Source organism: Passer domesticus, chromosome 3 (assembly GCF_036417665.1).
Source record: "Passer domesticus isolate bPasDom1 chromosome 3, bPasDom1.hap1, whole genome shotgun sequence".
NCBI classification, from domain to species: Eukaryota; Metazoa; Chordata; class Aves; order Passeriformes; family Passeridae; genus Passer; species Passer domesticus.
The window spans coordinates 99292950-99407928 of NC_087476.1; the positions used below are offsets into that span (position 1 = coordinate 99292950).

At 46.8% G+C, this 114979-nt stretch overlaps 1 protein-coding gene and 3 long non-coding RNA genes across 12 annotated transcripts; 2 read left to right on the forward strand and 2 right to left on the reverse strand.

Moving 5' to 3' along the window:
- Nucleotides 1–25027: 25027 nt before the first annotated feature.
- Nucleotides 25028–73702, reverse strand: LOC135297270 (uncharacterized). 4 transcript variants are annotated; one of them, XR_010359316.1, is made up of 10 exons: nt 73363–73702; nt 66487–66544; nt 63024–63132; nt 62754–62869; nt 59543–59637; nt 59109–59435; nt 34044–34250; nt 32209–32593; nt 31139–31246; nt 25028–27539 (listed from the first exon to the last, which is right to left on the reverse strand). It is a non-coding gene; the product is annotated as an uncharacterized LOC135297270 (long non-coding RNA). The 4 variants fall into 4 exon arrangements; XR_010359317.1 differs by lacking the exons at nt 25028–27539; nt 31139–31246; nt 62754–62869 and having other exon boundaries at nt 32358–32593; XR_010359318.1 differs by lacking the exons at nt 25028–27539; nt 31139–31246; nt 59543–59637; nt 62754–62869 and adding an exon at nt 59665–59800 and having other exon boundaries at nt 32358–32593.
- Nucleotides 73185–86621, forward strand: LOC135297271 (uncharacterized). Its single transcript, XR_010359320.1, has 3 exons — nt 73185–73358; nt 74099–74256; nt 79426–86621. It is a non-coding gene; the product is annotated as an uncharacterized LOC135297271 (long non-coding RNA).
- Nucleotides 85288–108371, reverse strand: VEGFA (vascular endothelial growth factor A). Of its 6 annotated transcripts, XM_064414623.1 has the most exons (8): nt 107538–108371; nt 101750–101801; nt 96472–96668; nt 94700–94776; nt 94250–94282; nt 91453–91524; nt 90188–90319; nt 85288–87941 (listed from the first exon to the last, which is right to left on the reverse strand). In XM_064414623.1, the coding sequence occupies exons 1-8, from the start codon at nt 107601–107603 to the stop codon at nt 87920–87922; spliced, it is 651 nt and encodes a 216-aa protein (XP_064270693.1). In that variant the 5' UTR covers nt 107604–108371; the 3' UTR covers nt 85288–87919. The 6 variants fall into 6 exon arrangements, with proteins under 6 accessions (XP_064270693.1, XP_064270695.1, XP_064270696.1 ...); XM_064414625.1 differs by lacking the exon at nt 91453–91524; XM_064414626.1 differs by lacking the exon at nt 90188–90319.
- Nucleotides 102235–107211, forward strand: LOC135297272 (uncharacterized). Its single transcript, XR_010359321.1, has 3 exons — nt 102235–102807; nt 105193–105966; nt 107077–107211. It is a non-coding gene; the product is annotated as an uncharacterized LOC135297272 (long non-coding RNA).
- Nucleotides 108372–114979: the final 6608 nt, after the last annotated feature.

Below are 114979 nucleotides of genomic sequence, written 5' to 3' on the forward strand. Positions count from 1 at the left end.
CTGCAAAAGGTGACTTTGTTTTCCCCTCAATCTGGTTTTGATGTTCTCTTTCTCCTTCCCTTCATGCAAAGTTCTCCATCCCAGAAGGCAGGCAAGCAGCCAATCCACCTCTCTGCCCCACTCCAAAATAAATGTTAGATGCTAAAAAACACACAAAAGGGAACTGTGAAAGCGTTTCTGAAAAGGGTTGCTGTTTTGAGGGTTTTTTTCACTAATTTTGAGAGCTTTTGTATGTTTTCACAATACACTCTACTCTATTTGACTGAGGTTCCTAAACTGTGGTTCAGCCAGACCATCTGATAGGTCAGAGGACATCTGCCACACAGATAGACCTGCTACTCTAAAAATGCCACACGCCTTTCCTCTGCTGCATTCCTCTCTGACGAAAACAACATACCCTGGACTGATAAAACGAGTGCTGGCTCTGCTGAGAGCTTTGTCCAAAATATTGGATACTTATGTGGTAGATCTGAAACATTGTCTGTTAGATCGATGTCCAGGGTGATGCAGACCTGGCATGGCTCTACCCAAAAGCAGATTCTCAGCTGGAAAAAATCCCTTGACCGCAGCAGAGCTAAAATGATTCACAGTGGCTGGGATATAAGGGTGCAGCACACAAAAAGGTGTGCGCACACACTGCTTGCCCTCTGCCATCCAGGGAGCCATCCCCACTGGCAGTTATTCACTTCCTTTCCCTGAATGGATACATGTCCCTGCCTCATGTCCCAGATTTACACCATTATAAAAGGACTGGGAATTCCTGGGCTTTTTACAACTCTTACAGAGATGCAGCCCAAAGAGCCTCACTGGGAATATTAGTCTCTCAGCTAAGCAGGCACCATCCCAGTGCAGAGTCAGGAGAAGACCTGGAGTTCCTGTAGGAAAACTTGTTTCCCAAGGAACCCATTGAGGCTATGGTGTAGCTTGTGAAGTCAGGGGCAGGAGGGATGTGCCCTACACAGCCTGTCAGAGCTCAGAGAGGCTCTTGCATTGCTGATGTTACAGTTGCATCTGCGGATGGTCAGTGCCTGGATGGCTCGAATCCAGGCTCCCTCATGAATAAAGCATGCAGGGATACTGAAACTCCAGCTGTTGTGCCCAAATCCCACTGCCTGTTGCAGGGAAAGACAGATTGCTCACAAAAGGGCAAGTGTGAGTGACTGGCCACAGCGATCTGTTCTCCCCAGTCCATCAAATATTTCCATGTGCTCCATTCCAAAATATTGATGTGCCGAGCCTTGGGAGCTTTATATTTAGCAAGAAACATAAATCACAGATGCAAGGGGCAGCTTCTGTAATGTTCCCTGGCTTATCGGCTGTACTACTAATAGCTCAGAGAGGCTTGTAAATTGGACTGTGAACACTACAGTGCAAGCAGGGAAAAAAAATCATGTACCTCTGGCACAGGCTGGGAAGTGTTTTCTGGTGACAGGTTCTCTGGTCCCTGTCAGGAACCTCCTGGACATGCTCCCAGAAGGCTGTGAAGTGTCAGAAGAGCAAATAGGACCCCAGCAATTCAGAAACTTAAGTGTGACACTGGTGTGTGGATTTCTCTGGATTTGTGGTGAGGATTTCTCTGTAGGTTCCCTGTTACTCATGTGTTCAAAGGCGAGCTATCAAGCAGAAGAGCATAGTAGATAGAGGGGGTGAAAGTTGGTGAACAGATCTCCCAGCATTATTTCTGTTTTGTTGGAGTCCCAACAGAAGCACAGAACTTCTAAGACACTCCAGAGGTGCACAGACATTTGCAATATAATTTTAAAGACCACAGCACAAGTCCTAAGGCAGAATTTGATAAAGAAGTCACAGGTCTCTTCTTTCTCTTTCCTCTTGGTTTTGTTTTTTTTCTCAGCTAAGAAGTCTCACACAAGTCCTATTCTGTTTATTGGGAAGCAGTTTGTAAATTCAGTGTTTTGGATAAAGAGCCCTTGAGTTAAGGAACACTCATGTGAACTGCATCAGCCTTCCTATGCCTGAGAAGGTCAACAGCCTTCCCAGCACATTCAGAAGTGATCCACTGATGTGCTTTTGCAAGAATGGTTTGAGGCATCCCCCTTTGTACTTCATTGTTTTGTGCCTCTGCATAACTCAGTGTTTAGATTAATAATAATGTTGTGTATTCCTGTATTTCCATCCATCTAAGGACCAAGAACTGGTTTACCAACATCAAAGCATCTCTCCTTTTGTATTGGAATTTGACACTGACTGATTTTCTTAAAATCAACATTCTGATGTATTTACCCTCTAGCAGTTTGTGCTGGACTAAGAATTCTTTTAAGCAGAATCTGAGAACAGCTTTTCTGGTTTCCTTTTGAGTTCACAGCAAAACCAAAAAGAGAAAGTGTGCATCCAAAACAACGACAATAATACACATGAGGTCCTGCTACATGCAAGAAGTGAACAACCCAAGGGAAATAACCAAATACTTTCTTATTCATAAGGCTTCTTCACTAGCAGCCAGATTATAATTTTAGCAATAGGAGGGAGTGGGGTCTGGGCATATGGGATCTGTGAGCTGGCATGTCTCTCCTGGAGCTTCATTGTGACCCCATGCTGAGAAGCGCTCGCAGGGCTGAGGCAAACACAACAGCAGCCAGCCTGAGGATTTGCCTGCTGGGCTGGCTTCACAGGGGCTGCACCGTGGGGATACAGTGTCATGATGTTATAGCGTTCAATTATCTCAGACTTATGCACAGACTCAGCTCTCTTGAAGTCTTTTGTGAAAACTGGTTTTCTGTAATTTCCCAAGTCTCAGGAATGTTTCTGATTTCTCTCTCTTGCTTAATCTCTGTCTTGCCCCTTGTCCAGCCAGGACCATCGGTGGAGCTTTTCTAGGTATTAATACATGAGTGCTGTTTTGCAACTGAGTGCAATAATCCTGAACCTGAGAAAACTTACCTGTGGTCTGTTATAAATAAGGTTTTCTCAAGCCCATTTTCCTTTTTTCCTTTAATTGTGCCCAGTCCTTACCTTATTTTAAAGCTGGCTACCCACACAGAAGCAGCATCCCCATATTTGTAGGGCACGGCTCCTTTGTCTGTAGCATACCCAAATCTCACACTGCTGGAGGGCTGACAGGACTGCGCACTCTGGATACCCCTCTATTGTGCAATGGGATTTTACTCCATTTACTTTCCATGAACTCTGCTAACATTGTGCAGGGCTCTGTTTGTGCTCCTGTGTCTATTTTAAAATGACACACCTTGTGGACTTCTGTCATTCAGAATTTTACAAATACTTCACCCTTCTTATGACATATTGACTGTTGAAGCTAACAACAACATTTTGTCATGGTTTTCTCTTTCTCTGTTGCCTCTGGCAAAGCTTATTTAACTCTTTCTGTGGGAATTAAACTTTACTTTTTAGACTTTCCTTATCATAGATCTAGAAAAACATATGGTCTCATAAAACTTGCTGTTCTAATCCTTCTTCACTATAGCCATGATTTTGCCAATGATTCTTTCTGGCAGACACTAACTTTCCTGGATGTATTAATCTCAGCCTGTTAGGCAGGGTTTCTTATCTGTATTATTTCTGTGAAAGGAACTTCAGGAGTTTGGACCCTGTGGTGCCGAGACCTGCATGAAAACCATCTGGAACAGCAGTCCTTGATCCAAGATAGCTAAGAATTTATTTTTTTTTCTCATGCTATTATTTAATGCCTTGAAACTACTTTAAAAACTAAATCAGTGTGACCAGACCAAAAACTTCCACTAGAGGCATTTCTCTGGGTATCTCCTGCCTCTGTATTTAGTAGAGATCACAATTTCATAATCCTGAATGTCTTGGGGCTGTTAGAATGGCCTGTCATTCACAGCCTAACAAAAGGCAGCAAAGGTCTCACCTAGCCCATATTAAATAATATTCTAGGTTTATAAGTATTTACCGGGACCATAATGTAATAGATAAGGTTATCCCTTGTTTATTGAGGCTTATTTCCTGGAAATCTATGCTCCTGCTACACACAAACATAAAAAACACAGTTAAGCACTCAAAAACATATGTCTGGTCAGAAATAGCAAGACTGCAAAACATGTTTGAAAGGCAAGAATTTTTTCATTCTAATGCAGATATCAAGCATTCAGGCACATCAGTGTCAAAGTATTAAACTTTCTTCAAGAGCTTCAGACACCAGAAACATACATTTAAGTTGACAGAATCTCATGATTTAGTAAAACCATTGCCCAATAATGCACCCATTGCCTTTCAATGGTGTAAAACAAGCTGCTGGAGGCTCAGAAGAGGGTGTTGTCAGCCTCAGGTAAGACGCGTTCAACAAAATTGAAAATAGCCCAGACTCTCTGCAGACAAAAGACCTGGACCCCAGGTTGAAGGCCTTGCTTGGCATTGGATGGCCAGAGGCACTGCATGGAATATTAAGCGTTGTGTAGGCATGTGATACTAGGTTGCTGGCAGCTTCCCAGAAGAGTCCTATTCTCATTGCATTCCTTGGATGTCTCCCAGCCACTGGCTTGAGAAAGTCACTAACCTTAGTATGCTTCATTGTTCTGGCAGCGTGTCTCAGTCCAGAGGGTGTCTCGTGATCTCTGCTGACCATTGCCTATGCACTTGTGCAGGTCATCCCAGAAACAGCTGAGCAGATTAATAGGTCTCTGTGGCATGCCCTGGTCCCTAGTGCCCACCACCAGGAACCAGAGCTGTGGTGTGACTAGATGAGTATTTCCAGCCTGTCATCATCACTCTCACTAACACCTTCTTCCAGGAGTGAGCAGAGGGGCAGTGGGCAGTCTAACAGGCTTTGAGCCCTACTACGAGCAGAGTTCAGAGCCTGAATCTTGGGGAACTCGAGCCACAGGAACACTCTAGCAGGAGCTGACTGACAGGCATATCATCCTTTCCTCAGGGAAAGCAGTGTTTATCCCCCACAACTGCCTCTAGTCCACCTTGGAATGCATGAGGTGTCTGGGTACCATGGCAATGGCAGTGACAGTACAACCAAGACATGATTTCTGCTCTTTGGCTCCCCTGACAGTGGTGCTGGCCTAGTAATGTGGACACATCTGCCAGAATGCTTTTTAGGGTCTGTTTGTCTTGAACTCAAAGCCACAAGTGCTCTTTGTAGCCTGTGGCTCTGCCACACAACAGTCCACACGCTTTTTCTCCCTGGGAATCTGGGCTGCTGTTGTTTCCAAGATCCTTCCCTAGATGCCTTGCCAGCATCCACACCCTTATGCCAGAGCACTTATTCAAAAAGGAAATAATCAAGCATGAGTCCTGGGCTGTTGCCGAGGTGCAGATCTGCTGCTCTGCAGATAGGGCCTGAGGGTTTTTCTTAAAGTCAGCTGCACAGGAACAAAACATCTGAGTACTGATCCCCTTATTCTTTCTCCTCTTTCCCTCTGGTTCTGAAAATGAGTCCTGATTCTTCCATCAGATCAAATACGTCAGGGCAACTGGGCACTCTGTGCTAGGGGAATGTCTCTGAGGATGGGTCAAAGGGAGCAGAACATACACATCCAGTCCCAAAATAGACAGCAGGGCTGAGGGATAAGCATGGCCAGGGTAGCTGTGCTCAGCATCTCACCAGGCTTGAGCAGGAGCCATGCAGGGGTGCTGGTAACTCCCCACCTGAAGAGGGCTTCTGGAGAGCAAGTCCAGGGTCAAGGTGGGTGAACAATCCCATGTGCTCAGTGGGGATTGTGGAGGGGCCTGAGGCACTCTGTCACCTGCACCTCATGTGGCCTTGCTGCAGCAGGAAAGGCACGTGTACTGTGGGACAGACAGATGCTATGGACAGACACACCCTGCTGTTGGTCACATCTGACAGACAGGGAAATGCTGAGCCCAGAGGAAAGATTGAAAAAGAATGGGAGGAAGGAGTTCTATTTGCTTGAAGGATGGAGAGGAGGAGATGAGGACAGCAGCAGTGAGAAACTAAAGCAGGGTGACACCATGAGCTGCTGTGGAGATAATGTCATCCTCAAATCTGACAGGGGCATGGCTGCTGCCAGGAAATACCACCTTTCACAGCTCAGGGAAGAGGAGAGCTGTGTGCTAGGAATTCCTACAGGGAATACATTGGTCTGATGGGGAAGAGAAGTTCTGGGAAGAGAAGAGAAGTTCTGGGAAGGGAAATGGGAAGGGAAGAGAAGTTCTGGGAAATTCTGGGAAGTTGAAGGGAAGGGAAGGGAAGGGAAGGGAAGGGAAGGGAAGGGAAGGGAAGGGAAGGGAAGGGAAGGGAAGGGAAGGGAAGATGTTCTGACACAACAAAATAGTTACAGACATATGCATCAAGATCGGTTGATAGACAGATCTTTGGATGACGAGGGTGAAGAAGGGACTGAGGAAAACACCAGCCAGTGGAGGATGAAGAATAGGTTTCCCAGAGGGAGGGGGGATACTGAGGACTTGACCAGCTGCTCACACAAGGACACAAGCAGTGGAAAAAGAAAGGGGCACAAGCCCTCTGATGCTGTGAACACCAGAGCCAGGACAAGAACCGACTGATTCGGGTTGAGAAGATGGACCACTTTTATGGGTTCATCATTTCCTGTTATCTAGAATTTTTGTATGTACTGACTTAGGTTAGGAAAACAGGAAATGCTTCTGTTTTTCAAGCATTATTGCATTATTATGGGTTATTAATCAGATAACTGTAGGCTTCCATGTGTCTGATACTATTAATCTCTTCATTAGCTTGGAGAGCAAGATAAGGTTCAGTGACATTCAGACTACAGGGGGTAGCAGAGATTTCTCTCTTTCCTCTTTTTAAATGTTCAATAAGTAGATGTTACACTCACAACAGGAATGGAAAACCACAGAATCAGAGAATTACAGAATATGCAGATTTGAAAGGGACCCATAAGGATCACTGAATCCAACTCCTGGCCCTGCACAGGACCATCCCCGAGAGTCACACCATGTGCTTGAAAGCATTGTCCAAAAGCTTTTTCAGCTCTGTCAGTCTTGGTGCTGTGATCCTTGGGGAACCTGTTTCAGTGCCCAGGCACTCTCTGGGTGAAGAAGATTTTCCTGATCTCCACCCTAACTCTCCCCTGACACAGCTTCAGGCCATTCCCTTAGATCCTGTCACTGGGTACCATAGAAAAGAGATCAGTGCCTGCCCCTCCCCTTCCCCTCACAAGGAAGGTGTAACTGCAATGGGATCTCCTCTCAGTCTCCTCTTCTCCAGGCTGAACAGACCAAGTGCCCTCAGCTGCTCCTCATATGGCTTCCCCTCAAGGCCCTTCATCATCTTTGTTGCCCTCCTTTGGACCCTCTCTAAAAATTCAACATCTTCTATTGTGGCACCCAAAACTGCACACAGGACTCAAGATAAGGCTGCCGCAGCCCAGAACAGAGCACGAAAATGCCCTCTCTTGCCCAGCTGGTGAAGCTGTGCCTGATGCACCCCAGGACTATCCAGAACACTTGCAGAAGTCAGATCCACTTTAATTTTATCAACCTGTTTAATTCAAAATGAAACTCACACATATTGCTGATAAATATTTCAAGATAATTCTCTAGTTTAAATAAAATTACTGATACATCATGTTAGAAAGGCTCTGAACTATCTTCAAAAATATGCAGGAAGCGAGACACTACCATCTTCCATTTCCTGAAAGACATGGATTGGAAAAGTATAAGCTTCAAAATCTGCTCCTTTCATGCAGTAAAATGGAGACTGAGACAGAAGAAACAAACCAGCAAGTAGTCAACAAGCCAATCTGCAGGCACAAGAAGAGTTAAGACTATTAAATACGTAAGAAGACATCTTTATTAAGGACTTCAATTACAAAGCCATTTATTATATTATTGAAGTAACAATAAATCCTGTAGCATCTCAGATAGGGTGAAGACATGGGGAAGATGTTCAGCTGGTGGAAAAGGCAATTTCTTTCCAGCATGGAAGTCTACCCTTTCCCACTTAGAGTCTGGCTTACAAACAACTGCAGCAAACAAGCACACATCCAGCAAAGCCTGACCATCCAGAGTTGGGGGGGACACTCTTCCTGTTGCAACCTTGAGCATATGGATTGTACAGCATTCAATCTCACAGACACAAACTCTCTTTTCACAGGTCTTTTGCTGCTACAACTGTGTGGGTGTTTATTCAGACCAGATATTTGTCCTCCTAAGCTGGTGCTGGCCTGCAGGCCTGTTTTTCACAAGCAGCCCTGTAAACATCATTACTGAATTACCTCGTGGTCTTACCCTCGAGTCAGAGAGCTTCAAAAAATCGATGCATGTTTCTTCACAGCATGCATGGGAGAGGAGATGATGCTGCTCCATAAAAAGAGAGAGATCAAAGTTACCAGAAGCTTCTCACTAATTGTAGATGACAAAATGAAGGAACTGAGAGCTTAATTTCCCAAAGCTGTGGCCAAGATTACAGCGTTTTAGATACTCAGAGTGCAGCTCCCACTGATTTCCCCTCCAGGTATGTGTGCTCAGCACTGCTACAAATACTGTCTACAGCAAAAAACACAACACACAGTGAGTGATAGACAGAGGAGTTTGAGTGGGCTCTGCTGTTGCCCAGACAAGGAAGAGAGCATCTGTTTCTCCAGCAAAACATCTCTCTGTCTTGTCTACCAGACTCTCACTGCTCCTGCCATGACAGCCACACCAGTGACATTGCTGGCAGTTGACCCAGAGCAGCTTCCTTCTCCAGAGCCCAATTCCTTCCCAGATCAGCCAGCCCTGTGTGCTGAAGGAGGCAGAGGTCATACCAAAAATACGTATGTGCTCACATAACCAGAGAGCAGCAGAATGTCTCTTGAGCACAAGGCAGAGACACTCATTATGCTTGGCATCTCCTCACTGAGTGATCAACTCTGCAACTTTAACATAAGGCACTACAACAACAAAAAAAAGCGAACCTTTTAGAGAAAAAATGGTAAAAATATTTTGTCACATGGATTTTTATTGATCACCCATTTTGGCTGCCATAGAAGAAATATTAGTTTCAGTCAAGTAGTAAAGGTCTGCACTGCAGATTTGCTGTGTAAAACAAACTGTTCTTTTCTTTATAGAGAAGCTACTTGCTAAAGGAAAGGGAATGGAGCAGGACACCAATTTTGACTGTGAGTTTCACAGCTAATTGCAAGCAACAGAAAAATAGGAAGACTGAGGACTTGTAGGTTCAATTCCAGGGTGCAGGCAGTCATTGAACACCATTCTGCAGTTGCATCATTACTCACTTCTGGCCATTCAACCTTGGTCACAGTAACTAAAGTGTCTGAAGAAAGGTCAGTTGCATATAGGTTTAGACAGTAGTCTTTGATACTCCTGGCATGAGTTTGATGCACAGTTGTGGAAAATAAAAATTGCAATTGATTTTGCTAAGTAGCTATTTCAAAGTGATAGAGGTCTTTGCCGCACTCTCTGGGCAGCATCCGTTTCAGAATGCCTCAGAGACGTTACCTCATTAATTTTAATGAGAAGCCCAGACGTGAGTCTGACACAACCATAAATTGTTCTTTCTGTGTGTGCATGTATGTGTGTGTTTAAAAGAGCTCCCTGTGTTACCCCATGAAGGACCTGACTGTGTTACATGCTGGTGTTCACTATTTAGGCATACGTCATCCTGGCTCCACCACACAGCTCCCTTTTCATGCTTTGGCCACCCTTTGCAAATTGCCTTAGTGCCTCTCCCTGCCATGCCCTGCATGCACAAACCTTCTTCCATCTCTCAGAGAGGGATGAGAGATCCTTCCACTCCAGACACAACTCTAGATCAAGGCCATGCCGTCACCCCAAAATACCCTCACTCAGACACAGCCCTGACAGATGTATGTTCCCATCTGTCCAGCCCTATGTGCCACACTTGTTTAAGCCTCACAGGCTTCAAGAATCCCCCTCAAACCCTTTTGCAAGGCACAAGCTTAAGGTTGGACCCACAGCATAGGACTGAGGACAGCCAATCACCCTGTCAGACCCAGGAAGGGGATCAGGGAGGTGAAATATGACAGCTCACTGTCCTGTTTTCCCCATTTGACCACCCACCCTGCTCTGCAATTGACCTTAGAGGCATGAGACACCTCTGCCAAGGGAAACCCCTCACTCAGTATATATGTCATGGGAAGGATCCAGCTTTGCACCTCCTACTAAGGACCATTGTGGAAAACTGGTGTTGTCAATCCAGACCTTTCACCAGCAACCGTGAGTTCAGATCCCAAGTGTCTGCTGTGGGCAGCAGAAGCTGGCTACATAAATGACATTGCCACACAGTACAAAAGCTGTTTGTCCCTGACGTGATGTCATTTTATCTTACATAAGAACCAAAATGAATGGCAAGAGGTCACCTCCCATGGTACCTGAGCTCCTAAAATGCCTTCCTCCCATATGCTTGCATTTCAGAGGTGACCCATTTCTCCTTACAGAAAAATAATTTCTTCCTCCTTTTGCACAATAATCTTACTTTTTGAGAGGTTTACTCCTCCTGATGAGCACCTCTGCCTATATTTTTCATGGAGGTCTCTATAATTTCCTTTCTCAGCTACTTGCCAGGCATTGGACCACCACAACCAGCTATGGGCCATTTTCAACCCATCATGAAATTCTGGCACTACCCTCACCATCCCAAACCGAGGACGAAATGCTCAGTTTATTTTTTATAGGTGTCTCTTTGCCCAACTGCTAGCACTCAGCAAATACTTAAAATTAAGGTAAGCTTTACTATCTCTCTTTGTCCTTGGTGGCCAATTTTTGTACACAGTTTGTTAGTCACTTGTGTATTCCCATCAATGAGTATGTTGTTTCTAATCCATCTCAGAGCATTAAAGGCCACCCACCGGCTCTTTTGAAGATGTTGCAGTTAAGTGTGAAGTTACAGATACTCATGTCTTGGGCTTTCTCCACTCTCCGTGTCCTGTTTAGCATTTGCTCTTCTGTAAACACCCAATGAAGCTTGGCAACATAGACCCTTTGTGCCCTGTATGCTCACATTTGAGTTTGTTAGCATTTTGTCTTAATCATAACGGTAGAAAGCCTTCTCTGGTACTGACAGTATTTCAGAATTCAAATGCATCTTCTCCACTCCAGTATCACAAAGCAGACTCTCCTCCTGCCAGGCTGAGTACCTGAAGAACTACAGGTTTTGTCTTACCATCAGATTGATCAGTTTGAAGTCTTTGTTCCCTCAGCCATATGTGCAATAATGCACTTTGGTCTTGGATGTCTTAGTTTGCCAAAAGCAGCATACTTTTGTTAGATGGGATGTTTTTATTGAAGGTTGGTAACTAAATCTCCTTTGTCAGACTCATTGTTTTCTGTTGCAATTGCTTCCATGTTTGTTGCAAACCAATCTGTTCTCTGCTTTCTGTTTACTCTGGCACTAGTTTTTGTGCCCTGGTATGCATCTTTAAGTAGATTCCCGACCACTGGCTCACTGCTTGTTAACACTTCCAAGTGCTGGTTTCACTAAATTCCCAAATCTTTGGTGCAAATTGTTAAATTAAGTCCACTTCTAGCAGTAACCTCCTCTTGTGGTCAGTAACCATGAGTCACTCACTGTCAGATCAGCTGCCAGCCAGCCATTAATGAGCAAGGTTCAGTTTTAGCCAGCAAGCCGACAAAAATGGTCAACAGCATCTCCTGACAGTAGGTTTCTTGTACAGATACCTCTGGGATGTTTCTGAAGGGCTGGAGAGTAATCTCTGTCATCACAGAATTGGCTGCTGATTTCTCATGCCTCAGAGATAAAACTTGCTTACTTCTGTTTCTTTGAAATACCATTTCCTTCTACATAAGCTCAGAATCAATGCAACGCAATCCTGACTCCACCAGGCTCTTAACAAGTGTTTAAAAAGCCTATGGACTGAATGGGGATTTAACCGATTTGTTTCCTTCTGGAACTGATGAAGTTGCTGCCAGGGGTCCCATAGTGGAAGATAAACCATTGTCACCTGGTACGCAGTGTGTGGCAGCATGCAAAGAGTAAACACTACATCCTGTTCAGACTGGTTGCAGCCAGGGAGCAGCGGAAAAGATTTTTCCTGACAATTGCACTTTCTCTGGTCTTGTTTTTCATATTTTCCCCTTTTCTCCAGCCACCAGCTCCCTGCCCCCTCCCTTTCCTCTCACAACTTCCAATGTGGTCTCTTGTCTTTCCACCCTCAGCCTTACATTCTCTTTTGTCTTTGGCTGACTGTGCAAAATTGCTTTCCATCCAGGGAGCAGCAATTCTCTGTGCTTGGTGAGCTGCTAACAGGACTCTGTCAACAAAGCGCCCGGATGAGCGGCACGATGATTGTGAGCCCAGCCTTTTGCATCAGATAGAGGGAGAGGCGCTGCATGGAGTATCGACCTGCTCTGCAGCCGAGGTCTGCTGTTTGAGTTTCCATCCCTCGGGTGCAAGTGAATCTCAGATTAAACGGGACATGTTTTCCAGTTCCTGCTTTTAAAAGTAGAACCCATTTAACTCAGCAGACTGCCCAGCTGGAACAGGCTATTTACAGCTGTACCTGAAGCTCTGATAAGATAATGGATATGTTGTAAATACCTATCATATTATGTTGCCTTTGGTTAGTGTTTGGGATCACATGTGAAACAAATGGCTCCAAGGATTGAATAACATCTCAGGGTTCCTCTTCAAAGTAGGCTGGGGATCTCACAGGATTTTTAAAGTTTGTTTGTTTTATTGGAAATTTCCTAGGGACCTGGTAAAATAATCTGATTGCATGGAAAAAACCACCCATGTATTGCAGCTCAGATCCAAGGCAGGCAGTCAAAGTGGGCCGTTTTCCCACTTTATTCATTTAATAGGTGTATATTTCATTAAGTGAGATTGGACCTGACATTTATTGAAATTATTAAGGACCTGGTAAAGGAGTGAAGTGGGAGAGTTTAAAATAAGTAAGAGAGCAGAAAACATGTGCACATCATAGAGTAAAGAGCACTCGTTCTTTCTTCCTCCATCTGCCATCTAGAAACAGATATGTGAAGGGTGTCAGAGACTAGAAGACTGGCATGGGCTGTCTGTATTCTGCTGCAGATCTGTGTGTTACAGACAGCACAGGGAAAATTTTCCAAGGGGATTGGGTGGAGGTTAGGCTTGCTCTTGGAAGGGGAAAGACAGCAAACTCCAGCTCTTGTTTGGGGGTGGGCAATTAGCCATATCTCCTTCCTTGCACTGCAGTCACCGCAGCTTATCGTGAGTTACTTGCAGGCCAGCACTGTCCTGACAGCTCCCATGTGGCAGGAGGCAGCTGGGGTGCTGCTCTCCACAGATGCTCAGCATGCCTGCTCTCATGGCCACTGAAATGCTTTGCAGAGCCCACCCCTCAAGTAGGAGTCCCCACACGTTGTTGGTCTCACAGACTGCAGGTGAGCTACAGCCAATGCTGGATGGTCCATTTGCTTTGTGTCACTCCTCTTGGAGAGGAGGAGATCCCATTAAATGTGCTCTGTGCTCTGCCATCTGCTCCAGTTTCCTGTCCATGTGAGACATGTAAGAAGTAGACAGTCTTAATCTTTGGGGCTCCATGCAGAGCTCATCAGCAGCTGTCCTGAGGTCTTTAAGATGGCTTGTTTATTTATTTAAGCAGATTTTTGTATTTAATTGCTGGAGCCATCCATCCTTTGGTTCTGTGCGTCACTGTGGTTATATTCACACAGGCACTCCCAACCTGAGGAGCTGGATAAAAGTACTCCCTGAATGATGCCTGAAGCACAGTGGAAGACATGGTTCTTTCCCCCTAGGAAACCATAATCAAGTTCATATGTGTCACTTAAATCCACTATTGTGTTTGTGTATCCTGTAACTACTGCTTGACCCATGAGGTGAAACAACTGCAGAATACTCTGCAGAATACTGAGCTCTTCTGGCGCCAGAACTATAGCCACAGCAAAGCTGATGGAAATTCTGGAATATTTTTAGGAGCAACAATCTTGGCAGCTGGGCTGCTACTCCAGATTCAGGAGATAGCAGCTCCCTTCCAGGAATGACCACCATGCCTTCATTTTCCCTCCTATCTTTTGTCCATCTTCTTGGAGGTAGAGACTCTCTCCCTCATTTAGAGTCCATACAGTGTCTAATGTAATGGGGCCTTGACCTGCACAGCTCCAGGCCCTGCCTCCATAAATCAAGTATAAGAATGGGATTACAGCACTGTCGCCCAATAGTAAAAACATATGTTTCAGGTCAGAGATATTGAAGGGCAAGAATTGCTCATTAAAGAAGAGAAAAAGATGGGATTTTAAACTTGACATTATCAGGGAAACATGTTCATTCATGTTTACAGAGTTATTGTAAGAGCTTCCTGCAATGCAGATATCCTCTGACAGCAAAAGTGAAACCACACATAGCTGCTCTAGGCTGGCCTCCAGGACTGAACAAAGCCCCCAAGACAGGAGGAGGATTCAGGGCCCCGACAAAAGCCCCAGGCAGCACTGAGCTCTTTGGCTGACAGGAGCCTCAGTGTCAAGGTCGTGTGCCACACATTTCCCAGCTAGACCTGAGCTGCTGAGCACGAGCCCCCATCCCTGCTGCAGGGCTCCCAGCACCCCCCCACACCAGCCCAGAGGCTGGATTTGGTGGTGTTTTAGCCCCCTGCAAAGCCATGGATCTTCTTCCATTTTCCACTTGACACAAAATGTAGTTCAGGGGCAGGGACAATCTCCAGCCTCTGCCAGCCTCACAGGAACTCTGGCCAGTACTTCCACCTCAGCATACACACCAAGTGTCCCAGTTTCAGAAAAAAAATGTACTTTCTTTTGTAGGTTTGCAACCTGGCTTTTGCTTTCCTAAAGAAGAGATTTCATTAAAGCAAAGAAACATTTCTGGACCACTCTCAATTATAATCCAGCTCTATGATAATCCATTTTTTTTGAGTTGTTTTTGAAAGAAATAATGTTCTCTTGGGCCTGTAGAGAAACTTTGAATAGCACAATTCTTGGAGAGCCAAAAAAGGAAACAGGGCAGCCCATGGTGTAATTCTGTAAGTCAAGTGTACTCCAATTTAACCCTGCTTGGGTACCGGGCATCCTGGTGATACATCTGAATGGTGACAGGTAAGGGTCAGGTGGGAGTTCTCCAGAAAACAGGTGTGATACAGCAAAATCAGCCTGTGTCCTTGGAGAACTGGAAGCTGAGCCCTTCACCTTCTGAAATCTGGGAAATATTTGTCTATGTCTTGTTGGGAATTTTGTTACTCAAATAATCTGTGGTTTGAACTTGGGACACATGGCCCTGCTGCAGAGGGGAAGGCTGCTCCTTCCCTTCAATATCCTACTTAAAAACAGAATCACAATTTCTCAGGGATATAGGCAGGGCAGAGGCAAGAGCAAAGGAAGGGTCTGAAATGCCTGCTGAAAGCATTAGAGACACTTAGGGAGACCTGAGTTCAGCTTGGTCAAATCCACTGAATAGCATGGGGCAGGTAATTTCATCTCTGGTTCCCTGGCTGTAAAAGAGAAGAAAACTTTTCCCTACCTCAGAGTAAATCCCTTGATTCTTGTCAAACACTTAACTACTACAGCAGCGAGGGCCATATAAATTATAATTACACTGAGTGTCTGGTGCTGCTGCCCGGAACTAGCACTTCATTCTCTAGTGCACAAAATTTCTTTTTGGTGGTGAAATTAGCTGCTGCTGCAACCCTAATTAGGTTCCCTGTTTTGAATGACTCATTTGGCATATAGGAATCAGTTTTCTTTGTCTCTAAAGGAAGCTTGAAATCATGTTTTGAAATTCAAACCAGGTTATATTTGCCCAAAACACACAGACCCCAAAGTCTGGTTAGAACAGGGTGGGGAGCGGGAGTGTTAAACTTAGAAATGGATTTAATTAACCTTTGCTGTTTATTGGTTGCTTCCAGAGTTCAGCCAGGTTAGGAAAAGAACAAGGAATGGGTCACCCAGTGTTTACACAGGGCTTCTGAAGAATGGCCCAGACACTTACTCTCCCCCCTTGTTTCTTTAAACATTTTGAGTTTAAAGTTGTGGCTTAATTTTGGAGCCAAGGAAGGGGGATGTTGATTCAGAGATTGGTAAATAGGTAGTGGTAGGAGGCAATATTAACTTCTCTGTGTTACCTTTAACACTAGTGTATCCTTCCCCTCCTCAGCTTGCTGCATGCAGGAGGTGCTATAAGAGAGTCAGCCTTAGAGTGACAGATCATTTCCATGCTGGGTAGTATTTTGATTATTTGTCTTCACACATGGGTCACCCCCAAATCAGTTGTTCATTGTAAATTAAGTTCATCTGCACAATGTCACAGAATGAAAAGTTGTTTTTCAGGATTTGATCAGCCTGCTCAATGGTTTGGAGCAAGAACCCATATAAGTTAATTAGACTGGCATAACCATGCCAGGAAGATCCAACAGTGGCTCTGAAATTTAGGAGTGACAGAAGGTTTGGCGATTAAACCAGTAAATTGCATTGTTGAGTGGGGAAAATGAGACATAGCACCACTTTTTCAGCCACTGGCTTTTGGTTTTTCTGTCCCTGCTGAGAGGAGAGGAGAGGAGAGGAGAGGAGAGGAGAGGAGAGGAGAGGAGAGGAGAGGAGAGGAGAGGAGAGGAGAGGAGAGGAGAGGAGAGGAGAGGAGAGGAGAGGAGAGGAGAGGAGAGGAGAGGAGAGGAGAGGAGAGGAGAGGAGAGGAGAGGAGAGGAGAGGAGAGGAGAGGAGAGGAGAGGAGAGGAGAGGAGAGGAGAGGAGAGGAGAGGAGAGGAGAATGAAGGAAAATAAAACACAAAAAGAAACAAAGAAGAATTTTACATACTTAAAAAACCACTGTTTTGAGTCCAGTATGCGACAGATTCCTTCCTTGAAGGCCTTGTATTAGGCTTTTGGATGGTATAAATCAATACACATCCTTTGACTTTGGTGAATATATACTTATTTACATCAGTTGGGAATCTCATAAGCTAGTGAAACAAAATAAGAAAAAATGAACAAGGAGCTCAGTTTGAGATATGGAGGTTACAGAGTACAAAGTTTTGGCTCAAATGTTGTTTGTAGTGACAGGACTGTCAATCTGCAATGAGTCCATAAGCTTCCAACAGGAGTTTCAGCTAGGGGTAATCTCAGACTGGGAACTCAGTAGGGTATAGGTACAAGCAGCTGTGAAGAAAGAAATGCCCTGCAAACAGAAGGGAAATAGCTATAGCAGGCAGAAAGAAAAAGAATATCAAATATCAGAGCATCCACATGCCTTCACAGGCTGCCAGAATGCAATTCCCTCTAACAATCAGAAGATACCCCATTGTTTTGTAATGATTACAAGCTGTGTATTGAGCTGGAAGTAGAAAACAGAGAGTCCACCTTTGGGGTGGGTGTGATGTCCACAGTCATGCTTTGTCTTCTAATGAGGGAAGGGGGGGAAGGTGGGGGAATAAAAGAAAGACAGAGAGAGAGAGAGAGAGTGTGAAAAAGAGGAAGAAAGAAAGGCAAACAAAGAGTGAATGACCTTTGTGAACATCCCCAAGCCATGAAAAGCTGATTCTGATTGACTCAAAGAAGGAAATAATGTATTTTTGGTAAAATAAGCTCAATGAAACAGGGTCCAAAAATGGTTGCAGGACAACTCAGGACACTGAGCCAACGCATGGTCTTTTCACAGGAACGGGAACAGGAATAGTTAATTTCTCTTTGTGATCTGTAATGTAACAGGAGTCGATAAGGTCTCTCATTACACTTTTGGACAGCGTCTAGGAGAGTGAAACCTCTAGTCACGGCAAAGCACTCTTGGAATCCAAGTGAAGATGAAGATATCATGGAAACTTAGATCTGGACAGTCCAAAACATTCCTCCAGCCTTGCAGTGGAAGGCCTGGAGATAGTGCATGACAGTAAGTGGCAGTATTTGCAAAACAGAAGGAGAGCAAGCTTGCTCCTTTCTAATTATGGAGGACAGCATAGTTGATTCAGCCTTAAATAGCCTCTGAAACAGGAACATGCAAAGAGAAAATTTCCACTTGGACTGAAATTTTTCTTGGTGGAAGCCAAATTCTTGAGAAAATGAGATAGACTGATAAGGTTTTTCAGATCTCCTTTGGCATGGAAAGCCCAGGGTTGAGCAACTTTGATATATTTATTGGGCAGGTTCCAAAACATTTCAGTGCACAGATGTTACAAACTGTAAAAATGTAAGTGTCTAGTGATGATATAATTGTCTAGGACAGAACTGTCACTGAACATCAAGAATTGTTTCGGCATGTGCTTGCTGAAGTTGCAAGTGGGGAAAGGTTTCAATTAAGCAAAATAAAATTTCAGCTGAATTTAAAAAAAAAAGAAAAAGAAAGAAAGAGACAAGGAAAAAGTGCCAGTTGTTACAGATGCTGACCTTAAAATGATACAGTTAAAGTTCTGTCTCTCATATATGTTGAGTTTCAAATTCATGGCAAGATTTTCATAACCTGTGTTAAATGACTTCCCAAACAGAGCCAAGGCAGTGACAACACAGGAAGCTTAACCACTTGTAGTATGCACTGATATCAATCTAGCTTGCCTTTTTAGGGTCCTATTAAAAGCAACCAAGTTCTGCACAGATGCTTCAAGTGGTGACTTGGGAGCTCTACTTCACCCAAGATGTTGCACAACTGAGTAGATGCCTGTAGTGCATGCAGAGAGAAATGGAGATAAGAAAGCAAATGCCTGTGCAGCTTAAGAAAACAATGCTGGGTCTTGCATATGGTTGTCCTGATTTGCCCAAGTCTCCCAAGGGTTATAAACAATGCAAGCAGAAAACAGTTCCCTCTGGAACTGGAAGAACACACTGCGAGCCTTGAGTTGATGACCCAGGATATGATTTAGTCACAGCAGACATGCTGCTGAGAGCATATGCTCCACTTGTCAGTACATAACCTGATGGTGTGGAACAAGCAGGAGCAACTCATGCAGACACCATAAAAGCATTGTGTGCTGCTTCTCCTGAGAACAGGGGAATCCTCCAAGAGCTGAAGAGAGCAAGCCTCAGTGCACAGAGCAACTGAAAACTCCTATGCATGCTTGGTCTCTGCATGTGCACGTGCTTCTGCAATGAAAGAAGCAGCAAGCAGGTGAAGCGGATGAGGGGGGCATACATAGCTGTGTCTAGCTATTTCTGCATTCATTTGGAGTCAGGGGTCAGCTCGTCCTCCAGCACCAATCAGTCCAGCGACACTGAAACCTAAGCCAACAAGACAGATTCTCTGCTGAAGTAAGTTGGCATCTGTCCACTGACAAAAGCAGGGCTCATCCTTCGGTGATGTGAAGCAGGGTAACACAGCCTTGGCTCTGGAAAAAGTCAACAGAACAGCAGCAATCATCAGGAGCTGAGATTTTGGCTCCCTCCCTTTTGTTTTACAGTAGATTAGGAAGACAGAGATTTTTCCAAAAGCCTGGTGAGGTGAATTGACAGCAGAGGGGAGGGGAAGGGAGGCAGGGAGCCAAGGTAAGGAGCTTTGCTTTACTCCAAGCTGATGCTGCCAGAGCCAGCAGTGGGACAGGCAAAAAGGAGAAGGCTCAGAAAACTGAGTGGGCATCTGCCATAAGGGGAAAGAGACAGGCACCAAGGGACTAGCTGCAGGGTGGGTGAGAAAAGAGTGGGTCCAAGGAACAGGGCCAAGAGGAGGAGAAGGGAACAGGACTCAGCAGCAGGACAAGTGGTAGAAAGGTTTGCTGTCCCCTGACACATTCATGATGTAACAGCAACAGCTACACCACGCAGCCTTTCTCGCACCATCATTGTGCTTCTTCAGCAAATTTGCTGGTGTGCTGACTTTAGAAAAGTCATCTTTAAAAAGAGGAAGGGGGTTCAGTCGAGGTGGTACAACCTAATCCTGAAGTTGCCTAACATTTCTTATTGAAAGGCTGTTTTCAGCTGCTTCTAACTTTGTCACACTAACCATCTGGCCTGCAATTCCCCATGCTGAGTGTCTGCCTCAAGCTGAATTTGTTTTCTTCAATTGTTTTTGCATTTCTGCTTAAGTGGCATGGCTGTTTCTGAGAACAAGGAGAAGAAAAATGCATTGTTTCCCTCATGGTGAAACAGTCATACTGGTTTGTGACTCCCAGTCTCAGAGTGGGCACCCAAGCAGAGGCTGCCCTTGGTGTCAAGGATGTGCTCTTGGAAACCTCATTAAAATCCACCCATTTGGCCACCTTATAAAACTCAGAAAAGCCAACATTTGATTTTTGCCGGAAAAAGAGATGAGTCAAGCACTTGTTTTCTCTGAAGGTTTCTTGGATATCTCTTATGGGTTTGTGTTTTTGTGTTTCATCTTTTCTGGCTCCTCTGTAGGGGAAGTAGGTGTAGGTCCCCTGTATGGGGACAAAACAATCAAGCAGGGCTGCCTCTGCCACCACTGCTGCTGAGATTTCTCATTGTGAAAGGACTGTACCCACTCTGTCTTCAAAGGCAGAGGTTAATTGAGACATAAACTGGAAGAAGTTGGGGTGTAGGAATGAAAAAAATCACATGCAGCATCAGCCAGAGCTGAGAGGAGATGTGGTATGAGTGAGAGAAGCGAGACAGAGGTCAGGAGTACCACAGGACATGGGGGTGCACCATTCAGAATCTAAGTGATATAGTAGACGTGTTTAAGGCATACATTTCTGGTTTGTGTCTGTACACCTGTGTCCCATGGCAGCCCAGGCTCCAACAGCAAGCCCAGCATGCTCCTGTCCCTGCAGTCGGCAGGGCTGGTGGGCTGCTGCTCTCCCATCACCTCAGGTGGCAAAGGGCTGGAAATCTCCATCTCCCTGGTCCCTGGTGACCTGTGCCAGGGTCAGCCCACCTACACACTGCTCACTCTCTAAGGAGTGAGAAAGGAAGCTCTGAAACTTCGTTGTTGTTCCCCCGACAAGTCTGTGCAACAGCACATGGAGAGCTCTGTTAAAGCAACATTATGACTGCACAGTGGAGTGAGGAAAAGCTAATCTGGAGGCTTTCCATAAAGCATTAATTCATCTCCTTTGTGCCTGTGTGTTATAGTACAGCCTTTAATTACATGATCACACAGCGTTTTGTTGGGTTTTTCCCACAGGACCCCTGCATGTTTTATTGCCAAGATGGAGGGGAGTGTAGGAAATGAGGAAGGGGATTGGAGGGGGAGAAGAGATGACCTGATCATTAATGCAACTGAACACTGGCTAGCTCTGCTCCTACGCCTGAGCCCTTGTGTGCTACTGGCAAGTCACTTAAATAAGCATTTTCTAAGTTGGCCACTACCTCCCATTTTGTTTGCCAAGCTACGGACACCTGGGGCCAGACTGGAAAAAAGTGCTGAGCATTCTGCATTGAAAGCAAAGTTGCCGGGAGCTGTGTCTTCAACATGAAATTATGAGAGTTCCTGGCATTGTAGATTCAAGAAATTAGATTCAAGAAATCCTGAGCAGTCCTAGAAATTCCCTGCCCTGCACTCTTCAGCCAAGGATGTGTTTTGCCCCTAGAAATCAGTCATAGCTGGCCATAATACATTTGCCAGAGATTCCCTTTAGGTGGCTTTGATATCAAAACCTGCTAGCAAGGATATTCTAAGGATGAATTAGCTCACCTTTTTTCTGGCATCTCAGCTACATGTCCTGCCTAAAACGGTACTCAAGTGTTCATTTTGTTTATTCACAAGCCTCCCACAACAGTAGATGCTCTTGTCTATACACAATTCTCCCTCCCTGCTCTCCTCCCTGGTCCTCGCCTTCTTCCTGTTCCTCCTCCCTTGTTCCTGTTCCTGTTCTTTTCTGTCAGTAGGTGCCCAGCTTTCATGTTTACAGAAACCAATTAATGTATCTGCAATTTTGTTTTTCACAAGAGTCATGTGCTGAGTAAATTCTCTGCAAAATTAAGTAACATGTCAACATCTAAACATATACAGCACACACAGCCAGCAAAATTTTAAAAAAGCAAACTTGTGTAGCTCTAAAGTGAACGGCAAGAGTCACTGGTCACAACTCTAATGTCTTTATCTTAGTTCCACTTTGGTAAAATGGAAGTACTACTAGCTCCTTCCTCTTTTCATAAGGGCTGTGGTAACGGGAAATCTGTTCATGTTCCTGAACTGCTCAGATTTAGAGTGAAAGTGTCACAGGAAAGCCCATGAGGAAATGTAATCATTTTGTGTTCTAGGCAGAGCTTAAGTGGTGTTTAGTAAATAAGGCCTGAGGTCAAGTGATGAGGGTAAGAAGAAATTCTGAGCAGTTATCCAGTGAGCACGTAACAATCTGACTTATACAGTGATAAACCTGTGACTGTGATACAAGGCAGATGCATATAGAAGTTTAAATTGAAAAATGAAGAACTATGATAATTTTAGTGTCTTATTTCTGAGCAATTCATGTTTCCAAATTCAGAGTTTTTTAATGTAATTATTAAAAGATAATAAGGACAGACAATATAAAAAGAGGTTCCCATCTACCTCAAATATTATGCAGTTAGCACATTTAGAAATAATTACTTTATTAGACATTTGTGCTCTGTAACAGAGTAGAGAACTGGACTTCATAGGATACATTCTACTGTCTGTTTTTGAAAGCCCCAGGAAAAGGCTCTGGAGAGATATTCTTGTGCATTTCACTATTTAATACTTCCCCACAATATTCAGGTTACATTTTCCCTGAACCAATTTCCTGCTGTTTTTATATTTTTACATGTAAGCAAGCACAGCATTAAAGATTCATTGTCCTGACTGCTCAGAAACAGTAAGTGTGAACAGGTATTAACATGTCCCTACAAAGACAGCCAACCAAACCAAGCATGTTTGAGTCATTCTCCCATCGCACTTTTCAAAATCCCAGAAAGGCTTGGATGATTTCAACAAACCCTCAATCTTGCTATTGCTTTGCTTTGAAGACCATCCAGGTTATCATCACCTCCCTCATTTAGTAGACCACTGATTTCACAGAAAGATCAACTTCCTGGTCCTGTTTTGAGTGCTCTTTGTGCCAGCAAGACCAAACTCCACTGACCGTCCTTAGGTCACACTGCATGCCAAGATCTTATCAAATCTGCTCCACATATCAGTCCACCTACCACCTTCCATTTGTTGAGCCTCACATCTGGCTTTAACCAGCAAACTCACAAGTTCTTTCAATATCACATCTGCCAAGGGCTTTCCTCCCTTCCCATAGTCTGTGTTTTGAGTTGATTAATTGATGTTTGTTTTGTGGTTTTTGGGTTTTTTTCCCCAAGATGAAATGTAGGGGTTTTGGCTGGCTTTCTGCTCCTCCAAAGTCACATTGTATTTGTTCTCTGTCTAAACTTGCATTTGCAATTCAGCCTGGTTAAATAGCATTTGTTAATGCCATTAATGGGCTTTTAACTCCCCGCAACCTGATTAATAGTGGAGATATTAAGTACACCCAGAAGTAATGTTTACAAAAGCATCCACGTGATTTAGAAGCATGAGTCCTGTCAAATGTCTCCGTGTCAGCTTTGCCTTTGAAAGTGAACTTCACAGTTTGGCATGGACCCAGAGGGCTGGGAGCATGCTCCATTTCTTTTTTTGGGGGAGGGTTGTAAGCTTATCCCTATGCAGCAGGACATTGGGATGGGCATCAAATCAAAGTTGATTTGCACACATGGACATTTTTCCTTCCTTTCCTGACTGCTAACAGTTTTAAAAGTTCTTGTTTCCTGCCTTACACCCTGTTCAGCCAATCTTTTTGTTTTGTCCTTATGTTTCTAAAGAAGCAATGGGGACTCTCTGTCACTTCAGGCTCCATCTCATTTATGCATGGATAAGCTCTCCAGTGCTACTTGTTTTCACAACCTCTCTTCTTAAAATCCTTTCATCTTTCCTTGGCAGCCAGACCTCTCTTCAGATTTCTCTTGCATGTACCCTTTCCCTGCAGGAGGTGATGACTGAGCATTCAGGTTGGGTGGCTTGGCCTACAGCAGTGGATATTAACAAATCGAAATAAATAGACCTATATCTGCATGAGGGAGATAGGTACCCACAACAGACAGTGCTTGCTGCGTCCCTCTAATGCTTGCCTTTCTAAAAAGGGGTACAAATGCCTTATCTCAACTGAGCCACTCTCACTGGCCTGACTTTCATGTCTCTGTATGGGCCAGTCCAAATTCTGAGGAAAGAACATAACTAGACACCTAGCTTCTTTCCTGGCTTCTCCTTCAGGAAGAGATTGTTTACACCTCAGTACATCTGAATGATTTCCCAGAACAGCAGCTTGGTGCTAACTAGCTACTTGGTGTTAATTCACCACAGCAGGAACCACACAGCCCCATCTCACTCATTGCACAAAAGCACCGTAACTCCAGGTCTCACATCCTGCTCCAGCTGTAAGTTCTTCAGGAACATTCATAAAAGGAGGAGGGGCTTTCTAGCCAGTGTCCACAGAATTAAATCACTGCAAGGTTCCCTGTTGGCATTCCCTGACCTCAGCTCCACTTTCAAGAACAAAGACAACTTTTACATCCATGCCCTTGCTGATGCCCTGCAGAACTTTACTCAGCGGCATTGTGCTCTCCGCTGGGATTAGAGGTAGGGAGCTAGCGGGCCATCTGCTGTGCTGACAGAGACAGCTCCCATACCCGCTCTGAAGAGTCAGCTTGCCTTGATCCAGTCACCAGGTTAAGCCTGAATGGCAGCCATCAATGATTCAGCAGAGATCTGGCTTTTGGCTGCTGCTTTCTCGCTGTTTGCATGACAAAAGGATGACATCTCTCATCATTTAGGGGCCTTGCCCATGTGGGATTGCTCTCAGGTTTGCTATTTGACACAAACTGAGTTTTCAGGGGACGATCATGCAAGATGAATGCATGCTTTCATCTCCTCTGGCAGCAGCAGAGGAGTGGTACCTCATCATTAGAGAAATGCACAATGTCCTAGCAGAGCTGCTTCCCTCTCCCACAGACAGCTTTTTGTCACCAAATCACTTGCAAAGACTGAGGCGCAGGAGAAGGAACCTCCAGAATTTCTCCATGGAGCAAAGGAAGGATGGGATGTAGCTGGACACTGCATCAATGCTCCGCGTTTCCCAGCTAAACATAGCTAGATATTGCAGAAGTACACTATGTAGGAGTCAAAAGATTTCCCAACAGCTGTTCACACAGATGTCCAGGATTGTTTTTATATATTTACATATCTATATCTACATCTACATCTAATACATATAAACAGAAATATAAATATTTATTACATTTTATTAAAAATTATATTGAATATATACACAAAATAATATATAAAATATACAGTTATAGATATGTATAATATTTCATATATCTAAAGCCCAGCATGAGAGGGACTGATCTCACTCAGATCAGGATCCTCTGGGTACAGTGTGGTTATGAGCACTACCTCAGGCACTGTTTTATGGTAGCTTGGCACCTCCTGTGGCCCTGCAGAGAGGGAAACCACTTCAGGCAGTTACGGTCAGTGGAAATTTCATGTGTTCAAAGAAGCTTGCAGGGATGGTGACCTGGTGTGGCCTATTAGCATACAGTTCAGGGCCAGAATTAGACCTACACCTATCTCGTGGCAGCTGGTGTGACAGAGAGAGGCAGAGTTAACCAAGAGGGTCCAGGAGTAATTTGGTACCCGGTGAATGTGAGTCATGAATTAGTTGAAGTGGGGAATGGAGAACCACAGAATGTATCCGAGGCACAACCCTGCTGGACTGCACGCTGCTTCCCATTGGGGCCCGGCCAAGCACGGCCCTGCCTGATTTTGGACACCCTGCTGTGATTGTGCTTCCAATAAAACAAAAGGGAAAAGAGCTTTATTTCAAGAAAAAAAAAAATACCCACAAAGAAATCGAATAAATGCTACTTAAGTCCTCTGTGTCCCTTTCATGAATTTAATAAAGAACACAGATCCATCTCAAAGTCCCAACACACCACAGGGGGCCTCTGAGAACACCTCTGCAGGAAAGTTCTGTCTGATATACCCTGTCCACAAACCTCTCTGAAGCACTCCCTACAAAGGCCAGCACAAACCAGGAGCTCCAGCCACTGAGAAAGCAGATGGGTTTTCCAGGAAAAAAGTAGTCCATGTTTCTCTTGCTCATTAAAAATTTTTGGTTTTGCTGAATACAGACTTCTAGATTTATACAAAGAGTAAAACATCACCTGCTCTGCTGCACAAATGCTTCAAGTCTGTGGGAAAGCAGAGACCGTTTATCAGGAACGGGATTGCTCTGGTGGACCCAGCCTTCCTCTGCCCAAGGGCATCAAGGGCATGCCTGTGCACTGCAAACATGAGCTGTGGCTGGGTAAGCCCAAAACATTTAGGGTTCCAAGCTTCCTTGTCTGATTATGGTCAGACACTTATTTAGAGGTTGGTTCAAGGAGAAGGGGGTGTGGTGAAGGAGTTCTAAGGAGGCTTTCTGTCTTCTTGGAAGACTGGGGAACCTCAAGCAAGCCGTGCAATCGATGAGGTGTGTCAGTGAGGAACCTGAAAATACAGAGCATGACTTCTTCCACAAGCACCACCCTCCTCTCTAGAGCAGTTTTATATACTGCAAGAACATATCACTCTACACCTTCACAAGTGAAGTTTATTAGCATGCTGCTTATTATTTTTCATGACGAATTTGCACACATGGGGTGAAGATTAAGCCCCAGTTCCAATAAACTCTCCATCAGCTGTACAAACCTGTCCCAGAGAACAGATAGACACAATGGAGCAAGGGCATAAATCACAGCATGGGGAATGAGGGTGGTAGGGGGTAAATCATAAAGGTCAGAATAGCTGGATGATAAAGGGGGCAACACAGTGGTCTCAAAGGCAGTATTTGTCTGATGGTGCATAGCTCACATGTAATTTGTCCCTATGAATAACAGCCCAGCTTCACCTCCATTGTCTCCTCTTTCTTCACCTCTCACCATGACACCTACTGGAAGTGAAACTCAGATTACACTAAGGTCAAGGCAAAAGAGAAAGTGGGACACAGTTGTTTAGGGCTTAGCATGCTCACATCTATGTCAGTGACCTAAGAGAATGTCCAATGTCCTAGTGCTTAAGAGAATGTCTGCCAATGTAGGCAAATACATACTGAAGAAATTGGTCTGGCAAGCTGATGGTTAAAAAACCCCGCAGGCAGGTCAGGAGCAGGAATGCTCAGGATGAGCCATTGAGAGCTGACTAGTCATTAGGAAGGCTGCAGCGCCCTGATGTCCACAAGACAGACAGGAGATATCAGATCTTCAGTTCATCAGTGTGCTGAGGGGGCACAACCCCTTAAAGTCATCCCTGAAGTTAGTGGGCCATGGAAATCTGTGGAATGGCATTACTACCACATCACAGTATCCTCAGGTGGCACACACTAGTGCAGCTTCATTCCAAAATTAGGTGCTGATTTGTCCCAAAATAGGTTTTTCTGGCTGCTTCAGTGTTGTGAACTTTTACCACAAGCAGAACTCTACCCTGTTGTTTCGATAAGAGGCAGAGGATGTTTCGCAAAACTTTGTGGCAGAACATGTAACGCTGACCAGAGGGCTGTCAGATTTGCAAAACTGGGTGAAATGTTGCAAACAGGCAGACTGGCGCCATTGGAGAGCAATTCCGAAAAACGAACTCCCGGACACTTCCCGCTTTCTACCAGGGATCCAAACAGCCTCCAGATATGCTTTTAACAAATGCTTCTGCATCCCAAATACTGTCTAGTCTCCAGGGCCTTGAAGCACTGCCCCAGCACCTATGAAAGGATAGAAATAATGAATATGGAAAGTTTATTGAGAGTAAAAGAAGCCAGAGGTTTGAATATAAGTATTTTAAAAAGCATTGGCTTTGCACTCCATAGTTCTGCAGGGAACTTGCCAATCCTACAATGCCAAAGACTGAAAATGCCACCAATATATCCCTCTTAGGGGCCACCCAAAATGTCTGAGTAGATGGCCATGCCATTGTGTGATTCCCTAAAATAAAATTACTGTAATTGTGGTTAGGCTTTAGCTATCCAGGAGCCACATGAAAGAACATAAAAGCCACAGAATAACTTAGCTACATTGCCTCCTGGGGCTTTGCCAGGGCTATTTCTGAGATGATGAAATCTCTATCTCCGGAGACTTATTCTCCATTTCAGGTTCCCAGTTATCTGACTTTTTTTGCCTGGAAAACGGCTCTATCACCTTGAATTCACTGGTGTTTGTTCTTCCGCAGTCGAATCCTATCGTGGAAATGTAATCAAGGATAAGCTGTTCTCTGGCACCAACCCTGCTTGGGAGGCCCAAGTCCCACCCCAAACCCAGCGCAGCCTAAAGAAGAGGCAGTCAGTTTGAGGACATTGGAAAGGAGCTCATGGACATCCTGCCGAGTCATCCTTATAGCAGGAACCTCTGCTACGCAAAAGTGTGCAGTTACTTTTGCTTGGTGCTTCACCACATGCAAAAGTCGAGCCAGCTAGCCCAAGTATAGGAAGGGGAGGCAGAGAAGATCAGCAGTTTGTGGTACAAGCAGCACAAGTGGATGGCTGTGCCCATAAAACTGATCCAAAGTCTTTCACTACCTGCCACTGTGTGGCTGGTGCCCTTGATTGCTTTTTGAATAAACAGCAGCAAAACAAGTAAGAATTATTTCCTACAACCACAATCTCCACATTAGGAAGCATGTCTAATGCTGAGAGACCCAGAAATGAGGACAAACATTGCATCTTGTGAGGGGACTGGTGAAATCCCTACATTAGCGATGAAAATCAGGAAACAGAGGTCTCTATGTGAGGCATTCAAGAAATTTCAGTCTTTCCTTCCCCTACAGAAAGCAAGCAAACCATATGCAAGGGTAACAAAGTGACCTAGGGCCCTAAACATTCGTTTCAGAAGTGGATTGTGCAGAGAGCTTTCAGCAGGAGAGGTTTATAAAGCTGATCAGCTTTTGAATATTACTCTTGGGTCCTTAAAGATTTAAACATATTAAGTGTCAAATCACGCTGATGCCAACTTTTCAAATCTGTGGAAATTCCCACTCCCACATCCATGTTTGCTCTCTGCTTCCATTCCTTCACAGAGTTACGCTGGCATTGTGGTCCCACCAGGCATCTGCAGCAGCCTTTTTGCTCTGCTCTTTGTGTATCATTCCTAAGATATCAGAGCAAAGTCAGCCAGTGAGCAGAGTCTGAGTTATTACATTCAGTCAGCAAATACAGTAGCAGTGTAAACAGCAGACACGTCCAGAAACTCCAGTGCCGTCCCCTCTGTCTCCAAGGCTCATGCTTCTCTTCTGTCCTGAATTTCTGAATAGTTTCAAGGCTGATGCCAGCTCTGCACTACTCCACCAGAGCAGGTACAACCCCTTGCAGTAACCTAAGAGTTTTGGTGGCTGGGGAAGAAATAGATTCCTTTCATCATCTGCCTGTGTATTGGTAGTAAAACTTTCTCAATTTCCTCCTCTGACACATGTCCAGTGGTTAGAGGAAGAAGTAAAGAGGGGCACCAAATACCCTACCCAACACAGAGAACATTTGCATCTTCCACTGTTTGTTTAGCCATGATAGTTCCTAGTTAGTCCCTCAAGGTCCTGCTCAGGCAAGCTTGAGCAGGAGAGTCCATGTCCCAAAAGAAGTTGTTAGGGTTTCTAAGTTATTCAAAGACCCTGATCATATGCTCATCTCCTTTTCTCTTTTTTCTTTGTCTCTTCAGTTGTGTTATCATTCCTTGTTATTTAGGTAGCACACGTTTTCGTGCAGGGGTTTAAATCTCTCATACTGTCTGTCCCTGGTAAAGTTGTCTGGCTTATGAAACCTCCTTGGAAAAATCTTCTGACATGTTTCAGCATGGACCCCACTCACCCACCAGAAACACCTGGTGGTATTGTGACCTGACTCACTGTTCCATGGAGAGAAGGGCAAAGGGGCAGGACCTCCCCACCCCCTCTTCAGGAATTACACACACAGGCAGGCAAGAAGGTCATGCAGCTGCACAGCTTTGGTCACTGCTACCCAGGGCATCCCCTTCTGCTTTCATCTCCCCTCTATAGTCACAGGTAAATATGTCACAGGCAGCAGAGGAGGGACCTTGATAGTGCTCCCCTGTCTGGGTGGGTTTCCACCTACTCCAGTTCCACAAGACCTCCTGTAATTCAGCAATTTTAACTTTTTCAGAAAGCTGGTTTTCAGACACCCACACTGATGAGAAAGACTTGACAATGCAAAAGGTAATGGCTCAAAAAGTGAAAGGCCGATAAATCCTGCTGCCCTCATTGCATTTCTTCTCGGTGCCGGTGCTCTTTAAGGCAAACTTCCAGGAGTCTGACCCAGGGACATGGGACAGCTGAGGCTGGCGATACCATGTAAGTGGCACTTGGGCATTGTGTCTTTCTGCACAGAGGTGAACTATGCTGGCAAACAGGGAGGCAATGTGTAACCTGCTGTGCTAATTATATATATGCCTGTAACCAGGGAAGGGCCTGTGTACGTGCCAGTGCCTGGATGAGCCTGGAAAGACAGGCATGATAGGAAAAACTGCTATCTCTCCTTTTCCTTGTCTTCTCCATTCAAGGCACTTACACAGAACATAATTGAGGATGGTATTTATTTATTTCTTTGAATGAAAAAGAAAAATTGTGCTTGTGATTTGGGAGGAGAGCTGCCAGAAGAGCAACTGGAGCCTTTCCAATACCTCACAGTCTAGTAGTTAAGCATTGCCTGAATTGGGCACCAGGGAATCCTGAGTCCTGCTTTCTTCCACTCACTGGTTTATAACTCTTGGCATTTTAAAAGGTACCTTGTAAACATTTAATTCATTGTTCTTTGAAATATAATTGAATCATTTGCTGGCTTGCCTCGTTAGAGGGCGGAAAGCACCCTGCAAGGGGAAGTTTTCTCTCTCCCCAGCCCTTCCTCGCCTGCTGGGGTGCAATGGCACCGGTGGCTTGATGCCTTCCGCTCCCCACCAGCTGCTTTCTGGCTGCCTCTGAAGGAAGGGACGTCACCTTGGAGAAAGAAGGTCTTCTCTCTCTGTTGCCAGATCTTCCCTCACTTTTGTGGCACCTGCTTCATGTTCCTTCATCAGTGGTTCTCAGCCAGCTGCTGTGTCAGCCCAAGCCCCAGCCTTGAGCAAGCCAAGCCCTTCCCTGTGGCTGGTTCCTGTGGGGCTGTGTGGAGGTGTGGGTCCCTGATGAGAAATGTGGTCGCTGGTCTCTGGAGGTGTCCTGATGCCCCTTCTGCCATTCAGCAGGTCCCTGCTGTGTGTGAGGAAGGTATGTGCACACAGCTGTCTCCAGCAGGCCTGGGGCAGGCTGGCTCCCTACTTAAGTCAATGTGGGGTTTTTTAAAAGAGTCTTCCTGTCATTATGACTTACCCTTAATGCACAGGCCAAGGCTTGTTTGACGCTGTGGCAGAAGCCCTGCCTCTCTGTTACACCTTATGTACAAGTTAGTGGAGATCTTTGCTGCATTCCAATAAGGGACTGAAACAACAAATCTGCTGGTTAATCATTTATTGCTGTGTGAACCTGCTGAATAGCAAATATGCTAGAAAGGGGAAAGGAAAGGGCATGGCAAGAGATTAACTGAGGACAGTCAAAAGTCAAGCAGAAAGGAGCGGGGATGAGACTGGAAAGGTTAGGTGGCAAACAGGAAGGTTACTGTAGTGTAAACACTGTCTCTCAGCTGCACAGGGGCCAGATGCACTATCCTGCTGCCAGATCAGCTCTCTCTGCTCCATGACCACAGGTAGTGCAGGCTGAATGGCTAGCTACTGCCTCCAGCTGAATATGACAACTTGTCTGCCTAGGAGAGATATTTAGATTCACTAAGTTTCTTTCACCTTTCCAAGACTCAGGTCTCCAGTGTTCACAAAGACTGTGCTTCTCACAAGAGAAGACCTGTCACCTTTGCACCCTTTAAAAATATACTTCTCCATGCAAAGTGCTGTTCTCACCAAAGGCTCTGACTGTCAAAACCACCAGCACTGGCGTGGTGGGGAAGGCAAATCAACTTCAGTCAGAAAGCTGATTGTCCAGGAATGGACTTCTCTTATGGACTCCAGTGTGATAGGGCTGGTGGGACAGAACACAGCTCTATCTCTTATGATCATAAGTAGAGCTTGAGCAGAACAAATGTCCCCCCCTCCTAGACACCTGTGCGGTATTCACTTCAGCCCTCCAAAACATGCAGACCAGTGAGCTGGGGCAGTGAATACAGCCATTGTCACCCAGGCCTTGTCTGCTCCTGACCACCCCAGTTAGAAGGCAGTTAGCTAGGAAAATAGGGATGACCACATGGTCACTGGCAGAATTTACAGTGTATTTTTACTGGCCAGTGGGTGCTGGGAAGCACAGCCCCATGGCAGCAGTGTCTGAGTAAGCAGCAAGCCCATGCAGACTGGGACAGGGTCCACACTCACACTAAGTACAGTAGGAAAGCTTACAGGAACAGCACCCCAAAGACAAGAAAAGAACTCCATTTAGACTCCTGTTGACATAGCAACAGTATGACATTGCCAGCATGCCCAGAGCATGGTGGCAGTACCATGGGATATCTGCCCAGGCAGTGGGGTGTTTGTTTTGAGAGAAGCACAATACTGGGTGAATGCCACAATTCAGAGAAACAAGTACTTTGGCCAACATAAACAAAGCAGTTATTGATATATTTACATAGCCGAGGTTCCTGACTTGAATTGTCAGCATCCACTGGACTCAATTGCCTTTTCTTTGCTCTCCATCTCAAGTCACAGTGTTGAATCTGACACAGGAATAGCTCTTGGAAGTCTGGTTGATCATCATATAGCTTCATCCATGTTGACAAGGAAGACTCTGAAAAAAACCATGGTGCCAGCATGCTCAAGCCTATTGCCTCCAGCAGCCCCACTTCTGCCCTGTGAAAGGCTCTGAGAATCACCAACCACTGCCTTGCTCCAGCCACACTTGGATATCCCCGCGAGCTTTGGCTTCATCTGGGGTCATAAGTAGTGGTAAGGTTGAGGTGAGTCTTGGTGTCTTGAGGGAAAAAGAAGTGAAGGAGAAGCCCATAGCTATGGGTCTCCCAGAACTCATGTCCTTCTCCTGGGGTGAGGGGAAGTTTTGAACACGTTAACCAAGGAGAAGAAGGCTCCCTCTCCTGTAGAACACGTTGTCCTGTTTTCAGCTGGCTAGGAAGGAAGATAAGTTAGGAAGGGCAACAGGACCCCATTGACCAGCTATCTGAGGACTCAGCAGGCTAGTTCTTCAGAGGCAAAGAATGTTTTTTTACTCTGACTGCTTTTTAAAATAGTAAGAGGTGAAAGAATAAAATAAGCTAGTGCCTGTTTGATGGCCCCATCAGGATTATACTGATTCACAGTGTGCCTGACAAAAACAAACGTCTACCAGAAACTCTCCTGTATTTGCCTGCACACAAAAACAAATTGCATGACAAAGTATTTCTGCAGTCAGTGTTCTCATTAAAAGCAATAAAAATAAGCAGGGACATTTTGCCAAAGCTGAAGATCATTGTCAATGTGATTTGGGCATTTTGCCTTGCAGCAGCTAAGTATCAGCTGAAAATGAAGGCACTGATCAAATGGGGAACCTCCCTTTTCCTTTTTAGGGCTCTGCCAGACTGCAGTAGGGTGGGAACATCAGTGTGGGGAGAAGTAGGAACAGGTGGCTGAAGAGAAAAAGGGAGGGAGAATGAGAGGAATGGAAGTAGTGTTACTGGCCAGTGGTCATATGTTTTGATGCCTAACAGAAATAAAATGTTCTGGCATTTCAGTTTTTCCATGGAGCCAGCAGCAGAGGATGTAGTTCTGTCTATGACAAACTGGCAGCCTAGCTCCCCACAGAACTCTACTCCTGAGGTCCTCCAGCTCCTTTTGCCTGATAGGCTCAGCAATTCTGCAGCTGGTGTCATGTTACACCCAGAAGATTCTGTCAGCAGAAGACCAAGACCAGTGGACTTTGCATCAAAGCACAAGCAAGCCATAGTGCCAGTGTGCAAACCTGGGCTTGTCAGAAAACAACGCTGCCATCATGATGCCAAATGAAAGTCAATTCCCTCCCAAGCAAAACAGTGAATGGGGAGCGGGGTACCACACACCTGAGAGGAGATACAAGGGCAGCAACCGCCTGCATGTGAGACAGCAGGGAAGTACTGCCCCCAAAATACTGGCATTAACTCCCACCTGAAATATTTTTACGCAGAGAGAGACAAAGAGAGAGTCTTTCACAAATTATACAAGAAACTCAGGAGTAATTAATAATAGAGGAATAAAAAGGTGAATGCTACCTCATGATAGAGCAAGACCCTCAGCTCCCTTGTGTCAGCTCAGAGCAGAGGGCTGTGTGTCACACAGACAAAAAACTTTGGCTCCACTGCTCAACAGGGGGACTCTTGGCCATCCCATTCTTCAGAGCTGGCAGCTGAGCCATAGAAAATGTGAAAATCTTTTCCTCAGGGACTTTCTAGGAACTCAGTTCAGGAGGATTCCTGTTGCTGAAAAAGACAGGCATCAAAGCACTGTATATCCTGTGGGAGGAAAAGGGGAATTCTTTCACAGACATCATCTCTTCCTTATGTAATTAAAAAAGTCAATGGGAAACAAATCCAGACATGAATATTTATCTTCAGCTTCCTGGTAAGCATTTTGCTGCACTAATTCCCCTGGCTTTCTTCCATTTTTTTTTTAATAGAGAGAACCCAGATACAGTGGCTCCCCATTAGGACTTGGGCACCTGGGGACATGTTGTCTGAGAACCTGTTGACCCCCAAGCTGTCTGACTGAGCTGACACATGCATCTTCATCTAATATTTTCCCTGAAGACTCAGCCCTCGATGTAGTATTTTCCATAAAGGGTAACACTGCAGTAATTCTGTTAACAAGCAGTGCTGTGAAACTGCCTGCTGATCCCTTCCCAGCCTCATCTCAGGCAGATGTCTGAGCGGGTAAGATGGAAAGGGATCTGTCAGCCCAGCTGCATTAATTTGAGACACCAGCAGGACACAGGCCTCCTGTGGGCCCACTGCACAAGGGTGACCTTCGTTGCATGAGGCCAGGCTGTCAGGGCTTGGGAAGAGGCCACAGACACACCCTGAGGCAGCATTAAAGATGGCAGCCTACTGTGCCTCTGTCTTCCCCAAAAAGCTCTCCAGCGCAGTTCTGGTAACACATTGGAAGAGATTTCCCAGAGAGGTGGTGGATGCCCCATCCCTGGAAACATTCAAGGTCAGATTGAATGGGGGTCTGAGCAGCCTGATCTAATTAATGATGTCCCTGCTTATTGCAGTAGGGTTGGACTAGATGGCTTTCAAATGTCCCTTCCAACCCAAATCATTCTATGATTCCCTGATTCTGTTATTCTTTTCATGGTCTGGGAGAGGAAAGAAACTCAACCAAGATCTCCCTAAGCGAACCCCATGTCCCCACTGCCAGTGCTCCCCTGCTCAAGGATGCTACAACCTACTCTGACTTCTTATGCGTGAGGGAACCCCAGCCCCATAAAACAGACCATACCCTCAGCTTACTCTTTTTGTTCTTCAAAGAGCCAGGTGGGTTTGCAGAGTCTAGAACCACTCAGTTAGGAAGACCATGAGTTATATTTTTTTATATAACCCTGCTTTTCCTACCCCTGGTCCAAACACAATGATGCTTTATGTGGAAAAGACTCTCTGCTTTTACCCCACAGGTTTCCTGTCCACACAGAACAAACTGTAATATGCAATCTACACAAACACATCATTCCTTCTTGTTTTATCTGTGTTTATTAGCCACTCTCTACCCAATCTATGCTCTGAACATACTATTATTAGTTTCCTGCTGTGGTACTTTTCCCAATGTGCCTGCTCCTTCAGAAACATTAATGAGATTAAGGCTAACGTGATGAGATTAAGCTTCCAGCATCTGGATCATCCACCAGATTCGTGCTCAGCCTGGGCTCCTGCTGTGTCCCCTGGGGTCCCTATGCTTAGAAACTGACTACTAAATATCACCTCTATATATAGTGGGCAGAGTTAGAAACCCCTCAGTGAGTGACTCTAATCACCTTGCTGGCTGCAGGTAGAGGTTCCCTTTTCAGACTGTTTTGGGGCTTTGGAAAACTACCACAAAAAAGGAAAGATTATTTCAGGGCAGAGAAATGTCATTTTCTAAAACTTATTCTCAGAAACCAATGAATCATTTTAACAAAAACTGTTTTTTCAATCAACTCATTCATTAATTAATCATGCTGAAGCAAGATTTTTCCAGAATGGAAAATTTTAAGTAAAATAATGACTGGCAATATTATAAGGAACTGGAAGAAAAAAAATACAAATCACAGAATCAGGCGAAGTGCTGCCTAACTTTATTTATCACAGCCCCTAATAGATAGATGACCTTCCCACAATAGCAACACCTCTCCTGTCAAATTTAACCATGTGGTCATGTGAGTACTGACTTAGTGGCACTTCTACCTTAATAAAGGCTAAGAAAAAGATTGAATATGGACTTCTAATGTTATATTATAAAAGCGTGTAATAACAAATAAGAAAGTGAAACAGCACAGAGTGTTGTATCTCACAAAGACTGTACTTCCTTGTCAGTCAGGAAGCCCAGGTAATTTACAGGGCACATGAGATCAGGAAGTCCATCAAGATGTTCCTGGCACAGATTAGTCACTGGACTATTTATCCAAGGGTCAGTCACATGTGTGGAAAGTAAAAAAAAAAGAAAAAAAAGTAGCAGTTAACAATCTGTTGGTCTGTGAGCATAATTGATGTGCTCTGTAGTGTACTGCAGATCTCATGGTACACACACGCATGCCTGTTCTCACTGCACACCCTTCATGACAAGAAGCTGATTTTTGTGCAAATCTAAGCAGCAAAGTACAATTCTGAATTATAAAACAGAGAGTTGGGACCTCACTGCCGAACTGCTAACATCTTCTCCTTTACGGGCAGATGGCAAAACTGTCATAATAAGATGCTTGAGGAAGAATTCACCAGTAACACTTGGAAGGGTGTAAAGATCTATCCCTCTGAATTGAGGAAGGAAACATCAAACCAGTAGCACCAGACTAGTATCCCTGTATAGATTTGTCCCCAGAGATGGGGTAGAAGTCTTTGGAAAACTATCAGCTCTGGGATGCACCATTGCAGAGTCATGTCTAGCAATCCAACTGTTCAGTCAAAAGAAGCAGGGAAAGATAGTGCCACATCCACCAGCCCACTGGCAGGAGATGTGCTGGGCTCCTGCGTGGATATGTGCAGATCATCCCTGCAAAACATGATAAAAGAGAAACACACATTTGGTGTTGGTGACTGCCAGTGGATTTCCTATCTCTCCCAAGTGCTGGTGACTGTGTTAAGTGGTTTCTGCCAGAGAGAATATTTGTGTCCTGCTCATATGGAATCAGTTTTTACTCATTTCTCTACCCATTTCTATATCTTAAAGGCACGTCATCAAAATTACACTTTCACCTTTGCAGCAAAACCATGGGTCATCACCATGAGGAGGACTCGGAGAAGTGTGCCATGGGAAAAAAGAGGCCACATGGGGAGGATGAAGAGGAAAGCTTTTCATGATCAGTGACAGAAGACAAGTCCAACAGTGGTAACTGACTCACAAACCTGACAACATGGGCCTATATTAGGAATTCTTTCAGTTCAGCCAGGTATTGCCAAACCCATGGCAGGGTTACCATCCTTTCCACTAACCCAGCAGTCATGCTCCTCTACCTCCAGCAGCCCATAGCAGAGTTGCATGATACAGGAGGGAGGTTCAGGACATAATGTGCAGCGACCAGCAGGTTCCAACAACTTTCTCACCATGTTGCATAGTATTTTTTGCTTTCCACAAGACTCCTTCTGCTGCAGACTCCCAGCAGAACAGGCATAGAAACAGGGAGTGTGAGTGGCGCCTTCCCCAGATCGATTTCACACTTCTAAGGCACAGAGAAGGAAAGCAGCGTCACTTTGATCAAGTGCCATGCGCTGTGTACAGTAAATGACGACACACCACTCCCTCTGCACTTGACACCTTGCCAGTTTGGCATACTTACTCCTGCTCTCTGAGTGTCACCCCTTTTCAGTAAAGGAAAATATTTTCAAAAGTGAGCAAATGACCTAGGAGCCCAATCCCCATCACTGATCAGTGAGGCATTACATCCATTTGATGGTATGCACTTCACACAGGTGTTTAACTGGTCAGTCACACAGATGTGGAGTGAGACAAGTACCACAATGGGGAGCTTGAATCTGAATCAGACACTCTCTGGAGGTACCCATCAGCCTTCAAAGGGAGCTGAGGCTCACTGTAATACATATTTTGGCCTTTCAGGACAACTGCCAGACCCTATTCCTGGGTTCCAGTCCACAGCACAGTCATATCCTGCCTTTAGTTCAGCTCTCAACTGAGAAATACCCATGAGATAATTTTATTATACATCAGCATCTGATTATCTCATTCCCGCTGAGGAGGACCATACTCCAGTAATGAGCCCATGAATTGGATGGGCTGCTCAAGGACTGCAGCTGCTTCCTAGGAAGAGATGTTTACAGGGTCTCTTTCTCAGCCCCTCACTGCTTTCCTTCTTACGTATGTGGCTGCTCATGAAGGAGCTGCATCTGCCCACCACTGCTCAGAGCCCACCTGAGGTCAATGCCACCTGCAGGCTGAGGGGCGTTCTGTTCCCATTTCCTGGAAGGGATGGAACAGTAGGGTCTGCAGAGGTGAAGGTGCTCTTCTTGCTCTCACAGACGCACAGTGAGCCTAGGAACAAGTGGTTTAAAGCCTCTCTATAGACAAAAGTATGATCTGCAACATCAAACATCAAGGTCCCACACTGTAGCAGATCATGTTCCTCAAGCACAGCAGGCTGACAATAGTTAACCCTACATGAGCTCTGCTCACAGAGCCCAATTCCACCACAATCCCACTTAGGCTGCTGAATGCAGATGATGCAGCAGGTATTTATCACACTCACCATTGAAAAATTCTCTTGCATGGGATGAATTCAGCACTAGCATAACCTAGACCCTGTACCTGTACCTTGCACTGTGAAACAGAGATCTTGGTCTCACAAGCTTTAGGGACATTAACCACTGCCACATCAGACCCTGCCCCTACTACTTCCCATGTTATCTGTGTGATCTGTCAGGGAGCAGAAGCCATGTGAGGGCATCCTTAAGCGTGAGCACTAGGACAAGAGATGAAATATTCACTCTGACATATTAAAATAAACCAACCCCTCCTTCTTTGGAGCGAGATTGTGAATATGTAGGGTGTGTGTAGTCAGATGAATGTCATTGCCAGATAAGAACATCTCTCACAATCATGCAGTGTCGAGAGCCCAGCGAATGCCAGTTACTGATCGCCGTCACGTCAGTACAGTGCAAAATAACAACTGCTCTCTGCTGTTGCCACATCGTGATTTTGCAGAACCTCAGCAGTCATCCATGAGCAGTCTCTGAGAGTGTCCACAAGGAATGACTCTTTGCTTTCTCTTTGTCCATGGCCATACCTTTATCCCCAGTGATTGCAGGTATAAACGTGCAGGGAAGGAGTGGAACTAAAGCCACCCAGTAAGATAAATCTGCCTTACAAAATGCTACTGGAGGCATACAAAGAGAAAGTCTGTGGCTGTACTAAAACTTTAAAAAGTTTTAGTATAACTAAACAAAGAGTGATACTGTAGGCATTTCTTGCCTGGGATAAGGTGGGCACAGTGGGAACCTTCTGAGCTCTTCAGTTTTCCCTGCATTTTCCCTTTTGTACTCTGTACAACCCAAACTCAGGCATACTCAGGTGAATACAGAAATGACCACAACGAGTAAAAACTGTGAAAGTAAACTGAATTATGTCTGACATAGAGTCCTATTTCCCATCCTGCTTTGTATGCTCATTTATACGTAGGTGACAATACCTTTCCTTTCCTACAAGAGTAAATAAACATCCAGTGGCAGACACAGCCACTGTAACTGAGCAACAGGGGAAGACATTCAGCCCTTTCAAACCATGGAAGCAGACGGAGGAAAAGGGACAGTTTGACAATATATGGAAGGCTGTCAGCTGCCCTCTCAAACAGGGAAAGACACAGCCTTTCCAGTGTAGGTTTAGATCCAAGAGAAGTATTTATATTAAAAGATAACAAAGGATTGACAGTTGTACTGTCAATAATAAGATGGTAACAAGCAGGGCCATGCAAGAGGAACATCTCACCCATTACCCACGTAGCTTCAGGGAGTGTCTCATCCCAATCCAACATCTGCCCAGGTATTTAAGCAATGACTTCAACAGAGATCAGCAATGTGTAAACATTTCCTACCTGAGCTGGGGCACCACAACCAGACCTAGGGGTGAAATAAAAAGCATAGACTTTGGCTGGTCCACTCTGGTAGTGGTGGTCTGAGAGCAGCACTTGCAGCCAGCTTTTGCCCAGCCAATTTGGGTATGCAGAGCAGCGTTTGCATGCTGGCAAGGACCCCTGGCAGAGGCTGCCTTCCCCTGTAGGAACCTGGCCTCCATCGAGCGCTTGCTGCCTCAAAGCTGTGGCTTTGCTTCTGCTGTCCTGCAAGCCACAAAGAAAAGAAGCACTCTTGGACACTCTGCTATGGCCACTTGTGCTGGAGTCTGACAGGTGTCCTTAGCATCTAAAATGAAGCAGGAACCCCACTTGGTATCCCATAAACGACTTTCTAAAGAAGTTTCTTTAGAAAAGGAATCTAATGCTGCTAAGACTCTGCTTTTTCTTCTTCCACAGCCAAAGACAAAGAATTGGCACAACAAGGAGCAAGGGAAGAAAGGCACAAAAACAGGAGAGATGTGTCCTGGTCCAGGCAGGAGCTGGAGAAATGTCTTAAGGAGAAGTCAGCAGACTGGTACTGGGTATATAGGTATGTAATAGAATATAATTCCAATTGCAGAGGCCCTGTATGACACTGAGACACACATTTCCTCTGTGACACACAGGAAACAATTTCAGTTGCCTGTGCTCCAATTCCCTTTCTGGAAATGGCATTGTCTGGTGTTCATTGTTCTACTCATGGCTCATGAGGAGCAGTCCCAGTGGCATTCAGGTCCTTGCCCAGGTGCTCTCAACATGAGTACCGGTTGATCCAGCCCTCAGGAGAGGGATATCCCAGTACAATGTGGCAGCTAATAGGCTGTTTTGAACCAGCCTCCACTCCATGAAAGGAGAGCCTGTATCATGCTCAGTGTTCCTGAGGCTGGCCTGGGGAAAGAGATGAGTACAGCAGGGAGGAGATGGGTGGGCTGGTGCCTGCAGCTCCTCTGGTGGCAACTGACAGAGATCCTGTTGCAGTTGTTACCTTGGCAGTCAGAGGTGTTATCTGATGGGGTGGGACTCTCACCCCCCTTGTCACTTCTGGCGGTGGATGTGAGCAGCCTGACAACCCTAGGCTTCTCTCCCCTGTGAGGCTCAAAATGTTGGGTTGTGACTCCCAGTGTGCCAGATAAAAGCACTCTAGAAAACTTGTTCCATATATCTAGACAACTGCCACTATGAAGCTTCTGTTTCTCAGAGACTCCTCAAATAATACGTCTCTCGTTGAGAGCCCCAAGCAATGGGGTCCCCAAGATACCCTAATTTTCTGCTGCAGCTCTGGTTAAACATCCTCTCAGCTGCCAAACTGCCCGTCAGGAAGATTCAGCTGGTCCTGGGCAACCCCCTTGCCAACACTCAGGCACCTCTTTCCTCATTGCTGCAAAGCAAAGACAAATACAGTTGAGAAAACATGGGTAAGCATGGGGGAGGGAGCGAGGGCTTCTGCTGGGCAGGGGTGAAGCAGGGGCATGAAGGGAGGACTCAGGCAGGAATCGTCAGAGCAGACACTTTGCTAGTGCAAATCAAGGTGGCCTCATTGACTTTGCCTTGCCCTGGCTGGGTTACGCCTCCTGTGCCATGTTTCCTGAAATAGGGATCTGCATATCTGGCTCAATGAGAGCAGGCTGTCCTAGCAGTGTTTAGAAGCTATGTAAGTGGAAAGCATTTTTACACAAGCTAATTTGACATATAATATTTCAGGAACTTACAATTTATTTTTATGGTTTGTTAAAAAAAAAAAAAGAAAAAAAAAGAAAAGAAAGGAAAAGCCCAGCAGAAAAAGAAAATAAAGGGGGAAAAAAAGAAGACTGAGCAAATAATAACATGTGTGTGTGGGTTGGTATGTAATACCCCAACCACAGGGCTACAGCAACATTTGGTCCCATTGACCTTTTTGCTTAAATTAAGGTAATTACTCAACTACTGACAATAGGCTGCTGTGTTACGTCTGTGGATTTGTACATAGAGAGGGACATGACAAATAATTTGACACATGCCAGTGACTTCAGACTTGATCCAAAGTCTAAGGACATATTGTTCTTATGAGCAAAACCTTGATTAAACACCAGGATCTATAAAGATGGAAATGTGGAAAGGTGAAAATAGATAGATAGATAGATAGATAGATAGATAGATAGATAGATAGATAACAGATAAACTCTATGTACCTTAAAATAGATCTAGTGAAGTAATTTCTGCAGTAATCTCTATCTGAGGGTAATGGACTTTAAACTCAGCAGGTTTTATATCCCACAGGCTTTTGTGTCTTAAAGTTTCCACTAGGAAAATCAAACCTGTATATTTTAAACCAGATAATTCAGTGTGACTGACTATATGTTGTGTTGTTGACCTGGCCCAAAATACTCTTAAGTTCATTTGCATACTGTGATGTAATGTCTCCTAAGTGTTTGCATTTCTTTCCCATAATATAACAATTTGCTGGTTCATATGAGGAAATGGGGTTACCATTCAACCTGGGTTGTGTGCACCCATACAAATATTCTTTGTAACACTGAAGGAATGCAAAAGAAAGCAATTTCTGCTAAAATGAATGAAATTACTCAGTACATTGCCACCTTGAAAAGTCAAATAGCCCATTCCCCTTAGAAATGTCAATAGAAGCAATTTACATATGTAAATGCTTTAGACTTTTTCATTCAAATGCCCCTCTGTTTTTCAAATGTACAGTCCCATAAAACAAATGCTGAGTCATCTATTTCATGAAATACAAATTCTCATTTTTATTCTGTTTTCTTTCTGCATAACAGCAAACACACACACAGAGAAAAAGGTAATCTTTTTCTAGCTCAAGTTATTAAGTTATAGAGCAGATTTGCTATTATGTAAAATAAATGATGTCTCTGACATAGAGAACTCATAACTTACAGGCTTACACTGTGTTGACAACCTTTAAATGAATCTTAGAAACTTTTGCTGCTTGAGGTTGAATATTGCATCTGTGCGCTGTTACTGCTTGCATGGCTCATTGAATGCTATTAAAACAAATTTTCTTTTTGCAGTGGGATGAGGCAGAGAAGACCTCAGGTCATATGGTGTGCAGAAGGAAAGAAGGTTATTAAACTTTGGAGTTTAGTACTCTTTAGTACTCTGAGACAAGCCCTGGGAGTTCACTTGCCAAGCACCAAGGTTGACCCCTGAAGCCAGGCTGCCTGTGAACACTTCTGGTGCTGAGCCATCTGGTCCCAAAGCTCTGTTCATGTTTTCAGTTTCCCACAGTAATTTGCACATCCACAATTTGATATCTCTTGGGAAAATAAGACTAGTATTTTTGTAAAGATTTGAGAGTTCATGAGTCTTCTCCTTAAGGGTTAAGAGCACCTTCAAATTCAAACCAGGTATTTGGAAATATTCACAAACTCTGGTGTTGTTTAGACTGAAGGATGGAGGTTTAACTAAACCCCTAATTTTGATCTCAGTGAGGAATAGGCCTGTCACTTGTTGTCCGTGGAACAACAGATAACACCAGGGAGAAGTAGAAACTAAAAGGACACCTAAATCTGAAGGTGAGAAAATGCAGAAAACCTTGATGCTCCAAGCAGACAAGCAGAACACTGGATGTAGATGAGGCATGAAGGCATTTATCCCAGATGAGGCATTTAGGTCTTGTTCATGGTGTTTTCATAGCAGTCTTATCATCCAGATCCTCAGCTGAGGATATTTTGGGGCAAACCCTCAGCTGATGTGAAGCAGTGCATTTCCATGTCACAAGCCTTAATTTAGCAACAGAAGGGTCACATAAACCAGAAAATCTGTCCTTCTCTACAGATTGATTCATTGGACTTTAGCGATCCCTCAGCCATATTTGCCCTAATCTATTTCTAGACATCCACTGTCTTTTTAGTCAGTCAAAGGTTGTGAGACGAAATACATGGTCTAAACTGGTAAATCCATGCATTATCACTTCTATAGTGATATCATATCAATCATAGCCCCAGATGATTGCCTGCTCCTTGAAAACTCATCCCAGAAATACCTGTGGGACTCTAATTTCCATGATGGTTCTGAAGGTCTCACCTAATAGTGCAGAAGAGAATGAGACTCTGTTGCCACAAAAGTGCCTCCAGCTTTCCCTCTCAATGCCATCAGACTGAGCACAGCAAGCAGAAGAATCCAACAAAACAAAGCCAAACAGCTTCCAGCTGTTATTTTAAGCCAGGAGAGGGCACAGAGGGAGGGAGCAGGGGGAATGAACCACTCGGCAAATGCTGGGAAAGCATTTAGTTTTGGCTGATGGCCTCTTGTGGCTGTGGTTTCCACAATGTCTCTGTGTTCTATCTGTGTCAGGATGGAACCAGCCTCCTGAAATAGACTGAACAAGCTAGACTGGAGCTATTTTAATACCTAGAGCTTGTTCCCTTTAGATTTTTCTGAGTGAGGGGATGGAGTGGAAGAGGAGAGACAACAAGTAAGGGTGATGTTATTTTAACACATGCAAAGGAGCCGTCAGAGTGTAGCAGTTTAGCTGTCTCAGCACACCCCCATCCGCCCCATCGCTACTACGTGCAAGGATGCACAGCCTGAGATAGCACCTGTGTAGCCCAGAATTAGCTGGGTTTGTGTATGCACACGCACACATCTCCTTGGAGAAGCATCACGGTTTCCTTCGTGTCGCACTGAGAGGGAAAAATGAGCTCATGTCTCCAGGCGTGTGACGTGCGAACTGCTCATGGTGGACCTTTCTTACCCAAAATAGACACAGATCACTCCCCCATCATGCCACTATAACAGCTTGGTCACCACAGTCCTGCTCTGGAGAGCAGCTCCTTCCCAGCATCAAATGTTGGAAAGCTGGGAAGGGATAGTAGGATAGTGTGCAAAGCAAAGTCTCAAGAACACCACGTGGCTTTTTACACTTGCAGCCAGTTCTGATACTATCTTTTGCTGTGTGCTAAGAGGATAGGCTTTCAGAAACTTCAACAACAGAAGCAATACAATCCAGTCTTTTTCCCAGACCTGCCTGGATCCTTGTTTCATAATAGCTCAGACCACAATTTCCTCTTAGCTTTTCCCTGATTTTGCAGCAACAAATTGTATGTCTCTAAAATATTCTCTCAGGTTGCCAGTGTTGGCCTTTCAAAGATCAAGCAAGAGGAGATTTTAATATCTGTGTCTAGAATATTTTCCTGCATTTTTTTAAATCAGGTTGACATTAAAGTTGTCTTGGATTACATTGCATTGGTCTTGTTCACGACACACTGTTCTGAGGGCTCAGCCCCTCCATGGCAATCATGAACTGTGTTATCCTGATTTATACTGGGCCACTGTGACCTGGTATGATGCTACAGAACAACATATCAGTTGTATCCCTGACACATGACAGCTCCACTTTCTTTAGCAGATGAGAGGAAAGCCATACAGCACTTCATATCACCTCTAGGTTGATCAGAGAACAATTTGCTCCAAGGAGGACATTCCTCAGAACCTGATGAAGCCTCTTTGGCAGCCTCTTCCTATTGCTAAAGTCCCAGCAAAAATATTTTGCTCCCCAATATATGGATTGCTCCATGTCTTTGCACACCCTCTGTGTTGAAGTAAGGTCTGAATCCCTTGTGAAACCCCCATATTACAGAAAATCAGCCTAAAACCCCATGTGAGGCATTCTGTTGCTTCCTTCAAGGTTAAGTCTAATTTTTTTGCCCTTGCAATCAGACCTCCTCAACACAGTCAGCCAATGAGGTCATCTTCTCTATCAGATAGAAGGAGCTAAAAACATGACACAGGAGATGTCAGCTCCATTGGCTGCTCATCTCAGTACCTGCAGCCAAAACAGAAAGCTTACTCAGGCTGCCAAATAAAAATACCTCTTGTGGGCACATTCCTTGTAGAGTACACAAGAAAGCAAGCTGAGAAGACAGCAAGGGAGGACAGCAAGAAGTATCAGACAGAAACAAGAATGGACAGATAGTGAGGAGAGAGAGGGAGAGAGAGAGAGAGAAGAGTGGCAGGGAGGGGGTAAAAACCACAGGTGATGACCTATAAAGGAGCCAAGGAGCCAAGTGAGATGGGGCACACTGATTTCATTAGCAGTAAATGTCATGGCAGACAACACAACTGTATGATACAGTGCTTTCTTAGGCACGCACAGTGAAATCCTAGCTTCGTGGAAGACTATGGCCAAAATCCCATTGACTTCAGTAATGCCAGAACAAATGGAGCTGCCCCACGCCTTCCAGCAACCAGCTCTGGCCACAGTCAAAATCCCTCCTGCAATCTGACCCCAGTTCTCCAGTTTCACCTATCACACTGCCAGAACCAGACTCAAAGGGGCAGGCAGAGCATAGCAACGCACAAATGGCCAATTTGTGTTTTTCCTATTTTCCATATGTGGCAACAAGCAAAGCAAGGAGTTAGGGGCAGAATTTAGCCCATGTGGCCTAATGCCCTTCAGAATGGTCTTCAGTCCCAGCAGAATTTCACTGCCTAGGTAAAAGGAGCAACTCCTTACTACTATAAAGGGTAGCTATAAGGTTCCAGTTTGCTCAGAACTTCATGCAAAATCACTGAAAATGTTTCCACTACCTTTGGAAAGCAAAGTGTGCAGTGACGTTAGACTGTGTAGAGTTGCAAACATATTGCAGCCAGCAGAACAAGCTCTTGCAACAGGGTGGACTGCATGATCTTGCTCTGTCTTCTTTGTCGCCATGGTTTGATGATGCAGTGAGCAAACAAGTGCAATGTGGTGATGCATGAAAATTTAAACCTTTTATGCATTTTTTCAGGCTCCTGGCAGTGTGGACCCCCACCACAGGACAGGCTGTCTCCAGGGCAGATGAGATCTTGGCCTTTCTTCCCTGGACTCCCACATTACACCCAACCAAGTTAGAGGTCAGTGTCATTAACTTCAAAGTGTCCCAGTGCAAAGGCTTGGATAACAGAAGGACCAGCTATCACTTGAGATTAACAACATGGCTGACAGCTTGACTTCTTCAGCATTTGGGAAATCTCAACTGCAAGATGAACCTTTCTCTAGGTGGTTGGAACAGATGTGGGTTCAGGTATGGAGTGTGAGCTTCCACAAGAAGTCACTGCATTCTTTCTACTCCAAGTGTGAGGAAATTTCTACAAACTGTTTCATCCTTCAAAGACACACATGAAAAGTGAAAGGAAAAATAACACTCCCCAACATCAGCATAGCAAGACATTCCATCTTTCCTTTGACAACCATACAGGTACTCATGCTACTCAGGTGTTCAGAAAGAGGATGAAGAAGTGATTGTAAGGATCCCCCCACAAAACTAGCTCAAAGCTTCTCAACATGGTAGGGAAATAGGAATTTTGTTTCCCTGAAAAAAACCTGGACAAAAAAATGAGTGAGAGGAGTTCACCTTGCTGCTCTTTCTGCATCTGGAATGCTGGGGCATACATGCTTCCCAACTCTTCTCAATAGCTGCCCACCCCAGCATCCCAAATCTACCCTGAGTGAACATCAGCCAGAGATTTTTGTGCTCTGGCACTGACAGAGTATGCAACAGCTTAGTATCATTTTGGTGCCTCTGCAAACCAGCTGCCCCAAGTGTTTGTCTGTTTTGTCAATGTTTAGTGTGAGTCATGTCTTCCATGAGGGGAAAGGGGAGGCAAGGCAAGGCAAGGCAAGGCAAGGCAAGGCAAGGCAAGGCAAGGCAAGGCAAGGGGGTATATAACAATGCATGATGAAGCACTGTTTTATTCCCATGATGCTCAGGCACTTCTGTTTCAGTGGATGCACACGCGCCCACAACCAGTGATCTGTTGACTCAAATGCCGTCATGGACATAAGCAGCATAAACTTTGCCTAAGCACGAGCAGCTGTCACCTTGTGAGATGCATGTGGTCAGAACCAGGTGCGTGTCACTTCAGTAACGTTGGAGGATATGTCTTTGACTTGGCCATAAAAGGAAGGAGGGGGGACGAACCCAGGGAAGATATGGACACTGCAGCAGGTACTGGAAATTGTTCTTGGCTCCTGGCAGCATTGTTTGATCTGTTCAGTGGGTCATGTGCCAGCCAGCCGGCTTGCTACGTGTGTTTAGACAGCTCCTGCATGTCTGACTTCTCCTGGCCAGCTGGCTGCTTTAACTCCTTCAGCTGCCCTTACTGCCAGGAGTCAGGCAGTATTTGAAACAGCAAAATGAAACTCAGCAGGGTTGAAAAGTAGCACAGGATTTGAGTTAAGTGAACATGGGGCTGGGAGTGACAAAGGAAATGGAGAATTTGCTGGGACCCTTGAATTAATGATTGCTGTTGGTAAAAGAGCATGACCATTATCCTCCTGAGATGTGTTTCCTAACACATTTAATAGAAAATTAACCAGGAGAGCCTCTGCTCTCTCAAGCTTTGAAATCCTGCCATGGAAACCTGTAGCAGAGGATGAAAACACAAAAGCAGTAGCAGCGTACAGCACAACCTGGTATCAAGAATAACTGTCAGAGACAGGTGCATACGCTTGTCCTGCCATGCATCTTCATTGCATGCCTCCTCACAAAAGCAAATACTAAGACTAAAAAGCCTGGAAAAGTGACACTGTTCACTGAAGCTCATGACAATCCTGTGATCCTCCCCTCCTTACCCCACTATCACCTGACAGCTGTTAGAGAACAGTCTCTGCATTAGTGCTGTAGGTCTTCTTTAAAACAGGCTTAAATGTGAAACCAGGCAGAGCACTGCCTGGAGATAGCTTTCTAGATTTCCTACCTCTCCGTGAGTCCTTTTTTAAAAAATATTCACGAATGGATTTGAGGTTTTGATGTGACTTGTTGCCCCTGTTACATACTGAAGTCCTTGTACCAGCAACCCCTCTCTGTTTGCCTCTTCTGCTGTGCTGATCCAAATTCTCAGAGCACTGGTAGAGATCCAGAGTCATTCCCTGGGGTTTATTCCAGCCTGCCAGCAGCACTGGTGAAAGCTGAGCAAACCGTCCTATTTCCCACCCCTTCACCCAGAGTGACAGGCTGGATGTGAGGTGTTCTGTGACATCTCACACTTCAGGCATTGTATTGGTGTTTGTCATGTTGCAGCATGAGGAGACCCAGCTGGCATCCTGGGAATTTCAAACAGCATCCATGAAGACTTTGTTCTGCTCTTGGATTCTCCTGCACTGGTGATCTGTTGTCCTTTTGTGCAGTTCAATAAAAGAAAGGGCAGAATCCCAATCATGTCAAATGAGCTGGGAAAATCCCACAGAGAATGGGAATGAAGGAGGGATAGGGACACCTTTCCACTCAGCAAACAGGCCTGGGGCCACTGTGATCACACAGTGTCTGGAGACCGTCCATAACATAAGGAAACCATTACAAACTACTGTGATGGTGAAATGGCAACACATTCCCACTGGCATTTTCACAAGCTAAATGGTTCTTGCATTGCTGGCAAGAAGGCTGTTTCAATCCATGGCGCCACTGAAGTCAGGAGAATGACACTGATGCAGAAATTGCAACAGATGAGAGCAGAATAAGCTGCAATTTTCCAGCAGCAGTGAGAGGGGCAGCCTTTTGCCTTTCACCAGCTCACCCATGAGCCCTAGGGAGGCAGACTCTCTTCCTCACTCTTATTCCATGGACCAGCCAAGGAGGTTGTTGAGGCTGTCAGACAAAATGGGGACCCAGGCTAATGATGGAGGAGGTTATGGGCTGGCTCCTGTGATGGCGACTCTTTCTTCAAGAGGGGATGTGTTAGTATGTGCAACTGCCCTGGAAAGAGAAGTGGGGAAGAGGAAAGAAATAGCATGTAGCTCCCCACTTCCATTTGCATTTGCCTCCTTGGGATAGAAAATGCTGCTAGCACTACCCTTGACAAAAGGTTCAAGCAGGGATGCCAACATGTATCCTTGCCTTGTTTCTCTGCATTTATCTCTGCCCAGAAGGCTGGAAACTTGCCAGGGGGCCTTGCAGAATCTGGGTCTTGTTTGCTCTTAGTTGACTTTATACCATTTTACAACAGCAGCTGCAAATGCCAAGTAGCAGCTCAGCCCCCAGGTAACAGGATCAGTGAGCACTGTTGGTTCCATTGGGGTGGAAGATTAGTACCCAACCCATTAGAACAGGCATCACTGCCACCTTCATCGTGTCAGAGACAAGCAGCAACAGATTCTTTGGGCATCTGTCACCTCCAGACCAGCTCCCTCTATCATTAGCTCTGCTATCAAAGGCAATGTTATGTCCTCCCCAAACCACTTGTCTCCAAAAGTAGATCCTAGCTGCTAGGTACACAGCTATGAACAGATGTCCTGTCAACTTTGAGAAGCAGCCTTTTCCATTGTATCTTTCTGAAATTATAGATGTCTGCATGGAATGTTTTTGCCTGCAGAGAACAGTACTGAACTTCTCTAGGACTGGAAGCATCACAAGACAATGAGGGGATCAGGCATTGATTTATGAAAGTCAGGTCCTGCTTGACCATCCTGACCTTCTGTGGCAGGGTGATCCTCTTAGTGGATGAGGGAAAGTCAATGGATCTATCCACCAGGACTTAACTAAAGACATTTATATCAATTCCCACAGCATTCTCCAGGAGAAACTGGCTGCTCATGGCCTTGATTGGTGCACTCTTCACTAGGCAAAAAACTGTCTGGATGGCCAAGCCCAGAGAGTGGTGGTGAACGGAGTCACACAAGCTAGTGGCTGGCCAAAAGTGCTGTTCCTTAGTGCTCATTGTTGAGGACAGCTCTGTTTAATATTTACTGATGATCTGGATGAGAGGACTGGGGGCACCCTCAGTCAGTTTGCAGACACACCAGTGTGGGCTGGAGTATCAATCTGCTGGAGCATAGGGAAGCCCTGCAGAGGGATCTGGATGGGCTGGATCAATGGGCTGAGACCAACTGTAGGAGGGTCAACAACGTGAAGTTCTGGGTCCTGCCCTAGAGGTCACAACAACCCCTTGCAGCACCACAGGCTGGGGCAGAGTGGCTGGAAAGCTGCCCAGCAGCAAAGGACCTGGGATTGACAGCAGCTGGACATGAGCCAGTGTCTGCCCAGGGGGCCAAGAAGGCCGATGGCATCCTGGCCTGGACCAGCATAGTGTGGCCAGCAGGACCAGGACAGGGATTGTCTCTATTCTGCTGCACAAGTCTTATGAGGTACAGTTGAGGGAGCTGGGGGTGTTTAATCTGGAGAAAAGGAGGTTCAGAGGGGACTTTATTGCTGTCTGCAACTACCTGAAAGGAGGTTGTAGCCACATGGATGTTGGTCTCTTCTCCCAGGTAAAAACTTACAGGATGAGATGAAACAGCCTCCAGTTGTGCCTGGAGAGGTATAGATTCAATATCTAGAATGGAAATTTCTTCACCAAAACATTGAATAAATGCTTCACCAATTCTCAAGCATTGCTCAGGGAAGAGGTTGAGTCACCATTCCTGAGAATTCTGAGTATCTGAGAACAGAGCAGACCAGTGGAAAGAACTTTTTACATCCAGTCCTCTGTTGTGGCAACCAACCAAGACACACAAATTTACTCAGAAGCACCTTTGTAAATCAGGCTGTCAGGTGCAGCCTCTCTAAGTACCTTCCTGGAGAGGGAGCTGCACAAGCCACTTAGCCATCAGCATAGCTGCAGAGCAAATCAGACCGCTATCTTCAGTAACCAAGATGGATTTGTGGCATTAGGACATCAGCACTGGTCTCAGTAAATGTCTGGGTAAATATCTGAAGCATCACATTGGGACTGATTTTGCCACTGATGAATTGCTCTTACAAAATTTTAGCTTTAAAAATAAGAGGAACTTCTATCCTTATTAAGTTTTCATGATCTGGACCCATGTGCTACTTTTAGAGGAGACAAGAACTCAAGTTTTCTACTGTCCACATGTGCCAATTAAAAAATAAAAACAAAAAAAACCAAAAAAAGTAGGGGTTTTTTGTTGAGGGAAGGAAAGGGGCAGACAATTCAACATCAAGATCTGAGAATTTGTCTACCTTATCAAAGTCATTTCAGGCTTGACAAAATTACCCTTCTTAGCAGCCTGAAAGAAATTACAAAACAAAATAAAATGTTTTAAATGCTTATTTGTATTGTTGCACTGCTCTGTTTAACTGCTCTGGCAAGCCCGGTGTTGGTTACAAATTTCTTCCCTGTGCCAAGTCAACCCAGCAATAATGAAATGTCCATGCACATGAGTTACTCTGGGCCCTTGGCCTCCTGGCAGCTGTTCTTCTTTCCTACCTGTGCCTGTGGCTGTGTCGTGCTCTGAAACTGGTGCATGTTCAGAGAGGGCTGCAGCCTGTCAGGAAGACACCTGTCCGCATGCACGTTTCTCACCCACATGCCACCAACTCACGGCATCCCTGGGCTGAGTATCCCAAGTGTCCTCATAACTGGCAGCCAGGGCACATCTTCCCTGCTGCCTCTGTCTTGTCCTTTCCCACACCTCAACCCTCTCCATTCCAACCTGCCTGACCTCCTGGGTCCCCACCCCCAGACTAAGTGAATGTTCAGGTGAACACTTGGGTCCAAGCCAGCACGGCCATTGCTACGTTTGTATGTGCTGTGTACGATCCAATAGGCCTTTTTGTTCTTTATGTGAACATAAGTTCACCAGAAACTCAAATACATCCAACTTGTCGAGCGATGACAGATCTCCCAAGACAGAATGCCTTCTGCCTTCTGAATGCCTGAACAGCCTGGCCCTGGATTGTATGTTTGTGATTGTATGTTTGTTGAGATCACACGTGGCCCTGTGACTTCAGCATCAAGAATATTCCCAAGCATTAGGGCAAATGATTGCATTTGAGGAATGACAAAACACCCACAGCACTCCACAAACACCAGCATTACTGGGAACCCTAGCAGCCAAGCAGATCAGGATGCTCCCTGCCCCGCATGGCCCAGCATGCCTACAACACCATCCAGAACATGTGAGCAGCTCCACGTGTGTGCACCTGTGCCCTATGGACTCTGTCTGGAAGCCCTGCACAGCCCCATGATCTGCCTGCCTTGGAGGAGGTGGTGTTCAGGGAGCCACACCTGTGGAGCAAGTATCTGTCACCGTGAGGCACCTTCTGCCAGAAGGTGTCACAACAGATTGGAAAGGTACACCATCTTCCTCACTTATCACGGCAAGCCTGAGCGAGTGACAGAGGTGATGTGGTGCCCCATGTTAGCAAGCAGCAGCTGGCTCCCTAATGTGTATGACAACAACCAGAACAGCGGCGTGCAGGCCCGCTGGGAAACATACCCAGGCCTCCTTCATCCCTACAGTAAAGATCACCTTCTGCTTGCAGACAGTGTGCTGTCGAACACAGGGATCTCTGTGTCCTGTGTCTGCACTCTGCATGAAGGAGAGTCAGCCTGGCTGCACCTTGAGATCCTGAAAGCTTCAAGACTCATACAAGTTAGCGCCAAATACTCCTTTGTAAAAACCAAACCCCAGGGTAGGATTTGGGGTGTGAACATACCAGTGTGGGTTTTGTTTGGTAGATAAATTCATACACAAAGAAAATGGTCCCATCTGTAGCCTTCAGACAGTAACAAGCTGCCTAATGTCTTTTTGGAAAGTTCTCAAACGTGATGTTATTATGGGTAGGATAAAAGTCTCCAGAGATGAGTCCTGAACTCCTCTCATTCTGACTAGGTACATGTTTCAGAACAAAATTCTAATTTTTCTTTAAACAAAACTAGCAGTCATTCCCATAAAATTCTGGAATAGAAGTTTGTTTCACGTCAGTGGAGAGGGAAGCAAAGTCTGGCCTTTGTGTTGACCTATGTCATACCTATGTGGCTGCATGTCACCAATGCTACAAACTGGCAGGTTTGTCAGTGTTGCACTTGCATCCTGGATTCTGATTCTCAGCTGTATCCCCTTCGCCTCCAGCCCACACAGCACATGCAGCTGCTGGGATGTCCTTTCTAATAACAGAGCATGCCCAAAGCTCATTAGCAACCCCTTGAGATTGAGTGATGATGTAACAGTGAGTATGTGCAGAAAGGGAGTGTGTGGCAGGCCTGTAGGTGCCCTAAGGACTGCACACACCCTTGGACAGGCTCGCCTTAGGGCACAGTGCAGTGCAGTTGCCATCTCCAGTGTGTGCTGTTAGGTCCACCTACTCTGCCTGGGTTTTGTGTGGTTGAGTGACTTCGAGTTTCTTTTACAGCTGAGGATGTTTCCTTCTGCTGGTATGTTGTTAGAAGGGTCAGGCGTTAATTTGTGTGGTTTTATAATTGATGTGCCTGCACCTGAAGGTCACAACAACAATTTGCACCAGGAAAAATGGAACACTCAGAGGAAAGCCTTGCTCATTTTCTACACCACAAGGGAAGTCTCTGGACCCTGCACATGACTCAGAGATGGTCCACAGCAACTGCAGGATTCTGGCATCAGCCTGGTGATTTTGCAGGGCTGCCTATTGTACTCTAATCACCTGCTCTCATGGGCAGCTGCACCAGCGTGACAGGTTTTCCTGCCTCTTCAAAACACAACGCTGGCCAATGGATATGGGCAGAGCTTACTGTTTACACTTTTCTGCATGGCAGACATGTCCTGTTTTTCTGTGGGAAACTGCTGCCTGGGAGGAAGTGGTGACTTCCTTGCATGTCCTGTGTGTTACCCTTTTGTCCCATCTTCACTCTAAATCTCAGGACTGAGATTTCCCAGCTGACCAAAAGGCTTTGAAATTTGCGCTCCCAGCGTCTTCATGCAAGAACCGCAAACTAAAACGCTCCTCAACCCTTCTAACACGCTTGGTTGCTTCAAAGCGTGCTTCAGAGAGAGGGTTATATCTGACAGCAGTGACCAGAAAAGCCAGTGTTGGCAGCAGGCACAACCCCAAAGAATTGTTCCCTTCACCCAGCTTTGAGTAAAGCAGGTCCCAAGAAGTCCTAACACATATGTGCAGTCTGCCAAGACTCCGAGGGTCTGGCAAACCTCAGTGCCAGGGGCTCACTGGACCTGGTCGTTCCCTTGTCAATCACTGAACTTGGGAGTGAGGCCCAAAGGAAGGCAGGTAGGTTCCATGGCAACTTTAGCCTCTCTCTGCTCACCAGGGTCAGCAGATAATCATGCTGCAGTGGCAGTGTCATGAGCAAAGCAAGGAGCCTATTAGCCCACTGTCAAATTCATGGTGGTAAATGAAATTACTCCAGCCCAAAAACCAGCCTCATTTGCTTGAAGATTTTATTCTGATGATAGAAAGCATGGTGCAGGAGGTGGGAAGTTCCTCCACAGCCCTCAGGAAAGACCTGTCTTCCTATACTACATCCTGAGCCTCTCTGGGCCTGTATACCAGTGCATAGATTGGCCACCTGAGTAAAGAAGTTGTAGAGCATGGTGCTTTTATAACACCAAGGACACGCAAATGCATGCAAAGTTTACGGGTGTCTTTCTAATGCTCTGGTGTTTTCCTGCACCAGGTGAAATGTGGAGAGAGGATTGGCAGTCCTCTGGAGACTGCACAGACAGGGAGGCTGTTTCACTCACTTGGCATCTGCAAGGACACAAAATGAGTGTGATATATCAATAGAGGCTCTAATTAATGTTTTGTCTGCCAAACAGAACTTCTCTGGAACTGAAAAGAGAGACCTGGACACTCCAAATGGCAAGGGTGATACAGGGTGACAGCTGGAGAGAGAAAAATCCAGTCAACTGTAGACCTGATTTGTACAAGAATTGCACACATCCACTACCTGTCTCCAGCCAAGGAATGTGAGATTGTATGGGCTGCCTGGCTCACCCAGCCTGGTCCTCAGTTCTCACAGCACCACATTTCAGGAATATATTGAATTCCATCTTGAAAGGGGCTTGGTATTTGCCTGGAGTAGTAGTTTGTTTCACAGCCCAGTTACTGAACACAACCCCGCCAGGGTAATGGCATGTTTAATAGAGGTCATGAGCCTATTGGAAAAGTGATTGCAGAAGTGGAGCTTTGGCTAGAGGTTGGGTAATGTCAGAAATATTGAGCCTCCTTCAAATTTCCCTCCAAATTTTCTGTCCTGCCCTCACGTGCATCACCTTCTTGCCTTTTAAGATGGAAAAGGCAGCATGCATGCTTCAATAGCTACCCAGTGTTTGTTTATTTTTTTATGACCCATTTGCCTTAAAATTATCTTGGTCTATTCCCAGTCTCCACAGATCAGCCTTAAAGTTACCATGTAAATCACAGCTCTCCTCATTCTATACACACAGACAGGGAGCAATAAAGAAGCTATAAAAAGAAATTTGGCACTTTTTCAGCTTATCATCTAAGTGTAATTGGTTGTTCTTTACACAAGAAAAAAAGTTGACCTCTTGCCTATATTATTTGCATGGAAGAGGTGAAGCTAGATGGGGTTTTAAAGTGGAAAAATCCTGAAAAAGCAAGAAGTGAATGGCACAGAAAGGTCTATTGGCCCAGCTGTCAGGTCTAGGTTTCACCCTGGCTCACCCCTGCGTGGAAAGGAAAAACATGTCTCCTCTCTATGGTGGCTGGGTGGACGAAAGAGTTGAGAGCAGCAGGGTCCCTGATTTACAGCCCAGCTGTCCTCACTCAGAGGACATGATCAAAGCATCCTGCGATCCCCCACTGAAGAGATGGGAAGAAACGGCCGACTGGCCATCTGCTTGGCATGTTCAGCTCTAGCATGAGGCGAGGCAAGGGCTTTGTTTTCATGGACCAGAGCTTCTCACAGTGGCTGCTGAGAGGAAGTGGCTGAAAACTAATTCTCAATTAAGTTGTGGAACCAGTAGGTGGGAAGTTCCACGCAGGCCAAAAGCCTATAAACTCGTCTAGAGATGACTTTTGTTAAGAAAGAAAAGGGTTTGTGATGTCCCGTCCACAAATTTCCTGGTGTACTCTGGAGGAGGTCATGACCCCTGAAAACTTGTGCCCCTCTCCCACTGAGGATTGATGCAGCCTTTTGGAGGCCCAGCTACCAGAACATGAGCAGATCCCCAACCAGCGGTATAAAACAGCAATGTGGGATGCTGCTCTCTCTGTTGAACACAGAACCAGGCCAAGGCCCCCTGTGGTTATGGGATAAATGTGTACAAGGTCACAAGTCACAAGCCCAGGCTGAGCTCAGAGCAGAGATGACTGTGGTCTCTTGGGTCTTCACCGCAGCATGGAGAGTGAAGCATCTCCAGAGACACGGCTTAACAGGGAGAGCTTATCATCCTGGAGAAAAGGTGCAAGGCACAGGCCATGCCTGGTGCTGTGCTGTTTCCAGAACATGGGGCCAAAGGGGCTCCTAGGATGTGAGGGCAGGGCTTGCACATGTGCATACTGCCAACCTGAATTGCACGATTGGCACAGACCCTTCACATACACTGCTGATGGCCGGGTCACCAGACGCGGCTCACCTCCAGATGCCTGCTTGGAAAAGCAAAGGTACCCATAGTAAGCAAGTAAAAAATCTGTCTGAAGGGACCCTTTTGAGAGCAGTCCCACTCCTGCCTGCAACCCCATAGCACTTTCTCCACCCCAATGTGGTGGTGTGTGTGTTGGATTATTTACTCTTTGGGACTGTCTTGAGGGGAAAAGAAAAGAAGGGCCTTTGTGGAAACGTCATGCAGCTTGCCACCAAAAGGGCGGCTCCAGGGCAGCCTCAGGAGATGCCGCTCTGTGGCTGCCCATGCCTACAGAGCATGTGGGCTGTGTAAGGATACTGGGTCCTCCCACCTGGGGAGGGCTGCAAAGGAAGCTGATTAATGCCTGGAGGGCTGATTGTTCTTCCCTTATGAACCTGGGGAAGGGGTGGTTAGTGGAGAAAGGGACTGTGATTTTGGAACATATTTATATGGGCTGTGGGAAATGAGGAATACTTGAGTCGCTAAAAGGACAGACCTAGGCAGAAGGGAGGTGCAAAGGACAGTCACTGGGTCGTATGTGGTATAGAGGTGGACTTTATGGACAGGGGTACCTTCCACTTTGGGCCAGTCCTGCAAACCCAGCTGTGATTCCTCAAACTCACAAGTTGGAAAATACAGCAAAGCATTAAATTCCACCTCCAGCATGTTTATTCCTTCAGTTCCTTCAGCCACCTTCTCACCCTAGCCTCTTGGCTCTAATCCTTCGTGTTTACATCACACTGCCTACCAGGGGGACTAACTCTTGGCCTGTAAAGGAGCTTGGTTCTTTAGGCTTGCTCTTGCCATCCGAGTCACACCCTGAGGCACAAGCCACCTGCACGGCCACCCTCCCCTAACACTACTGCCAGCCTGAAGGAAGTGGTTGAAACATGACATCCACACCTGGTCTTGACCCCTAGTGCTGTTGCCATTTCCAGTTTTATTCAGTATGGCTTCCTGGATAAACAGATGGATTTTCCTCTCCTGACCCTTCATAAATATTATTTCAAGGGTGCCTTTGAAATTGTACAAACAATCACCTGTTTTCCACCGTCACACAATATTTTTACTGTCCTTCATTATGCAGATGGTTTTTTTAGTCCCTGCCTGAGCTAACATTCTTCTCCAGTGGCTCACACTTCTGTTTACCTCATAAGCAACATGTGCCTTTCAGCCACAGTTCTGAATTTCTTGCATCCCAAATGATTTCACTGTATTTTAGTCACAGCAACGACTGAGGGATTCTTACAGCATTGGAGGCCTGTGCCTTCCTCACAGACATATAAAGGATTCTATCAAAAAGGCCTAGCCTGACAAGGTTTTCTTACTTGAAGAACTAAAATGCTAAATTTGGATGTCTTACATTACTATAGAATATGAGCAAGTGAGGGAAAACCTGCCCTTATGTGCCTTAAAGCTTGTCTTTTTTCCTAGTTGTGTGATTTGGTGCAAGCAAAAGGTATATTTTCTCCCCATGACACTTTATTTATTTATATTATCTACCACAGATATAACACAAATATGGAAGACTGTAAACGTGAATGGCTGGGGTGAGGTAGCAGAAGCAGTCACCCCATCTGTATTTCAGAATTTAGTGCAACCATAAAAACCATTCCTGATAAAATACTAGAAGCAAAATCAGCAATGAATGCATCATCACCATCATAAAGGCACTGAGAAGTCAACCACAAACAAGCACAAAGGGGAGTCTTGGGGGCCTCTAAATTTCGCTGACTTACTGCTACTGCTCTTTTTTTCTGTACTTATTAGCTGTCACCCCACCTTGAGTAACATCTCTGAAGCAAGCCCTGGAGAAGCGTGGCAGCCAGAGGCTATTTTTCCTCTGTTCTCATCTTCTGCTTGAAGACCTTTGCTCCCTCAGCAAATCCTAACAAACTTATATGGCACTTGAATGAACAGCTTAACTGTAAACACAGAGCAGGACCAAAGGTGAGATAAACAGGAGCCCAGCAGCTCTCAATGATCCGGGAACAAGGGGCAGAGTTGACGTTCAAGAATTGGACTGAGACTGATGTTTGCTTGCCCCTGAGATCACAGGATGTTGTTTTGAGGACCCTTTCCATGGGGTTCCTATAGGAAATTCACTGCCTGTTAAAAGCAAAGTGGACAAGAAGAACAAAATTAACTCCATAGCTCAGACCACTGACTGACCCTCTGACATGCTAACCCACTGCCTGGTCATCCATCACACTGACCTCATTAGCAGCAATGGGGTCCCCTGCAGTTTATGTACCCTCTGCTAGTACAGCTCCCTGGGACAGGAGTTTCCCTTCACCAGCAACACACAGAGCTGGGGAGAATCAGTGGAAATACTTACAGATAGATAACCATTTTTCTAAGAGCAGACTTGCATTGCTTTTGGCAACATTTCACACAGCCAGCTTCAAAACACTTGCCCAGGACCAGGAACATGACAAAGCTCAGCAGGATTGCACCGAGAGTGTGCCTTGTTCCTTGAAGAGAAGACTGGTATTAGCTGCTGCTTCCTAACAGCCAGCACTATCTGTGAGACCTCAGCTCATCTGCCTTCCCCCAACACCTCCAGGAATGCATGTGGCTTCATGGTGCAGTGAAGAGGGTGCCAAGGGCCGAGCTGTAAAGCCACAGTGACTTGACCAGGTGACATGTCCTTGGAGTGCTGTGCTGCACCTTTCTGCAGACGTGCCAGCAGCGTGTTGGTGAAGCTGCTTCTGCACTGTGTTTTTTACTTCCATACCTCACCCAGCATGGCTACACATGGCACCAGTGTCTGCAGACAGAGCAGGCTGCAATGTTTTAAAACACAGCGTTTTGCCCCAAAAGATTTTTATATTAAATGCATTGTTTTTAATAACCAGATATGAATAACAGTGGAAATTTCCCTGGCAAAATATGTCAATATGGGCATCTTCTTTGCTCTGGGTGGAGAAATACATATTCATAAATTTTAAAAATTCAAAATTTTATTGCAGTTTTCATTGTAATGCTTTTTAACTTAATGAGAGACCCAGCATGCTATCACCATATGAAAGACTTGAAATATTGCCATTTTATTTCCTTTCTTAAATCATGATGGACAGCTGCTATTTAGTACTAATTAAAACACCTTATCTTTTTTTCACAGATCAAAGTGTCTCCTGTTTGTTTTGTAATGAAGCAGTGTGACACTTTTTGTGTTTGACTTTTTGTCAGACTTTTTCATTACAAACAAAAATCACTTTGATCTGTAGAGAAAGATAAGATTTTTTTAATTAGTACTATATAACAGCTGCCCTTAATTGTGCTTAAAAATAGAAGAATGGAAGTCTTTAAATCTCTTGTCATATCATGCACTAAAACTTTGTCCTAAAACAGGCAGCAATCTCTGTAAAACACAAAGATGTGAATTAGGATTTTTAACAGATGCTTTGAAATTCCAGGATGTAAATGAAATACAAAATGTAAACCATAAAATCCCCAAACTGGAAACACTATGAGGATCCATATTGTAAGGAAAAAGAAGTTATTTGATTTGCAAATATCTTTCAGGAACATGGAAAAGTTGAAGGTCTTGCCCTGAAAATGTGTGGGCAAGGGCTAAGAAGAAAATCATGAGACAATTTCTTGGCATGTTAGGACAATCCACAACCTTGGTGTTCCCCTGGCTCCTCTTCACTTCTAGACATTGTAATAGCCACATCTGTTAGATCCGTATCTGCTGCTCTGTGTGAGCATTGCCTTGAGCAGCAGAGTCCTATTCTTGACCAGCACCTGATCATACTGCAGATGAAGAGTAATAAAGCATCTTTTGGCAAGGAGACAGCACCTCTTTCCTGCTACACTCACATTTTGAATCAGCCTTTCCAGAGGTGACTGCCCACAAATTTATTGCCCCTAACTCCAGGTCGGGCACCACCACCAAACATCAGAACCTTTGGTTCTCTGCACTAGCTCTGTACCAAATTTTGGGCCAAGGCCAGACTTCCAGCTCTTCTCTCCAGACCAATTCACCGTTTGGGTGCTGACTGCCTAAAGGAACTGTTTCATGCTTTCTGGTGGTGGCTGCTCACAGCAGCAGTGATTCACCCTAGAACTTTCCGTCTCAAGGGAATGCTGATGTCTGCAGCAGATGGGCATCTTCCCTGCAGCTGACTCCTACCCATGGAGCTTGCCCCTGCAGGGAGCCAGAGGAATGACTCCCAGCTTTCCCATCTCCCAAGGCCAGAGGCATGTCTCATTTCAGCCAACTCACCAGAACGATGCCACGCACGCCAAATACAACCCTCACTGCTGCAAGCACTGAAGAAGATTGTCTGTCCCACTGATGCAGAGGTCGCCAGCACAACTAAAAAACCTGCTCCAGAGGAAAAACTGTATGGAAACAGGAGGGATGGCAAGGGAAAGTGGCAGCATCCCTTCCAGCAGCACATCTCTGCCAGCAGCCAGCACCACATGCTTCATGGGAGGTAGTAAAACCCTCGTAGTGGACAGTTATGCAATAGGCTTCCTTGTCTAGCTCGCGGCAATTATTGTCATGCAAGATGAAGATTTATATCCCGTGTAGGTTTTTAGACCAGCTGGTGTAGGGGTGGATGATATTTTTATTGCTTCTGTATGGAAAATGTGAGAGTAATGTCTTCCCAAGCTCTTGGCCCCAGTCGTGCTTTCACACAGCGAATTCCACAGGTTACATACTGTGTAATGCAGTGTATTCCTTTATTAGTATTCCAGGTACAGTATTTTAAGTCGTGATCTTTTTCTTTCTCATTCTGGTATTTTAATAAAGAGTAAATGCCTGGATCTTATGCGCCTTCTCCCTGCCAATATTCTTTTCATTCCCATGTCACATCTCTCTCACTAAATTAATAGTCCTAAACTTTTCTTTGTGAAATCCTTTTCTAATAATTTGTATCAACTATCTTTAGACATCTTCTATTTCTGATATATCCTTAAGAAAAGTGACAAAACCTGAGTACATAGTTTCAAATGTAGACATAATTTGAATTCATAGGAAGGTATCACAATACAGCATTTCCAGTGCTAGCTATTGTGATTGCTACTGCTTAAGGAGCCTGAAAAGGACCTTGATGTTTTCCTGAGTAAGAAATAAATAATTTAGGGCCTGTCATGTTACATAAGTAGCTTAAACTGATTTTTCATGTTGCATTACCTTGTACCTATCCCTGCTGAAATTAAACTGCCAGCTGCCTATTCTGGAGATCCTCATGCTCTCCTCTTCTCCAGTGCTGTCAGCAACACCAATACCCAGTGCCCAGGCAGGTGCAGCAGATGCCACACAGCCCTCTGGCAGTCTTGTGTGGTGGATAACACATCCACCATCCTCCACCCACTGCTGGGGAGATGCCTGTGGCTGCCGCACCACAGACGGCAGTAGAGGTGATATGAGCCCACAAAGAATGGATACTGTCTGAGGGGCTAAATCCTTACCTCTGCATGCCCACAGGGATCCTCAGGCACTTTTCATCCAGCTTGCTTCTTAACACCTGCTCAGTACTAGCCATAACTTTTCTTTCAGTCCTCTCTTCCACAAGCCTTGGTGATTTCTGAACAAGGTAACACCTTGTCTTGGGGTGAGCACCTATCTCTTGGAATGACAGCCAATCCCAATTTGAGAGTGCAAGGCTCAGTGATCCCACTCCATTAGTGGGTATTTCTCCATGGGTCAAACTAGAATTTGGCACGTGACCCATCTCTCACCTGATGCTGCTGCTGATGATGATGGGAACATCCATCTCTCTGTGATTGCTGCTGTCTTTTAATTGTGATCAGTGACTCAGCACAGGCTGGAGGAGTTGCATCTGTAAAGCTGAGAGCAATGGAAAGTGATTTGGCTGAACCTGGATCAGGAAAGCTCCATACCTTCTTTACAGTGATAAAGAAGAGCAGAGTTTGGAAGACAATTGGCAAGGACCTATAGCTCTTCAAGATTTATCTCTTGGTACAGACTTTTGGTGCCTTAAAAGGGGGTTCATTAGAGCTGTTTACATAAAATTGTCTAAACCCTCAGTAGTTATAAATCAGCACTGCTCCAATTAATTCAATGAAACTGCCAATTGACACCAGATAAGCACATAGTTTGTAATACAGTCTTGAATTCAACCAGATCATCTTCTTTTCATAAATATCTGTCTGGTAGTTTTACCTCTAGGAGCCCTGCAGACCTTTCCTCCTGGAATCCAGCAGACACTATTTCCTTGCTGTCTCTCTGGGCACAAAGTAACATCTGAGTGTTAGCTCCATTAAAAAACAAAAACAAAAACAAAAACAAAACAAAACAAAAAACCCACAAAAAAAACCAACCAACAACAACAAAAAAACCCCACACTTGGGGTTTTTTTACAGCAGAGACTTATTAGCAAGTCAAAGTAACAGCTTGGAATGGTGGAGGCACAAATGTAAGGAATCTGTGGTATTTGTAAGAAATGCAGATAGCAGAAGATTTTACTTATTTCCAAATACTACAGCAAATGTTCCTCTTAATGCACAGGGCTGTGCTCAGCCATTGCTTTGCCTGCAGCAGCACTGTATTTATGGACAGCCAGAGGCAAATACACAGACCTTCTTGTAAGAACTTCTTGACCCATACAGCAAAGGAATAATGTTTCTCCTTTCAGCAGCGGATTTCTGGTCATTTGCAAACAGCAAATTCAGCATCAAGGAAACCCTCTGTGAAGCAACTGATTGGAGCTGCTGTACTAAGAGAGTGATTCAGAAGGTTACTGCAGGACAGTGGGAAAGGCAGAAATTAAACTCTACTAACCCACTTTCAGGCTACAGTCAATCACTTCTCCAGCCTTGGATTAGAAGCCAAAATCCTGATTGCACTGGCTGCAATCTTCCCTTTTCATTGGCAGAGTAATACCTACTCTTACACCCCTAGTCCACACTCTTGCTAGAAAGTCACCCAGGAAGACTAATTTACTCTCTTTACAATTACGCAAAAGCAAAGCTCCCCGGGTCGTGTGGCAGAATGCATTTTTCTGCTCTTTAGTTTCCTTTGGAAGTCTCCAGTGAAAACTCCTGAGGAGAGGAAGAAGTCCAAGTTCTCAGTGAGAGACTTCTCAAAACTACTTTGCTGTTGTTCAGGCAGAAGTTGGATAAATCATTGCAGTTCAGTCTGAACCTCTGCTATGTTTTGGTAGTGATGTTTCAATTCAGCTCATTATTTCAGAACACTGATTGTCATTCCAGGTGATTTCTCCTTTGCCTGCCTTCCTCTTTCCTCTTCTCTACATCACATAGATATTTTTGCTGTTTTCCTACTGTTCATTGCACTATATCCCCCAGGTCTTATCCATCTTATTCTATCTTTTTCCATTTTCTTTCTAATTTTTTCTTTAAGCTCAGTCTGAATTCAGTGTAAACTCTCTTTCCTGACTCCAGGGTGTCTGGATATTTTGTTTCTCCTGACACTGGTTGCTGCATCTTTCCTTTTCTCATTGCTCACCCAACTGCAGGTGACATTACTTGTATCTGTTTTCTGAGGTGTAAGAGCATTTTCTGCTTTACACATCTAAGTCCATACCCTGGCCACATTCTGATTTCCTGCTGGGACAAACACTGGATATTCTTGATTCTCAGTCTCCATGTTTCCATGCCATGCCTTAATGCCCACAGGAAGAGGATCAAGTTGCCTGTGCAAGAAGACACATCAAAGCCACCTCTCTGCCCTGGAGACTCACAGGGCACAGAACCAGAGCCCGTACCGCAGTGTGCCACTCTATCCAAAATGTAAACCAGGTTTTTCTGACTGTACTTGAACAATGCTGCGAAAGCTCCACCTATTCAAATATCTTTACCATACCTCCTTACAATAACTTAAACTAGACACTGCATGTGAGAAGTGCTCAGCACCTCTAAACCTACGATCAAATAGTTGCTGAGCCAGGCAATGAGATAAGAGATAAGAGAAGGCTTCCACAACCAAAAATATGTACAAAGATGGGGCCTATAATCACACAGCAAGTTGGCAATAGATTAGGTACAGCACTAGGTCTCCTGATTGTCTCCACTGGTGCCCTCACCAGACTATATGACATTTGCCTCTCCTCACTGCCTTCTCATCATTTTCTCCGTTCCCCCCAAGCCACTCCTCTCCTTTTATTTTAAGAGCTGACTCTGCCATTTCCCATCTATAAGGTGACATATGAAAACTTTCTTAGAAAACAGTCATAAAAAGAAGAACAAAATGAAAAAGAAAGGCCCAATGGAGAGCAGAAAATTACAGTGTCTGGGCCGTATTTACAATAATTATAATTATTATAATGCACAATAGGGTGTAGAAACCCATAATTCTCCTGGTGCTTTCTGATTTTTAGATCTATGTTTAGAAAGCTCATGTCAGAGAAACAGTCAGAAAAGGAATGCCATGAAGTCACTTTCCTCTCTGTGTTGTAAAGCCATTGGGGAGAATATTTGTGTCTGCAGGAATACAGGGACAAGCAGCTTCAGAAATGAAACCATCATTGTCCATCCCAGAATAATATGCTACCTGCTAAAGTGAAAAAATAAGCTCTCTCCTGACACCACAAAAAGAGGCCTTCCTTTTTCCTCCCCATCCATGTGTAATTTTTATAGGACCAGATATTTCTCCCACTTCTGAGGCTTTGATGACTCTTCCCCAAATGTCAGACTCCACTCCAGCAGCCATGACCCCCATCCCACAGTGACACAAACTTGCAGTTGATCCCTTCCTTACACAAACTCTCGTGGTGGTATCTGAAGACCTCCTGGTAGCACCTGAGGCAGTCTGACTAGCGTCTGCCCTATGGGACTCCTTTCCTCATTCCTCTCCCACAGGCAGAAGCATGAATGTAATGCAAGCACTTTATTTTGCTCACCAGGTATCACAGGAAGAGAAAGGAGCTTTCAAGTGCCCTCATGCATGAGACAGAAGATGGAAAGGCTTGTGATGCTTTTTTGCTCCTGCAAAAAACAGGAGAAAAAAGCTAGACAGTTTTCTAGCCCACCAGACAGCTCTTATGGCAGCCCAGAGGAGCTCTACCCATTTGGCAGCAAATTCTGTTGCTCATTGCTGCAGTTTTCCTCTTAAAACTCATGCAATCTTTTCAAGGAAAGGGATGAGACCTTCAATTCTAGTCAGAGGTCTGTCACAAGAATAAGAGCTCATATTCCTACCTAATTCTCTTCAGAGACTCACCTTGAAGCCAAACCAGTCCATTCCGGTCTTCTCCCAGGGTGCAGCATGAGTCTTGTGTCTGTTAGAAGAAAGAGAGAGGCGTCTCCATAATTGCAGTTTCTATAATGTCCACAGGAGTCTGTGTTGGTGTGTCTTTACCTCCACTGGTCTCTGCACCCTTTCCTGGCTCAGACTCTGCCCTCTGTACCCTGTCTCTCAAGCTCTGCTGTTCTGTTCTAAGCATCACGTTGCAGCTGCTGTGATATATGCCAACATCTCCTGCAGGGACACTTTATAGCCAGAAGCAAAAGTGGTGTTTGAAGTGCTATGGAAGTGCCCACATGCCTTTCAGAGAGTTTGGGACACCTTCTTAGGCTATTTAGCTGGCAGCAGCTACTGGACCATAACTCCTGCTGTGCCAAATGGACACTGAGGACTTTCTAACCCACAAGATAGATTAGAGGCATTTTCACTGGAAATAGATTTCTTTCTAAACACAATACCTTAGTTGTCTTTATTAATACATGAATGGGTGATAGCAGCACCAGAATGTAAAAACTCACAGTTCTTACTGGGAAACCTGTCTGAGTAGCAGAGCCATGCTTAGTGACATCTGGGTAAATAGGAAATCAACTGGGACCAGCTGTGAAGGAAGAGACGGTCTGTGTTTTGGACAGGAGTGAATACACCCTGCCCTCAAGCTCCATTTGTGTTTGGGGATGGGTATAGGGATCAGTTCTGTGCATTGCACAGGTGTGTATGAATGTATGTACATGAATGCATCTGTGTGTGTGTCTCTTTCTTTGCTTGTTACACTTTTTTTTTTTTTCTGAAATAAGGAGGAGTGAGACTGCAGCATGGATATTCAAAAGCAGAAGATAATAATCCATGCAATATTTATGCCAGTCTGCAAACCCCCTCCCAACCCAGCAATACACATGAAGACCATACTCAGATAAAAAGCCACAGGATTATCCCAAAAGTGGAGTGTGTTACATGCCTTCCCCAGGCATCCCCTCTGCTCTGGTGCAGGCCTAGTGCAGAAGAAGGATGAAGAAGCACAAAGAACTTAGAGGAGTTCTCATCAACCCTTATCAACTCTTGCTTTTTCCTAAGGGGCAGGTGGAGACTTTTGCATGGTGCCACAGCCAAGATGAGCTCTGTCCCTGACAGTGAGGAAGGCTGCCAAAACAAGGAGGTTTTCCATAAAGAGGGCTGAGAGTCACAGCTGGCCAGGTGTTCTTGCTCTCTTATGAGACTGCCTGAAGTAGGGAGAGAAGGTGATTAGATAGATGCACATAGAGGTATCTCAGATATGCACCTGCCACTCAGCCAGCGCCAGGGAGACGCCAGGCACAGAAGGAAAATTTTTTTTCCTCTGACATTTTTGGTGTGGATAACAGAGTTCAAGCAGAGCAGAGGAGCCCAGCAATAATGGCTGCTGTTGCCTTAAGCTAAGCTGCTTAATTGCATTGGACTGGTTCATCTAATCAGGGAGAAAGGTGAAATCCCTTGTTTCTTGCCCCAGCTGACTTTCCTCAATGAACAAAGCCCGTGAGCCAAATTCCGGGTGATCCCAAACATCAGAAATTGCTGAACAGGGCAAACAGACACACTAGGAGTCCTGTGGGCAATAATGTGTGAGCATGTATACATGGCTTGCAAATCAGGCTGATTCTGAAGCCCAGTAGCCATGATCCTCCCAGCCTGCTGGAAACACATCATTCCTAACTTACTTCCTCTCCCATTCTCTGGGGTCTGGGCAGCAGCAAGCAGTTCCCAAATGATTTTTGGTATTTAGAAGAAACTCTGCTGAAACAGTTGAAATAAGCATCTTTTTTTCCGTTCAGTGTCTCACAGTTCAGGGTCATTTTCTCTCATTCCTGCCCTTCATCTCCTTAGCAAGACCTTGGCTTGCTGTTTAAAGAACTTGCAGTCACTTTAAGTTATAAACTGTTCCTCCAGAATGTTAAACTAAAGATCTTGATGTACCCCAAATAATCATGGATAAAAGAATAAAACATCTCATCAAGAAGCTTGGACTGATCTATTCCCATGTCCTGTCACTCAAACATCCCAACTCTGCGGCAAAACTGGATTATATGGGGTAGAGCCTTGGCCAGTGTGAAACCAGGACAGGGCTGGGGCTGACCTACAAGAATGTGTCCCACAGCATACACAGAAGCATTGGTAGTCTCATTAATTTTACTTAGGAGCCATTCAAGGCAAGGCAGGTATCAAAGGAACAGTTTTGGTACCAATCCGGCCTCTTTGACCCATGACAAATTCCACATTAGCTGGGGACAGAGTCCAACTAAACCAGTGACACGTGTGGAGCTTGACCCTGGTCTTCTCTCTCTGGTGACTGATGCAGCATCAGACACCACAGTGTCAGAGAGGTGATCCCAGGCTCAGTGATCAGTGCTGTGATTGCTCTGGGAAGGGGACCCACTACCAATGCATGGGAAAGCCTCATCACATCACTGCTGTGGCTGCGTGTTTATCACCAGCATCACCCACACCACCTTGAAGCCCCAGGCTCCAGGACCACATACCCTTCATCTGCCCAGATGTCACCACCCACTGCAGACAATGCTCCAAACCCTCCATCTGCTCTCGAGGGCTGCTGGCTGGCCGGGGCTTACCTCCTTGTCCTTCCACCCATGCTCCCAGCCAAGCCAGGCTTTTCCTGCCAAGCTGGGGTTTGTGCCAGGAGAGGGAAGTACCCTCATGCAAACCATGGGAGCAGGGGAAGGGTGGGCTGGATGCTGGACCCTGGGATGGCTCTGGTACCATGCTGTGCCTGATCCCTGTGGTGGATGCAATGTGTATCCACAGTGCAAATATCACGAGACCTGGCTGCACATCCTGCTGCCACGACTCACCCAACACGTGGCCCTGGGCAAGGCTTTTGCCACTTCCTTCTTTCTGTCTCCCTGCCTATCTGTCTTGTCTAATTAGGTAAAAGCTTTCCAGGGTAGAGATTGTTTCTCCCTGGGCTGTGACACAGAGTGGCTGGAAGTGCTCCTAGACAAAATTAACACCCGAACAGAGCAGACCCTCTGGATATGACAATGTCAGCAGGAACAGGCAATCCCTAATGCAAACTTATCTTGTCTCAATTAGCAGGCAGCAAAATGTCAGACCTTTTGTGGTTTGGTTGGAAAGCTAAGGGTTTCCCCTACAGAACCAGCCAGAGTGGCTCCCTACTCTCAACATGCCAGGAAAAGCGTGGCTTTTGCAGGCAGTGCAGGATACATCTACAAAAAGCCTTGTAGGCTTGACTCAAGCACAGAGCAGAAAAATTTTCTTGATCTTTGGTGCTGCTAAATGAAAAATCTTTGCCCGCTGGCTGAAGATAGCTGGAAGACTTCTGAAGCTCAGCCTGTCTTGCAGGTAGAGGAACACAGGCAGAGGGGAGAAATTTAATACCCCCGTGCTGGGCTGGGAGTTGGACTCGATGATCCTTGTGGGTCCCTTCCAACTCAGCATATTCTGTGATTCTGTGACCCTGGCAGAGTTACCACAAGGGCTTAGGGCTGCTCGCCTGCGTCAGGGCAGAGATAACATCAGCCTACTGAAGACAGTCTCCAGCAGCCTAATTGCTCCTACAGAAGGAAAACGTGGGCCACAGGAGCTGCTCTGGCTCTTGGCTAATTGTCAGACAGTTGTACTGCAGGGATTGTGTATCCTGGAGGAAAGGCTGCTGAAGATGGATGCTGTGGCAGCCAGCATAGAGACGAGCCTTGTTTAAACACCATGAGGGACGGGTGGACGGAGGAGTACACAGAGGAGCAGGCTCAGTTCTCTGCATCCTGCTCCTCCCTGGGGATGTAGTTCCAGGTTGGGGTGTTATGCCAAGGATGGTGGTCACCATCTCAGATGAAGATGGTGAGGGCTCTGTTGAGGGCCAAAGGAGAGTAGGGAGCAGGGATGTGATGGCTGCTGGGAGTTTAAACAGGGGCACTGCAAGGGATTCAAAAGCAGGGTCTCACTCAGTCCTTCACTACCTGCCTTATAATTTCATTGCTGTTTTCCAGTAGATTTAAGATATTGAGAAGAGAATGTCATGAGTCTAGCACCACTACAGACACTGCTAACTTCAAATGCAATCACCACAAACAGCATTGCAGAATGGCAAACCTGACGTGTGTGACATACCAAACCCAGACTCTCCTCACTAAAATCCACATGCTCAGGATGTTTCTGACATTGCTTATAAATAACACATTGGCCTTAAATATTCGGAAACCCACAGTTATGTCCTCTAGAATTCATGCCAAACAAAATAAGCAAACATTTTGAGATTATATAAGTCTATGTGCTTGAGAGCTGCATACTAAAAGTGGTAGTGGCAACAAATGCAGTATTATTTCTTTTCCTTGTGGACACTGGAGAAGTAAAGTGTGTGGCAAGTAGGGGTCTGGCTAAGGTGGAAACCAGGGCTGGCTTTGAGCATGTGGTTCTGGGAGACTTCCACTCCTGCCTGAAGACTTCTTCTCCCTGCTCTGAACAGTTCACCAGTTTGGCTCGTCACCCTGACAAGAAGTGCCACAGAACCCAGCTACCTGATGGAGATCCATCTACACCGACCAGACTGACTGCAGGACAGGGAGCTGAGCTTTGTGGAGCTGAGAGGCAGCAAGAGCTCCAGCAGTCTTCCCTTGAGCTCATTCACAAAACAGGAGCCCAGATCCCTGTGAATCCACATGCTCACCAAAAGGAGCCTGGAAATGATCTGAGTGAGAGCACAGATGGAAATCATTGTCATCAGGGAGGCCAAGAGCTCTGCAGGAAGCACGAAAGGATCAGATGTTTCAATGGATAAAAAAGAACATCCAGAGCTACATGAGATAGAATAGAAATGTAAGAGATGTAAGCCCTCTTCCTCCAAAATACAAGCCAGCCCTGACTGACAGGGACAAAATCATGTATCTGAGCAGGTTGTTTTGTAATTACCTGCAGCTGCATTTCCTGCCCCTTTTCCCTGCAATGTCTGGCACTGGCCCCATCCCAAATGTAACTCTGAATTAAACCACAGGGAAACTGGCAAGAGTGGAAGGAGGTTCTGTGGAGGGGAGACAAGGAGACAAACTGAGAAACCTCAACTGTGGTAGAGCGCACATATCCCCCTCTTGCTTTCTCCCTTATCCCCCCTTTCTCCCCACCACTTCTGCCAAGGAAAGATCTTGCCTAAGCAAAGCTCTGATGACAGAACAGCCTGCCTTGGATATTTAGTTAGGCAAGGGAAAAAATTAATTTTCAGACCATCTGTCCTGTCCAAAGAATAGCAGTCTTTCCCAAACTGAGCTAACTCCATGAAATGGCAACAGTAAGCAACACGATATTAAACAATAATAAATCAAAGCTGACATCATTTGGAGCACATCCGAACCCTTCCCTGTGGGGGCATCACTATTCTGTGTGTCAACAGTAGAAAGAGAAAAGCAGAAAGAAGCTTAATCGGAATCAGATAATAGACAGTGGGCCTAAGATGGTATTTCTGAGAGTTCATCCTGCCCCATCCTTCCTTCCTGTGTCCCTTTCCCATTCTCACAGTGCCCACAGCAAGCCTTTTGGAGGAGTCTTCTCTGTCTTCTTTGTAGCAGATAGTCTAGAAGGGCTGGGACGGTCCATCCCCACTGCAGCACACAGCACACCTTCCAGAGCCTCTGCCTTTGCAGTGAGGTCCCTTCTTCAAAACTGCAAGAGGGCTGCTCACCTTAGTCCAGACCAGCCAGCCCAAAAGCTCAGACATTCGGAGAAGCAGGGCAGAAGGGGAACACTTGGAGTGGATTTGGAGTAGAGGATGCAATGAGAGTTTGATAGTGACATAAAGTGACAAAAGAGCAGTCCAAAATCATGGGAATGGCTTGAGAAGACATCCCTTTGTCTTTAAACTAGATAGAGACTAATGGGAGAGTATGGGCAGCAGCAGACAGCCAAGCTTGGTCTAAGAGGGCTGTGCAGTCCACACATCTCAGTGACATGGGATCATTACTGGGATCCATACTCTGAGACAGAAAACTAGGTTAAAACTCAGATTAAAACCCAAGCTCACCAGGGTGTGTTTACCAAAATGCAATCCCCCCGCTGGAATGCAATGCAGACATATGCAAGGGATGGCTGGGTTTAGCTATCTCCCTATAAAATACTAATGGAGAAGTGACTTGAGGGAGTTTTACTCCATGGCCAGTCCTACAGCTGCATACTAAGCACTTCAGTATAAACCTGTTTTGTTGCTTTTAATAGCAGCAGAAAAATGAAGCCATTTTGCCAGTGATGTACCAGCAAGGGGCACTGGTGTCAGGTGCACTGCAGACATAGTTTCTGCTCCTGTCTCCACTCTGCACACAGCCCCCAGGTCAGTATACTTATACCTAGACGTATAGAAGTCTCCTCTCTCCCTGCTCAATGCTTTCTTCAACTGCATGTCCAAGAAACCAGCCAGCAGGCAAGGGCAGGGTGCAGGTGTATGGTGTTCAGAGAGCCCAGCTTGAACCTAAACCCTGAGGGCACCTCTAAACTTGTGCTATGGGCACTGTCAGCCCAGTGCAGGATGGTTCACAGTGCAAGGGCAGCGCTGTCCTTCGGCTACTCCAGCCTTTGTAAGGGGTTGCAGACATCAGCGTGGATGGCTCCAAAGAAGGCAGAGTCCACGGCAGTGGGTGAGAAATGGATTTTGGATCACAGCATTGACAAGCCCGTCAGTCTGAGGGAGCTCTGTGGGGTCTGGAGTCGGGCTGGTGGGGGCCGTGGGGCAGGAGAGATGGGCACAGGCAGAGCTGGAGGGGATCATAACACACAGTGCTGCTCTCTCTGCTGCCTTCTCTCCAGACACCGAGATGTGCGTGTGATAAAAGAGATTATTTACAATAAAGGGAAGAAACAAGGTACCTGAGCTTCTTCCTTTCAGGTTTAATGGGCTTCTCATAGGTGTGCCGCTGCTAATGAGTGTTGAGTCATGCTGGCCAGATCTGTCTCTTGCACAACTTCTCCCTGCCTCCCCAGGTTGTTCTGTATCTGCCCTCTGATACTCTGCCTGATGACTAGGGCAAGCACCACTGCCAGCAGCAGGTCTTACGCAGTATTTGCTGAGCTTTAGCAGAACGGGACCCGATTGTTTCACATCGGCCGCTGTTTGCTCGGCCAACTCACTGTTTGTTCGGCTATTCCTCTCCCACCGCCCCTCCAAACCCCTCCACGGCTGCTTTAGCGGTGGCAAAGGGCGAAGCAGCCCTGGGGTGCAGCCCCAGCCGGCCCCAGAGGCCGCGGCCCGCAGCAGCAGCAGCGCCGGGGCCGGCCTGCTCCCCTCTGGCACCACCGGCACCCCTCCCTGCCCCCGAGCTCCGCCACCCACCCCAGCACTGCTGCCAGGGCCAAACACCGGGCTGAAGGTGAAAGCAGCTCTTTCCTGCTGCATGGGACTGTCAGCCATGCGGGGCCCCCGCAGCCTCACACCAGTGCCCTCCATCGCAGCCTGGGTACACATCAACCCCAGCAGAGAGCACACCAGCTTTGGTGCAGGGATGGCTCACACTGCAGCCACCTGGCAGCAGCCATGAGCTTCAGTACAACGTGATCAGCCCCCATAAATGCTTCATTTTCCTTTTCCTTCCTATTTTATTTCCAGGCTACCGGTGGAGAGGTCTCATGTGGCAGGCAGTATCCACGCGCATCATTCAGAGGCACCAATCCCATCTCTTGACAGCCCCTATGCACTGGGGAGCACTTCTCAAGGTCTGGTGTGTGAAACCTCCTGTAGCAGGACTGTGAGTCCAAAGACACAGTGTAAGTAGACAGCATTCCCTTGCTGATTCAGCTGAATGTACTGGCACATCATCACGGGGAAAAAAGCTGAAGTATTTTCACTGACTCACACGGGTCCAGAGATCCTGTTAGATCTATCCCAGCCTGACAGTGGGTAGAGCCTTCTGTGAGTGTCAGTACTCTGGGATTGCAAAGGACAGGAGGGGAAATCCCTTGTGGGGCGGAACTTGGATCCTGTCTAACACACCAAAGAGAACAGAGACCTTCCACCCTGCAACAGGCATGGGCTGCAGGGCTGCACAGTGGAGAGCCTCGCAGCAGTTTGGGTTCGTCTCTGAATCCGGCCTTCAGTCTCCGAGTGGCTCCGCATGCCAGGGCACAGTGTCCCAGCATTAAAAATACCAAGGCTGACAGATAGTGTTTATTAATAGCACGAGTGGTGTTTATTGCTGAGCAACAGTCAGCAGCTCTGAGGTTACTGCTGTTACAAGCCAAGGTCTGAGAGCATTGCCACATTGCTCTGTTCTCAGGGGAGAGAGGCTCCATCTCTGGAGGAAGAACCCACGGGGAGAGGGGGCCTGGCTGCCTCAAGGGCCTGATGTGAGTGCAGAGAAGGGATTACAGGCTGGGGGACGCCAGCTATCCTGTGTCTCAGGCCAGGATGCTACACCTGTAACTCAGAGCCCCTGAGTGATGGTGTAACGCCCAGTGCAGTTTGTGCAAACGGATGCAGAGCAGATGCCAGTGCTGAGCACCCCCTTCTTCCCAACACCTGTGTTCAGCTGTGCTTGAGGCACCATTCCCTCCCCGTGAAGAGCCTTGGTCTCCTGGGGCCTCTCTCAGATCTACATGTGGACCCCTTCCCCTGAGCCTGCCCCTGGCTCCTGCCCCATAGTTCTTGCCAGGCTCTAGGCACCAAGCTGCTGTTTAGAGGACGCTGGTTTTTAACATCCTTGTTTCATAGGGAAGGAAATTGAGGTGTAGAGAGAAGAAATGATCCACCAAGGGTGATCTACTGCTTGTGTTCCAGAGACCTCCACAGATTTCATGACAACATCTTAGGGATCCAGAAGAATAAATGGAGTAGGACACTTTGCTGGGTGTTCTGCAAAGATCTACATGCCCAACTTCTCTGAAAAGCTCTGAAACAGTCCTGAAAAAGGGGAAAGGGTTCAGAGACTGAAAAACTTGAAACCTAATAAGCTGTTGTCATTCCCCAGACTCACAGTTCATACTCTGGAGCTGGAGGCCAAATTCACTTTTCAGCAGACATTTCTTTCCCATTTTTGATCTTACTGTCCCAGCAGACTTCATGTGATGCTTCCCACTCTCCAGTTTTCTCTCCTGAAGAACTGTGCTTCCTAGTTTTTACCAGTTTATGGTTAAAACACTACAGCATGAATGTGCTACAAGCAACATCCCACTTCACTTTGTTTCTCCTAGTTTTTTCCTTTCTCTTTGTCATCACAACCAACATGCAAGGGTCTCCCTGGGAATGTTTGCCCTGGATTATCTCATTACATATTGCTTCAAGGGAAGACAAATTGCAGCTGGGAAACTGATCTACCCTGCCCACACAGCCTGCTGCACACCTGGAATGAACATTAAGTGACTGATGAGCAGTTGTCCTAATCAAAGCGTGACTTTCCTTTGGAGTCAGGCAGCGAGGAGCAAAGGCCCAGGGACAGGCTGCCATGTAAGCATTGCACTGCACACAAAACTTCTGCTCACCACTCAACTGCCTGCTATCGAGGAATCTCTGAGCTCTCAACAGAGGCCACCAGTTAATTCTTCTTTAACTCCTCACTGTTAATTCACTTACAGATCAGGCCCTAGAGCAGCTCAATACTGTTATCATTGCTGTACTGTTATCACCATTAATAGCTGAGGAAACTGAGGCACAGACCAGAGAAGTGATTGACACTGCACTAATTAGAAAACAAGGGACAGAGTTGGGAAGACAATCCAAGACTCCCAGCTCTGGCAGAATATCAAGGCACAGAATCACCTGTAATACATAACACCATAATTTTAGTAAGTTTTTTTTTTATACCAAGACAAAATAAAGGATTTAGCAAAAAGAATCTTGCAGAGATGCTGGAGCTTTGGTTTGTCTTGGCTACAAGATCCTATCCAAAACTCCTTTCATTCTCTGTAGTATCCTCCAAGCAGGTTTCCCATCCTTATACTGCCTTCCATCTTTACACCCTCTCACCCTTGGTGAGTTAGAGACCAGTCATCCAGTGCTAGCCAGCACCCCAGACTCAAAGGATTCAGTTTCCTGGTGTCTTCCAGGCTGCTTGGACTGAAAGAGCCAAGGATCTAGTTCAGAGCTATCCACAGAAAGTATTTTGTCTCTAGCATGTTCACATACTTATCATCTGAACGAGAAAATGAGGAGTTCCTGGATGCATGAACATCTGTTCACACAGGCAGGTCGGCGTGCAGATGCTGATAGAGCACACAGACCTCTTGAGCTCTCAGCTCAGCAAAAGCAAGGTGCCTTCTCTCCTTCCTCAAGGACCCTCAGTCTGGATCTAGGAGCTGGGCCGTGGATGTTTAGTCTGGAACAGTCTGTGGAACACGATTTGGTGGTGTTCCCGTGATATTTCACACAATAAGCTTAGGGAGGACAATGCAGTTGCTTTGTGAGACATGGTGATGCTGTGTCTTGTGACACAGCCTATTAGCAGATTGGCTAATGCTGGGTGTGCAGCTGCTTTCTGTCACGGGAAAGGCTGAAAGCAGCCAGAATATACCTGTGAATCCTGCCTCTAATTATTTAGAACAAAACACACTGTGCTCCTGGTTTTCCTGCATCTGTGTACCTTGCACACACATGAAAAATAACAGCCAATAACAAGAACAGAATTTCCTCTTTATGCCTTGCTGAAATCCTGCTCAGTAAACAGGATTATACTTTAAATAGGCGACGGTAGAAATACAAGGAAAGACACACAGATGCCCACATTTCTTTTAATGAAGAAACTTGCTAATCAGCCAAATTAATTTTGCTACTTCTGCTTAACCTCAGCTGCCTCTACAGCCCCTATTTAAAACATTTTGCCTCTTTGCAGGATCTGTCTGGCAGCCCTCCATCACTGCCTAATTGTGCTGGGGTGGGGTGCGAAACAGCCTGCTGAGGGAACATAACATTTTTCCCTTAATTTCACCAAATCCAAGATCTCCCTTTCTTGCTACGAGTGGCTTGGTGCTAGCAAGAATCCCAGCAGTGAACTTCCTGTGAACTGATGGAAACAGCCCTTCTCCTGGAGCAAGGAGACAATATCTGGGAGCTGTGGATAGAAAAACGAGGTAGTCAGCTAATAAAGAAAATTAACCCAGTGGACATGATTTGCCTACATTCTCCAAAGCTGGAGTTCTTTTATAAGGCTTGCCGCGGAAAGCTCTTAAGGATAACAACTAATCCCTGGATAAGGGTCAAAGTTCTTGCTGGGCATTAAAACTTGGTGATGTGATTAAAGAAAAAGTGAAAACTTGCTGTTTGGAGCAGAGCCTCCAGTGAGGAAGCTTCAGGGTGCCAGTGCTCTGGTCGGTTCTGAGTGATCCCAGGACACTGGGGATGAGGAGCTAATGGGTTTGGCTCATGGTGCTGGGATGTCTGGGGTGCCTGAAGGGGATGTAAAGATACTTTGGTGTGAAGCAGTGTAACAGCCCTCTGAAATGGTACCCAGATAGGCAGAAGGTGAATACCCTGGCACAGAACAGCTGGAACTTCACCTCTCCACCAACATTTCTTGAAGTCTCCTCTGGAAAAAAAATATTTAGCAGTTGCTGTGGATACCCCTGATTGGATGTCTGGGGTTTGTGTGTATTTACAGCCCAAGAGGCAAACAGAGCTCAAGTGACTTAAAACTGAGTGAGAAACTGTAAAATATCCACAGCAAGACAAGGATGTGTATACAGCTCCCTTCCAGGTTTAGGGAAGGTCTGCGACTGACAACACCAGAAGATGGGGAGTGGATTAAAAATAGGGTGGAACCTGGATGTAAAGGGATATGGCAAGAGCCTGAAGAGCACAGTCTGAAGCATGCCTGAGGGGACTCACTGATAGGATTCAAGGCTAGGAAGAAAAGTCATTGCTGCCAAACCACTTGCCCAGCTGAACCTCACAGTACTTTGAAAACTAATGAAATTGGGGCATGATTGCTTTCTGAGCTTTTTCGTATACTTGGGTCATATTGGATTTCACATCTTCAGGAGCATGAAAGACCAAAATCTTTTTGGTTTGGCTAAAAGCAGGTAGTTTTTCACACCACACTGGTCTTGTGCTGGTGTAAGTAGCACAAGATTCTCAGCGTTGGCCATCTTGGGCTCTAGCAGATGCCTCTTCATCTGCATAGTCAATAGCCTCAGGATCTCATGACACCCCTGTCTGGAGCAGGGCTCTCTGTAGCAGGGGGAGGCCAAGGGGCTGCCCAGGGAAGGTGCATCAGGTGTCGGGAAGGATGGAAGCTCAGGCCCTTCTGCAAACCTTCACCATGAGTTTTCCAGCACTCAAACCAATTCAAACCAGTGAGAAATGTGTCCACGGGAGTGAAGGAGGTTTCATAACTGGGAGGGTTCCCCGCACCTGTGGCTGCTAGATAATCTCAGACCTGCCCCACCCCACTCATGAGACACAGCCAGCCTACTCCTCCTCATCCTCCCACCTCACCTTGCAGGGCATCCCTTGCCTTCCATTCTCATTGCCTTTGCACTATGTCCTCCCTCTCCCAGCCAACAAAGCCCCTCCTGAACTGTGCCTTGTTGTTCCCCCTCACGCCTATCCCCCTTCCTCTTTGCTCCTGTCTCCTTCCTAAATACCAGGTGGAAGCAGATGCTGTTGGTACCCAAATACCTCTTGAGGTTCTCCTCTCTGGAGAGGAGTAGGGAGATGTGACTGCCACTGGGACTGCATGGTGAGGAGCCAATGAATTACCTGCTTTGGGAGAAGGTGTACAGAGAACCCTAACCATTTCAGCAAGAGGGGAAGCTTTCTACTAACTGGAAATAAAATAAGAATTAGTAAATGGCACTTGATGTCTGTCAAGGATCCAAAAAGAGAGGATGGGATTTGTCTTGTGCATCAAGGGAGGGAAATCAAGGGATGGAAAGTGAGGTATTAGTGATCCAGTTGGGAACTGAACTCAGCTCCCTCTCTTCCCACACCTCTGCTCTGTTCTACAGACCAGGACTCGCTGACTCCCACGGTTCCTTCAGCTGTGCTAGGCAATCCCTATCTGATGGTGAGGCAGAAACAAGGATCACCAGATGATTGAGCATAGCTACGTGCAGGACCGCACTGCATCCACTCCGTGGGCACCACCACCAGCCCAGCACTGGCAGCCACAGCACCCTCCTGACTCAGCAGCACCAAGGAGAAGGTTCTCTCATGAACTCCCCAAGCTGGCACCTCCAGCAGAAGTGATTGCAAATTCCAGAGCAAACTGAGAAATCCTCCAAAAGGATTTAGAGAGATTAGAAATGAGCAGGAAACAAAATGAGATTTAACTTGGGAAAAGATAAGCTAATGTATCTGGGGCAAAGCTGCTTTGCAGTGGGAGGGGACACCCTGGAAAGCAGAACTGCCAGAAGAGGTTGAGAAAGGGCAGCCATGGAGAGAAGCATCTAGAGAGAGACATAAGGGAATATGTTCAGAGCCAGCTGCCTCTTCTATATTTTTTGAGTGATTCACCTTTGAGTATGTTCAGCAGTAGACAACTTTTTAGGGGAAAGGAGTGTTATATTTATATATGAAAGGTGTTGGGATATTAGAAAGAGAAATGATAAAGGACAGAGCTTGATAAACTGACACTGTGGGATTTGAAGATACATTTTATGTCACTGGCCAAGAAATTACTCCAGAGGAGACATAATCAGACTCCACAAGTATATGAGGGTCTACATCAGAGAGAAAGGGAACACACCCACTGACACACTTGCAAATTTAAGGGTGAGATTAAGTTAGAGAAAAGAGAAGGTAAAGATAAGGACAGAGTCCAGGCAGTGCAACAGGTTAGGCTGTTCAGGACAGCAGCACATGGTTCACAAGACCAAAATTTAACCCCACAAATTGTTCCCCTGGGATGTCTTTGAGTCCGTGACTGGTCCCAACAATTCAGCGAGGGTGTGGATCACACTCAGTCCCACAAAGTGACTCACAAAAGTCACAGCCACTTGCACTGCATATCCAGCCACCCCAGAGGGGTACTGGTGCAGAGGGCAGTGCCACTCCCTGACTCATCAGCACCTCCTCCGGCAGCTCAGCCAGTTCTCCCAGGTGCTGTGTATCAACTAGGTCTACACTGCACATCCACAACACAGAGCGCTGGGAAGCCAATACTGCAACAAAAAATTGGCCCTCGGCCTCAAGACCAGCGTCAGATTAGTCACTGAATAACTCAGGATGATCCAATGACTCATCATTTATTATGCCTATGAGGACTGGAAACAATCATATCCTGTGCCGTTGACCCCCATTCACCACACTACCCGTAGTGAGATAAATCAAAGTAAGTAGGAGTTAGTTTCTTATCCCCAGGAGCAACAACACCTTGGAACAAACATAACTTGCTCAGGAGTCTTCAGGCTGCTTCTCCCAGATGTGAGGTCCTTGCAGTGCAAAAAAAAGAAGACTCGAACCTTCCAGCAGGCTGCCCAACATAAGGAAGGGGACTTGGAGGGAGAATGGGCAAATTGAAACAGTGAAGAAAAAAGTAGAGATGATCGACAGGAAGTTGCATTTCCAGAAGTTAGTGTCTGCACAGGCATCTGAGCAACCAGGTGAGGGGTTTCTTTGAAAGGAATGAGTCCATCATAAATCTCTCTTGGGGCTTTTGCTTCTGCATTAATAATTTCAGAACTGAGAACAGAAGGAAGGGCAGGAAGAGATGCTGGTGGGAGTCTTGCTTCTGGAGAAGAGGCTGATGACACAAGCATATACTCCCTGGTATCCATATGTTTGCGGCACAGGATGGATCCAGTATCAGCAGGTTCTCTGTAGGTGAGAAGGACAGGAAGGCCAGGCAGTGAGATGGCAGCCTGGACACCTTTCCAAAGTGTACACCATGGCTCAGGAAGGAGTTATGGGCAAACAAAGGTGAAGGACTCAGCCCTTAAAATGTCTGAAGAGGTGATGGATCTGAATTACTTGCATAAGCTGATCATTTTGCTCATCTTGTGCTGCCTCTCCCCCTTTTTTCTCCCCTTAGATAATGTTCCCACTGAAAAGGGTTGCAGGGGCTCAAAAGCTTGCATCAATCATACTCTTCCTTCACCACAGCCCATTTGATCAAGATTCAGAGATAATGCGATCTAGGGTCAAAGCTTTTCACCTCAAAGCTACCACACAGGTTGGAGCAAGGCATCTTGACCTGCATCCTAGATTGCTTTGGGATTACGTGAGCCTCCCTGGGGAATGTTCAGCAGGAATTGACACTCATCACCAGTCCTGGCAGGGGGCTGAGCAGAGCCAGACACCTTCCCTAGCCTGGGTCCCACCACGCAACACTCTCCAAGCATGGAGCACACCAACAACTCTCAGAATAGCTGACAAAGGAGGTGTCAAAGTAAGCCCCAAAGTAAAGCCCCCCTGTGCTGGCATCAAGCTTGCAGGATGCCTTCCCCCTGCTGCATGCACCAGGCTTGGCCAGGAGATGGGCAATGTGGTGGGCTGGGCAGAAGAGGCACGTGGGTGCTAAACACGCAGAACCCTACGGCAGCTGGCTGCAGTGGGCAGCCCTGATGCCTAAAGAGATGCTTGAGTACCCACAGGCTAGGGAGAGATGGAGCTTTTTTTTTCATTGCCACAGAAGTGTTTGGGGCATCTGAAAAAGCGAGGTAAAAATATAGAGCATGAACCAGCAAGATTAGCCCCATGTCACAATGTACAGGTATAGCCCAGAACTGCAGATATTTCCTGACGTCTCTCAGTTGTGCATAGGCAGCATTGCTCACCCGGATATATGGAAGCAGCAAGCTTAAAGAAATCCTTATGAAAAGGCTTTTTTGGCCTTGGGAAGCCAGCCTTGGGCAGGTAAACAGGTGGCACTTGCCCAACAAGCCCACTTCCCTTTATATGTCTGTAATCACCTCACACAAGACAGCGAGTTGCACCTCTGGAGGTACTATCCTGAGGTAGGCAGCCAGCAAACCTCTGACATTTGAAGGGGAACCTGACCCTTCTTCCCTTCATGATGCAAAGCCCCTGGGGTCCTTCCACCTCTCCACAGGAAAGGGCAAGCTTTCCCCAAAGCTGTGGTCAGGCACTCTATGCATTCCTTTCGCACCCTCCTTCACTGCTGTGCAGGGGATATCACCTCCCTGCTCTTATCCACAACTCACCACCTCTTACGAGATATGGGGTACTTGGCTGGAGGTCCAGGCACAAGTGCCTGGTTGCTCTGGGATGGCCAGCAGTTCAGCCACCCCATCGTGCAGGGTGTCAGGTACTGTGGGGCACAGCAAGGGCCAGCAGCTGCTTGTGAGGTGGCACAGTGCCACCAGGGCCACACTGGCCTGGCCCCAAATGGGGAGCTGGGAGCAAGCACGGTGCTTGCCCAGAGCAGGACTGCAGACCTTGTGCTGGATGATCTGGATTAGCCTTGAATTTCAGCCATCCCAAGCGCAGAGACTGTCTGCTCACTCACCACATGGACTACTATAAAAATACCCATCTCTCACTACCAAAGGTCTCACGGGCAGACAGTGGTGGACATGTCCTGTGAAATGAATTTCCTTTGGGCTTCCGAAGTCCTTTGTGGGACTATGCTGAAGGACAGGAGATTTATAGGCATTTCTAACACAGACACTGTAGGTGGTAGTGGAGCCCAAGCAGAGCCTGGCTGACTTAGAGACTGGATGAGCAGCGCAAGACATGAGCAACAAGGGGTTAAACCAGTTAGCAGGTGCCAAAAGGGAGAGACAGACAGGGCTTCCAACCAAAAGCACTCTTTATTCCATTGCCAGTGGGATTTTCTGTTGTGTCTGCCCAGGGCACCCTTTTCTGCCTTTCACGGTGCCTCCGCTCTCTGAATCACACAGAATAAATGCAGCAGGCACGAGGAAAGCATCAGCTGGCTGCCTGAAGATAGCATTTTAATTAGCCAGCAACCAAAACGTGGACGTGATCAGAAGCCTTTCAGGGAAAGTTCTCATGCACACGGTGAAAGGCTGTATGACGAGATCAGAGTGCCAGCCTGAAAACCTGGCCTCCCTCCACATGTCCCTGCCTCACCTCAGGCCCCGGCACAGGCGAGCCAGGTGCAAACTCTGGGTAGGGTGAGGGACAACTGCTCTCCTATGTCCCAGCCTCTCCAAAGGCAGGGTTCTCAATCATGTACAGCCTCTCCAACTACCCTGAGCTCACCTCCAACACCAAACTATGACCATGTTCCTCACAAGAGATGACAGCCCAGTTATACCCACCCTGGAGAACAAAGAAGAGTTGGACTGCTTCCAGGGCCCCAGGTAACCCTCGTCAGAGCTGGCTTGGGCAGGGTGTTGCTGCAGATGTTTAAGGCAGCTACCTTGGCTCTTCTGCATCCACACAAATTCTATGAGCCGTCCCATCTGAAATATGCCATCCAGCCACTGTCTCATGAAGTAGGTGGCTACCAGGTCACCTTGCTCTGCAGATATCCTACTCCTTCTGAGTCCTTAGAGGTAGGAAAAGGGAGGGGCACCAGGAGTAGCCAGCCCAGCTTGCCCTTGGTGGGATGGAATTTGATGTGTTTGGTTTGATATGCTGATGAGGGTTTAATGTGTTGTGACTGACAGGAACATGCTGGTTCATCCATACAGGAGACTTGGGTCTCTTCATGCTGAGATTTTACATCCAGCTCAGCTCAGGGGAGAAGCACTTACCCGAGGGTTTCAATTTTTCCAGTTTGATGACTTGTAAACATTTCCCAGATCACAAACAGGTAGAGCAGGTCTCCTGAGGATAGGCTTGCTGTCTTCATCACCTTGCACAGCCACGAGCAGAAGAGCCCATAGATCCACACAGAACAAAAACCAGTGGTGAATACACAAGGGAAGCAACTCCTTTGGGTTCCTCATGCAGAAACATCCAGACGGCTCACATTCTCACCTCACTCCTGCAGTCCACAAGACATTACTGAATACAGTGATCCAAAATGTCCTCAGGTACTCATCCTCTTTCCTCCACAGGACCCTCTGCTGAGGCAGTGACTGCAGATCCACCTGTTGAGCTACTTGAGTCCATCCTAAATAGAAGCCAGATTCTTTACCTTCACAAGAGCAGGAATGATGCAGCCATGAACTCGGTGGTCTGTATTACCCTAAGCAAGCCGCCTCCCAGACATCCAGGAAACATCCTGCATGCTCCTTTCCAGTGTGGACAGATGACTGACACATGACACATTCATCTCCATGGATAAAGAGGAAATTACACCACAAAGTTTTTCCTCCTAGACCCCAAAGCACATCACAAAAGATGCAATGGTATCAAGATCCCTCATGAAGTGATGAGCACTGTCAGAGCTAAACAGTTTTTTGTTCAGTCATCCAGGATGGCAAGGTCTGGCTGAGCCATCACTGACGGCGAGTTACATGCACACAGATCCAACTGCGAACACCAAGTCCATTACCAGAAAGGGCACCTCACAGCATTACTTTCACTTTGATTGTAAATTCCACCAGGATTGCATCTACTCATGCCTGCACAGTACCCAGCTCATGCGACTTGGCTCCTGACAGGAGAGCCAGGGTTGGGACCATCATGACACTGCTCGGCATCAGGCTGGGAAGGAACCCAGGAGTCCTGCCCCCTTGGTCCTGCCCATCACACCACCCTCTTCTCACCAAGAAGGGAACTCTGGCTGAGCTCCACACAAGAATTCTGGTGCCTACCTCCCATTCATTTAAATGGGTTTTAGGTACCTAGATGTTTTTGGAAGCTCTGGGCCCAAATCCAAGAGTCCAGCTGGTAGGTTGCTGATTCCCTGTAGCCTCCAGAGGCAATACTGGAGAAATTATTACACAATGGAAGAAAACCAGATGCAAGGCAGAAGGAGAAGGCAAAGGAAATCAAGGTCAGAATTAAATTCTTTAATACAAAAAAAAGTTTGTTTGTCGTCGTCGTCGTTGTTTTAAGATATATCTGTAATTTCTTTGTTTAAAAATAAATATGTACTAAGGAATATCTTGAAAAAATTCACTAGACACAATATGTAGTGTTAATATCTTTTTTCCCCGCAATTATTACAGATAAACAGTAGCACCAATAAATAAAATGATAACAAATATTAAAATTAAAAAGGAGAGAGATTCAAGATGTAGAATTTTCTATTTTTTCCTGTTTCTTCTTTTTACATATATAAAAAAATTGTAGTGTCTATTTAATCCGAATCACACATATACATAAACATATATATATATACAAACACATAGCCAAATATATATATAGTATGTAGATGTATATCTAACCGTTGTCTCAATAGGAATGTGTAGGGGTAGGTGTTAGAGAAATTAATTAAATAACTGCCCATAACATGCTACTGACTCTGCCAACAATTGGGGAGAGATGGGATGGGACAACAGGAAGGTTAAATTTATACACAACCAGTACAAAAAAAAAAAAAAAGAAAAAAAAAGAAAAAAAAAAGGAGGTACGGCTTATAAATAGTTGAAATTAAATATTAACAAAGAATACTGAAAAATCCCTACTCTTTAATTAAATTATCTGTTTAATTTCTAATTTAAAAAGGGATATTAAATAAGTATATAAAACACTTTCTCTTCCCTCCCCCGATCGGAAGCCTCTGTCTTGCACACGATGCAGCATGAGTATTCTACATTGCAGATGCAAGCACCCACCCGTGTGTTTTCTCTCCTTCTGAAAGCCATCAGTCGGATGGGGAGATCCTAGTGGTTAGTAGTCGCTTGTTGTGAGTCTGTTTTTAGACTGTCTTGTCTTTTTGGAAGCTTTCCGTGTTGTACATTATCAGGCGTTGAAAATTCAATTGCAGATGATGTTTGGCAGCATTCTGACACAGACCGAGTACCTTTTTGATTGTTATTATTATTAATAATAATTTTAATCACAGAACTAGATTATATATATCCACATAGATGTACAAACACACTTTCAGGGGTGTGTGTGTGTGCGCGCGTGTGTAAGGTGGGTTTCACGTACACCACAGCCTACACTGCAGATACACACATAGCCAAGAACCTCACAACACAGCTAAGGACTCCAGCTGTCTTCACATTTGATTCCCCAGCCCAAGACATGGAAAAGGGGCCTGATATTTACAGTACGTCATTAAAAAAAAATCTTGACGTTCTTAAGGGTCATTCACACTGGGCACACAAAATGAAGGCAGCAAAAGTTGCTTTCTTTTTTCCCCCCTTTCAATCTTGGCATACATATATATTATTTTTTTATATATATATATGTATAAAAATAAATATATATATATAAAAAAGAGAGAAAAACACATACATACATACATACACACAAATGCATACATTCACATACATACACGCACACCCCCACTACTGTGTATATACTTCTGATTAATATCCCTTTCCAGAAATGTTCCGTAAGCATCTTGGATGCTCTTGAGTGGCAGCTCTGTGCATGAAGAAAGCAGACAGTGCTGAACAACTGTGTGGCTATGCACCGGTCCCCATTCTTGCTTCAGCACACTGTAGACCTTGTGTCCTTCTGCAGCCACCAAGGGCGGGAAATCTAGACTCCTGTGATAATTCCTTGAACAGAAAGTCAGTGCGCATCAGCTGCCCACCATCCTTAAGAGAAGCCAGCATGTCTCTCTGGCAAAGGTTCTACAGCAAATAAAGTCAACGCAAAATGTACACTGACATCCCATGTCCCAGCAAGGCAGGCAGGTTATGAGACGAGTAAGGGCGAAGGTTGGGGGAAGAGAGGGGAGGAGGAATCCTTGATCACGGAGATGGCCATTTCCTTGGCCTTTGACCCATCGCACCCTAGGATGCCGCTCTTTGGAACTCCCTGCCCATCCTCTCCATCACCTCTCCTCCCTGTCCCAGGCAAGGAGAAGGTGGTTTGTGGTACAGCACACTCTACAGAGAAACAGCGGAGGCCGCACAAGTCAGTTAGAGTTAAGAAGTTTACACCCAGCGCTTCTACTCAAGTCCAGTCTTAGCTTGTTTCTTATGCCCCAAGTAGCCCGCTTGTGTCCACAGCAGTCGAGTATTATCCAGTGAAGACACCAATAACATTAGCAATGTTAAAAAAAATAATCAGTATATATATATATATATATATTATATATATATGTGTGTGTGTGTGTGGTTAAGATATACATATATGTATATATAGATGTGGTTAAAATATATATACATATATATATATGTATATGCATGTATACACACATATATATGTATGCATGGGAAAACCCATCAAATACACCCCTATAAGTCTTCCTGGCTCTGTTATTTAGCAGCATAAAAAGAAAAATAAAATAAAACAGTTCAAAACCCAAAGGTGAATTCTGTGCGGCGGGTGCCTTGGGGAATGTTCCTTCCGGAGTCCATCGTCCGTACTGAAAGTGCTGTGCTCTACCGATCCTTCATTTTTAGGGTTCATTTGGATTAGTGTTTTGTTTTGTTTTATTCTGTCCAGGCGAGAAATCAGGCTCCAGAAACAGGGCTGTTTCCCCTTCTTTTCCGCTGCTCACCGTCTTGGTTTTTCACATCTGTCAAAGAGAAGGAAGGAAAAAAAGACAACAGGGGTTAATGTTTGTGATGGGGGTGCAGCTAGGGCAGGGAAGGGAAGGAAGGGTGGTGGCTAATGTGTTTAAGAGCACATGGTGTTAAGACATGGCATGACGTCACTGGTGGGGTGAGTGCTGTGCAGATGGGGCAAATCAGCTGAGAATCTTGATCCCACAAACGAGTCAATGAATTCTATTCCCCCAGGCTCACCTAGTCAGAGAGGGGGGATACTCAAACAAAATTTTGGAGCAGAATCGGTGGCTTCCTCACAGATAAGCTGAGTGTCTTGTTTGCATCTCTGCACACCATACACACAAATACACACAAACACAGAAAAACAAGGCTAAGCAATGCATGCAGAGACACACCCTTGGCTCTCCACCTAGCCTCTTGTTTTGGTTGGAAGCAGTGCAGACAACAAGGCCCCATGCAGACAAGAAGGTGAAAAGTAAGTGCTTTTCATTCCACTAGCTGCTGGGAGTGGGGGATAGCACCAGAGAATAGCAGTAGCCTGAAGAAGCAGCAGGAGAAATGAGAATTTACCCTCCCCTGTAGGTCCCAATACTAATTCTACAAGAAAGAGCAAGAGGAACTTCAGCTTAAGCAGCTTTTTATCTGGAAACTGATAAGCTAACCACTCCTATGACTCCTTTCCATTTTTCTGGCCAACACATTGCCTCTGAAACCTCCTTAGTGCCTATTATCCCATCACAGAGAGGGACTGGTAAGAGAAACTTGAAAACCCCTTCTGCTACCATGACTTCCTTGGGCTATTTTTTTTTTGTTTGTTTCTCATTGTATTTATTACTATTTCTGACCCTTCAAACTCAGTGGGGTAATTATCAGTTACTCTGGACTTTGAGAAAAGGCGCAGGGGGAAAAAGGCCAACATTAAGTCTGGTCTCAGACTTCAGGGGTTTTACTTGCTAGAAGTTTAACTCTGGAAGTCACTCTATTCTGGTCCCTCCATCAATTACTTTCTTACTGAAATTACAGCACCCCAGAAAAATTCTCTGCATACAAAGCAGTTTCCACCATGCTGGCAGTGCCAATGCCTCTCTGGCTTGGACACAAAGAATTTTCACACCCAAAGAAAGCACTTGTTGCTTGTAACAGCCTTAGCCACCTAGCCAATGGATGTCTCCTCTTTTCAAGATAAAGCCACAGAGGACCCTGGATCTCTCTCCCTTGTATTCTCCCCTTGAGCTGCTGCCATTGCACTACTGCAGAAACAGGAACAATCTCCTGGATCTCTGTGAAAGGGATCCGAGTTCAGAGTCACAGCCAAGTGCTCATTAGCAACCTCATTTCTCTTGTCTCCTCTACACAGGTAGGATGATCCCACACCAGAGGTGCACACGTAGCTTGTGCGAGTCAAGACACCACACTGAGTTCACCAAAGTGCTCAGGTGAGAACTGGGAATCCGTTTCTTTACATGTCTGTGCCACAGATGGTGTGTGACAGCACTCAGATGACACATGCACAACATGGATCTCTGAACTAACATTAACCCCACAGTGCCTTTATGTCTCCCATCTCACATCTGAAACAGGCACCTCTGCCTTCACCCAGGGTCAGACTTAATCCTTCTGTATTCCATTCACAGTCCTGAGTGCAGCCTCAAACCACAACTCTGGACAGGACATGGACAGGGAACTTTGAGCACAGTACAAAAACACAGGGTGCTCTCCCTGGCCTTCAGAAGAAAAAAGAGGCAAAGGAGAATGTTGGCCTAGCCTTGAGGGAGGCTCATAATGGCTTTCCTCATTCTGCACACAGCAGAGCATCTACAAGCCACAGAAAAAGGGCTTGGAAGACAGGGGTGGTCAAATGCTAGTCAGTTAAGGATTTCTCTTTGCCCAACAGTATGCTCAGAGTTGCATACAGGTAAGGTACAGAGGGATACAGACCCTCCCCTGCCTACCTCAGCAACATGAACTCCACTATCCTATTCTATAGAAAAGAATACCTGAGATACAAAGGGCCTGTCTCTGGGAGCCGTCCCCATCCAAGTCCTGAGAGCACACCTGAAACAAACAGCTGCCCTCTGACACAGGGAAACTCTGTCCTCACCCCAGTCAGCCCCTCTGCTCTCTGGCCCACATAGGACAGAGAAAAGAAGTAATGAAATAGCACTGGTGCCAGAAGTCAGCAGGAAGCAAGCTCCCCCCCTCTTTCTCTTTCTCTCTCTTTCTCTTTGTGTGTTTCATCCTTCAGGACACAAACCTGCAAGTGCGCTCGTTTAACTCAAGCTGCCTCGACTTGCAACGTGAGTCTGTGAATTTGCAGGAACATTTACAGGTCTGGGGATCTTGTACAAACAAGTGCTTTCTCCTCTCTGAGCAAGGCTCACAGTGACTGCAAAAAGGCAAAAGGAAAGATGTCTAAGCTACAGCGCTTCAGCAGAAAGAAAATACACATGCAACACCCTGAACATCAAAGCAATCCCCTTGCCCCCTCCCGCAGCCCCCATGCTGCCAACTGGAGTGCCGTGGGCTGATGGATTTTCCAGCAGCACCTCAACAGCCCCAGCACAGCAACCCCTTGCATTAGCGTAGAGAAAGAAAACAGGCCTTCTGCACAGTATTCACAAATGCTGCATTGGATCCATTGGCTCAGGCCAGAGGGAGAAAGAAGGGGAAAGCAAGGATGGGAAGGTGAGAGGTCCCAGCCAGCTGTTGGCACATCAGTGAAAGGAATTCTCTGAAGTGGACTATTCGAGTAGAAAGAGGCCAGTGACTAAATGAGTTAAATACACAGGGTTTCTCCTCCCCTGGAAAGCAGCTGGGCTCCAGCATCACATGCTGACCCCTGCAGCCAGCACTGCCCTCCTTTCTGTAAGCCCCATCCCAACCTCATCGCCTAGGAGTCTCCTATGGAGGGGCCATGAATATACAATGCAGAATTTTGTGAACCACCATGAGAGAGGCAGAGCGAAAGAGACAGAGAGAGACAAGCCACCAAATCCAGCAGAAAGAGAGGGGAAAAAAAAAAAGAGAGGCCCCCCTGGCTCCCCAGCACCCCCTCTCTGGCTTCCCACTGTCCCACCTCTCCTCTCCACCTGTGACTCCACCAGACACACACGCACATGTGCACACGCGCACGCGCACACACACACACATGCATGGCAGATGCCAGCCTGCCTGTCACCAGTCATCATAGCAGTGAGGACACAAGACAAGTGGTGGAAAGCAGATGACAGAGTTGCAACCGGAAGGTGTGAAGAGGTGCAGGATACTCATCCACCCATAACACTCTTGTGCCTTGGGACAATGGTCACCACTGATGATTAGAGAGCCAAGCAAGCTAAAGCCACCTTCCCTGAGACAGCCTTAGTGCCAGAGCAGTGCCACCACCAGCAGTGCCCCTGCAGGATCTGCAGCCCACCAGTGACTGGGAGGGGAGGGTGAGATTTGAGCGAGCAGCAAGCAGGCAGATTGCTTTGGGGAGAGGGAGGGAAGAGAGTCTACAAGCAGAGGACACAAACGTACAAGCTGAGTGGTTTGTACCGGCCTTTCTTGCGCTTTCTCTTTTGACCCTTCCCCCTTCCTCGCTTTGATTTTCTGGAAGAAAAACAAAAAAAAAAAAAGAGAAAGAGAGAGAGGGGGAAAGAAAGGGAGAGATAGAGAGAAAACGGAAGAAAACGCAAGGAAGAAGAGAAAAAAAAATACAGCCATGTGCCTTGCTGGGAGGGGAGAAGCACATTAGGCAGGACTGGAGGGTAAATCCCAGGGCTGAAGCACAGATCTCCACCTCGCACGCACATTCACCGGCGCCGGCGCTCCTGTCAGCTCTGCAACCAGCCTGCCCACAGCCAAGCCAACACCAGGGAACTCAGCAGAGACCACCTCCTGCAAGGCTGCTGCGAGCAGAGGCGGATCTGCCTCAGAGAGGCACCTGCCCCCTCAGAGAGGGGCAGTGGGAAAGGGGCAGGGGGTGAGAGGGAGAAGGAACAGAAGGCTTTGTGAAAGCATCACGCCACCGCGGTGAGTGCAGACAACCATTCCAGGCAACAAGCACAGGTGCACAACAACTGACAAAAGGCAACCTGAGTTAAAGAGCTCTCTTCAGGGAAGAGGAAACCACTCTAGCCTGATGCACTGCCCAGCACTGGACCTAGGAGAGGGCAGCTGAGCTCCAATAGCTCTGCTGTAGGGTGGGTGGCAATCCTGCCTTGGGATGGGAGCACTCCACAGACAAGGGAAGAGATCTGATCTTGGAGAGGGTTATCCAGCCTCAAGGCTTTGCTCATCCACCTCATCTCCTGCCTGTGGTTCAGAGGACTACAGGAGATCTTACTTGTATGTCTGTAACATCTCCTCTGGCAGCCTCTATTCTGAGTACTGAAGAGTAAAGAATGGGAAAAGGATGGCCTGACCTAGTTATTTTACCCAGGAGATAATCAGCAAGCAGCTTTCAGTTCTTCCCTCCTTTCCCTCCTATCACAGTCCACATGGACCTGCCAGACAGACAAGCAGATGGAGCCAAGGTACTGACTCCATTCTGAAAAATTCACCAGTTGCCTCTGATTCTTGGGCAGGAGTTGAGCAGGTAGAGGCTAGGATATGCAGTCCTGGACACTAACCATGGATCCCTATGGGCCACTGAGAGCACAGGGAGCGAGGGAGGCTGGAGCCTGTACTGCTCCTTGAGCTACATCAGCACAGGAGCAAGGGAGAGACATGCAAGGAGAAGGCCCTAGGCAAAGCACCAGGGCTTGTCAGGCAAATGGGTCCCAGCTCTGAGGCAGTTCAGCAAAGGCTCCTTCGTTCCCTGGTGCAGCCCACCTCGGGAGAGAGCTGTCAAAGGGAATTGGAGGGATAGAAAAGAAAGCACCAGAGGTGTCTCCTAGGCCCTTTTCAAGTTGTCTCACTGGAACGAGTGTCAGAGCATCAGCTCAATCCCAGTTCTGCCCTACATGTCAGGCAGGAGTCACAGGGAGACGGTGAGGGGAAGCAAATCAACCTGAAGGGAGGAGAGGGGTACCAATATAACAAGGCTTTCAATCCAGCACAAATCAAAGCACACCAGTCTCTCCCATCCCTTCCCTTCCTTCCCTGGGGAGTGCGGAACCAGCAAAGAGCAGGCAAGGTGCTGTTAGAAGAGGAAAAGTGAATGCAACACAGTCCGAGCTGGCTGCTACAGCCACATCCCATCCTCACCAGAGCTCACACAGACCAAACTCTCACACACCTTCAAACTACAGAGCCACACAGACCGACCGTCCCCGACACGGCCCTGTGCAGAGAGGACTGCTGGCTGCATGCAGTCTGGTGCAGCCAGGAGCAGATTTCCAGGGGGAGGAGGAGAGGCTGGAAGGCAGCTAGAAACATACAACCCCCAGCAGAGGGGTGAAAGAAGCTCTCTCTCTCTCCTGTTTGCTCCCTCGGTCTCAGATTCAGCCTCATCTCCAAATATTCACTTCCTCCTCTCGAACTCTGCACCTCTAAATGGCAGAGTTGCTTTCCCAGCCATGCACAGTCCAGCTGATCCTCTCACTCAGAGAGATCATTCTTTCTTTCAACGTTGTTTTGTATTTTATGCTCATCCCTGCAACTACTGCAGGATTAGAGCTTATTTTTCTACTTTCCACAATCTTTTTACTTTGGGGAGGAAGTAAACGGAAGGTTGTGACTTAATCTCCTTCAGGCCACTAAAGGAAATCCATCAGATTCAAAAAACCCCTCATGAAAGCCTTCACCAAGACCCAGCTAGGACATCCACCTCCCTTTACACCCTCCCAGGTCCCCACCCAAACAAAACCAGGGTCACATCCTGCATGGCATCAGTCCTGCCTCCAACAGGCCTCTACTTCCACCTCTCCCTGTAGCCAGCAGAGTTCCTACCAAAGCTGCTGTGAAAGAAGCCAGCAAGTACTCACTCAAGCAGCAAGAAAAAAATTAATAATAAAGAAAGGCAGCAATTTGCAGTAACCAGAAACACCCCAGGAAGAGGGAAGGGGAGAATGGGGGCTGCACCTTAAATCCATTCCAGCAGGACAGACACGACGGGACTTCCCTGACTCGGGAAAAAGCATTAGGAATGACTGCCATGGCCATGGGTCATGCAAGGTCCATGTCTGGGGTATGAAGGAAGGACCATCAGATCTGGGTTTCTGTGACCACCTGGAATGGATTCAGAGCATCGCCCCATGCAGTACCATATGCCATTTCCAAAAACACCTTCTTAAAGTGAGCATATCCAACCAGAGAAAAGGGCAAGGGGCAGTGGGGAGAGGAAATGCCAACCAACCACCAAAAGAGAAAGGAGGAAAGGCTTATCACTTACTTTTCTTGTTTGTTTTTGACATCTTTCTTTGGTCTGTGGGGAAAGACAGAACAAAGGCCTCATTAGAAGGGAGCTTATCACATATACTTCTGGTATGATCCCCAGTTCCCACTAAGTCCAGGGAAAGACATGTACAGGCAGCATTGCAGGATGCCCATGGCACTGGTTAAGTGGTCCATCTCAAAGTGGTTTTGCTCTCCTGTTGACCCTTGCTGGCAGCTAGTGCCAAAAGATCCCAGGATGCAGGCTAGCACTGTCCACTCTGTGATAGCTAGAGATGGAAGAGCCCTGACAGCAGAGGGCTTCTTCTCCCAGGCTCAGCCATCCCACTGCAAACCAACCAAGAAGGCTACAGAAGCGTCTGAACAAGAGTCCCAACCCAATGGCAGAAAAAAGGAAAGGCTCAGAGTAAGTTTATTGCAAGAGGAACCAGTGCTGCTCCATTCTCACCTGCAGTCACATTTACTGTGCTGTAAGAAGCTCATGTGTGATATGTGCTGACTCTGATGGGGTTTAATTCTCATGATCTGGAATGAAAGAAACAGAGAGGGTCACTGCCTGTTCACTCTTCATGTTCACAGCCCCAAATCAGGCTGCTGTGCAGCAAAGCACTCACACCCCAGGTGCTCCTGGGAAGAGCAGGGCAGAGTTCGAGCTAGCTCTGAGGCCCCGTTCTCCCAGTCAGGGAAGGCCTTTGATCACAAGCGAGCAGCAACACCAGACTTGTGCCAAAGCTCTGTTTGCTCATGCATGCCCAATGCCAGCACTGGTGGACTGCCTTGGAGACAGGCACGGGAGATGTTGTACCCCCATAGCAAGGTCCTCAATGAGCCCTCCCTGGCTGATGCTGGACAGACAGTAGCTGAACATCCAGCCTGCTCATGCAGAAGCCATGCTTCAGTCTCACACAAAGGCCCCAAATGAAAATTCCAAATCCAACTCCTTTTCCTTAAGCCACCATTCCTTCCCAGCTGACATCTCATTTTCTCAGTAACTTGACACACAAAATAAATCTGGATACCTGTGTTTAAAAGAGTCCTACAAAGTCAGCCATCACCCAGACCCCAGCCCCAGGTACCTCCAGGGAAGTTGTTTAGAAGCTATGGAATACTGTCACATTCTCTTAACCCAGAACATGGCTGGAAAATTAGCTCTAGAGATCTGCTTTATTGCCTCTGACCCTTTACAGGCATGCAGGCATAGCAGTCAAGAACCGTAATTCAGCAAGGAATGGTAGGAAGAAAACCATCCCTAGCTACACCAAGCTAGTGTGGCTTAAGCCTGGAAGTGGAAAAGCAGTATGGGGAACCATGAAAGGGAACAGGCAGGTTCTCCAACAGACTTCAAACACAGCTCAAATTTCAAATAAAAGGACCTGCTGGTTAATCACTTAGCACTGCACATCTCTCATTGATATTGATAAAAATTGACAGCAATATTTACAGCAGCCATTCAAGAGGCTAAGGGACAAAAGCAGGTGAGGGAGCTATGGATTACAGGTAATGAGCACCAGCACAATTTTGGACAAGGTCCAGTCTGACAGACAAGGGCAGTAACTAACCTGTCTAAAGCCATTTGCATCTTTCCCCACAGGTCCAGCCTTTGCTATCATGGCCACTTTCAGGAGCCTCCAAACAAAGGAGGAAGAGGCCAGAGGCAGAAAGGCTTTTCCAGCTGACATAGAACAGTTTGTTTCATAAACCCCCTTTAACACCTGCTGTGGCAGGATAGCTAAAGACCCAAATTCCCTGCTCTGTTGGTACAGGTTGACCTCACATGCCCTTCAGGAGAGAGTACTGACAGGTTCTCCCCTTATGCCCTAACAAGCTGCCTTCAGAACAACAGCTGTGTGTAGAGTTAAGGTGGTGCAAGGGCCCAATGAGTATCTTCTTTGAGAACTCAGAGATAACACCATCAGAAATGCTCCTTTGCATTCTATAAGCACAAAGTGCTCCTTTGCAGAAATGCTCCTTTGCATGCTCTTACCTACTGTATTTGGGCAGGAGCCAAAACACAGACTCTCCTCTTAGCCTTAAATAGACATAGGCAACTTATCTTTTAACCCTGCGTGGTGTAACACAGATCACCAGGGTCAGAAGAAGGGTTCCCTGGGGTAGGGTGCACTTTCCCTGAATTAGCCGGGAGCTGGGACTTGGGGTGGCTGTGATGGCTGTCTTGCTTCCTTCCAACCAAGCATGGCAGATTGCAAGCTGGACCCTCACCTCCATTGTAACGTTGTACACATCCACAGGGACACATTCTAGGCCCTCATCGCCGCAGCAACCCGCACATCTCATCAGAGGCACACAGGATGGCTTGAATATGTACTCCACCTCATCAGGGTACTCCTGGAAAATGTCCACCAGGGTCTCAATAGTCCTGCAGAAGCTGCGCTCGTAGACTTCCAGGAATTTGATAACTAAAAGAGGAATGGAGGGAATAAGTTAATGCAAACTTAGCTCAAGAATGTCTAGCACTTCACCCCTTAAAGTGAGCCAGACAGTTGCAACACAACTACCCTATGCTCTTCACTAACAGTCTCACAGGCCTAAATCCATTGTCTGTGCTCTACATACACACACATCAAGTGGGAAGGGAAAAAGACAATCCTCTTCTACAGCTGCTTCAGGGCAAAGGCTAGATGGACAAGAGAGCTCACTGCCTTCCTGGTACCATGATGCATGCCACAGGCAACACTTTCCCAAACCTCTTCTCTGCTCTTCCCCATACTCCTGGTATGCTGCCACTAAGAATATCAGCTCAGCCAAAAAAAACCCTGAAGCTGCAGCAGATGATCTGCGCTCTGGACTAAGGCCCTTCACTGGTTCGCCCTTTGCTCCCTTTCAAAACAGTCAGTGGATGCCCCAGTGGTTTTAAAGCCAGAAGCATCCTTTGTACAGACCTCAGCACACAGACACTTCTGAGAGCAAGCAGAGGCTCTGAACCATGGAGCTATGCATCTTCACCCTTCCCGTCATCTACCTCTTTTGGTCATGCAGAACACCCACCTCAGCAAGTCACCACGGAACCATGACAGCATCCACTACAAGTCACAGCCTCCACGTCTCCACACTGACCACTTTCCCAGACCGAGGAACCAAGCCACCCACTGAAAGATTCAAAGTAGGCTCACAGCACCCCCAGGATTAACCAGACTATATATTTGGCTACTGAACCACAATGAGACAGTGTGGGAGGGGGAACAGGGTGGATCTGCCATTATCCCATGCCTTCCCTACGAATGGAGCAAACACTAACTGCTTGAGATCTGCACTGATTTCACAAGTATTTCTCAATGTTTCCCAGTCTCTTGCCAAAGCTTCATTTTGCTGCTTGGTCAAGGGTTGGAGAGATTTAAAGAGATGAGAGATAGTATAGATAAGTCTGCACACACAAACCCCAGGTGCCAGTACAGTACTGCAAACAGTGAGTACCTGGAGCCCTCCAGGCCTCCTAGCTCTAGCACCACACTGGCAACAGAGGATGTCTCACATGGAGCAGAGGGTAAGAGTATGCACAAGGAGATAGTACCTGCCCCATGCTGTTATGCACTATAATGATCCACCTGTACAGTATGCAGAGTCCTCCAGCACCAAGGTTGATAACTCAGAGTGATAAGAGCAAACTGCTTGCATCATGGAAAATAATGGTCTCCAGTAAGCGCTTCTAAAGTGCCCTGAACTTGTGACAAACTGGCATAAAGGTTACTTTGCCACAAAAATGCAAAAGCTGCAGGGCTTGGAGCTCACAGCCCGCAGTTAATTGTTGAAAGTTAATTCTAGGTCATGCGGGACTGACAGTGCCATAGTGCCGAAGTGCTGAGAGCGGGTACAAGAGGGGAGGAGCTTCCCTCCAAGGAGTTTGAAGTGTCAGAGAGCGTGAGCAGCTATTAAAAGAGAAAGTGGCTTGTGAAAGGGAAATGTAGCCTGGCAGGCAGGGACTGCTTGCTGGTATTCCTTGTCTAGAAGACAACGTTTCTGTTCCTTGTTCCTTCCCTTCCTCTTCCCTCCTCCCCTAACTGCCGTATGTCTCCTGTCCACTCTCCTATCTTGTCTGTGACTACCTCCTTCTCCTCCTTCTTCCTGTTCCCCTTTGGAGTGACCTTAGTCACCGCCTATGTTCCAACAAGTTGAACAATTTAATACGTGGGAAATTCTGCGGGCACAAAGACAGTCGCTGAACTGCAGTGTTGATTATTCACACTGTGCCAGACACAGGATCTGAGAACTCTGGCAGTTAAGACATAGTTCAGGATAAAAATGCTTACAGACCTACGTCAAGGGGAGGGACGGAAAGTAAAAGGGAGGGAAAGCAGCAGTTACCTGTGCAGATCAAATACTGCTCACCACACCAGTCTGGGGCATAAAGGAGGCAGAAAACAAGAGCAGAAAAGTGAAGTGAAATTGACTGGCTTCTGTCATGCTTTCCTAAATATTTGCACTACCCAGGCATTTGGATTACACCAGAGAAACCAGACTACAGATTGGCCCCAGAACAGCATGTTCAACTTCTTTTGCAGGGCCTTTACTTTCACAGCTGCACCCTGACAACTATACTTGAGATCTGAGAGATTTGACAGGACTAAATCGTTCACATGAAGAATTTGGGAGTTTCTACCTTTACATGACCATTTTCCAAAGTCTGAATCAGCCTCTGAAAAGGAACCAGGGAATCTTTCCCTAGCTGCCAGTCAGAAAATCCTGCCACAAAAGACACATTGCCTTATTTTGCTGGACACAGAGCATTCACATGGAGACTGCACAACACTCTGTAGTTCATTTGCACAGTTACCACCCAAACCAAAACAGAGCACATGACTGAGGTACAGTCAACCTCACAGCAAAGCCCTGCCCCTTCTACCATACCTACACTTACTCCTATGTACTGGGAGTTATATTCCACACTCTGCTAGGCTGACTCTGCCTGTGCTTCATTTCTATTGGTCGTGTCACACATGGAAGAAGGTCTCTTTCATGGGGAAGCACAGGAAGGTCACGGAAGGACTAACACTACTAGGTCTGCTCCCTTCCTGCAATCTGGGCTTCAGCCCACGTTAGAAGTTAATCCCACAATTAACTCACACTCCTACCCTGCAAGACACCTCCAGATTTGAGTCAGAGGTTCTTCGTTGTGAATGGAGGGGGAAGGAAGATTAAAATGCAGACAGGACCCACATTAACTCTTCAAGGCAGACTTTAAGTTCAAATTTGGAGCAGTTGAGTGAGAACATGCTGGACTAGAAAAGGAGAAAGTCTCTGATCATTTTGTCGCCCTCCCCATCAATGGCTTAGCAGCAATACAGACACACTGTTATTTTGAAAATAAAAGTGCAGCCACAAGTGCTAGTGGTTTCCCTTATTTATACCAGAAAATCTTTTCCCGTGAAACAAAGACTGTTTGTCTGACTCCTCTACAACTTCCTGCACCACAAAACATGTGGAAGCCTCTCTTGAGCTTAAAAGGGTAGGGGCTGAAGCTAAAATAACAATCTCCAAACAGAGTAAGTCCATCCCAAATAAAAACCCGTCACAGTTTGACATCTCAGAGGAAGTATAAAATGGCCAAAGATACAAATCCACCTTTCAGCCCAAGCCCCTAAGAGCTTCAGAGGAAGAAACTACAGGACCATCCTTGGGTAACAGAGGCCAGTCATCACCTCCTCTTCATAGAGGAGAAACTGAAGTATAGAGAGAGGACCTCTAAGTTCAAACCACAGGACAGAAGTAGAGCCAGGAATCCTGACTTTTATTTCACAAATGTATCTACATTGCAGAACCTGAAATAGCACCAGGACAATAATGCTGAAGTCTCACCACTTATATTGCCAGACCAGCTTGTCCTGCAATCCCATCAACCTTCTTGTGACAGAAGTTAATTCTGTTTGATTCTTTCCCTCTCCAGGAGGGATTTGTTGGGCACAACAAATGGCACAGATGAGGACACTAGCTCTTTTCTACCAACAGCAGAGAACTGGTTACCAAAATAAGCCTCACAGCAGGCCCCATTTTGATCCCTCTGGAGTCACTGAACCTTCTTCTCTTGACTTCAGCAGGAGCAAGGGTCAAACGCAACAGGCGGCAGCCCACCAGCAAATCAGAAATTTTGCCAGCACAAAATGGACACCTATTCCAAGCACAGCCTGCCACAAACCTCTGGCAACACACATGGAGTCTGTCACACCAATAAAGTTACAGAAATTGAAACTGACTGCTATGAAAAAAAAAAAAAGCCAATCTGGGCTCACAGTGCTGGAGCCCTCTGCTGACCTCTGGCTGGAATAACGCTGAAGGTCACAGCCGGAGGGGACCCTGCAAGCCGTCTGCCAGACCCTGCCATACAACAAGTGATCTGCCCTGCTATGCAGGTAAGGGGAAAACATGGTCAGGATGGTCTTAAAGCAAGTGACGATCACCTCAGCCTGAAGGTTGCAAAGTCCACAGCCCAGTTATCCCACTGCTGAACTGAGGCCTGCGGACAGAAGCCAACCTCCTGACACGCACAGGGCTACACTAGACAGGAAGCTCGCAGGAGACATCTCTGACTAACCCAGGGGCTGACTGCCCTTCTGGTCTACATTCACTCGCATGAACCAACGGGGCAGGGAACACTGTCACATCCTGGCCTTTGGGCAACCGGGAAGACACAAGATGACAGCAGCTGCAGAGAAACCACCTTGTTTCCCCACCAAGCAATAATCCTGTCCATACTGGACAACCAGGAACCAATTAGCAGAACCATCAGAACCTATCAGAGCCCTAGAGTGTCATTCCCTGAATCTGCAAAGTCTGCTAGCCCAAATCTCCAGAATAAAAAGGTGTATTTTTCAAGCCTGGCTCTTTACAGTGCTTAGCAATTTCCTGACTGTGGGGGTACCTGCGACTGCTGGGAGGTATGAGCCCAGAAATTCATCCTGGACTGCCCCTTTCTCCTCTTCCTCAGAGACCTGCCATCTGGGGGCTGCTCCGGCCTTTGTTCAGGGATCAGCCCTGACCACCCAGCCGGGTATCACCAGCACCGCCGCGAAAGAGGTGGGCAGCAAAATTTGACAAATCTCTTCCTACAGCACTGTGGCGAATCCCCCAGCAAACTGCTCGCCGCCACTCAGCTCTTTGTGCGCGCCCGTGTGTGTGTAGATATATATACACACACACACATATATATATATATAAATGAGCGTGCGTATGTGCACCAGCGCACGCACGCAGTTTCACTCCGAGCTGTGGTAAGCCAGGGGCGGGCTGGGCCAGCCCTGCTGCCCGCCCTGGCACCGCGGCCGCCCCGGAGCCCGGCCCCACGGCCACCCCCGGCCCGGCCCGGGCCCGCGGCGTGGGGCGGGGGCTCTCGGCCGCCGCGAAGGGGCTGATGGCGGCGGCGCCTCCCGCCGGCAGCCCCCGGTCCCGCTCCCCGGGAGGTGGCGGTGTTGGCCGCCAGCGGCTCCGGGGGCTCCTTCCCCCCAGCCCCCGGCCGTCCCCGCCCGCCGGGAAGCCGCCCAGCGCTTACCTTCATTGGGTTTCCGCTCCCCATCCCCCAGGGCAGGCGCAGCCTTCGACAACTGCAAAGACAACAGAAAATCAGTCACAACGCGGAACCGTGACGCGGTGCCGCGGCGCGGGGGGTCCCGGGCAGGGTCCCCGGTGGTCCCGGTCCCGTGGCCCCGGCGGGAGGGGGCGCCCCCGAGGCCGAGCCGCTCCCCGGCGGGCACAGAGACACCTTTTGTTCCCCCGGCCCCGGGGGAGCCGGGAGGGACGCGGGCGGGACGGCCCCGGGCTGGGCGATGGGGCTGGCGAGGCGGTGTGCCGGGCCCCAGAGACGCCCCAAAGGGAGCAGCGCGTCCCCGGGGAGCTGCTGCCAGTGACCGCGGGCAAACGCCGGGAGTAAATGCGAGCCCGGCGGAGAGAAGTAACGGGGAGACCTGCTGCTGCTGCTGCTGCCGACACGACCCATGAACCCGGGCACCGTAAAGGTGAATCTGGCCCGGGAGGGCAGAGAGGGGAGAAGGGCAGCCAGGCACGGAAGGGCATCGCTCCCCTCTCAATGTCACAGATGTCTGTCACCCAGCAGTGGTGGCCACGGAGGTGTCGGCATCTGGCCGGGTGTCAGGGCGATTAACTGTGACAGCACCACTTTGCCGACGGACGCCGCCAAACCGCCCGGGTTTTCTTCCCCTCTGATGGAAGGGAGGGCGGCGCGCGCCCTCACCTAGTGGTCCCAGTGCCCAGCCCTGTGTGCATCCCATTCCTGCGCTCCACAGCTTCCCCTGGGCCGAAAACGAAAAGGCTGCAAGTCACTCCTGCTTCCTTTTGGGACTAGGGACATTTCCAAAGCACTGATGCAGGCAGGAGTGGTGACAGGTAACCCACCCCCAAAATGGTATGGAGAAATATTACACCACTTTACTAAGGAAGTCTTTTTAATTCCAGGTGAAACAAGAACGCCACTCTTCCTGCTCCTCATGAGGGCTTTAGCTCTGACGTAACTTTCCAGCCAAGTCAGGCTTCCCCCTGCTGTTCTGTTCTGAACCAAAATGGAAAAAGCCAAGCTTTCTTCACTTCTCCGAGGTATGTTGCCACCTGTGTGATGCCATCCACCCCAGAACCTGCTGCTTTTCAGCAGAGGCCCATAAGAAGCATGGGGATCCCTACAAAATACTGCTTTGTCAGCTATATGCTGTGTTCAGGCTTAGAAAAAGGCCCTCTGATGATGTAGCTGAAGACAGAACTGAATTAAGGCCAAGTCCACCCCAGGCTCACAACAGGAATCTGCCACCTATGGTCTTCTTAGCAGTCCTGTGCACAGGGCAGCACCACCATCCAAGCAGCCGAAAATGTCAGCTTTTAAAAGGAGGGGGCAAGAGAGCCAGCTAGAAGCCCCTCTCCCAGACATTCCTTTGTGTCTGTGCATAGTTCCCTTTGTCTAAGGTCCCCCTAACCGAACTTGTTCCTCATTTCAAAGTCTTTCTATACCTGGGCATAACTTAGCAGCCCAGACCTGAGCTGCCCCATGTGTGGATCTATTTCTCCTCTGGGGAGGAGGGGGGCTGTGTGCCCAGCCTCAGTGCTGTGACAACACTTTAAAAAGCAGGTTCCTAGAAACAGTTTCATTCCTGAAGTGTGAAGGTCACTGCAACAGCACAAACAAAATGGAGGCAGCGGAGGTTGCAGCGGCCTTCCAAAGCCACTGAGTGCCTGACAATCTATGGGTAAAAAGAAAACCGCATCAAGGGCAGAAAAGCCTCAATCTGCTATGGCACAGGAAGAGGATCACGAGCCAAGTCAGTTTATTCAAGTCACAACACCCCCAAGACTTTTCACAGAGGGATTTCTGATTCACACACAAAATGACCATGACAGACTGAGTAAAATTAGCTTGGAGACACCTTGAGGGTCATTTTTACCCATTCTCTATGCAAAACTACCCAGCCAGCTGCCAAGCCCACTGCCTCCTCACATGCAAGCACACAGGCTGCACAAGTGATGAGAAGCAGAAGCAAGCCACACACACGCTTCCACTACTCACCTGTGCCTAGCCAGCACCTCACCCTGCCCCTGATGTAGTGAAGCAGGAGCCAGAACACTCTCGCAGTGCTCACCTGGACCTGGGATGTGATCTGACCCCAAAGATGGGAAACGAGAGTGCAAAGTGGGCAAAGAGCTTCTGAGCTTTCCCAGGGGAGCTCTCAGCAGAAACTCCAAAGGTTTCCCAGAACTATCAGTAACAGGCTCTCTGCTCACTATTCCAAGAAACTTTTCTGCCCTTTCAGCAGTGCCTTTCACCTGTGCCTAGTGCCCTCAAAGCACGTCCACTAGAACAGCAGGTGAGGCAGGGCCTTGTGTCTCACTTCAAAACACTCTGCTATGTATCAGACATGGGGAACCAAAAACATTCCTCAGGACAAGCAGGCCAACTGTGCCCTTCGGTAGGAGCCTGAAGGTCATGCTCTCCTCTGCTGGCTTTTGGCATTACCCAACAGTACTGTAACACAATTTCCTTCCAATAGATTTTCAACATTTAGCAGTAGTGTGGAAGCAACCCCTGGCCTGGCCTTGAGAGTAGGATAAACGAGCCCAGGAACGGGGCTGACAGAGGAAGCTCCTTTCTGTGCTCTTTGCAGGTTGTAGCAAATGCACATCCCTCCCTCTATGGGGTAAAACCTTCTCTAATAAATAAACCCACTTCACACCATACACATGTCTGTACCTTCCCTGCCTCCCTTCTCCCCCAGTCCCTGTCCAAAGCAAGCTTTGCTCTGAAGGGAGAGAAAAGGTTAATCAAGTCATTCCTCTCTAACCATCACCCCCCTCACCACCACCACCAGCACTCTTTTTCTCCCTTCCCCTCCCCCTAATCTGTGCAGGCTCATTAAAAGAGCTTTGTAACTGTTTAGGACTGGAACAAACAATCCATCCACTTTGAGAGGGACTCTGGGACAGGAGTTAAGGCACTTTTCGTCTTAGGCACTAGAAATTCTCAGCGTTTTCTGCTTAGGAGGGGGGGGAATGGGACTCACTGCACTCCTTCTCCATTGTACAAGCAGACAGAGGTCAGTAATCCTGCAAGCTGCCAGCACAGCCAAGGGACCTCTGACAGAACAGACAGGAGAATGGATTTGGGCTTGCTCAGGAATCAGTGAGCCCCTCAGACGTCCCTCTCCCTTGCTCTCAAAGGAGTGCTCCTCTTTCCAGCCCTCTGTCCTCAGAGCACAGGAACGGCTCTGGGGAAGGTGACCTGCTGCGTCCCAGCTGCCTAAGGGCTGTGGAAGCAGGTTCTGGTGGCTCCCCATCGTGGTGTGGTGCAGAGGCACAGCAAAGGCAGGCAGCCTGGTGGGTGTGCGATCATTAACAGTCTAGTCACAGGCTTGTTCTCCCTCCCTCAGTGTCTGATCACTGCCTCTTCCCTATGGCAATACAGCTGGTGTATCCAGGTCTCTCTGCTGTTCTGGGCAGGAGGGGAAGAGCTCCCAGACCAACATCAGGAGTGACCTGTCACCAGGCTGGCAGCAAGACCCACAGATGAAGGAAGATGGGGAATAACCACCTATCCCCCATTCTCTAGGAAAGGGAGGACTGGGAGGGACAACAATGCAACCTCTCCAATCCCAATCTGTGTGAAGACTGTGCACACCGTTCCGCATAATCAATCAGCTGGGAAGGTGGCACTGCAAAAGTGACTTTCCTTCCCTAGCCTGCATGGAAAGGTATCACCACCAGTGGAGGCAGACACTTGTGGCATCAGTGCTGCCCAGACATGACCATGAAACTGTTTCCCACCATCTAAGTCTTGCTGCAGGAACAACCATAACAACTACCTCAGCAAGGAGTCATCCCCCTGAACCCTCACCAGAGGAGTGCTGTGATTCCTGCATCCCTTCTCCTTCACTTCCAGGAAAGCTGCCTGACACACGCTGGACCCTCTTTCCCCAGGTCAGACTCTGCCAGGGCTTTTATTTAATGCTCTCTAACGTGCCTGGCTAGCTAGATAGATCAGCCTGACCACCAGATAAATATTATCATCAAAGCACAAACCCTAGTCCTGTGTGAAGAGTCATGCCTTCTGCCATGCTCAGAGTCATCACCAAGCTGCCTACGTGAGATCTGCTGGTATTTCTAACGTTCCCATCACTGTGGTGCCCGGACAACCAACGGACAAATAAGGACAGGACCGAAGGGCAGATCTCACCGTGGATCTGCCTGAGCACTTACACAGCCCACACCACCCAGGTACCTGAACCTCTAGTTATCTCTCGTGTCTGTCCGCGCAACATATCCCCCCAAACTCCTGTAATTCCTCCCTACCATTTCTTCCATCATTATATTGTTTTCTCATCTGCACCATCCTCCAGCCTAGGAGGAAAGGCAGCATGAGGCTTTTATGAGGACAGATCTCGGCTCTACCTGATCCACCGTTTCATCTTCTGGGGAAGAGGAAGGGGAGGGGAAAAGGAACAAGGGGAGGGTTAAAGGGTGTTATCACTGGACACCTATACAGACTTGTCTGTACTATACGTGGAGAACAGATGCTACTGTACAATTTTACTGAGGAGCTGGGAGGCAAAGACACTCCTATTCTGTATGATGGTGGAAAAACTCCTGGAGAGCAGAAACAATTGTCCCACCAGCCAAATCTGGCAGGAAGGCAGCAGGGAGCTGCTCTGTGCCACACTCAGTGAGAGTGCGCCTCAGTTCCCATCAAGCACAGCCGAGCACAGCCTAATGTGTGGCTGTCACTGGATAAAGTAGAGATATAACAGGCTAGAAACAAAGCGTGCAGTGCTTGCATGACTTCAGTTACAGCTGAAATGGCTCCTAATTGGGGAGTTGCCTTCCAGCATCGGTGCTGAACAAACAATGTGAATAACTGATTAGTTTGCAAGCGACGTTTATTTTCACGATTGTGGGAGATGACCTGGCCCGCGCTCTCTCCAAGTGTCGAGCAGAAATGGCAGGAGAGAACTAACCTGTTAAAACCTTTAAAACGTGCCAGCCTGCCTCGCGAACAGCCACCTTCACGTGGGCACTCTGTCTAAACCCCTTAATATCTCTTGGCAACACAGCCCTCTTGACTCTTTAGAGAACAGATTTATAGGACAGGTTTACAAAGACAGCTGCCCTTCTTTTTCTTTTTTTAAAAAAAAGGAAAGGAGGAAGAGTTGGTTTCTAATTCCTCAAGAATGACAATAAGGTAAAAGTGATTGAAGAGGAAGAGAAAAATCCTTCGTTTTGTAATCTCGGTGCAGGAGATCTATATTTTGATTTTTTTTTTCTTTTTTCTAATCTGGAAGAAATTCTGGATCCATTTTGTCCTCTTTGATCTCTTATTTGTTTTTCCAGCTAGGCATTTTGAACTCCACACGGCGGCACGAACCCGAGCTGGGACCCAAGGCAAATATCGCCGAAGCAGCCTTTTGCAATGTCAGGAGACCCGAGGCTGATGCAAGAAGGCAGCGCGCTGCCTCCCTGCCCCGCGCCCCGGCGGGACCCCACGGCCGCGCCGGGAGCCCCGCGCCGGGGCGCGCTCGTGTGCGCGGGCACTCCGCACGGCGCTGCCGCTGCCCCGGGGCCCCGCGGAGCTCCGGGCAGCGCTGTCCCCCCGCAGCAGCACCGCACACGTGTCTGTGCTGCGGGCACCCGCCCGCACCCGGCGCCAGCGGCGCGGCCGCACCGCACCGGGCAGGTGGGAGGCAAAGGGGGGCAGCGAGAAAACAAAAAAAGGGGGGAAAACTATTGTCGGCCGTCTGCCTTCCCTCCTCCTCCGCTACGCGGGGCACAAAAGCCCCCGTCCCGCCGCTTACCTCCGCGCTCTGCAGATAGAGCAGCGCCGCCAGCCCCCAGCGGATCCAAGTGAGCAGAAAGTTCATGGTTGCCGGCGCACGCCGCGAAGCGGGGCCCGCCGTGCTCCGCCTCGCCGCCGCCGCCCCGCTGCCGCCGCCGCCCCGCCGCGCTCTCGCCCGCGCCTCCTCCGTGCCCGCCGCCGCCTCCTGGGGTGCCGCCGGCCGGGCGCTGCGAAGGGTTGCGGGGTAAGGGGGGTTCCTCTTCGGGGTCTCCGGTTTCACCCCTCCATAAGCCCGGCTCTCCGCCGGCCCTCGCTGCTGCTTTCCGTGGGCGCTCCGCCGGGCCGAGCGCAGGCTCCGCGGCCGCCCTGCCGCCGCCCGGCCCCCGCCGCCGGGCAGTCCGAGCTCCACAGCGGCGCCCGTCCGCGGCGCTCTCCCCGCGTCGGGGCAGGCAGGCACCCGCGCCGCGCTCGCTCGGATTCGCGCACTCACGGCAAAGTTTGCGCGGAAACTTTCAATGCATCTCTTTTCCTGCGCCCCCTCTTCGCGGCGGCTGCCTCCGGCGGCTCCCCGAGCCGGGGTCACCTCCCCGGGAGAAAGGGGCTGATTCCGCCGCCGCTCGGCCCGACCCCTCTCCGCAAATCGGGGTGGTGGTGGAGGAAAGGACGAACAGAGCGTTTTCCTTCTGTCCTCTCCGTTACTGTCTCTCCCTCTCTCTGTCCACCGCTTTAAAAAAAAATCAGAATAGTAATATATGAAAAAAAAAAAAAAAGAAGAAAAAAAATCCAAGCTGGATAGAGAGGGAGGGAACTGGGGCGTGGGAAGGCTCTGTAGAAAAGGGAGGAAAAAAAAAATCCCAGCGGATCAAAGTATAGGTGGGGAAAAAATAAATTAAACGAGAGGATAAAGCAAGGCGGCAAGCTAACAGCAGGTCCCGGTGCCCGGGGAAGGCTGCTCCCGTGGCGCGCTGTCCCCCGCCGGCGCGGCGTGCGCTCCTCGCCCCCGGCGCGGCGGCAGCCCCGCTCCGCGCACTCCAGCGGCGGCTCCGCGCAGCGCCCGCCCCACCGCCCGCCGCTCGTCAGCACTCTGCAACTGATCACAGCGGCCACGGGGAGAGACGCTCCGGCAAGTCCCACCTCCTCGGCGATGGCCCGGCCTCCTCTCCCCGCCCTCCAAGCCCCGCGGTTCCGTACGCCACAGCCGTAGCCCCGCGGCTCGCACATTTCGAATCCGGCTCCCTGCCCTGCTTTTTCGCCGCGCTTTCTGCCGTGCCGATGGATACATGTTCGGGTCAAAATTCACTTTGCCCGTGGGAATTGTTCCAAAGTCCATCAGAACCATTTGGGGAGAGGGGCGGCGGGGGACAAACTGTAATCACACCCATCATCTGACCACCCCCCAGGACGTGGCTTTTCAGATACAGGGATTTCTTAGCACCTATGTGTTAAAGGGCTGAAGGAGCGTTATCCTCAGGTGGGTTTTATTTCTCTTAACCCAATGGTATTCTCCCGTGGCTCTGGAGCCTGCCTATGCTGGCTGAGTGGTGCCTGGCTGTGCAGAAGGGTGTCATACGGAAGGGGTGAAGGTTTTGTGAGACAAACCCCACCCTGCTTTCTGAGACGGTATTGGAAGGGCAAGGAGGCAGCCTTGTCTCGCTGAGTTTGGTGCTGGCGTTCCCCAGCTGAACTACTTGGTTCCTGTCACACAGAATATTTCTTCATATGGCATACATAGTAACAATACATGTGTGTCAACATACATCTTTCTTCTGCTTTTATCCTCCAAGGACCTTATGTGGCAGATGGAGTGGAAGCCCAGACTGGCAGACCCTCGGGCTCACCATGGGCTTGAGGAAGGGGTAGGGGGAAAAGACATCAAAGAAAGAAAAGGCTATATTGTCATTTAAAAGCAGGTATTTCAATGCTGTGCCACAGACTCATAGTGATACAGGCAAAGCATTGGCTCTATAGAGGCACCTGCTGGCTGAGAGAAACACATGAGACAACACCCCCCCAAAAAAAAAAAAAAATCTTCGTTTTCGGTAGATCTTAGACCTGTTCATCCCTTTGTTTAATTTTTAAAAATTCTGTGTCACCCCTTGGTGCAGTATGTGGCGATATTGCCCCGGTCACACTGATCCTGAGGAAGGCTGGGAGATGAATGACAGGTCTGCCTGAGCAAGGAGCAGCTCCCATCTGGCCCCTCCACTGCCCCAACTGCAGGTCACAGCCCACACCCCTTGTACCCACAGCCTTCCATCTGGGCAAGGGTAGAAATCCAGCCCAGTTGAAAGTCTGAAGGAGAATATAAACCCTTTCTCCTCAAGGATCACGTTCCTACAGCGGAGTGGTGGGTGTTGTTCAAATACTGCAAAATAATCTCTTTTCTTTTGCTTTTTTTCTGTCATTTTTTTACCAATTGTTGCAGAGGGTTTCTGAAGAAACAAATGCCCATCCAAAATAACTACAGTTCTCTATATTCAGGATACAATTGCCAAAAATGCCTTCCAAAAGACAAGGAGAATTCAACCTCCTCCAGGAAAAAGAGGGGATATTTCATTAACTGAAGGAAAAGCCAATTTAAAGTTCCCAGAGGCAGGAACCACTTCGACTCTGTTCCAGTTCACTGTGAACAGTTCCATCTTTATGCCAGGCCTCTGCACTGCAGACCAACAGCAAGCAGATTAACTCCCTCAATCCTTTTATTTGGTGGAAGGTCTTAGGTACCTTTTCCCCTTGTGCTAGATGAGCGTTCTATGAATGAAGGTAGCTCTACCGCAAATAACTTCCAATTTTAACACTTCTCTGGATGGACAAAATCCCTCCAGCTGCTGCTTTGAGGGAAGTCCCTCACAGAAACCCCACAGAAAACATTAAATCCATGAGTGGCAAGGGGCATCTTAACCCCGTAAAGCTACAATGTACTGTAAATAATGTACAGAACCCAACTTCTAAAATTACCACTACAGGATTGCTCATCTCGTTTTATATTTCATCTGGATCCTGTGATCTTCCACCTGCCAACATCCTGTAACCAGGAGAGCAGGGTATGCGAAGTTTGTGCAAATGGTCATGTACTTGCTGAATTCTGGCACCAGCAAGGACATTCATGTGCCTTCCATGTTAACTTTACACCATAATAAATACTGACATTGCTATAGAATCTGCAGTGTTCGTGCTAAGCACTGCTCACCAAAAAAGCAAATCTATCTGTGTCCCAGCTAGGCTTCTTTATTAGCCTGGTTACGCTCCCATGCCCATGGCCCCTGAGACAGAAAGCATCAACAGGCAGGATTTTAAATATGGAATACCTAAAAGCACGATCCCCATGTTTATGAACTTAATGAAAGATGTGTGATTTGCAAAGAGGCAAGGTAATGACTTATTTGGAGCTGTGAGACGCTGAGAACTTTTAAGAACAATTTAGGACTTCATCTTGCAGACTGAACTCAGTCAATGCTTTGGCATTGACTTCAAAGGGCATAAGATCAAGCCTTATTTAGGGGCTCAAAATACAAAATTAGGAGCCTAAATTTAGGCACCCATATTTTAATACCTTGACCTGTGTTAGTAATACCCTTCATCTAATCCCTCTATTTAACCTGAAAAGAGAGAATGAGAATAACTTTTTACTGACTTGCCTAAGAGAACCTGTGGCAAGAAATGCATTACCCGCACTTCGTTTATTTTTAATCCCCTCTCTCAGATCCCCAAAATAACAGCCAGAGCAGTGTTAGTGGAGGAGCTCAGACTCACTTTGAAATTGGAACAGGAAATGTGAGAAATGTGGGCATCAAAAAATAAATTAAACAAAACAATATTTTCTTAGTATTCCATCTTTTGGGCAAGTCCGGGGGGATAATCCAAATTAGGAGAGAAGTCAAAGAAACAAAGAGTAATTTTAAGCATTTTAGTGCCAGAGCTATTTCTTAACACACAGCTCACTCACTGATTTCAAATATAGTCCCTCAGCGCAGAGCATGGAGGACAGAACAAGAAAAATTAACATTTTGGTATGGCCTTCTAGCAGATACGGAAAAAAGGCCAGAATGGAGTTAACTGTTGGGAGAAGCAGCCAGGTGAACCGATCCTAAACATCCTGAGGTATTTCAGGTGTTTGTTTCCCTGTAGGAAAGCACGAGGAGACAAGATGCAGTAACCCAGCAATGGCCAAATTGCCTGCAATGGTCGCAAAATGGTGAATCAATTAACTGTGTGAGTGTTATTATTGTGATTATTTTTGTGTTGGTTGCACTAACAGGGAAGGGAGCAGCTGTAGGTATAACAAAAGGTTGCTCCTCTGAGATGCTTTGCCGACGCTCCCTCTGCTGTGATGTAAATAGAATACATGTGATGGGTAAGGGCAGCGCTCAGCTCGGATCTGCAAGCATTAGAGATGCCCATGCACCACCCACTGGCAGTTTCACTTACCTCTGTCACTCAGGAGTTTCCCAAAGATCTTCAGCTTCTGGAAAGAGAGAAAAATGTTCATGAATGCACAGCACCATCACTCGTTCTGTACTTCTGGGTTGATTTTGTTCCCTGGACACCTTCCCATAGTCAGTAATCACATCAGGTTATGAGGAGTTGCATCCCTTTCCTTACTCTGTTTTCCTGTCACTGACTGGATCTTTGTATCATCCTTTTGCAGTAAGCAGCAGAGGCAGTGCCAAATGAGTGGAGGTAACAGGACAGGTCCTCAACCATCAGCAGGATTGTTTTCACATCTACAGAGACATCAAGAAACACAAAACAGCTCTTCCTGCCAAAACGATATGTAATGTCAGCTTAAGGGTAAAATCATCTTGACCCTGACTTATATTTCCCTGGCTAATAGATCTGGTAGGAGTATACACACAGAGTTTTTGTGATAGTACTTCACGTTACACTTACATCACATTCCCTGGAGAAGTATCTGATGGGGCAGCCTTACTTATTAAATCATTTCCTGTAGGGGAGAACTCATTTGGGCTCATTTATTATCATTTGTCCTGGAGCTCATATTTTGCATTCTGAGCATAAGAAGTGGGTGTTATTCATGGCTATGGGTCTAAGAACCAAATGCTAATTTCAGGAAAACTGTTCTATTGTCTGAAGTTGATCACTTGATGTTTGTCCCAGGTGCTAGACACATGTTGCTTGCTGAAGGAGAGATATGGCTTGATCTCAGATTTTGACATTTTGGTAACTACCAAACAAAAATAAAACAAAACTCAAGTATGCCTATCCCTCCCCTGCAAATCAAGTGGCATTTAGCAATATTGACTTGAACAATAAATAAATCTATTCAACAATCAAATCAGAACAACCTCAGTGAGGCACCAAATGAGTACAATAACAGAGACAAACAAGTTGGACAGTCCCCTGCAAAGACAAGCAAACAGGACTTCAGTCCAGAGGAACCCACAAAGCACCTATTCTGCATTCCATGGGCCTCAAAGTCCCCCCCAGCACCTCTCACCAGACTTCAGAGCTGTAGCAAAGGCCAAATACCACAAACATAACTCCCCACAGGAAGGGAAGAGGGCAAGGCTCTCTCCAAAGTCCTGGCAGAGGCAGGCTGTGGTTTGCCCCAGCGCCCCACACAACTATCTCCACAACTAGCACCAAGGAGAAAGGTAGCAAACCCCAACCCGTGGTGTCTGTCTGATGCAGAAGGAACTCCCTTCTGCCCATAGATCTGACAGTCAGAATAAATTCTGGGGACGTGGGGACAAGATCACGAGCACACCACTCATTCACCAGTGCTCCCCTAGAAGGAAGAAGCCACAGAAGGCCTGCCACACAGGCACAGTGTCAACAAGTGCTGACCCAACCTCCTCTCATCTGCTTGGTGAGATCCAAAAGCCCCTCTACAATGAAAAGTGTGTGGGGGTGGCAGGTATAACTTCCCTGGAATGAAAAGCCAGAGAGCAGCTACTGGCTATTTGTGGTTCCCTATCCCAGGGTACCAGAGGGAAGTGAAATGTATATGTACCAAAACAATACCCATGCCTCTTCCTCAGTAATTAGGGTCTGAGGTAGGGAGTCTCCCCAAACACCACTTCCCCACAGGTGACTGTAGACGTCCTTGCACCATTTCCTCCTCCCACCCCCTTTCCCACAAGTAACTTGTGATCATCCCAGTTTCATCTCCACAAATGACTCGGGACCTGATCTCTTCAGGAAATCCTGCCTACTCAATTGTGTGGGCTATAAACCCCAACCAAAGGATGCTCCAATAAAATCTGCAGCTGGATGCCAGTTAAATTTTCATACTTACGCTAGATTATTATCTGGTGTGTAAACCACAAACCATATATACAATTGCAAGGCTTCCATCTCAGAGGTATATTAGTGTCTGGCTCTATACTCTAAAAACATGCAATTTTTAAAAAATAACAGACCCTACAAATTGTTTTGGATAAATGGAAATTTTATAACTCTTTTAAATTGCAGTTTACACAAGATTGTATTTCAGTTTTGTGAGGATCTTAAGTAGAGCATATTAAATACAGTTCAGTGAGCAATTTCATGAAAGCATGTTGGGTTGGTCAAAACAGGGAAGATTTCTTAAATTCCTTCTGCCTTTAGGCTTCACAGATGCCCACACACCTTGGTGGCTGTCTGCCCAGAACCACACCTTCACACCCCAAAAAAGGCTGGGCAGTACCCCAACTAATTAAAAATCAAAATAAGAGCAAATCGTTTGCTAGAAGGCTCCTAAATTCTCCAGCTCTCAGTCTCCTGGGGGAGCTCTTCTCAGCTCTGGAACTGAAATGCAGGGTGTACAGCATTTCTGGAGAAAAAAGGCTGAGAGAGAACCTTCCTCATCCTTGAGCAAACTCATTAGCCTCCTCCTTGCTAATTATAATTTCATAAATTCTTTTTTCCTCTTAGTATTTCAAAACTGAGTTCTGAAGCCAAATCTTGGAGGAAGGAACTTTGGTCCGAAACAGCTTTAACTTGAGACAGCAGTTCACTAGTGTCAGTTCTGGGAAAACTTCACTTACACCAGCAGGACAAAATGTAGCCAAGGCTTAGAATGCCTGAGATGTCAGAAAGGCCTCCTTTCTTACAAGTACGATATTCATAAATAAAACTACTTTTGAAGAAGATTGGCAAAATCCAAACTGGGTAATAGGTTTCCTGATGTCACCAATTCACAGAAAGGTCAATATTAAAAGCCCAAATGATTTAAAACAAAAACCATAGTGACAGCTACTCGTACAAATGCCATCCATCAACAAAATTAAGTTCAAACACATGATCAGTTTCGTCATTTCCAGCTTATTTTCTGCTCATCTGAAAAGAAGTGTTTTTTCTGGAACTAAACTATAGGTCAAAGAGCATAGCTTTTGACATCTATAATTTGATAGAGAAGTTGCTTTTCAGTATTATTTGTATTCTCAAATATACACTCTTTTAAAGGCCAACAGACAAAGGAAGGGATGTGAGTTTGTAAATCACTAGTGAATCTAAAAT

Coding starts and splice junctions, on each gene's coding strand:
- VEGFA (XM_064414622.1), bottom strand. CDS start 107,603: ATGAACTTTCTGCTCACTTGGATCCGCTGGGGGCTGGCGGCGCTGCTC. Junction 94,777..96,471: donor TGTACAACGTTACAATGGAG/GTGAGGGTCCAG, acceptor CTTTCATTCCAG/ATCATGAGAATTAAACCCCA. Junction 94,283..94,699: donor CACAGTAAATGTGACTGCAG/GTGAGAATGGAG, acceptor CTTTCCCCACAG/ACCAAAGAAAGATGTCAAAA.